Source organism: Glandiceps talaboti, chromosome 22, assembly GCF_964340395.1.
Source record: "Glandiceps talaboti chromosome 22, keGlaTala1.1, whole genome shotgun sequence".
Taxonomy (NCBI): Eukaryota; Metazoa; Hemichordata; class Enteropneusta; family Spengelidae; genus Glandiceps; species Glandiceps talaboti.
This window is the reverse complement of record NC_135570.1, coordinates 9,706,933-9,827,956: the sequence shown is the minus strand read 5'-3', so window position 1 is coordinate 9,827,956 and position 121,024 is coordinate 9,706,933. Positions and strand designations below refer to the sequence as shown.

The following is a 121,024-nucleotide window of genomic DNA, read 5'->3' as shown; positions in this document are numbered from 1 at the left end:
TTCCATTGTAAGCTTTTGCGTTTTATGTCGCAATAAAGTTATTATTTCATTATCTATGGAAATTTTAAGTGCTGAGGGCATATCATACAATGAGATTGGCCTTACCATTATACAGCTCATGGTCAAACTGGTATATTTACAGATATTAGCAAAAAGTGCGAGGATGTGAGAATGTATAAGTGAATGTAGTCTAGAACTATATGTGTGTGTTTGTCTACAACGTCTCTCTCTCCATATATAGTCAAATGGACAAATTGTACTGAAATTCTAGCTAAATCTTCTGCTGGGGAAAGGGTGAACAGCGCATGTCAGTAGTGATTTATCACACACTGACAGGTGGTTGTTACTTAATCATTCAGATTACCACTAATTCAATCTCTGGGCTGAAAGTAAGTCATGTGAGAACACAATACCAACACTCCAATAGCATTAACCACTGCTGTTGGTGGTAGGAACGGAATGTCATATTAAAGAATGCCATTCAACTATACTGTGGAGAGAGAGAGAGAGATGTTCAACAAACCAACACAAATAGTTCTACACTAAAGTGGGTACTACATCAGTTGAGCACCCACCATGATGACTAATTCAGTCTTGATCACCAAGAGGATTGCACAGAGCTAGAACCATATATAAACATATGACACAGAGCTGTGAAACAAACTTGCCAACAGCTACTGCTGAGACCCTCATAAAAACCAACAGAAATGATAATAATAATCTCTTAAAAATTGAAAGTCTGACAACAAAAACACAACTGCCTCAACTCAACTGTATGTGACTCCTTTGATGATGGATGACATCTCACTATTCTAAATGGAATACTATAAATCCTAGCACTATATCCTACTATAATACAGATAAAAAGTTCATCAAAGTTTCTGTATTCACAAGTAAATTTGTATTTGTCACTAACACTAAAATATCTTTCAGTTTCGCAATAGGAATATTTTAATTACATTAATTAGTAGTTCATCAATCAATCAATCAATCCAAAACAGTTCAATTCAACTTCCACTCACACATGGTTACAGACACTGATTTGGACAACTATCAAAAAAATGAAAAGCAACTTTCAAGTGCCTAAATTTGCCATTCTAACTTGACACTGAAATATGAAATTTATTTAGAAATGTTGTCACTCTCATGTGGTGACAGACATGATCATGAATATAGATAGTTTCTTTTATGTAATTTCAGAAAAACTCTACACTTGGCAGTGTCAATTCAAAGATCTGAAGGTATAAAAAGGAAAGGACTGCCTAAAGTGACTTAAGCTCAGAAAGCAAAATTTGTGCATGCGTGCGTATGTATGTATGTATGTATGTATGTATGTATGTATGTATGTATGTATGTATGTATGTATGTATGTGTGTGTGTATGTATGTATGTATGTATGTATGTATGTATGCATGCATGTATGTCTGTCTGTCTGTCTGTCTGTATGTATGTATGTATGTATGTATGTATGTATGTATGCATGTATGTATATGTATGTGTATGTATGTATGTATGTATGTATGTATGTATGTATGTATGTATGTATGTATGTGTATGTATGTATGTATGTGTGTGTATGTATGCATGCATGCATGTATGTATGTATGCATTTTATGCATGTATGACATAAGGACATACCTATGTGTACATACGTACGTACATATATATGTACATTGTATGCATGCTTATACATTAATTTTGGCACTTCTTTGAAGCATTCTTTACCCTTGAAAATTTTCCCAAAACTCTGACCTTTACATAATAAGTGCTGACTATTTCTATGTAAATCAACTTTCAAGATCACAAACTTTGCTTCCTGAGCTAATGAAACAATATAGGACAGTAAAAGAAGAGTGAAAAAGACAAGACTATTGAGAAATATATCAGACAGAGTCTTCTTGAAAAATAATATTTGGGAAAAGAATGAAAGAAAGCACAGTCCATTGATGAGCCTTTCAACAATGTACATGCAATTACAGAATCCAAATTAATATATATCAGGTCCCAAAAGAAATAACTAGATTCCTTCAAAATGCAAATAAAGTCACATTTTTCTGTAAATAAAATAGAAGCATATAAAATTCACATTCACCAACATGCAGGAAATACTGTTTATGCTCTACCCATAACATAACCCATAAATTAAGAATTCCTTTACTGCTGCTTCTTGGAGATTTTTTCAAAGCTTTACAAAATATAAGACTATTATAGTCAAGCAAAAATTCATAGTATTACCATAATAACTATAATACTGATTATGCAGTTTTTTTTAATTTTTTAAAATCATAAATTATAGAAATATTCATAATTGTGTATGATGGACATAAATACAGGTCATTCTGAGTAAAGTGGTTTGACAAATAATTGGTTATTATCAGGGTTGTTGAATAAAATATACAAAGAGGGACTGTCTCTACTTACATCATATAATCTTACAAAAGTTTACTTTTCAATGGGAGAGGACAACTCATTTACATTCGTGATCTTCATTTTTTTTCTTCAGAAATTGTTTTTCAAAATAATACCAAATATTATTTCCATCAACATGCTTGCCCTGTGTTGTGTTTGCATTAGTCTTGTCTCTATATGGTATCATTACAATTTATACCTCCGCTAGTTTAGTTCCAGACCACATTGGCATCCAGACTATGTTTGCATCATGTCTAAGAAGCCAAACAAAACTGAATGTGATTCTGAGTACCTGTAATAACTTTTACATCATGCTAGACCTAGATGTTCAATGCAGAACAAAAAGGTTGACTTGTAAAAATGTCTTACTATAGTAATGCATGTATGGAGCTGAAGTTAGGGTGTCGACTAAGAAATCAAACGATGGATATTTGTATGATACCTAAAGTGGTCAAATTCTAACTTCTATTTCAGGTAATGAGACTTTGCCAAAGATAACTATGTTAAAAGCACCAACATATCTATAAGACGGCTAGTAGGCCATGCATCATCAGTTACCCAATGTATGTCCATAGTGCATTGTCAATTTGTTGGGGAGAGAGGGGGAAGGTGTTGTTTCATTTAAATAAATAATTTGCTTCATGACCATATTTGGATATTTGGATGATGTTGATGACCATATTTGGATACTTGGATGAGATGTTGATGACCATATTTGGATACTTGACTATGAGATGTAGATTTACATCACATACCATAACCACTCAAAAACTTTACACTGCAGTTCACAGACTTCAAATCAAACACATTCAATGTCTTTTTGAGCAAACCCAACACTTTCAGTTTTGTACCCCTACAATGTTATATGGTAATTTGCTCAAAGGCCTTACTTTCTCAACCTATCACATGGAGTGAATATTTTGACTTGTATCCTCAGACAGCAACTTGCAATCTAATAGTACAGGTCAGGTATAGATCTTAAACATGAAACACAAACGGTTTGATTTCAACGATCAAATATCAATCATGTACATGGCTGTCTGACTAAAGACAAAATACAGTTTCACAAAATGGTTGCTATGGGATATATGCTTACAATTTATGGTTAAATATCAAGAAATCACTATTTAAGGCCAAGTCTGTGATAGACTCTACAATCATAGCTTCCGACAATCCACACATTTTTCTTAGATTATATTTAGTACCTTTGTTATAGGACATACATTTATCAATATGAAATACATTTAAAGCAAATGTTAATGCTCTTTACGTACTCAAAATAAGCACCAACAGCTTGAGAAATTGCAGTTTTCTTGTAAGATGGTGAGGGCATTTTAGACATGTATGAAGACAAGTGGAAACTCAATTACAGAATCATAATAGATGCCATACTCTATATGAAACTAAACTTTGTCACGATAAGCATTGAAGGAAGTTCATTTCGTGTTTTTGTCAAGGATGGGTCATAGACATAATTTACCTGACTTCCTGAAGTGTATTACTGCATTTCCCCGCTAAAGTATTAGTAAAAGGTATCAAAATCTATTCATGTTTTTCACAAGATGTCCCCACCCCATACTGTAGGTTGTTACCGAGGTTCCAAACCCACAGTAAAAACACTGATACTTATTGCGATGTTTTCATTTGTGTTACAAGCCCACTTTGGATTAGAATTTAAATTGATGTATGAAATAATTGTCTGGTAGAGCCATTGAGAAAAGTTGGTCCAAAACAAAAGAGTAACAATAGCAATCCTTGTAGTTCCACTGATAAGACAAGACAAATGTGCTGACCCAGGATTGAAACATGGTCCTTTAAATCTATACTGTGATACCATTCCATGGTACAATCATTACAAGATACTAAGCTGCTTTGGGGTAAAAAAAAAAAAATACTACTTGTAAATAATAACATCTTAGGAAGTCAACAAAGTTGAAATCATCCCTATATGCTCATTATAATTTGTTTTGATTGTGGACTACCAAAATATTTCAGTCTTTAGTATGATGTGTACCATGGCTGGATCAATGATCAAAAACAAGGTGACTAAACTCTTCTATAAAGTTGTACACATACACATTGTTTGATTTTCTGGACCTCATGGTCACGACATCAATTTATAAATAAAATGTTCTAAAATTCATTTTTAAAACCTGCTATATAACAGTTTGGATCTTGTTTTTTATGATCTGGTAGAACTCTGCAATTCAGTTTGAATCCCCTTTGTAAGAGTGCGTCAAAATTTTACTAATCAAGTGGGTTGGGTCTATTGTTATTCCGTTACTTTTACTGTGTTATAAAAAAATCACATTTAATGTTTGTGAAATTGCTGGTTCAAAACCTCTGTGCTTTGCATGGTTGTCAACGATGTATTTATTTTGTACATGTTTAAACAGTGAATACAGGAGAAGATGCTTATTCCCCATCATCTCTAAGACTTTTAGTTATTCATACAGATGAGAGAGAGAGAGAGAGAGAGAGAGAGAGAGAGAGAGAGAGAGAGAGAGAGAGAGAGAGAGAGAGAGAGAGAGAGAGAGAGAGAGAGAGAGAGAGAGAGAGAGAGAGAGAGGAGAGAGAGGGAGAGAGAGAGATGGAGAGAGAGAGGGAGAGAGAGAGACGGAGAGAGAGAGAGAGAGAGAGAGAGGGAGGGGGATCTGACATAGTGAGCATGGAGAGATGCTCTAAGGAACATGGACTGAGAGATGGTAAAAATTGTTGAGAAAGTCTTATAAAAGTGCTGTTGGAGTATCAGTATGTCTGTAAGAAGTGGACGTGTTTTTATGCTTGTCTAATTTTACCCCTACATGACTACCAAGAATAAACTAAGACAAGAAAACAAAAGAGAAAGAACTGAAGACAGATATTTCAAGAAGTTCAAGTTATAAAGATTATCACCTCAAAGTAGTTGATATGATCAATACATTGTACCATCAGTGTATTATTTGATGGCTTGACTACTTTGAATCTTAAATGCTGTACGAGGTGACACTGATTACGTTGCAAATGTTTTGTTTTTAACCCTAAAATTTCAGACAAAAAATCTCTAACTATCTACACACAAAATATCATACAATGCATTTTACAGAATTTCCTATTCACAGAAAAATATGATGTCTATGATAACAGCTCAGGGAAAGGTCAAAGGTCATTGTTGTTAGTTCTCAGGATGTAAGATGTTGAATTCCCCGCTGTTGTGTTCTCCTCAGGATGTCGACTGTTGCTGTTGTGCTGAAGGTAAAGGAAAACATAGAAAAATATAACAATGTTGTATGAACAATGTCAGCATTTTGAAGTACAGAATCTGTATTTGACTATAATTCTATTTATTTACTACCAAACCAGAAAGACTATAGAGTCTCCATTAGATGACACAATGTTTGTTATATCTCACAACTTTTTTTGCTGAATTACACAAACAAAATACAGGCACTGATAATGCACACACGAGAAATGTTACATTGTATCTCATTGTGAAAACAAATCTAAAGTTCTGTATTTGAACCTTGTTTCATCTGACAGTGATGTTGGTTTGTGTTCAAAGTGAGATAAAATATATCATTTTATATGCTATCAATGTCGGTATTTTGTTTTATGTCATTTGTAACAAAACACCTTGTGTGAGATGTACTAAGTCTTAAATAACCTAATTGAAGGTGATACGTCATGTTCAAGAAATCAGATTATTTTCATCTTTCCAGGAAATATAATGATTTAAAAGCATAGACAAAGCTATTCACAGAGTACCCAAGAAGTGGTATTACCTTTCGTCCGACTAGCTGAATGAACTATTTGTAGAAGACATCTTCCAAATTCTTCTAGAATCATCTTTTCGGCTTCTGCTTGAGCCAAATTTGAACTCTCTGCTTCTTCAGCTTGAGCTAAGAGACACTGGCATGTTGCCTCGGCAACCTCTGATGTTATAAATGAAAATGGAAGCCTACAACAAGACAAGAGTTGCAATCTTAACATTCAAACTAAGTGTCAAAATATTGGAAATTCTTACAACTTTATCAATGCCTGTGTAGTTACTAATAAATATATATGTCAAAGGGGAACAAAGGCACAACTGATCTTCAACTTATCTGCATTTTTTTATACAAGTTAGGGACCCAGCACAATAATTTCATCAATTCTGCATTGCACAACCTCTCTAACAGAGACATAAAAATTAGCATGTCTGGCTTAGAAGAGGTCTACTGTACACTGGGATAAGGCATTCTGGGAAACAGGAGCTCAAATGAGGGCTGATCGTTCGTTGTACACAAAAGCATGTTATCCCACAGTACTGGTATAATTTTTACAGAAATTTGCTGTTTCGTTTAAACATGTGTAATAACTATAAACCCTGTGCTGTGTGAGTTCAAGTGTGGTACTCTGTGTTTTCTGTTGCCACAGAGAACAGTGCATGCGTGAGTACAAATATCCCAAGTACGCCACACTTGCAATCACATGTCATGGGGTTCTGTCATATTTCTATGACAATGACAAAATGACACAAATGTAACACAAACCTTTCACCAGAATTAGCTACTGCTGATGGTTTAGCAGGAAGATCTTGTATTTGTGAAGAAAGTTTGGTCCTGGCTGCTGTCTGTTGCTGGACACGTACTTCTGCTGCATCGGCAAGGTGCATCAATGTCTTTCTATCTGGACTCTCTTCAAAATTCTTACACCCAACACATTTACAGGATGATGAACACATTATTTTTGCCTGAAATACGTAAAGAGAATTCGATGGAAAACAAGTCTTCATCACAGACATATTCCCCAACTAGTGTACTAAAGGTTTTTTTTCAGACAAACATGACCATCTATCTGTCAAAGGTGATTTGAACTTCAAGATAATTCATGTGTATATGTATTACTTTTGAAATAAATCATTGATTCAAATGTTATGAATGAAAGGACTGACGTCGACATATGACCATATATCTTATTTATGCAGAGACAATGGGCAAATACTATACTTCAAATGAAAATTCATCTGTGTTGGTAGACTATAGTATCGAATTGAACTTTTGTTCCAAATACAAACATGAAAATTTTACCTGAAATTTTCAACTGCACACTCCAATCTTTGTCAACAGATTCCACACAGATGACCTATGACATGTGAGCCTAATAAGGGGTCATAGGTGCCTGGAAGTTTGTCAATCTGTTGACAAAGACTGAAGGTACGGACAAGAGTTCAATTCGATACTAAACTTGATGTCTACAACTTTTAATACAAGATTCTACTACTGAGTTTGTATATTTGCTGTATTAAAGTCCACAAACAGTGATGACTTACCTCGTAACATTCACAATAATTTTTTAAACAGCCTGATCTCTTGCAGTTGCAGCCTTTGTTGTGCCGCCTTTCAGCTTCCCCATCTTTTCCTTTGCCAATCTTGGGATGGAACGCCAAAGGATTGCGATCAAGACAGGCTTTGATAGCTTTACCCCGCTCTGTCTCATGGTCCAAGTTATTGGAACAGTTTGTACAATTACAGTTGTTACAGAACTCACCATTAGCAAAGCAGTCACAGTACCTGAAATAATAGTAAGAGTTGTTTATTATAGTGACATGTGAATATACAGTTACAAATTACCAATAAAAAGAAGAAAAAGTTTATACATCACCCAGTCCATTGGCCTTATTTGTCTCTGTGATATTAAATAACTATTCTAAAGTAACTGGAAAATGGAAAGAGTACAATCATAACAAGTAAAGAAAAGTAACATGACAACGATTTAATATACAAATGATTACGCCTTTTGGTGTATGCGTGATGAATATATTTACTAGTTGCTCTAGGCTTACATGTATTGGTCATTATAAAGCTGCACATGTTTGGCTCATTAAAGTTTGCAAACTTTGGACGAGAATCAAGTAAAATACTGAAGTACATTCACAGTTCCGTTTTGTGTCCTTTTTATGCAAAAATAGATTTTGTAGACAGCTTTTTTAATTTCAAACTAAAACACTGCCAGAGTGGATTTACATGTAATTGCAAGGACATCATTATGGATGGGGCTTAAAGACATGTAGGTTTATGATATGGTTTTAGTTACATAGAAAAAGCTACATAAATCTCACTTTTATCTTTTTTCAAATTATGACCAAAGATTTGTTTTTCAAGTCAGTGCTTGCTCTTGAGTTTGTATCTCAACTACCATAATCAAATCAAAATACATATACTATCAGATAGAAAGGAAGGACATACAAGTAAAAGTTTGGTGAATTTAAAAAGTGTTACTGGTTATATTAATCAATAAGGCCGACTACCTGTGACCATGTAATTATATTGATTTTAAAATGAAACTAAGGTCAAATTCTTTATTTGTATTCTTTATTGTCCACATCACGTCCATACAGTATAGCAGGCTTGTATTGCCGCCAAAATATGGAAGTCTCCTTGAGATACAAAGTATTTATTGATATTACTTACAATTTGAGACATTGTGATTTGGTACAATTGCATGGTTTTCTAGGCCGTGCTCCTGGCTGTTCTGGCTGTACAGAGCTGAAAGTACCAAAAATCCAAAAAACAATGAAAAAAGGAACACTAGTTATTGAAAGTGAATACTATCTACCTGAATTTGGTAAGCTTTCATTAGATATATACCCTTACAAATATACAATAATTGAAAATACCGCTATACATATGAAATAGTAGGTCTCCTTCTCAGTTACCATGGTAACAAGATCTTGGTCATTTACAATTAATATACACCATGTATAATACAGTATTTGAAATGGATGCATATTGCAAGAGAAAAACACCTCATTCATTTTTTGAGTTTTTGTTAGGATGTAAATCCTCTGAATTACTTCACATTTTCTCTTTCTTTCTCTCTCTCACATTACTAATACTCAAATTTAAAATTTGATTACAGTTGAATAGACTCAGATTCACAATGGTATTCAACATAACATACATACCCATTGATACAAGCAGGATGCCTTGAAACAGTGGATTGTTGATAGTTGTTGGTTGCTATCGGAACATAGCTGCTTGCTGCTGCTGCTGCTGTCACTGCTGTTGCTGCTGGTGGCTGCTGCTTCTGTTGCTGTTGTTGTTGAAGCTATAATCAAAGGTTAATTATAATCATATAAGGGACATGAAACAAAATCCAGCTAATACAATACAGAAACTGTCTAAACTTGGATCATCTGTTATACATATTTCTCATAAAGAACTTCTTAAACTGTCCTGACTTGTGACACCTAAGAAAGGCCTCCTGAAACCTTTCTGAAACCATCCTGATTTAAGACAACCACGAGAGGTGTCCTGAAACTGTCCTGACTTAGGACACCTAATTAGGAAGGCCTCCTGAAATTGTCCTGGCCTACAACACCTACGGGAAGTGTCCTGAAACTGTTCTGGCATACAACACCTAAGGGAGGTGTCCTGAAACTGTTCTGGCCTATGACACCTAAGGGAGGTGTCCTGAAACTGTTCTGGCCTACGACACCTAAGGGAGGTGTCTTGAAACTGTTCTGGCCTACGACACCTAAGGGAGGTCTCCTGAAACTGTTCTGGCCTACGACACCTAAGGGAGGTCTCCTGAAACTGTTCTGGCCTATGACACCTAAGGGAGGTCTCCTGAAACTGTTCTGGCCTACGACACCTAAGGGAGGTCTCCTGAAACTGTTCTGGCCTATGACACCTAAGGGAGGTGTCCTGAAACGGAATACCTTATGGAAGGTCTCTCTCATGAACTTGTTCTTCTCTATTGCATGTTATCCTTATGTTAATGTAAAACTGTTCTACTTGAGGTAAGATTACAACACAACATGTAAACAAGACTAAGACAGATGCTCTCAACCCTTTTCTCTGTCTCTCATGCAAAATATAGTAGCCTATCGAAGTGTGAAATTTATGTTCTTTTAACAAACTTTCCTCTGAACATGGACTAATCAAACATACGTTGCACAAAGATACAATTATTTAGATGCTTTCAAAAATTGTAAATTAATTTGCGAAAGTTCAAGCCACACCATGAATTCCTACACACTTCTGTTTTTGCAGTCATCATGAGTTTCTTACCTGGGCTACAAACTGTGCTGGTACAACAGCATATCCCTGTACAACATTCCCAGGACCAGCTGTGGCAAAGACAGTTGTACCAGCGGGAAGCTGAGCTACACCTGGTTGTGTAGCAGGTCTGAGTGGTGGTAACGCATTTGCTGGCATCAACAGTCTGCCTGGTTGTGATGTACTCACAGCAATAGGTACTGCAGTAGATGGTTTGATCACCTGTATCACAAACATTAGGCATGTTACAAGTTACTAATCATTTATAATTGTTTACACAGTATGACCCATCAAATACTCTATCAACTATTTGTTTTGTTAGTGCTATGGTCTTTACAGCAAGCTGTTCAATCTCTCTAAGGTTCAAGTTCTATGGATTAAACAAACGTATAGGTGCCATAGGTACAGTTGTAACACTAACCTGTTGTGCAGGTGCTATTGGTACAGCTGCAACTTTCACCTGCCCACCTACTGGCACTGGTGCAATCTGTTGCTGACCACTTGATGCCACTGTAACAGTTGCTGGTTGGATTGCTTTTGGAACTGGTGCTATGGGTTTGGCTAGACAGTAAAGAAAATATGTTTTTTAGGATACTAGTATACAATTTCCATTATATACAAAGGCAAGGTGTCTACATTGTAAATCATCGTCATCGTCATCATCATCATCATCATCATCATCATCATCATCATCATCATCATCATCATCGTCATCGTCATCGTCATCGTCATCGTCATCATCATCATCATCATCATCATCACTATCACCACAATAACCAACATCATCCTCATCACAATCAGCATCATCATGACCATCGCTGCTTTTTTTTTTTCACTCATGATACCTTCAGTAAAAGAATTACACATACCCCAAGAATTTGTTCTTGGTGAAAGTTTTGTGACTCCAAAACTTTGTGGAAGAGTAGATGTTAGCCTAAACCATTTTCTCTGGGGTACAATTGGGTGGTTTGATAAAACATAGTTTACACTATGGGGTACTTACTGATTGTATTGGTGGCATTGGTAGCAGCTGAACTGACCAGCCTGACATACGTAAACTTACTACCAGGTACTTGTATTTGCTGCATTGATGACGGTATGGCTCCTTTAGAGTTTACAGCATGAACAGCAATTGGTTTACCACCACTCTGTAAAACACAATATTATAACGATTAGTCCATGGGATAAGTAACTTTCATCATCACCAGATATCTGATGATACATATCTCTGGAACTGAAAAATACCAACTCCCAAAATACAGGCCATTTGTCAAATTATGGCCAGGTTTGGACTAATTCATATCAAATTATCATCAAGACATCCAACATTTGTTTTTGACTATGGTGCAATGTTGGGTACATGATGTGTTCAGACCATTTTCCAAATCACTGTCACACAACCCAAGTGTAACATAGTCAGCAAATGTTTGTATCTACATGTATATTTTGTTCCCTTTTCCTGCATCATATAAGACTGACTTATATTTTTCAATTTGGTACATTCTTTTCAAATCTAAATTTGATGGTATTTTCCATTAGTTGTAAAGAGAAATCTAACATTGACAAATGTCATGAGTTCTTAGCCATCCCTCTCTCAGTCCAGACCATTGCATAGCTGCACAGTAAAACAATACTTACTGTAACCGTGGCAACTTGTGGAGTTGTTGACATCGGTTTAGTCACCGTTACCGTGGAAATCCCTGATGATCCTCCAATCAGAGTAGCATTCATAACTGCAGAAGCAGCCTGATTTGTTATCTGTCCCGGAACATGTATTGGAGCAGGTGCAATTTTCTTGGGTGTAGTGACTGTAATAGACTTGGTTGTTGTCTTGACTGGACTTTTCAAAGGAGATATTGCTATCTTGTTGGCAGGTGCTAATTGATTTTGTTTAGTGGGTGAAGCTAACACAATACCTTTAGTTGTAAGACTGCCTTGTGATACAGTTACTAGTTTTACAGGTGATGAACATTGTGTTAATGTCTGTACCATTGAACTTGGCACTTGTGTCAATGAAACATTCGTAACTGTCACTGCATTTGACACTGGTCGGTGCACCATTGTGGGGTTTTTCGTGATTATAACTTTTGTCACATACTGTCCTGTTCCTGTAGGAGCAGGTCTTTTTATACCTGCTATTGTTCTTGGTGGGGTAGTCGGTGCAATGGGTTTAGTTCCTTGTGAGACGGTCACAATTTTTTGAGGTGACGTCGTTGCAGAACAGACTACAACACTGCTCTTCATTGTACTACTGGCATTGGAAACTTGTCCCTGTGATGCAGTGGTAGTCATGGCTGGATTTGCTAATGTCAAACTTACAGGTACAGGAGTTGTTGCTGTACTTGCGATATTGACATTGACCGGAACGGTAGATGTGGTGGATGTAGCTTCAGCAATGGGAGTAACTGTCAATATGGTTGATTTGTCCAGGGCGCCAGCTAACAGATTGTCTAACTCAGCTTGTATGTCAGCTGTCACATCAGATGTTTCCATATTGGATTTGTACCCCCAATGTCTCTGCTCTCTACTCTCCAGTGAGTCTATCCATAGAACATGGATGGAACATCAACACTTCTACAATGTATACAGTATAAACCGATGAATTGTGATGCTAAAGGAACACCTGGAAAAAACCCAAAGATAGTATGATTACACTTCTGTGAATTCCATGAATGAATAACTGAGCAAATGTAATTCAATGGTTGCACAACATGTATACACTTTTGTTTTGTTCAACTTGTAGTTATCTGTCTATAAACAAACGCTCCTAATAGAGAGTGGATTGGAATAACATACACGTAAACTACAATATACAACATACATTTTGTAAATATATGTAACATAAAAAAGCAGGCCCAGTGGTCAATCAATGCACATGTCCGAATATGGTGCTCTCGTTTTCTTTGTTTACAAACATACTACGCTGCAGTACAATCTGTGTAATCTCTTACAAATCCCAAGTCCTTGGCTTATCACATGTTAGTGCAGTAGGGTTCCTGAACAAGATTTAAAAGTTGAATAAGTTAACTACTGTTGGAGTTTACCACCAAAAATCATACATAAATTGATAGCAGCATCGATACAAGTGTACTGACGACAGAAATGCAGCAATTTAGTCACCTTATAAGATGCTAGAACCATAGACCCTCTACCAACGTGGGGTCTAATGCTAGAATACTCTTTCTGAATGTCCCCAATAGTTGAGCCACCTGAAATTTGCATAACAGGATCAGACTGTTATGTTCATATATTTACAAGTATCTCCTTGGTTTTCAAGTAATCATACCCACTATTACATGCAAATGATGCATTGGGGAAAACCTGAACTGTTGTACATCAGAAATCAACATTATTAGTATTATAAAAGTATTGTTCTCAAAAAATAATAATCTTGGAAGGGTGATCAATTTGCAAAAATCTGCATATAATTTACATGCCTATGAAGAAAAGTTATATATACATGTAATGGCCATAAAGTTTATTTTCTAGAATGTCCAATATTGTTCTTAAATTGTCTTGACATTTGTGACAAAATCCAATTTTCTGTACATTGATACTTTAGTTACCAAAAAAAAAATGGATTTTGTTACGGGCAGCCGAGGAAGGACCAGGAGCAATGTTTCATATGGCAAACATTGGAGTGATCTTTTTTTGTAAAAACTGGCCTCAGGGTGTATTCAACCATAAGCATACAGTGGAGTGATTGAGAAAATAAGAACACCATTTTCTTTAAGTTACATCCACTCCCATCCTTGTAAATTGTAGTCTGATTGTATTAACTTAAGAAAACAGTATTATTCATTCTACATGTAGAAGTTACAATACATTACATGTAGTTTGCTTTCATTTCTTTACACAAACATCACCCTTTCTACTCTAAAGTTTATGAATCATACATAGCCATGGAGAACAAAGACAACTCTGTCCGTTCATTTCTCTACACATTATGTGCAAGTATTATTCCATTGTTTGCAGTGAAATACATTAAAGTTGTGCTAAAACTCTTCAGGTTGACCAACACTTGGTGCTACACAAAATAAAAGGTATTTATATATGTACATTTCAGAACATAATTACATTATTTAAACTTTAACATTTCAGAATATAATTACATTGTTTAAACTTCCACATTTAAGAACATAATTACATTATTTAAACTTAAACATTTAAGAACATAATTACATTATTTAAACTTAAACATTTAAGAACATAATTACATTATTTAAATCTTAACATTTCAGAATATAATTACATTGTTTAAACTTCCACATTTAAGAACATAATTACATTATTTAAACTTAAACATTTAAGAACATAATTACATTATTTAAACTTCGACATTTAAGAACATAATTGCATTATTTAAACTTACATATTTCAGAACATAATTACATTAATTTCACTGACAGATAGCCTTTCTTTATTATATATACTGCATGATTGAACAGTTAATAACTAGTAGTACCAGTACAAGTCTAGTCTAGTTCCATGACGGACAGTATACATGTACACACATAAAACTCATTTTCCAACCATAATTTTCAATGCTTTGTCACAGGCGGTAAGCAAGTAACGTCTACCTGTCATTTTACTGGGTTTTCCCACCAATATTATGGTATCATTTGTTGAAAACTCAAAATTATGCCATTTTTACCATATACATATGTAACCTTAGAAAAAGCACAGCTGATTTTTCCTAAGTTACATTAGAAGTTTGAGGTCAGCCAGGAAAATCTATGTACATTGTAATTTGTAGGGTTAGGTCATCAAAACACTACAACACTTTTCATATCTATACTACTATGCTCTCTTTTTCTGAAGACTACGTAATGATTTACACTGCTAGAATACAGGTAAGACTAGAACTGTTGAAAGAGTACAATTTATTTATTTATTTATTCAACCTGTGAACACATGCATTGCTTCCTGTATACACAATATTTTAACTACACACTTGCATACACAAAACAACAGTCAGTTGTATTAGATTTGTTTGCGGCCCACAATATAAACATACATCTCTACATGCATAGGTAAATATAAATATGTACCAATGTATATCATCATGTACAATGTACTAAATATTTACATGTAACCCTATCATATTCATTTTTAACAGTTTGAATTGTATCAAACTAGTATTTCTGCAGAGTAATAAGACTTCTATGTATGAATTTGTCACATTTCATCGTTGACAACTTTGAATGACAATGGTGACATGCCAACACCCTCAGTGCAGCCAGGGGTGATTTCGATGATGCAAGCTAAGGGACTCTCGGTCAGAGTAACTGAAGTCACTGGGGAGCCTTGTGTCATTTACACAATTAAAAACTTTTTACACATATTTCAGCTTTTTGCAATGTATCGAGTTACAAACACTGACATCTTGTTTCACATCTATTTTCCAAGTATGAAACCATGATAAAATTGTTTTTTAAATTAAAATTCCAAAATAAGTTCCAAATCCTCATCCATTTACCTACTTAAGACTGGGATTAGACTTTGCTCTCTTGTCCTGCTAATAGTCTACAAGAATATTAGCTCAAATTCTGCTTGATAATTCACATATACCTTGATCAACCAAAATCTAATTGATGGATTGCCCATGCCTGTAAACAACATACCTATAATCAGATTTAGGTATGAAAGAAAACAAGTTCCATTTTCCAAAATATATTATTCTTTATTAGAAATTTCTAATAAACAATATATTTTTTTTGGAAATTGGACATTGTTTTCCTTTGTACCCACAACCATATTTCTCTCAAATCCTGTTTCCGTACACAACACCTGGTGTTTGTCTGTAGTTGGACTGATACTTGTTCTGCTTACAAACCAATCTGATTTGTTGCATGTTCACTTTGCTATATATTTTTGTAATTCTCTTAAAAACTTTAAGTGTTAAAAGTATTGTAAAGTTGTTTTACCCCTTACGTCCCAAATGTTCTCCTGTACAGACAAGTGTTTTGAATTACAAATACAGTATACTTCCTATGCTGTACATCTTTATAGTTGAACTTGTACTTATATAAGCTGTGACCTAAAGTCATGTTTATTTACAAATTATATCAATATCATTTTTAGTCATAATATATACTATTTACTCAGTAAAACAAGAACAGTTGTATCTGACAATAGAAATGGATTATATTCCCTGCAATTTACACAGTTGGTGAAAGTTACAAAATCGTGGCTTTTACACAAAATTTTGCATATGTTTATTGCATTTAATTTAGCAATTTTTTCAATACCAGATACACAGTAAACCTTCACAGCAGGAGAAATTGTTTAATTTCTTTCAAAGATGATTATTTTTTTATGGGATTTTGTATGGGATGACGATATACCTGAAGGTGTTTTCTAATGACATTTTTACCACAAATTAAAATATTTCATGAACCATGACGCCTCATTCTTTATTCATCAAAACATCCTTAGTTGGTAACAAGGAAATGTTTATTGCTATAGAAGAGCTACTCCAAATATAATATTATTGGAAATTATATTTACATTGATTATGATTAATCATTGTTAACTTTTTAGTGTTATTTAAAGTAAGCTCCAATGATTCTATTCATAACTCTTGTTTTGAAAACTGGAATACAGAATGAGTTAGTATACTTCTGAAAAATCTTCTTTGTCTGCATTTCTATATTAATGGATACCATGACACGGTTGGGTTTCTATTCTCACAAGTAAAAAACAGAAAATGTAATACTTAGATACGGATAGCACAACAAAGAGGACAACAAACATAATGTAGTCCATAGAAAAAGACAACGGCACGCACACTTGAATCCTCTCAGAAAATTACAATGCCATAATAGTTGAAATAAAACAAGTCCCTTTCGTGAAAGAACTGAGAAAGAAAATAGCAAGTGCACTGCCGTGAAAAATATTATTCACTGCTTACCAACATATGATCGACGTGGACAAAGCGCCGAAGCACTGGCACCGGTGAAAATGTTCATTTCCATATGAAACACACACATGCCGGAACTAACAAGGTTCTCTTTCTCTGATCAATTTCTCTGTCAGATATGCATCAAATACGGACGATGGGTGGTTTGTTAAGTCACCACGATTATGTTAGTAACCTGAATAATGTACACACATGATTTTTCTACTATCATTTAAAGTTGATGAACTGTGATCTCGAAGAGGCGTTCCTCCATTTCTGTAACGTTAAAAGTCGGATACAAATCCGGGAAAGAAACAGATGACATCCTTTCAAAACTATATAACCTAATGCTATACAAACATAGTTAACGAAAAGTGACGGTGTTCTCGATTAAGGACCGTACGCCGTCGCAAATAATGAGTGACGATAGGGTATAAGAAGTTAAACACCGCGCGTCTTTGACGCAGTGACCTTTTTTCGCTTGCATAGAATACATACACAATCTGAGTGGAAATTCCTGACCCTCTACTACCAGAAAACCACCATAATACTCACCGACCCGTTAAAGTGATCACAACTGAACTTGGTCCCAGGGCAGTTTAGGTCCTATTGTTTACAGGTGTTTGATCAATTTTATATATAATTGATGCATTTTGGTGCATCTTTCTCGCTCTCTGGGTCGGCTGGCTAGATATTTGTTCAAAATCACGCGCCCACCATTACCATCCCATAATAAGCCTTGACTTTCCGCGAAGTACGTAGCCTCGTCCATATAGATAATTTATTGAGTATAACGTAATTGATAATGTTTGATGAATTCATTTTTTGATTGGTACTGATGTTGTTAACATATATATATTTGATATATTTTAATACAGTAAGTGATATCTTTTCATTCACTACATACTTTATTGTACATACATTTATTATACTTTATACGAGGCTTAGACTCAAAATGGCGGACATCAAACAGGAACTTGCTGCACTTGCAAGTACTGGTGGTTCTCATAAAGACGTTGCCGACAAGTAAGTGTATAAATTATTACATGAATTTGTGAATTCCCTCCATGTTAATGATTCGGGCATGTATAAGGAAATACAATCACTAAATACACATCATTGTGGGTCCGGATCCTTCAGGAAAGACGGTCGAAAGGTCCCCGGATGTTGATAACTTCGGATTCACTTTGCTGTCTCACATTGATTTTCAATAGTATATGTGCTTACGAAGTGCTAGATGTGTGACTATCGTGTAAACACACGTCCTCTTTGAGATATGTTTGCTGTATGCGTGACGCATATGTAATAGTGTGACAAATTATCACATTTGTGAATAAGTGAGTAAAAAATGAAGCCCTAGACAGTAGACTAAAACCAGTGTAATACTAGTATTACTAATAATGGTATCATAGTAATCGTCCTGCTTGCATGGAGACTATATGGAGAAGGGAGTGACGTCATAATCGAGTCCTGAATTACTCCATCAGCAAGCACTTGCCCTGTACCAATATAACATATGGCAAGCCCACAGACACTCGTTTCCTGAGATATGTTTGAAAATATAATAAAATATTGATAATATTGACCTATTTGGCACACCTGTGATTTTACCACTTTCACATATTATCAGCCAAATATGTCAAAACTATTTTATTATATATCTCCGGGAAACAAGTGTTTGTGGGCAAGGCATGGATGTATTAGTGAATACACCCATGCTTATATTTACATCTTTTTTTTGGTAGAAGACTGTCAGTGTGAAGTACATGAGCAGTTAGGGCATGAAAAATGTAACAATTGTATGACAATGATTTGACAAATATTGACAATCAGCCAAATTATAATACTTACCAACTATTTTAGTAACTTAGTCTGGTTACATCGCAATCTGTGATTTTGCTTCTCTGTCTCACTGTATGACAGTTAGTGAGAAAGCAAAGCAAAATGACATCGCAATGTTAACAGGCTAATAAATACTTAGTTTGTGGAAATTAGAAATCACAAGTTGCAACTCAAACATGCATGCTTTTACATTTGAAATTTATTTTAATTTTAACAGACAAGCAATTCTCAGTTACCAGTATTTGTACCATTGCTAACAATCAATGCTTGTTAAAAAAAGGTGAAACTCTGGTAAATGTACAATACACTGTATATAAAAAGTTTATTCACCCCAAGCAAAAAAAAACATCAAAAACCCTAATTCATGTAATTTATACATTGTAAGAATGTGAAGTATATGTATCCCTCTTCAGGTCATGCCTACATAAATGGCTGTGGCAGGATTTAGGGATACCCTCTACCACAGCCATTATGTGGTTTTGTTGGGTCGGTAGTAGATAAAATGTTTTGTGTTTAATTATTGCACAGTATGTGAACAAATTGTACAATGCATATGTCCCATTTCTCACAAAGAATCTAAAACTATCAAAATTTTAAAGTTAAAAACAATATATAATTGTTGCAGGGGAAGTAATTCCATTGTAGATCTCATATTTAAAGACTTATCTCCATGGAGATGATAATTTTCATTCTCTTTTGTATTACAGGTATCGTAAAATCTTAGACAACATACTCAAGAAGAAGGGCAAGCCTCTTGTTGCTGGATTGAAGTCTTTTGTTGAAGCATGTATGTCAATGACTTTTTCGCATGAATTTTTAATTTCATTAAAAGAAAGTGGTATTAGCAAAATAATTGAAAATCTGGCTCAAATTTGTAACATTTATGCTGGGGAGTCATATTGAGCTGAGTGAACAGTTTCACCTTCAATTTTCTATTGATTTTTATTGCTCTAACAGACTACCATCTTATAAATTTGGTAGTCTAGATACAATGTTTAGTAGTCTATGTGTCCTGAACTACTGCTAATTTGGTAGTCTAGATACAATGTTTAGTAGTCCATGTGTCCTTGACTACTGCTAATTTGGTAGTCTAGATACAATGTTTAGTAGTCTATGTGTCCTGGACTACTACTAATTTGGTAGTCAAGATACAGTGTTTAGTAGTCCATGTGTCCTGGACTACCGATACTGCTAATTTGGTAGTCTAGATACAATGTTTAGTAGTCCATGTGTCCTGGACTACTACTAATTTGGTAGTCAAGATACAATGTTTAGTAGTCTATGTGTCCTGAACTACTACTAATTTGGTAGTCAAGATACAATGTATAGTAGTCTATGTGTCCTGAACTACTACTAATTTGTTAGTCTAGATACAATGTTTAGTAGTCTATGTGACCTGAACTACTACTAATTTGATAGTCTAGATACAATGTTTAGTAGTCTATGTGACCTGAACTACTACTAATTTGATAGTCTAGATACAATGTTTAGTAGTCTATGTGCTCTGAACTAATGCTATTTTGAGCCCTAGAAAAAAAATGATTTCAAGTCATGAAGACATGCATCAAACATGTATGTTGCAGAAGATTTGTACTGACAAGTATTTTACAAGCTGGTGAGGAAGTTATAGTGTAATAGTAACAGTTATAGTGTGTAATGTTCTATCAGTGAACTGAGTCATGGGATCTGGGTTCCTACAGTGTTTTTATACTAACTTTGATAAATTACCGGCACTAATTACATTGTATGTCTTTGCATGAACCTTGTCTCATTCCTGCTTACCACAAGCAAGCAAACTCACCAATGTTTTTCTGCAGGTTGTAATATGGTCAGTTTTATCAACATTATTTGTTAGGTATCTTACTTGTTCCAACTTTTCTACCAAATATCTCCCTACAACTTCCCTCTTTAGTGATAGATTGTGTGACTAATATATTAAAAAACAAAGAAGATAAGATCCTAACAGTAAATACATGTTTTCCTCTTTGCAGTGGTCAATGAAAATGTAAGCTTAGTGATTTCTAGACAAATACTGACTGATTGCTGTAATCATCTTGCCAAGTTACCGGATGATACATCAAAGGAAGTGTCACATTACACACTGGACAAAGTACAACCTAGAGTTATTTCATTTGAGGAACAAGTAAGTCTCATTCATTCAAAGATGATTTGAGTAAACTTTCACAAGTTATTGCATCCAAACAGGGTTAATATAGATGTCTGTAGAATACAAATGCAAAAACAAACTAAAATTTCGCAAAGTTGAAAGTTGAGCAAAAGAGAACTAAAGAAAGTTGAATACTTTAGCCCAGACTGGTTACAAAAGAAAACATGTTTGTTGTGGATCAAAATGATAAAGACTAGGTTTACTTTACATAGTAAGAGATAGGGGAACATTTACATGCTAAACTTTTGTTGACCACATATATTGTATCTATTCATACACGTAGGTAGCATCAGTGAGACAACATTTAGCTGAGATCTATGAAAGAGAACAAAGATGGAGGGATGCTGCCAATGTTCTTGTGGGAATACCACTAGAGACAGGCCAGAAGTAAGTTTCCTATTAATCAACAAAAACAGAGTTTGCTGTGAAAATGCATATTTAGTTACTAATATAACAGTAATACAAGATATGACCATGTGGGCATGATGTTATTAAAAAGTATGGGCATAATGCAAATCATGATATGATAAACTGATAATAGGTATTGAAAGTAGAGAATTGCAGAATCAAATGTGACAGTAAATAAAGTAAACTATGTGTATTATTCTACATGGTTACTGGTGTCAACAAGCCTGTCAAACTTGTCCATTTATGGGTCTTCCCACACCTTTATGGAGTAGCAGGTCTCACCCTATGATTTCTTGAGAACAGTGCAATATAATTAATTCTTTTGAAATATGAAGTTCCTGTGACTCCACCCCTTATTTTGAGTAAAGAATATTGAAACTCCCTTTAGCTTGAAGTAAAGAAACCTTGATGCAACATTATACTTGTGTAGTTTTAAGTAGTCATAACTTACTGAGTAAAGGGATATACAACAAGGTGTGTGAACACTGAGTTGTATATCTTCCTAATACCATGGTTGCTTTTGTGGTGGTGACAGGTGATGTTCAGGATACAACAGCATGCTCATCTCTTATTTTTGCATATACACCCACATTCACATTCACATTCACATTCACATTCACATTCACATTCACATTCACACCAGGTCGCATTGTTCATACCGTGGTATTGACACCGTAGTGTTACTTGCATGGATATGATATTCAACATTCTGGGAGTTGTAATTTATAACTTGTTTGTTCCAACAGACAATATTCTGTAGACTATAAACTAGAAACGTATCTCAAGATAGCTCGGTTATACTTAGAAGATGAAGACCCAGTTCAGGCTGAGGCCTATATCAACAGAGCATCATTACTCCAAGCAGATTCAACTAATGAACAGTTACATATACATTACAAGGTATGTAACCTGCAAAGGTGTTTCTGAGGAATAAACTGTCACAGGGGACTGCCACTCCATGAAAAAAGGTATTTTCATAACTTTGGATTCTGAAGTGTCATTTTATGATTTCACATCACATAAATTTCATTCGATAGCCAAGAAACACCGAAATGAAATCTCTTTTTTCATCTCATGGGACTTAGCAGACATACATATGAATTAGATGAACAACCGATACTCTTGACTCATGCTTATTACCTTCAGATAAATACTCATGAGTATACATTGTTCATCTGATACATATTCATGTGTGTAAAGATCCATGAGTCAACACTACCACTGCTAAAACAGTAGAGATGAAAGAAAGGTTTCAGTTTGGAGTTTTTGGCAATCAAGTGAAATTTATGTGGTGTGAAATCATGAAATTGCTTTCCAGAACACACAGTTTATGAAAATACCTTTATTTTCTGGAGTAATGTTCTCCTTTTAACTGAGTGTGTTATTGGAAACAACTACTGATACTTGATATTTGAAGTGTAAGTTTTGACAAATGATGATTTCTCTACTACAATAATCTTTATGACCCAGATATGGTTTTGCAGACCGAAGTTGCACGGCGGAATGGCCTGACTGTAGGAGGGCCTGTAAGCTGTACTACCGACGTCCTCAAAACCCATATCTGAGGCCATAAAGGTTTTATCATATACCCCATGTAGTTGCATGGAAACATCATTTGAATTATATAATCACATCTTACTTTATTTGCAAAAACATTAAAATTGTGAAGAATTTGACATAGCCAAATCACTGAACGAATGGATGTTGATGAGCGTGCCACTTGCCATATTTGGGCAAAGTGTGTCAGGGCTTGATATGGAAGTTATTGCCTGGGTTTGATATGCATGCTCTCCATTGAATTGCATTGGAATCAATACTGGGATATATGATAAGAATGTTTACTTCACAGGCTGGTATATTAAAGGCTGTTGTATTGTAAATAAAAGCTGTTGTCATAATCAGACTTGGTTTGGTTCTTCCACAGGTTTGTTATGCCAGGGTGTTGGATTATCGTAGGAAGTTCATAGAAGCAGCACAGAGATATAATGAGTTATCATATCGTACCATCATTGCTGAAGATGAACGTATGGAAGCTCTGAAACATGCTCTACACTGTACAATATTAGCATCAGCAGGTAATTATTGGTAGTTTCATTGTAACATTTAAATGTATTACAGTGTACTTCACTATATTAGCATCAGCAGGTAACTATTGGTAGTTTCATTGTAACATTTAAATGTATTACAGTGTACTTTACTACGTAGTAGTTAAATCTCTTAGCATCAGCAGATGACTAGCTTCCACATACCATTTACATATATTACAGTGTACTTTACTATATTAGCATCAGGAGGTAACTAGTTTCAATGTAACATTTACATGTATTACAATGTACTTTACTATGTAGTAGTTATATCTCATAGTCATGTTCCCTACACAGTGTTTTTCCGAAGATTTTTTGACATAACCAACTGTTTATATGTAGTACAGTACCATAAACCCTCCACTCACAGTTTTGTAATAAATGCATTTAGCAGGTCTTAAAATGTAGGAACACAGTTTTATTTCATGGATATGCTACAATAGAGCAGGGAAGTTGTACTAACAAGAGGCTGATAGTGATACCAGCATTCTTGAGTAGGCATAGTTTAGTTCCTTGTAGGAGATTCATTTATTACAGAACAAGCTGTGTGTGTACTTCCAAGACGTTTATAAACCATTCACAAGGCTTGCAATAAAGGAACAATTGTCCTTGCAAGTTTTAAAATGTTGTGCCAAAGTCATGGTGATATCAGATTTCTACCTCATAAGCTTACTTCAATTTAGACTCAGCTATTAAGTATCAAACAAGGTTATTACAGTGGCAACCAAGGTTTTGGCTCCGTAAGAGAGACACAAACTAAAACTATTGTTTTTTCAATGTGGTAGATAACACAAGTAGGGGATAGCAGTGCCTCTGTTGTCCTGATATAATCACCCTGTAATCAAGATAGTGTGTGTCTACTTGAGAAAAACTAGCCATCAGAAACACCACCCTATGGAGGGTATAGTTAGACCAATGTCCATTCAACACTTATATCAACATGTTGCAGTGATAGCTTTAGTTTTTGTCTATCTTAGTGAACCAAAGTTTTGATTGCCACTGTCATAAGATATGAGAGAGTAAATCTTAATAGAGTTGAGTTATCCAAAGCACAAATATTTTACTCCTCTGACTTTATCATGATATTTCTTTACTATGATAGGTCAACAAAGGTCACGTATGTTAGCCACTTTGTTCAAGGATGAGAGATGTCAGCAGTTACCAGCCTATGGTATAATGGAAAAAATGTACCTGGACAGAATTATCAGAAGTTATCAATTAAAAGAATTTGCAGCAATGTTACAACAACACCAATTAGCTACTACTGCTGATGGTAAGGACATCGTTATATGTTGTCTGAGTCAACAACTTATTACAACCATCATACAAAGACCAAGGGTAGACAGGAAACCTTTGGAATGATGCCCTCAGATTGGAGAGTGTATGCAGCGATATTTTATTATTATTAACAGTACAAGCTATAAATGCCAATTTCCCCATCTCAATGTTTACAACAACATCAGTTAGCTACTGCTGCTGTTGATGGTGGTGGTGGTGGTGGTGGTGGGGGTGGCGGCGGCGGCGGCGGCAACGACATTGTTGTAAATGTCTCATTGTCCTCAACTAATTATAAACACCACACAAAGCCTAAGGGCCCTTGGATAGTGTACTAAGTAATAGACCACCCCTTGGGATGGTATACCCATATTTCACACAACACACACACACACACACACACACACACACACACACACACACACACACACACACACACACACACACACACACACAATTATGAATGAGTCATTATAATCATAAACCAGACAGAAAATTATTGCCACCTTTCTCCTTGTTTACTAACCAGAGTCAAGCCTTAAAAAAGCCCCAATGACGAATTGCACCCAGATCTACATTCATGGTCTCCTATGGATATACTTTGTTTGGCAATGAAAGGTCTATCAATGAAATAGTACTTATGACAGTCTAGCTTTCCACATGTTGCTTCATAGCTTAAGAATTCCTTTCCTTCCTTAAAGATAGACAGCTAGACCAAAATGTTAAGATAAAATAGAAGACATAAGAGGGATAATGCTGATAAGTTAAAACCTTAGATATCGGTTTTTGAAGTAAAAGGAATGTATAGTAATAAGTCTTACTAATTTCTTTGTTCTTCTTCCAACAGGTTCTACAATTCTAGACAGAGCAGTAATAGAGCATAATTTATTATCTGCCAGTAAACTTTACAACAACATCACTTTTGGTGAGTTAGGATCACTGCTTGAAATTCCACCAGCTAAGGTAAGCCATCATCGTTGAGTACAGAATAAGTACCCAAATATAGTTAACTCCAGGAAATAAAGGCATTTTAATTAATTTGGGGTTTTGGAGAATCACTTCATAGATTTACATCACCTACATTACATGTGATTTCAGAGAAACATCAAGTTGAAGTTGTCTGTCATTTTGAGATCTTTGCTGAGTGAGGGCAACATTGCATCATGGGAGTCAGCAGAAATGTTTATGCAATATATGAACAATGAATATTCATGACTCCTAAGTGCCAATTACCTTCAATAAAGCATCATGAATATTCATTGTTAATCTATTGCAGCATAAACATTACTACTGACTCCCATGATACAATGTGGTCCACAGCAAAGATCTGAACTGAGAGACAACTTCAACTTCATGTTTCTTTTAATTTGCGCGTAATGTAGGGGACGTAAAACTATGAAATGACTCTCCAGAACCCAAAGTTAATGAAAATGCCAAAAGTTTATTTTTTGGAGTGGTGTTCCACTTTAACAAAACAATGGTGTAGTAAAGCCAGATAGTAGTTTTCACTCTATGGTCAAACCATTGCAAATTAGTACAGTTATGGAGTATCAACAAATGTTGTTGTATTGGGAGATAATGAATAATTTGTAAACTTTAATTAACACTTTCAGGCTGAGAAAATAGCATCACAGATGATTTCCGAAGGTCGAATGAATGGCTACATAGATCAGATAGCAAGTATTGTACACTTTGAAGGTAAAGTATGGTTTGTTTGGTTTTAGTTTTGTCTATAACCACTAAATAGAATGATTTTTTACAATACAAAAATGAATGATGAGCAGATGAGATAACTGATAGTTAAAGTATTGCGCTGTGTTGGTTTACATGGATTTATAACAACACTTTTTGGACAAATTTGGTGGTGAAAATGTTGAGTAGTTGACCAGCTTTGTAAAGTTCTTAGGGTGTGAGTGAATGCATTCATGGTTTGTTACAAATCATTTCATGGTCTGTTTACATGTACAGTCAAACCTCATTAGTACAAATAGCTTGGGATGAGGGAATTCAGTTCATTATATCCGTATTTCGCTGTAACCATACTGACACTAGGGGCGCTATTTGACATGGCACACATTGATGCTATTCAACGTGGCGGAGAATGAAATCACTCTCCAGAACCCAAAGTTTATGAAATTTTTAACAGCATCAAATACAACTAAGTAAGAATAACTTACTGAGTCTCTTCTCCCCTGATTTCTAGGTCGGGAAACCCTACCAAACTGGGACAAACAGATACAGAGTTTATGTTTTCAAGTGAATACTATTCTTGAAAAGATAATACAAGCAGCTCCAGACTGGGCAGGACAAGCTATGGACTCTCAAATGTCTTGAAGAGACACTGCATTTAAATCCTGAAAGACGATATGATCCGTATTAGGATATCTAGACTATAAGATATGTTGTATCACTCCGCCCTGATCACCGACCTGCTCTAAAAGAGTTGACTGATGTGTGAGGGCGCTGTCATTGCCTACCTTACAGAATATAGCATGTCTTGAACACAAACTGAGAACAAATCCTGAAAGGAATTATATGATGTAGCCTGTTGCATAGCATACATTATTATCTGATGTGGTATGTTCCATACTGAACACAGATCAAAATTAAACTTAAGACCACCGCTTTTTGTCAAACTTTGGTATGAGCACATTTTGATAATAGAGATGTTGTACACTTGTTATACTCTGGTACTTGCTGAATGGAAAATAAAGGTGAACTAGTGATATGGATGTAGTCTTAGACTAATATTTGGCCTGATTTTACCAAGACAAGACAAGACATATGATTTGAAGAGCCAGCAGATGTAAATAACATGTTAAATAACATGAACAAGTTCTAGAGTCTGTACTAGTAGGATAGTATAATACATAGTTACTTTGGAATGGTAGAAACTAATGTGATATTTCGATCTGTCTGCTACGGACTTTGATCATGGAATGATGTAATGACTCAGTGTTAATGTTTATGGACGTATTATTCTGCCAGTTTCAGTGAGAGACATTTACTGCTAAATAATCCAACCACTGTGTTCTCAAAGTCTGTATTAGACTGATCGAAACATTGCATTCATTCCTAACTTACCATTCCAAAGTAAGTATAATTTATTGTCGTATTGATTCTTGCAACATGGACAATATATTCTCCTCTGTACAAATACCTGTATGTGCAAGATTATAATTACAAGATGTTAATCTTATACCATGCCCTAGCTTATATTCCCACAATCTCTGTAAAAAAAATAATCATTGCTTTAATTCAGTTACACTAATTTGAACTGAAAATTTGGAAAACTGCAAATTCTCAGTGCAAAAGAAAAAGACTTGTGTTCAGGTTAATTTTTGAAAAAAAGAATGGTTAATGATAAATTTGTTCATGGACAGCTTCTTTTCAGTTGTTTCTACAAGTTAACATAATCATTCCTAGTGTTGCTGTAGGTTGTAGATGTTGGAGGCTAGGCCTTGTAATCATTGACTCTAAATTTAGTAGATTACATATGAATTTGTTTACTTGAAGTGAACATTGTGTCCTTCTCACTTTAGTGGATGTACATGTACTTGCAGACTTCAATAAAAAGTTTTGTTTTTTTAAGTCAGAAAAGTTTTCTGAATGCAACTCTAATGATATGTGTTCACTTATTGATTGATTGTATGTATGTATGTATGTATGTATGTATGTATGTATGTATGTATGTATGTATGTGTGTGTGTATGTATGTATGTATGTATGTATGTGTGTGTGTGTGCATGTATGTATGTATGTATGTATGTATGTATGTGTGTATGTATGTATGTGTGCATGTATGTATGTATGTATGTATGTATGTATGTATGTATGTGTGTGTGCATGTATGTATGTATGTATGTGTGTGTATGTATGTATGTATGTATGTATGTATGTATGTGTGTATGTATGTATGTATGTATGTATGTATGTATGTGTGTGTGTGTGCATGTATGTATGTATGTATGTATGTATGTATGTATGTATGTATGTATGTATGTATGATGTATGTGTGTGTGTGCATGCATTCGTGTGTGCCTGTGTAATGTCTATGTATGTATGTATGTATGTATGTATGTACGTACGTACGTACGTATGTACGTACATGTATATATGTATGTATGTATGTATGTATGTATGTATGTATGTATGTATGTATGTATGTGTGTATGTATATATGTATGGATGTTGGGTTCATAGACTTTTCATACTTGTTTACATATAAAACATCATTGTATACTAGATTGAGATGGACAAATGTATTATGGTGTAGATTCTCCATCATATTACTCATCCTCTCCATTCAACAATCAGGAACCAGTGATTGTGATTTGTTGGCCATTGGTAGTATAAAGATCAGACTATCAAAGTTTAGTGTTTTGGTCACTAGTACAGAGCCCCTCCCTCGCTAAATGAATGAAGTCCATTTAATGATTTAATGAGCTTGTGTGATATTGTGTGATTGTCCCTTACAGTGGATCGTGCTAGCTGGAGAAGCATCTATGGAATCAACACAGATAACTAACTTGCATACATCATTATCATATACCACAGCCTCTTTTACAGCACCATCAAAGACACAGCCTCAAGATTTCTTTATTTGTCGCAGAAGAATGATGAGCTCTGGTTGACAAATATGGGATACATTTGCAGACTCTTGTGGGAAGGGGTGGGGTTCTCTAACAATTTGAAGGAATTTGAGAGACAATCCTAAACGAACTGGTTTGTTGAGAAGTGATAAATAAATGAATAAATAAATAATGCCATACACAATCATTCATTAATGAACCACAAACACACTTTCCAGTTGTGTAATATCAGATTTTCATTTATTTTTTCAATCAGAGACAAAATAATTTCTTGATAGTAACTTGTATCCAAATCAACAGTCAAGACATTAAACAGAATATAACTTGTCTAGCATTATAATTACACACATATCAGGACACCTCAAGTGTAAACCTTGGTGATGACACCTTTCAGTTTACACCATCATAAAGATATGCAGTACGTATATGCTGATATATTCCTCTCAACTTCTGACAGGCTGAGTTAGAGAAAAGTTACTACAGGAAATTACACTGAACATGTATGATAATTTAGCACCATAATATCATAAAATATGCAACTCTTGAAATTTCAAATGTAATTGTAATGGTTAAGGCAAACAAAAATTCAAACGCATGAACTAGACTATGGAAAAAATACTAATTTATAAAATTTTCAAACACTTCACATTATTTTGAAGAAATCTGTTGTATGATCCTGTGTAATATTTTGCACATCCCAGTATAATACAGATGTAGGTATCATAATTATATTTGTGTTACAGTGCTTCCTATCACAGTATGTATGATAAAGTTACCAGGGTTGAGGGGTAACTGCAACTGAACTGATACATGACTGAACTTGTCCGGATGCATTGATGTAGATTTAGCTATAGTAGTCACAACACAGCTACAAAGTTGAATGACACTGAACAGGCACACAATTATTCATTGTTACATTGTAAACATACTCATGGCTAGACGTACAGAGTGATCAATGTTAGACTGTAAGATATCGTGTCACTCCGCCTTCACCGGGCTCCACTCTCTTGTGAGAGGGTTTGACTGATGTGTGAGGGCGCTCTGTCACAGCATACATTACAGAGTAGATCAATGTCTAATTACAACAAACCTCAGTAACTGTCAGAGACACCAAATTTGAAATTTGCTACGATTGAAAGAAATAACATTCACAACTGCGACACTCCCTTGATCTGACCCTACTATAGTTTTTACAAACTTTTACTTTATGTATCAATGCATTGCAACAGTTCATCATTCATACTTCAATTGGAAGCACAGTAAACTTCACTGAAATCTAACATAGCAATTCTTTACAACTCCATGGCCAAATATTTTATTACGTATTAAGTATACTGGTACACGATTTACATTGTATAGAGACGACCTGTACGGTGGCTGGCAGTAGGTTACACTGATTTTTATTTTCACCTGACAATCATAAAAAGACATTTGGTACAAATAGATTCAAAATGAAATAAAAACTGAAAGCTAGATTATATTCTTGATCACCTGTACTTTATCATTTTTTTGTGCCATATCAAGTTTTCAATTTATTCAGATGGTGTTTGTCCCATAATGACAGTGGTACTTTCGTTATACTTAAAGGCTCATGTTTGATTTAATAGTAATATTTGTGTGAGAAAAATAATTGTCTGGTAGATCGAGCTATAGAAAAATTTGGTCCAAAACAAAAGAATGATGTTAACTTTTTCTTATAGTTCATTGATATAAAATAACACTAATGTGAGAACATGGAATCCAAATATTGCCATTGTGATTTAAAGGCCAATGGTTCAATCCCAGGTTCTGGCATTGGTGTGATCCTATCAGTGGAGCCATGAGGATTAATTACTCTTTTGTTCTGGACCAACTTTTTTTCTACCAGACATCTGTTTTTATCACTCATATTTTTAATCCTACGAACTATGGCCTTTTGATAATTTTTGTCATGGTGGTAATCTTTATGTTGGAGGTTCATATGGAATTGTTGGTTGAATCAATTGTACAGCATCCACTACGTCATCCCAGTTAGCTTGGTCTCCAAAGTCAGCGTTTCTATGTTCATACAGAACACCTTGTTCTCCTGCACCAACAACAAAGACACCACCAAGCAGTCGACCTTCACCTGCAAATGAAAATACATCACTTACTTTTACAAAGTAAAATTTTATCACCAACTTGCTCTCAGAAATTACTTGTATCAATTTTTCCATAGTTCTAGCTGGTGTATTATGTAAAAGAATTGTGCAGGAGTTCAACTAACTTTTAAAAAAACTCAACTGGTTCAGGTTGACTAAAACTACAGGTAGTCAGTAGAGTGAATAGTATTCTATGCAATGAAGTCTATGATAAGTGACAGAGACAGTTGACTGTAAAACTTCTGGGTAGTCTGTACAGTGAATAGTATTCTATGCAATGAAGCTAGTCTATGCTAAGTGAGACATTTGACTAGAAAATTAAGGTAGTCTGTACAGTGAGTAACATTCTGTGCAGTGGAGTTGTGATTAGCTGCTAAATAGATTTGTATTCTACTGCATACAATCCTGTGATTATTATAAAGATGTCTGATCCAAATGCCTACCTTCCAAGTTCAGGGGAATACCTTTCCTGTAAGCTCTAAGACCAGCCAGCCACACATTTGGACGTAGTAATCCTGTGATTAACATCCATCTTTGCTTAGGCCCATAGAATCTCTTCTACAAATCAAACCACAACAACATTTTTTTTTTTTGAAAATGACTTTGACTATCACATATTTCTTACCTTCTAAATTACCATGGATTTGTTTTCTATGTGCACGGAGTAAAGACAACCATGTGTTTGGTCGAAGGAAACCAGATAAAAACATCCAACGTTCTTTAGGACCATAAAATCGTCTCTGAAACGATTGAAATTACAGTGATAGAAGGGAAAGAGAAGGTGCTTCATGTGGACTTAAAATATTATCATTGTGGACACTCCTTATACAATGCACAAGCCAAGTTGAACAAAAAATATGGAATTTATACTCTGGTCATTCTACGTCATGGCAATGCGCATCAATGTCTCGGCAATGCATGTCTATGTCACTGGTTCTGCTGTGTTCGAACTGTGAGTCAAAACGTTCAAAATTGCCATTTTTCTTTGATACTACTTGCGCTGGTATAATTATGTTATTCTCCAACATTTTATTTTCATTCAGCCAGAAAATACTTGGGACCTAAAGGTTGTCACTACGAGTCACCAGACTCCTTGTGACGAAGCTCCCTTAGGTCTCTCATATTTTCTTTGGCTGAATGAAGCAAAATATTGGGGAACAACATATAGTGTAATGCAACTGAAGGAGCACCCACAATATGACAAATATCTCAGTCTATTGTTAGTAATGACAGAAACATAGCAAAGTAGACACTAGCAGGAAAAGATGAAAGTACTGTATTTTATTAGATATTACATGTTACAGTAGTCTAGATGTTTTCTATGGCTTCAAATCTCATCTCACATCTAACTCAATGAGGTCTTGAGATGAAATTTCAACTCAAAAGAGAACTGGCCACACACGTATCTTTGTTTCATAATCGATCACAGAAGTCAACCCAATGATATGTTTGTGTTCATTGGGGCAGTCACATTATATACAAGTCATTTGTTGCATTCAAAGGCCATTGGCCAAAAATACAAATCACTTTAAACAAAATACACAATACGGTTAAAGGTTACAGCTCTAATTCATTTGCTTCAGCTCTTACTGGTAGAGCATGTTTGAGAAAGGCTGCAAGACTTTGTAAATTAACTATTTGGTCAGATGATAACAGCTCAGTAAATTTTTCATAAGTAGGCAGAGAAAAAAATGGAGGCAGTCACATCACATTATGTCCAAATATGGTATCATTCTAACTGTTGGGGTTTGCTCATTTGTATGATCAACTTTTGGTTCATGATTTCTCGTTGACCTAGACGGGGTGAAGAGAGATCTTGAGATTCTGAGCCATGTTAAGCCTCTAGACTACAGCAACACATACAAAATACAATGATTATAGGACAATTTTCCCTTCCAGTTTTATTCACTGAATCTGTCTCATAGAGTCATGTAAATGAACTAAGGTTTTATTCTGTGGCTTTAAAAATGAGTGACTTAGGTGACACTCAAACTAAGTAATGATTCTTTTTTTAACACCATATTTGATGAACAGAATGTGATATCATGTCGTACACAGTGTAAAGTATAGAATACACCCCTGATGATACTGACAAGACATCAGCAAAAATTTGAGATTTTCTTCCAAGAAATTTCTTGACTCTGTGAGTAGAAATTTTCATTACTAAATATACAGAACACATTGTTTTACACGATGATTGCTGAACAAAAATGTGTTATTATGAGTACACACAGTGTATGGTATAGAGAACAAACCTGTTTCAAAGAACTTTGGCTTCAAAAAAGCAAAGTTTATTACGTAGAGTACATCTCTTTCAAAAAAAAAAAAGATTTTCTAACAAAAGATGGTAACAAGTTTTTTGATGTTTTGTTTATAAGATGATTTTGGTAGGATTTAGCTGCTACCACTTTCATTTTAAACTGTTTAACCTTTTATCATCCAACTTTATCCTTTTCATCTGTGTGTATCATGTTTTTAATTACGCAGCTGAGCTGCAGTGAACTACTTGAAGAATGAGCTGGGCTTTCTTGTTAGTCTGCCTGGCATGGCTATTGGTCACACTTGCATTGTATATACAAAGAAGTCAGCTGGTACCGTTAGTAGCCAATCAAACAGTGTTATCAAATCAGCTGGTACCGTTAGTAGCCAATCAAACAGTGTTATCAAATCTTACCTCCTTATCTAGAAACACCTCCCCATCAAAATATTCCTTGAATTCCTCCACACCTTCTGTTTCATGTACCACTGCAAAAATGGGTACTGGGACAGTTCCGATGTGAAGTTCTCCTTTCAGAGAGGACAGCTCAACAGCTTCCTATAATAGACATAGCAGGGTTACATTTTGAAGGTCTGGCCATAGGAAACCACTCAATAGCCGAGCTGGTAGACGAAGTGGAATGCCAACCAATAATGAATGAACATTGCATTCAAGTGCAAAAAGCTCTTATTTGATGGGAAAACATTATAAACAATGGGTATTATCATTTAGGTAAATACCAGGGGATACATAAAGTTAGTGAGGGTTAAAAAATGGTACGTAGCATGGCACACACAACACATATCTTGCAGACTAGTGATTGACATGAAACTGAAAACAGATCCAAATTTCTGTACTTGTAATGGACTTGTACATGGAAGCATGGCTGAGGGCATGGCCTTGTAGAGGTATTGACACTCAATACAGTTATGGGATATGCTCTTTAAACATCACTGGTTCCTGGCTAGAATTTTGTAGTGTGGGACAGCAAGGTAGATATGTGAGAACCTGAACTGCCCAACTTTAAATTAACAATGCTAGGTAACAATGGCCAAAAGACCAATCTCAGGGATGTAGCTAATTTTTAAAATAGCAGGTAAACTGTCAAAAATACAATGTAGGCAGTAATATCGAGAAATGAGACTCATAAATATGCCCAGTGATGGAAATATAGTGGTCGAACTGAAAATGTTTTAAAACAAATTTTTTAAAACATAGTTGGCAAAATATTACAGAGTAGCCAGTTGTGTTTGTTGGGTACCATCCCTCAACAACTCTCATGAGTCTGTTACCAGTTTTAGATCACCATGGATCATAGTTTTCACCTAAAAAGACTTAAATTTGAACCCTCATGAGGTCATCACTTACCTCCCTGCACAAGGATCATCCGGGCCTTCTAACAGCCAGGATGACAGCACCAGATTCCTTCCACAGCTCACTAGATTTAAAACTGGTACGACCTTTACCTAAATATTGAAAATAATGACTGTATCTACCATACTCTTTGTTGATAACTTGTAGAATAGAATCAGACAAATATCTCTTGGTTGCTGGTTCTGTTGGTAACCAGAAATTCATATTAGCAATGACAATACCAGTCACAGCAGCTAGTGCTGCACCACTCCATGTCCAACCCATGGTGACCACTGACCCCCACAGACTCTCCACCTGAAATAAAGAAGACTAGATCATCAGTCTGACTTTTACAAAAGTAAATTACAAATTAAAGAGAAGATCCATAAGTGCATTATGGAAAACTCTCAAATGATAGAACTGCAACTCACAATTCATTCACTTCACCCAAACAAGAAAAGTCTACTTCATGTACCCCAATGTAATACAAAGTCATATGGTGAGTATGCATTCTCACAAGCAGCACCCCTCAAGTTATGGAACAGTATACCACTTGAACTTCGTTCATCACCAACTATCAATAAATTCAAGAAGGATATCAAGACACATCTGTTTGCAAGAGATTTCTCTAAGTTTTTACAATGATCTACTATTGTTCCTGCTTTCTACTACTGTTTCTGTTCAGTGCCATAGAACATTACGTCATATTGGATTTTAGCATATTACACAACTTCTTTTGACTGAATGATAGAACTGTACATGTTGATAGTTTATAGTCCTTGGTGGACCAACAGTGGAATAAGGTACAAGGTACAAAGTACTACAACAACATATAGAGCATATGTAGGAAATTAAACTTTGAAATGTAGAAAAATGTACAGGCCATGGACAAGACTAGTTCCACTGGACTATTTCCATGGTCCACATCAGATAACAATTGTATTGACCATGGACAAGACTAGTTCCACTGGACTATTTCCATGGTCCACATCAGATAACAATTGTACTGGCCATGGACAAGAGTAGTTCCACTGAACTATTTCAATGGTCCACATCAGATAACAATTGTGTATTTCTTTTGTATTTATTTTGTATATTTGTATTGTATGTTTCTTTCAAAGTATAGCTTATTTTTGTTATCTGTAGGAAATAAAGTTCATTTACTTATTTATTTATTTATTTATTCATTCATTCATTCATTCATTCATTCATTCATTTATTCATTCATTCATTCATTCATTCATTCATTCATTCATTCATTCATTCATAAAAAGAGATTAAAACCTTGAAATGAGTAACAAATAAGAAACCAAGAGATAGATGTCACTCTGATATTTATGCTAATGTGATCATGCATCATCAGAAAACTGAATTCTCGGTTGTCTGACTGTGATCATACTACATGTACATTGTAGCATGTAACACAAAGTTAGAATACAAGGTCCTGAATGGATTCATATTATTTATTAATGATGTATGTACATACTACTCTGTCTTCATAATCTTTTCAAGGGAAAACATCACCAGTAAAATTATGTATATGTATCTATATCTATATCTATGTATGTATGTATATATATATATATATATATATATATATATATATATATATATATATATATATATATATATATATATATATATATATATATATATATATATATATATATACATATACATACATATATATATATATATATATATATATATATATATACATATACATACATATATATATATATATATATATATATATATATATATATACATACATACATTTGTATTTGTATATATAGTTATACATAGTATATATTTAATAATTTATAGATATAATATAACTTCATAGACTCTATATGGTGTATGGTTCATGATATTAAATATATACTTATTGTATTGTATTGTATTGTATTGTATTGTACTGTATTGTATTGTATTGTACTGTACTGTACTGTACTATATTGTATTGTACTGTACTGTACTGTACTGTACTGTACTGTACTGTATTGTATTGTACTGTACTGTATTGTATTGTCAGTTGGATTGTATTGTATTGGTTTGTATTGTTTTATTTTATTTTCACTAATGCATGAATATAAACATACTCTTACAGTTTACAGACACTCGAGGTAACATAGTGAAGGACATATGACAAAGAGTTAATGACATAATTACACTAACAACTTTTCATGATCTCTTTTGGGTTTTTTATTTTCATAGCAAATGTGATAAATTTTACATCATAGTCTTCAAGTTTTCGTTATCTCTTTCAAAACGTACACTTTTACAAGTGAAAATACTTCTAAACAATAGTTATTATCCAAGGTTTTTGAGATGCTGCATTTTTATAAGCAAAATATAAAAAAAGGTGTAAGAAAATAAACACCCAACATAGATCAAAAGATGTTTACTAATACTATACTATTGTATTTATTTATTTATTTATTTATTTATTTATTTATTTATTTATTTATTTATTTATTTACTTATTTGTTTGTTTGTTTATTTATTTTATTTATTTATTTATTTTTGTAATGAACACAGGTTGACGACATTGGTGTCTAGTAAAACAAGACTGATTTAGAGTTTCTATATATTTAATCATTTCCTGTGACGTCAACACATTTGCTGTAATGTGGCTGTGAAACTGTTTCTTGCCAACATTCAGATGTGGTCACGTAATCGAATACCCATAGCTTTGTGAACGACGAGTTTTGGTCTCTGCATGGTAGACAAATAATTAACCTTTTCTGGCATGAAAACGTACCCCTGGTATTATGCACACGTGACAAGATATTTGATCATGATTCAGTAGTGTTCGGTGTTGTCTATCGATCATACATGTTCATGTAATTTCACTTACCTTGAGGTTATGTAGAACAGTATTACAGCATTCAACACAACGATTCACCTTTGTCAGTCACGGGACATGATGGCGATCCACACGACCAAAGATGTGAAAACCCACGTACTTGAGCTTTCTCGGGTTAATATGTAACAAAACTGAATCTAATCGAGCAGACACCGAAATGTGTGACCTTTAACCCCAAATCAATGCGACTCTATGGTGGTGTTTTAATGTTGATGGCTGACTATGCATATTTGAAAACATTAATTTTCAGATAACAACACCTCCATTACAACACGAAATTGATGCGAATCCTTGCAGCATGACCCGATCTGAACTTGATATGGGGTCATGGAAGCGATCTGAATGACAACAAAGTCAGGTGACTCAACGCCGATATATGTATGTGTACGCTTTTAAGAGACGAACTCTAATTGGCCATGAACTAGTATATGTTACCAAGGGTAAAAATTGGGCCAATGGGAGTCTTTCTTACATATGATATCGTGGCTTTTGTAAAGGGAAAAGCATGTGATCTTGTGCAGTTGATACAGTCGGCACTAGTCTTGTTTTGTACTGCAAGCTGAAAGTTCTCTGGTCGGGATGAAACTGTTGGTTTTCGTAACTTTGCTGGCAGCAGGTACATTTTCCTGTTCTTTTATTATTCTATTATATATCAACTTAAAAGATAATCGTTTTATCAGGATAATTGCAAATGAGAAGCGATATTTCTAGGAGTTCGAATTGTAAATTATGGTGCGTTGTTAAACTCAACAGACACAGTTGTCCTTGAGTAGCTTGAATATGTCGAGGGGCAAAACGTTATCCAAATCAGTTGTTTGGTTGGTGTTTTTCGGCGTTTTCTACATTTGGTACCTGGCGAATGGCGAAGGTTTGTGTTTCTGTCTCCGCCCATAACATTATCACGGGAATTTTTTGAGTGCGAAAAAAAGTCACGTTTCGAATAAACGGGATAACCTCCAAATGTCGTCAAAATGGAATCTGACTCATACAATATACACACGAGAGTTAATAATACCCTTTCAGGGATGCATTCAAAGTACCACTATCTTTAATTGTTTGAGACAAAAAAATCGTTAATTTGCATATAACTGCAAGCATTGATGAGTAATTGTCACACGACTGCCGAAGGTAGGTGTGAATCTCAAAGGAAACACATAACACAAGTTCGTTTGTTCAAAGGAATTGCGTGGGGAGTCCTTGAGGTCGACAACGTTGAAAGGCGTACAGGAAAAGTCCATAAATGAGTCAATATTCGGGAATATTCAACAAGAGTGCTTCATTTTAAGTAATTATTCTTTCTACATACTAATAATATAATTGTTTGTGCACTGCTAAAGTGCTAGGGTTACAACAATAATGAAAATATATGAGAACGTAATCAGCATGTCAAAATAATACGGAAATAACATTTGGAATCGAAACTTAAACTATGAATGTTTCCTTAATAATTATTTCCATAGTTCTAGTTTTGTTGAGCAGCCCAACTATTTTAGGGGGTGTGTGTATGACCTCTTCCCCTTTTGGGGATGGTGTCGAATGGAATGTTTACCTAGAGCGCATCTTCTGTTGTCTTATCTCCAATATATGTACTTCAGCCTTTGTACTGAAAACCAGGGTCCGTTCACATACACCAGGCCAATCTGATATTACACTATAGTACTACTACAGGGGCTTTGATGTGAGATTTATATATAGCAATGGTTAATACCTGATTTCCCCCTGGCAACAGGTACAAACATGACAAGTCTTGATGTACAGACATTCTCAAAGTCTGATTTTGTGCAGTACAGTGTTACTGCAGACCACAATGCAATCATGAAACCAGCAATTAAAATTCCCTTTTTAGTAATTTAAATATCATGAACCCATATTACAGTGAAAAACAATTTATTAGGATTTGGCCATTGTATATTATGACTACTCTTTCTCATTATGCACTGGGAAGAAACTGTTGTTAAAAATGACTAGAAAAAATTAAAATGCTGAAGACACTAATATGTATAACAGACAAGGATTCATTTAGTCATGCAAAGTTGATGGACCAATAACCTGCAGCATTGCTCAGAAATGTTGGCAATTTATTTAGACATTTACTAATGAAAGCATCCAAAATTAAATCCGAAAATGCAAGGAGAAATAGGCTTGGCGTAGTTTAGATGTGTGGAAATGTAGAGTAATGCATTCTCTTGCTCAAGTATTAATGTGTCTCGTAATTTCCTTTCTCAAATGAATATCTGTTTGGCCTCCTGTTATAGCAAAAACAATTTACAATAGATCAGTGCTCACAAAAGTCAGATCTAGATTATCAGTATTCAATACAGGTTACAAAGCACATAGCAAGGTCAGTCAATGATTCTATAATCTTTACATTGTATATGTTCAAGGCAATTCATTCATAACTTGACTTTTATGAGAAGTAGGAAATCAATCATTATTGTTTTATCAATATATAAAATGTATGTTTATTTCATGGCATACTACACAAGTGTTCTTTAATCTTAAACCCCAATGTCTGAATCCCACAGTTGTAGATTATTACTATCCTATCAATGAATCATAAGGGTTACATAGGGTCATTGTTTTTGTTTAGGACCACCTTAGTCATAGTGTTGTATTTTAATCCCAATGTGACATGGGCCTTTAACAATTTGGTCAATTAGTGTTGTACAAGTCAAGGCTTTATGTTATGTGCACAGTGTCAGGTCAAGCATACATTTGAGGAATAGATGTGAAAATGTTCAATATGAGTATGTATATATTTGAATGACCATGACCATCATCTCACAATCAACAAAGTATTTTGACCAAAAATGTCCATCAGCTTGATAGATCAAATAACTTCTACACAGTTCAAAGTTTTCACCAGCATAGAGCTTTCAATTTATCTTGCTTGACGATCCTCATCAAAGTGATAAGTTCCATTGAAAGCTCAATACTAAAAACAGGAATAATGAACAAAATGAAAAAAAAGGAAAAGTTGTTTAATTGTTAAATCACATCCTGTATGATATCCTGTTCCTCAGAATACATTTTATATGTACCATGTAAGGAACAGGATACATTTTGTATGTACCATGTAGTCTAGTTCCTCTATGGTATCCCTCCACTCACATCCAGATTGCAGTATATGCTCTTGGGGAGGTATTATTTTTATGTATGCCATTTCTGCAAACCAAATAATTGTAGTCCTCATAAAAATATCACAACTCTAACCACAGCCTCCCCAACACTGTCAACAAGAACACAACACATGTACATTTTGTTGTTTATTTTGTAATGTTACATGTTAGTCTTGCCAGTATCATGAGTATTAAAATGTATTAAGTGTGCTCATGAATATTCATGATATTTAAATAGAGTGACATCCTGTTTGTACAATAAGTTCCTGGCACAGGTTCCTGTTATTGACATCATGGTATCCCTGTCTGACTTCTACTCATGTGACTTTTACTTTTATATCAATTTGCATCATGTGGCAATCATGTGACAGGCTTGTCACAATGGCTTGTAAATCATTCCTATTGTTCACAGTTTAGTGACATAAGTCTCAAACTTTGCCAAGGCTGTCTGTCCGGACATAGACAAGTAAGTACTTGTCTGTGGTCCAGAGTATGATTATGAGGGGCTAGAGCTCTCAGGACAAAAGGCACATTATGTAAATTTGCATAATAATAATTATTATGCAAATTTACATAATATTAGTAATGCAAATTTATAATAAATTTGCATTACTAATATAATGATAATGTACATCGGCTTGTATTCCGCATACAATGATACATGCGTGATCATTGCTATGCTTGACTGACCAACACAATTTTTGTAATAACTAAATATTATAAATTAAATGTCATTAATCATCAAAATGAGCAAAGATAATGAAGTATAATCAATATTATGCTGGAAAATTTGTTATGTAATCATTTTGAGCAATGGTTTATGAAAAGTATGTAATATTAAAAATATTTTTTGCTCAAGAAAATAAGTTACGTAAAATACTAAAAAGTTCAATGTCATTGATTCTATATGTATTGTTTCTCTGATCATTCGGTAGTGTACTACACTGTAGCCAATTTTTTTCGGTGTTCAGCTGAGAAAAATATGAGTGACCTAAGGAGCCTTTCCTTCCTTTTGTTCAACTGTAGTGATAAACACTTACATGTATATGTGACAGTACATTCTCTTGATCAAGTATTGAGGGGTCTCGTAATTTCCTTTCTCGAATGAATATCTGTTTGGCCTCCTGTTATAGCAAAAACAATTTACAATTGATCAGTGCTCACAAAAGTCAGATCTAGATTATCAGTATTCAATACAGGTGGCAAAGTACTTACATGTATATGTCACTCAGAAATATTTTCCAGTTGATTTAAAATTTTCAGAAAAATGATTAAATATGATTATACCTGCATAAGAATAATCTCAGAAAAATGAGGGAAAAGAATGATGACTTGAGTATTGTGACTTGTACTTATATTTTAAAAATCCAATGTTGGAGATACATGTTTTTGTGTAAAAACTACAAATAAATAAAATTAAATCGTGTATTTTCTTTGAATGCTGCAGATACCTTAGACTGTAAGATACGTTGTGATGTTTGCCCTCACTGGCCTCCTAGTGGTAGGTCGATGTGTGAGGGCGCCCTGTCACGGCGTACCTTACAGACTACAGATACCTTGGTTTGCGCATGTTTAACTTATCATACTTATGTTTGATATATCTTATCAATGAACATCTGCTGTATGTATGCATAAAATTTGTATTTGAAGGAGTTAGTGTCATAAAGGCCTAACTACAGAAATGTCATTTTGAGAAAATTGACAGCCCAGAAACATTTTCAACACAAGGTCCTTACGACCAAAGTCAAATTTAAATAACAGGTTTTCTGCACTATCTGTCTTCACCCATGACAATTTTTGGTGAGACAAGAAAAGAAACTGCAAACTATCGGATGTCATCAAGGCGTTTGAGAAAGTTGTCATTCTTAGAAAATAGCAAAAACCAACAAAGTTTGTTTTTTGAGCTTGTTTAACATTGTGCGATTACTAAATCTATGTATATTAAAACCCTGTTAATATAACTGTCTGTGTGTATCTATGTCTTACAGCCAGTGCTGCTGAGTTATTTGGCAAGGAGAAATGTACACGTGGTCCAGGTTATTGGTGTCAACATATCAGTACAGCTAAGGAATGTGGTGCTATTCAACACTGCAAAGATAATGTTTGGTCACCTAAATACACAAAACAGGTAAAACCTTATGTTTTAGTATTGAACTTTTGTTTCAAACACAAACACAAACACAAACACAAACACAAACACAAACACAAACTTGAAAATCGTACATGAAATTTTCGACTGCGCAGTTCAGTTTTTGTCAACAGATTGACCCACTATTCAACACTTGACCTTATGGACCCATGAGCCTAATGAAGGGGTCATACATGTAGGTGCCTGGAAGTTTGTTTTGTCTTCTTGTGTATATGCACTAATTGTATGATACTGCAAATTTTTCCAAATCTTGATCACATCCAATCACAATTCATCAAGATGATTTGTGATGCTATATTCCTATGATCTCTGCAACATTTCCTGATTGAGAGACCTGGTAAAAAATATAACCCAAGATGTAAAAGGAAAAAAATTAAAAAAATTGATTTTTGCCAAAAATAAATCAAAATATTTATATCATACAAAAGTTGATACATTGTAATAAATGTATGATAGATTTGAGATTCTAAAAAACTGATATATTAAACTCTAGTAAAGGAAAATGCACCTCTACATTTCATGTGTAACTTGTATTGACTTTGCTACATACATGTAGTAACTGTAACTGTTAGGTGTTGAAAAACATCACAGGTTTTACTTTTAAAAGATTTCCTTGAGTTGTGGATGTGTTTCATGTATATTTTCCTTTTTTCTCACAGAATGATGAAGTATGTGATTTTTGCAAAGAGGTGATTACAACTGCACGTAACCTGATTGCCAACAAAGCTACACAGAAACAAGTGGTTGATTTCCTGGACTCTGCCTGTGATCTCATTCCTGATGCTGAACTGAAAAGCATGGTAAGTGAAACTTATGTACATTATACATGCATCTCTATGATTGCTGAAGCTCTGTTTCCATGGAAACCAATGCTCAGTGTGTCTGCTAGAGAAAGACACCCTTTGGTGTGAGTCATAATGGCAAAAGGGGAATTTGCATATTAGTTATGTTATATATATCACTATATGAAAAGTTTTTCTTGACCATGTCTTTCCACTCGAGGTAAAGGACGTGTAAATGTAGTGAGTATGAGACAAAGTTCCACCTTTTACCTACCGGGGCAATTTACCCATGGTGATATCTCCCCAGGGGGATGTAGACAGTCAAAAGTGGTGTTGCATCTTGTACTACCCCTGGACAGAAATGGTGGTTAGGAGGGTCACAGGTAGGGTAAAGGTTGGGTAAAGGTGGGTAAATTAGACTTTTTGTATAGTTAGGGATAGGGGACATCACTTAAAAAAAGATTGTCAAGAAGTAGTAGTGCTAGTGTTATGTGCCAAATGTTCATCATTGGGCCATGAACAAAATAACAGCTGGTGAAGGCAGAGTGATTTACCCCAAAATACTATAAACCTACTACCCACTTTTATCACTACAAAATTGAGTGATTTTATAGTATTCAGATTGTTCTCAAAGACTAAGTTTTACTAATTACAAGACTGGTACAATGTGTTCAAGTACGAGCAGACATTTTAGTCACTACCGGGTACTTACTTTTGCTCTTGTTTTCCAGCGGAAAAAGAGGTGAAAATAAGTCTTTTGCGAAAATTTCCAAGTTTACATTGTACAAGGTTAAGAATCCACACTTTGAATTAAGAAGCCAAGAACTATGATATAATATGTTTCCAGGGAATAACTCTTTTATTTGTACTAATACTCCCATGGCTTTTTTTGTTGTTTCACTTGTAGTGCCGTTCAGCCGTCGATGAATATGCCGATGTATTGTTTGATCTGATTGTGAGTGAAATGGACCCAGAAACCATCTGTACAGCTATGGGACTCTGCAAACCAGGTGTTGCTATCAAACCAATGATTAAGGTATTGTCTTTGGTAGAGTACAACATTATTGTCAATTTCTTTGTCTTTCTTGTAGTGTTGTGCTGTGTAGCGTCACTTTAAAATTTGCCGCATGTCATTTTCTGCTTCATCTCATTCTGTTTTCATTCTGTTTCATGTTTTTTTCATTCTGCTTTCTTGGCAGTACTAATCTGTCCACTATAGTGGTCAGTGCAACATAGTTTGACCATCTATAAGCAACTGACAAGCTTACTACAGTGCATAATGAAAGTATTACTAAGCATCTTGTATCTATCAGTGATTATAGCAGTTGGAAAAAACACAATCTCCTGTGTCAGTTGGTCACTGAGTTTTGTAAGAGTACTATACACATTGCTTGTGTTCATAGTATTCTTGGCGTCTGTGTGCACCAAATGCATGTTTGAACAAAGAGTAGCAGTGTAGTAGTAGCAGTGTTGGTTCTGGTTTTGCCACCAAGTCCACATGTTGATATTTTGAACTTGTGAAACATAAAAACATAAACAAAGTATTTAAAAGAAGCAAAGACCTGTTCCGCATCCAAATTACAGTACAAGGTATCAATGTCTCTGTAAATTTTACCAGATTTACCCTTTGTTGTTATCAGTATGCCCTCTAATGGTAGCCAGATTTTGTTGTTATGACTCTATGAGTCAAAAAGATAAAAACTAGAATTTCTTGTGAGTCACCACATAGTAAGAAATAGGGGATCACAAAATATTGGTGCATCACTAAAAATTGTATGCATCAGTGACATGTCAAATTGGCTTAGAGGGCACACTGGTTGTTATCCAAGTTTCCGAACCTTTGCAAAATACATAATGAGAGTGTGCCCTCAATTACCCATATCACACATGTAATACAACTAATCTGCAGGGACCATGGAAATGCACTTACCTTATGTAGAGCATCTTTACTCTATGTATCAGCTCTAATTTACATATAGTATCTTTTCTGTGCATTCTATCTACTAACAACCTTAATATTTACATTCAAATCAAAGTGATTTCTTTCACTTGTTATTCATAGAATATGCAAAATAATTGTAAGAGTATTCTTCAACAAATGAGCAATTTTGTGCACAAATATGTACACTACAAACTGTCATGTGCAGTGTGCTTAAACAAAATTGTCTAGTTGTAAGTCAAAATAGTAAAATTTAATACATACTGTACTGACTCAGAAAATTGTTGATAATAATCCCATATTGTCACTGATGTCTCTTTTGCATTGTTAGAGATGTACTGCAACACTTTTTGAACCAAGTTCCAAAATATTCATTCTCGTAATTACAATTAAGTGTTCTTGTGAGTCACTACATAGAAAGGAATTCTCGGTACCTGAAATAAAATATTACTGCCTAGGTGCATCATAAAAATAACAAACATTCAATTTCTTGGTGAACTCCATAACTTCTGTTCCATATACTTCACATACATTAGGGATGTGTGAGAATAAGTTGTTCTATTGTGACCCTCTAGCATGAGGTAAAATGCTATTATTATAGTTAGAGAATAAGTCAGTCTTCTTGTTCTATTTTGACCCTGTAGCATGAGGTAAAATGATATTACAGGTACCAAGAATGGGAAAACATATTTCACTGATGCCTTTTGCATCTTTAGATGTGTACTGCATCACCCTACTACAAACATGAATCAAGCTCAATAAAAATGGGTTTTGTTGTGAGTTAATACACAGTAAGGAATAGGAGAACATCAAATTTCTTTTTGTGAGTCCCAAGAAATTACTGTGTGTCAGTGGCTCTGATTGAACACAGTAACTAGTATTCAGGGAGATACATAGGTAGATACATGTTTGTTATTACAGAAACCCAATGATGACATCTGTACTGAGTGTAAAAAGTTTATAGGTGAGGCACAGCAAGCACTGAAAGACAACAAAACACAGGTGAGTTGAACAAACTATTTCCTCCAGTGCTTTTCTCTTCCAGTACGAGAAAAGTGGCAAACACAAAGACAAATATTATGGTGCTACAAACGGTAACAGGACATTTCTAGTATGTTTCTTACTAGGTTAAAACTAAATTATTTTATATTTTGTAAGTTTTTGTGACAAATACATGTATGTTGTACAATTTGATTGAAATAATGGAAGATACAGTAATTAAATATGAAGCTCTACATTTTTTGTACTCAAAATTTTCGGCAAATTTTTGGTCATGGTTTGGGACTAAATTTTCACATTTTTCTCTTCTTCTAAAATAAGTGAACATTTATGTCGGATGAAAAATTTTCAGATAACTATAGCATTTAAGTTTGTAGTTTTGGTACCACAGATTTTAAACATGTGTTGTTATACTTAACAAAATGATGGATTCTGTATCTTGTGTAGTGTCTTCAGTATGTTTATACTACTAAACACATCATGAAATTCTTGATGCTGATTTTAAAGGCCCATAATTCAATCCCAGGTTCTCACATTAGTGTTATCTTATCAGTAGGATTACATCCTGGGTCATTCTCTTTTTCTAGACACACCTTTTCTAAACTCTGCCAGACAACTGCTTTTCACAACCAAAATTTCTATTGTACATCAACATGGTCCGGTAATGATGTAGTATTTATTAAATATGATTTGTTTCACACAGGAAGAGGTTATGGAAATCCTTGATGAATTCTGCCAAGCACTTGGACCATTAGAAACCCAATGCCAAGATTATGTCAATGAGTATATAAGACAAATTATGAACCTAATTGCAACAGAGTTGGTAAGGCTTATTTGACATTCACCAAGCCAGTCAGCTTTTATGTTTGATACAATCACACAGAAGCCAATGAGAAACTTTATGATACACTTTAAGATAGCAAGATTGAATGAGTACAGTTCTTGCTACATTTTGCCTATAAAGTGAAATGAACTATACATGCCATCGAATGAACACCACAAAGGACATTTTACATACCCTTCATCGGGTGTTTGATACTAAGAAAAATATTGGACTCAATTGTCTGCATGGAGTTGCAATACATTTAAATGGTTTATTTCATATAGACTAAATGTAGCCAAAAAGGTGTTCTTGCTATTTGAAGTGTGGCATATGCAGTTTCTTGTTGGTTTCTGTTTGGTTGTATCAAACAGAAAAGCTGCATGGTGTTGTGAAATTCACTGTACTTTAAACGGGTTTAGTTTATCATAGATGTATGTCTTCATGGTTATGGAACACAAAAAAGTCATTCAAAAAATGTTATTAAAACTATGCAAACTATGTGGATGACACAAAGAGCAACATAACTGTATTGAATTCATGGAATGAATGAAACAATTCTGTGTGATTTCATATTAGAAGTGAACATGTATTATTTAATTGTCATTCAAAGTATCTTCAAAACAGGAATATTAAAGGGCTAATTTTCAATCCCAGGTCAGTGTCTCGACACTTCCAACTTTTATCAAGCCAACATTTTAATGATTACCGTCCCCAAAACACAACTATTTTGAAAATGAAAGTTACAGATTTTTTTCCTGTATATTCATAATACCACAGGCCAACATTAAGTGATAACAATTTTGGCAATTCCATATAGGACTAGTGCTCTATGAGCTCTGTGAGTGTGTTACACGGTCAAAGTCATCTAGCATAATGAGTGTCATCTTAATCCAACCCCTATTTATATCACACTCACAGTAAGGCTTTAACCGAATGGGTTGTATTCAACCTGTTGAAATGGTTTCAGTCTTTGATGACTATGTCTTGACTAGGACTTGTGAAAATCAAAAGAACAGTCAAAATATTGGCAGCATTTTAATTGTGTTGTACGATAACACCTCGAAGCAAAGCAACCCCCAAGAGAAATGACAAACTTAGATGTCTATACATGTACTTGTAAACATACTATGAGTAGTTGGGAGGAGAAACTGTTTTGACATAAAATTTACTTCAGAAATAAAAGTCTAAAATATTGGCCAATACTTTGTTCAAGAAAAGTCCAACCTATTCTATGTTGAAAGCAAGAAAATTTGGAGGTAACCATTCAAATTTTTTTAATTTAGTTGAAAATGATATCAAAATTAAATCATGTTAAAATCCAATATGGCTGCCAATTTCTATGGAATATGAAAGATTGACGATTTCCTTGAAAGCGAGATGGTGAACCCAAAATTTCTTACATTACTTGAAAAGGACTAGGAACAAGGTTTCATGTGGCAAAGTTTGGAGAGAGATTTGAAAAATCTTGATTTTCAAGGAAATTGGTCCCCAGAGTGCATTTTGTACATTTGGGATAACGTTTCAAAATTATCATAACATGTTTGTTATGATTAGGACATTGTAAATCAGTTATCTAACTATACTTGTATTCTATGTTGCAGGATCCAGAGACCATATGCTTTGGTCTGGGATTTTGTCAAGGAAGACTGGCTGGTAAACTAGTAAGGACATGATATTGTTAACAAGTGAATATGTACCAAATTTACAGGTGTACACATGTCACAAGATTTGGATATATCAGAGATTATATTAGATAGGCATTTCTTTGTAAGCAAAAAGATTTTGTAGTAATTTAGGCACAAAGGGTTTGTTTCTGTTTGAGACTGAATGGCAATGTAGAACCAACACTACTGAACAGTCCAGCTCTTATCTGCTGTTTATTGTGCTACAGGTTATACACACTGTCAGTTTTCAGTCCACAGGTCTGATAATACAGAGTGGTAACCATGAAGTGATATGACATGTGACACACAGACATTTTATCGTTAAATATGGCCACTGTAATTCATTCTCATACATCATGTTCCTGTTAGCTTGCACAATGCGCTTGTCACTCAACCTGTCTGTCAGTCTGTCTGTCTGTCTGTCTGTCTGTCTGGTCTGTCTATTAGCTTGTCTGTCAGTCTATCAACTTGTTATCTCTCATGAGTTATTTACAGTTTATCTTTCTCATCTCTCTTTTGCAAGATAAGTTATTCAAAAGTGAATATCATTTTCTTTCCAATTTTGATTGTTTCAGCTATTATATACATGCTAATAATTATATTTTGATTATTTTATCATGACTAATTTTGTTATGTTGTGTCTGCACAAAGTCAGTACATGTACTAGAGGAGTAATTTTCACAAACACACACACTCTTGAATCAACAGAAAGGTTGATTGAAATACGTATGTGAATTTGCAGACTAAGTGTGTATCTGATAATCACAAAAATGAAATTTGAAGGTAGATCAGCTGTGTTAAAATAAAGTTTATTCTTGTCCATTTTTCAGACTGTCCCTATCGTAGACATCAAACCAGCAAAGAAGGTTGCCCAGAAAAGCTCTATTGAGTGTGCTGTGTGTACCCTAGCAATGCAAGAAATTGACTCCCTTATCACACAAAACTCCACCATTGTAAGTAGTGTAGTGAGATGTTACTACTTAATTTACTTTTATTTGCGCAAATATACTTAAGATTGTTTATTGCGGTATGCCTCAAGTGAAAACATGATCAGATAAGCTGACCTACGGCATGCAAATTTGATTTGAAATGATATTATTTCTGGTCAAAAGATTTGTAACCCAATATTAAAATCAGGTCAGATTGGGATATTCAGATGGCGTTTACCTGTAGGTATGAAAAAGTTTATATCAAGAAGTGCAAGTGTTTCAGAACATGAACCAAAGAAAGTCTATATGAACAACTATGACTATAGTCATGGCAACAGCTGAACTAAGTAGTTTTAGACCAAAAGAAAGTTTATGGTTCACTACAATTTCTGAAATCCTTCAACACTGTGTTACAGAGAGTTTGACAAAGACCGATGGCTTATATATTATGTATGGTGCTTTATAATGTTTATATCACCTTGTGGGCAATAGCCCAGTTAAAATCGGTCACGTGATACGAGTCTGACCAATCACAGCCTTCGGAAGAACGTCGAGGTGTAATAAAATGTTTTATATGTCGTGTTTACCTCACAGTCTGAGATCATCTCTGTAGTGGATAAAGTATGTACCATATTACCAGACACAATCCGTGGAGAATGCAAGACATTTATTGATGATTATGGAGTACAAATCATCAACCTTTTGGTCCTTAAACTCAGTCCCAATGAAATTTGCACCAAACTAGGACTGTGTACTGCTAACCAGAAGAGTTTTAGAGGTATGTATTAAATAGGCCTTTGCAAAATTTACAGTGGTGGCGCTCTACTTCCTGTCAGTGTGTACCTTGGGGGTATACATGGTATAGGTTACCCTGTTAATCATAGAGCACTGGTGCTTTCCTCGATGTCTGAACAATACAAAAAACATCTCTGATTTACACTTCTATAGAATACCAAGGGACAAAGCTCTTATGAAACAGTACTAGGAGGTGATAATGCCCCCAATTTGAGTAAGGGTGCTGTATTCTCAATTTCCTGTTTGCAGTCCATTAGTTTAAGGAATTCACTCTTGACAAGATTACTATCAGTATGGCAACAATAACCAGAATTATTTAACCACCACCACCACCACCAACCAACCAATCAACCAACCAACCAACCAACCAACCAACCAATCAATGTATATATTGTATTTGTCCAAGGAAAGTAAAGAACTTCCATCACCCACTGTGTAATCTACCACATCGAAAAACAATAGCTTTAGTTTGCACCTATCTTAGTACACCGAAGACTGGATTACCAGTGTCATATCATGTCTATTTCTCTGTAGATCTTAAAGACACTGAATGTAGTCTGTGTGAGTTAGTAGTACAGTATCTGGATTCTTTCATTGATAAGAACCAAACCAAACAAAAAATTGTACAAGGTCTTCATGAATTCTGTAACATTCTACCAGACAGCCTCAAAGGACAGGTAAGTGAAATAATCATATCCACTCAAAATATGACTCTGTGTCATTCTTGCAACATAGCCCAGAACATAAAAAGATTTCATTGTTGGTTTGTGTATGTAAAGGCTGTACATGTGCCAGTAATAAAAGCTATTTTGTACTGTCCATCCACTGAACGCACAATATGAGACTGTTTTGTACTTATCCCTGTCATAGCATTGTTACAGTTTTATACTTCAAAGTGACCATATGGATGAGGATTAGGTATTTATTTTTGAATATTTCATTTATAAAACAATTGTTATCATGGCTTCCTACTTGAAAAATCAATGTGAAACAACATATGCCAAGTCCTTGTTTGTACCTCAATAAATGACAAAAGATTAATGAATGTGTTTGTTATTGCACATACAATAACAAACTTTTTACACATATTTTAGCTTTTTGCAAAGTATTGAGTTACAACTCAGACGAGGTAAATGCTGTTTCACATTGATTTCCCAATTTAAAAATTAAAAATACAAAAATAATTACTCAATCCTCATCCATATGGTCCCTTCAAATGGTAATGGCTCATTTACAATAAATGATTAGCAATGAAGGCTAAACATTGCAGATGTACAGTTCTTAAAAGTTGTAAAATCACCAACATTTCAAATTAACTCTTTTTAACAGTAGTTGGGGGTAAAGCAAAACCCTGATAGCAGCCACTTGTTGAAAGCACAGAATATCGTAAAGTCATCGTCCATGCTCTTTCATTGTATAGTCCACCCATTTCTCTCTGTTCCCCACCCCTGTGGAATAACAGAAAAAATAGTTCATTATATACATTGATAATGTTTTGGCTCACAAATTAGACAACTTTGATCTCATAGACTTGTATATCCACTTTGATTTGCAGTGTAATGACATCATCACCCAGTATGGTATGGCCATCCCAGAATTGCTTGAACAGCTCTTGGATCCTCTCAAAGTCTGTGAAGTAAGAAGTTTATTTGAATATGATTGTCATGTCATGTATTTATAAAAAATTGATGGCTGTATGCGTATGCATATGTGTATGTGTATGTGTATATGTGTGTGTGTGTGTGTGTGTGTGTGTGTGTATGTATGTGTGTGTCTGTGTGTATGTATGTATGTATGTGTGTATGTATGTATGTATGTATGTATGTATGTATCTATGTATGTATCTATGTATGTATCTATGTATGTATGTATGTATGTATGTATGTATGTATGTATGTATGTATGTATGTATGTATGTATGTATGTATGTATGTATGTATGTATGTATGTATGTATGTATGTATGTATGTATGTATGTATGTATGTATGTATGTATGTATGTATGAAATGTGTTAAATCTTGTCATGGTTTGTACATACCATAATCCAAAGTGAATGCCAAAATAAACCCCTGTGATGAGTGACTGCCACAGTGTGGTTCACAGGGTAAGATTTCTCTCTGGCCATACTTTCATAAGACTGAAATGAAGAGGATGAACTTGCAGTAGGAAGCCCTCCAAACAAATCTTTGAGTACCAAAATCAATACATTGATAAGTATAAATTATTCTGTATAATGAATATCTCTCTACAAGTGATAGCAAAGGCATGTACTCAAATTGCTGCCTTTACGTCATATTGACTAGAACACTGTAAGTAGATTGACTACAAACAATGTACAGAATACAATTCAAGCTACTAGGGTGTTTTAGGAGCAGAGCCTGCAGACTCCCTAGCAGAAATCTGGATATTGTATCATTGACGTTTAATGGCCACTGTTTATCAATTATACCAATTTTGTTGTTGTTGTTATTTTCCCATATTCTCTAGTTAATTGGACTTTGTACTTCCAACCAAGTTCACAATGTTGGTGGTAAGTATCCTTTAAGTTTGATATTTGCAAAACTGTAAAAGTGGCAATAAGTGTTCAAGAATTGCTCCTTAACTCTGTGAGTGCTACTGTGACCCATTTTTGCCATTTTATAGCACCCCACCCTTTCCACTCAACACCAGAGGGCATTTATGAATGGGTTCCATCTGTCTGTGCTCCATAATAACTATGATTGTACATTGTATATCTGATGTCAGACATTCAAGAAAAGTGACTCTGTATACAAGAAAGCCTCACCACACTGGTATTGCTGACTCCCTATTGAACTGTTGATTACCCTCCACCCCATCCATAATTCAGGTTCTCATTCTGATACTTTATTGTTGTATGTATTAAAACATTGGAATGTCGCTATTCATTGTTGCTCCTAAAATCAATATAAAAAGAAGACAAAAAGATGGATACAAAAACAACTAAGATAAAAGTGAACATCAGGACTCGCTTAAAAATCGAATTGCAGATGGGTAAAAGTTGATGGTTGATGTCTACATGTGTATCCACTATAATCTAAACACCAGTTACTAATGGTATCTGTTGTTTATTTCCTCCAGTAAAAGATGACACAACATGCCAACTGTGTAAGTTTGTTGGTCAGTATCTCCTCACAGTCCTGGAAAAGAATGCCACACAACAAGAAATTGAACAAGCTCTAGATCAAGTCTGTGCTATCCTGCCAGCAAGTATCAAAGACGAGGTAAGTTTTTAGCAAATATGATCTCATGTTTGCCTAGCAACTAGACCATGCCCATAGCAACAGCCAAATGGATGTGTATATTGCAAAGATACCAATAGGGTTGGTTAGGCAAGTGGATATATATCCAAAGAAGTGAATACATTTCTACATAGCAACAAGACCATGCCCATAGCAACAACCTTATGATAGTTTATATGTCAAAGATAACAATAGGAATAGTTTGGCAAGTAGATGAATATTGTAAAAAATCATATATAGTTACCTGGCAACTTAGAAACTGCATATAGCAAAACTAAAATGATGGTGTATATTGCATGGTAACAAGAAGGATGCAGATAACAATTTTTGTTAAATGATCACAAACTTTACAGTTATGCTACAATTCCATTGGCACTATTTTGTGGTGAATTTGCTAAGTATTGCTTAAGAAACTGATTATGAAAAATAAGGACTAAAACTTTCCCCATGGTAGGTGAACATCATGGTGTATGAAACAATCACCAAAATACAAATAATATGACAACCCATGATGTGTGAGTGCCAGTGTGGTATACTTAGGGTATTTGCACACATACTGGCAGTGTTGTTTGTTGGCGTACTTTCAAGTGAAAGGGCAACAGAAAGCACTGCGAGCACAAGTGCAAATACCCCACCCCAGCAGAATATGGCATATTAAATAATCACAGTAGTGTAACAGTCCTGTTGTAAACACATCTAACATACATATATTAAATAATCACAGTAGTGTAACAGTCCTGCTGTAAAGACATCTAACATAGGTATATTAAATAATCACAGTAGTGTAACAGTCCTGCTGTAAAGACATCTAACATAGGTATATTAAATAATCACAGTAGTGTAACAGTCCTGCTGTAAAGACATCTAACATAGGTATATTAAATAATCACAGTAGTGTAACAGTCCTGCTGTAAATACATCTAACATAGGTATATTTAATAATCACAGTAGTGTAACAGTCCTGCTGTAAATACATCTAACATAGGTATAATTCTGTTCACAGTGCACCTCACTGGTTGCAGAGTATGGACCTATTGTGTTCCAATTATTGGATCAGCTCTCACCAGATCAGATATGCCAGGTAGGTGAATAGATTCAAATGATGTATTTTAGCATCAAATCTAAAATTATTTACCATTTGTAATTTCATTGTTAAAATATATGTAGCAACATTTTCCCAAAAAATGATACATCTTTGCTACCTAAAATCTATAATCAGCTGATCATACCGCCACCTGGTGGTCAGCTGTAACTATGGAATTTGTTATTCTGATGAGGATCATAGACCAAGACAGATCATACCGCCACCTGGTGGTCAGCTGTAAATATGGAATGTGTTATTCTGATGAGGATCATAGACCAAGACAGATCATACCGCCACCTAGTGGTCAACTGTAACTATGGAATTTGTCATTCTGATGAGGCTCATCGACCAAGACAGATCATACTGCCACCTGGTGGTCAGCTGTAACTATGGAATTTGTCATTCTGATGAGGATCATAGACCAAGACAGATCGAAAGCTCAATGCTAAAAAACTTTGAACTGCTTGTGGGTTATAACCTTTGTAAATCATTTGATCTACCAAGCTGATAAATATTTTTGGTCAGTACACCTTTTTGTTACAGTAACAATAAATCTCTACTCTTGTTCTATAGGTCCTTGGACTGTGCAGCTCCAGCAGCGTCAAAGGTAGGGGTTATTGAAGTCATCTTGGGTCATAACCATGGCAACACTTGTCACAGGCATAGTCCAAGATCACCTAAGTTCTTCCTGTGATTTAGGTTTATGTAAATTCTGCACATATCTCAAAATTAAACCAGTGCATTGTAAACATTTATACCTTTTTGGTTTGTAGTCTGTAATTCGGTTTCATAATTTCTATCTCAAAAAAGTAAAAATATGGTTTTATAAACCACTGGAAGATCAACTATCACTACTCATAAAGGCAGCAATATCTATTTTACAATTTTAATATTCAGAACCACACTCCGATAATTGGTGGCACTCTACTACATATTTTGACGTGTTATGTAGTATTAGGTGTGTGTCTAGGTACACTGTTCTTGTCATACAAACAGTCACAAAGACCAAGAGCAGCCTTTCATTTCCTCTTGCATATCATTCTCACACTGGTTGCCCAATGCAGAAGGTACTGGATCGGAGCTTTCAAGACATCTTGTTGTCTATTCCAAGTAGGACAAAAATGTTGTTTATGTAATCTGTGGAAGTGTTGCCAAACATACACTGTTATCTTTGGCATTCACTTTGTTCTCATGCTAAGAACAAAGCATTCAAATGCATCTGTGGTGTCTACAAATTGACTTTGATATTCATTTGTTTGTTTGCCTTGTAGTTTCTCCAGTGAAGGATGATCAGTATTGTGATGTGTGCAAACTAGTTGCTCAGTATGCCTTAACAGCCCTTAAAAGCAACTCTACTGAAGCAGAAATTGAAAATGCACTTGAACAACTGTGCAGTGCACTTCCAGCCTCCATTAGTGATGAGGTAAAGTATTATATTCCCTCAAAATATCCCCTCTCAGTTTATTGGTGTATTAATGATATGTGAAGAATATGTAGCATGATGGGTAGATAAAATGAAGAAAAAAAACAAGAAAATTGTTTGACACAAGAAATTGCAACTTACACCATCTACAAATGGATGTTGTATTTTCAGTTGACAGTGTTTTAGAAAAATTAAGGCAATAAAACACACCACAAATGTATACACCGACATTTAAAAAAAAAGGTTAATCGTTTTATAAACCAGTTAGAAATGAAATGCTAAGTTACAAAATGTGCATTTTGTTGTGATAGGTGACAATGTACATCCCCAGTATAACAGTATACTTCCCTGTCATAACACAATTACTGTAATATGTATGGTACTTTGATTGCTTACAGTGTACAACCCTTGTCAAGCAGTACGTCCCTCTCATAATACAATTACTGTAATATGTATGGTACTTTGATTGCTTACAGTGTACAACCCTTGTCAAGCAGTACGTCCTTCTCATAATACAATAACTGTAATATGTATGGTACTTTGATTGCTTACAGTGTACAACCCTTGTCAAGCAGTACTTCCTTCTCATAACACAATAACTGTAATATGTATGGTACTTTGATTGCTTACAGTGTACAACCCTTGTCAAGCAGTACTTCCCTCTCATAATACAATTACTGTAATATGTATGGTACTTTGATTGCTTACAGTGTACAACCCTTGTCAAGCAGTACTTCCCTCTCATAACACAATTACTGTAATATGTATGGTACTTTGATTGCTTACAGTGTACAACCCTTGTCAAGCAGTACTTCCCTATCATAATACAATTGCTGTAATATGTATGGTACTTTGATTGCTTACAGTGTACAACACTTGTCAAGCAGTACTTCCATCTCATAATACAATTGCTGTAATATGTATGGTACTTTGATTGCTTACAGTGTACAACACTTGTCAAGCAGTACTTCCATCTCATAATACAATTACTGTAATATGTATGGTACTTTGATTGCTTACAGTGTACAACCCTTGTCAAGCAGTACTTCCCTCTCATAATACAATTACTTGACACGATGACACCAGATGACGTTTGTAAGGTCAGTCATTACTATAAATAATTACACTATGAATGAAGATAATTTTTTTCTTTCATGAATTTTAAAAGTTGTTTGACAAGGATTAAACAGTGATTTTACTTACTTAGGCATATTTAAAAAAAATGCGTGTTTCTGACTACATCTAGTTTAATTTGCTGACCCTAAATTTTTTTTTAAAAATGTAAATAAAATGACAAAAAGTTAAGAAATTCTTTGTCTTCTTGACCTTCATGTATGTATGTTTTCTTTCCCCAGTGATATCTGTACATATTTCATCAAACTATCACAGGAGTATTCTGACCAACATTTTGTTTGTTTTGGGGTCAATTAAAAAGAAAAAGAAAATAAAATGAAATCCCAACCTACCTACCCTATTTTCTGAGATCAATTTTTTTTGCCTTTTATTAGAGACTGTTGTAGCTATAACTTTTGCACACACACACACACACACACACACACACACACACACACACACACACACACACACACACACACACACACATACATACACACATACATACACACATACATACATACACATACATACATACACACATACATACATACATACATACACACATAGATACACACACATACATACATACATACATACACACACATACATACATACATACATACATACACACACATACATACATACACACATATATATACACATACACACATACACACACATACACATGCACGTACGTACGTACGTACACACACAGACACAGACATACACATACACATTCACACACATACACACATACACACGCATGCACACACACTCATACACACATACACATACACGCACACATGCACGCACACACACAGCCACACATACATGCATACATCCACCCACACATACAGAAACACTCATACACACAGAAACACACACACACCACACACACAGAAACACTCATACACACAGAAACACACACACACCACACACACAGAAACACACACACAAACATACCCCCACCCACCCACCCACCCACCCCCACCCCTGCACACACACATGTATGTATGTAGGCACATTGATGCACATAAACACATTTTTTAGTTAAGCTCTTCATGATGATAGATTCTGACCCTATTTTCACTGTTTCACATCCATATTTAGGCACTTGGACTATGCAGCTCAACTAAATCACCTGTAAGTTGATATTGAATTTTTTCTGGTACTTTTCCTTGATTTGCAATTGTCTGTCTTTCCATCTGCTACCTTTACATGGCTCTTGACATATCCAAAATATTCATTTTACTAGACAGTTCTGTAACAGTTAACTGATCGTCCATGTATTTACCAGTATTTCTCTCTTAAAGTTGCCATATGGATGAGGATTATGTATTTATTTTGGATTTTTAATTTATAACACAACTTTATCATGGCTTCCTACTTGAAAATCAATATGAAACAACATATACCAAGTCATTATTAGCTCAGTAAATTGCAAAAGATTAATAAACTTGTAAAATCTTTATTATTGTACATACAATAACAAACCTTTTGACACATTTTTTAATTTTTTGCAATGTATTGAGGTACAAACACAGACTTGGTTTGTCAAATGTGTCCCAGAAATAACCTTTTTTTTGAAAAAACAAACAAACAAGGAAACTCCAACTCATTCTCAGTTAAAATATTATTTTTTTTTAAATTTGAAAAAAAAAACGGTCACCCTATGTGACATAGAGGTCAAAATGTTGGCAAATTTAACCATTTTAGAATCCAATACAATCAGTTTCTTTTAAAACAGGATGGCAAATCTCCAAAAATGTTTTAATTATTTCAAAATGACCAGAATTAAGTTTCCATATGGAGACATTTGAAGAACTAAGATTTTCAGTGAAATTTGTTCCAAGGAGTATTTTACCATATATGATCATGTCCCCACTTATAGCTGTTGGAGAGTGGAAAGACAGATACTTGAAATACACAATATCCAACCCACATGTTGTAAACTTACACTTGATTTCTATATACATGTACATTATGCTTCTTGATGGAAATTTATCGTACAGGACATATTTACTTGTAAACATTACATGAATATGTCCACCATAGAACTATGTAATTTCTAGAGTCACAATGTATTGAGAGTGGCATGTTGAGGGCGCTCTTGTTGGGAGCTGTTAAAAGGGAACATGGTCACCACTGATTTTAGTCAAGTCTTGTTTTCCTTCTTCTAGTTTTCTTTTTCGCACAAGTGCAGAGTACCACATAACTCATTCATATGTAATTAGCTATTTATAAGCCAATGGTAGGTGACTATGGTTTTCCAGAGTTCCCCCCCCCCCCCCCGAGAATTTTTTGATCTCAGGGTTTTAACATACTATAGTGAATTGCATCATTGCCCGCACTCAAGCATGGACCCAATACTTTTTGTTTCAGTAAGCCTAGTTTCAACCATTGTAAGGGAGGGGTGTCTGGACTAGTGCCACGCCCAGGGCATTGTCGTGGTTCGATACGGTTACTTTGTCGGTTTGTTTAGAATGCAGTTTGTTTAATAATAATGATGGCTCTTCAATATCACCTATGTGATTTGATAATTATGAATTTTGAACATGTTAATTAATTTGTGTTTGTACAGCTTGTTCTTAAGAAGACACCACTAAAGAACCCTACTACCTGTGCTGTTTGTGAGCTTGCTATGAATTACATTGATGGTTTTATTGATCAAAACTCAACTGCAGTAAGTATAGTACTTTGACATAACAGTATTTCTTTGTGTCCTTATAGTTATTATTCATGGGACAAGTGTCAAACTATGGCCAGTTGTGATGACGGATGTTGTAAGTGTTTGTGCTAAGGTTTAGAAACCCTGGTAACAGAAAGGGGCAATATAGTAAAACAGACATAGTTTCCTATACGTTATACCATAATATTAGTGGGGAACCTGGTAAAATGACAAGGAAACTCTTACCTGCTTATTGCTCTTAACAAAAATACTGGTAGGGAACCCTGGTAAAATGACAGGGAAACTGTTACGTACCTGCTTACAGCCCTTAACAAAAACAGTGGGGCACCCTGGTAAAATGACTGGGGAACTCAGGTAGATTTTACATGTTTACAACCCTTGGGTCTGTTTCCATACGACATAAATACAACACGAATATTGTCAGAGTTTTGGGGTTTTTTTTTACATAAATGCAATCGTTAAGTATTCAAAAACGGTTTCACATATTTTGTGCGGAAAAAAATTTGGGTCAAAACAAGACCTCTGAGTCTGTAAGAATGCTTTATGGCAGTTTGAATTTCCTTTATTTGCATAGATTACCCACAGTGCTCATTATATATCCTTGTTGTGTGTTACAGTTACCTGCTTACCATCCATGTGATCTAAAAGAACTATGTATTATTGCATGCAGTAAAATACTGATTGTGTTTTTGTTTCTCAGAGTGAAATTATCGCAGTTCTTGACAAAGTGTGCAGTGCATTGCCAAGCTCTCTTGGTACTGAATGCACAGCTTTGATTGATGAGTATGGTCCAGAAATTCTCAAATTATTGGTACAACAGTTGGATCCCAAACAAGTCTGCTCTGAGCTTGGACTGTGCACAGCTCAAAAGGTCAAAGGTGAGGATTGATTGACATGTCTTTCAATGTCAGCTGTTGATTAGAAACATATGATTGTGGTATTAAAGACCCACTTCAGATTAGGATTAACTCATTTGTTTTGCATAAAATCTACAGTGTTGTTACATGCATGTATCTGGGCTGTTACAGTGCTGTAGCACTATTGTAACAGTGTTTTATAGACTCAGACCGGTTACACTGCTGTGGTTACTGCCTGATAACATTGGTACTCAACAGTACTGTAGCATTGTCTGAACAAGCCAGTTGCATGGCTGTAGTTACTGAGCTGTAACATTGGTGCTCAGCAGTGGTGTAACAGCACTGTAGCATTGTTGTAACAGTGTTGCAAGAACAGACCAGTTACATGGCTGTGGTTACTACACTGTAACATTAGTGCTCAGAAGTGCTGTTACAGTACTGTAGCATTGTGTTAACAGTGTTGCAAGAGCATGCACACCAGTTACTTAGCTGCAGTTACAGCACTGTAACATTAATGCTCAGCAATGCTGTAACAGCACTGTAGTACTGTTATAACCGGTGCAAGAGCAGACCAGTTACATGGCTGTGGTTACTATGATGTAATATTAGGGCTCAGAAGTGATGTGACAGTACTGTAACATTGTTATTACATCAGTGCAAGAGTATTTTACTGCATTACTGTAGCATTGGTGCTCTGCAGTGCTGTAACTGTGCTGCTACTATAATATTTTAGACTTGTCAGACTGAAGTGGTACATGTATACACTTGAAGATATTATATCATAAATGTGATGTAACACATTTCTATGAGTCACTAATATTTATGTATGTTATGTTGTTTTATTCCTATAGTGGCTGTCAAGGACTCTACAACCTGTGAGGTTTGCAAGCTGGTTGGCCAGTATTTGTTGACTGTGTTGAAAAATAATGCCACTGAACAAGAGATTGAACAGGCATTGGAAGAGGTCTGTAACCTTCTTCCAGCTTCTGTCAAGGATGAGGTGAGTTACACAAAGTCTATTTTGTTATTTCTTTGTCTAGAGAGTTTTTGAAGCAGCAACGTCATAAGCCTGTTTATGCCACTTACTGTATATTCCGTTCAATCTCTCATAGCATAGGCCTGTAACTAGAATTGCAAAAAAATGTTAATATGGTTTGAAAATCTCAACACATAATTGCCCAATCAGCTTGTTGTCACCATGGAGTATTCAAATGTATGCAGATGACACACATGCAAATGAAGTATATGTAGATTAACATGCAGTTGAGATGTGTGATAATCTGCATACACTTCATTTGAGTTTTATTGACAGAGTTCCATGAACTTGCAATGTACTGTTTTAGTACTTCCAATGTTTACACTATCTTGATCACCGGGTGATTAGAATCGCACACAACAGAGGAGCTGCTATCACCCACTTGTGTTGTCAACCACATTGAAGAACAATAGATTTAGTTTGTGTCTATCTTAGTAAACCGAAGCCTCCAATACCAGTGTCGTATTTGCTCTATCTACAACTGTCTGGAGATATTATATATAAATATAAAAGAATAAAAAACCTACAACCATGATTGTGTTGTGTTGTATACAATACCTAAATCTATTTGATGTTCTGCTCTCTTACAGTGTAATTCCTTAGTGCAGCAGTACGGGCCAGTCTTGTTCAGTTTACTTAAAAGCTTGTCTCCAAGTGAACTTTGTGATGTAAGTTTTCTTTTTACTCTAATACAAAATACCAAATACAACTGTGGAAAATATAGTGTTTACTTTGTTTGTGTGCAGTGAGTTAAGAAAAGACTTTATACAAAAATAGAACTATAGAATATATAGTGTCTACTTCGTTTGTGTGCCATGAGTTAAGAAAGGACTTCGTACAGAGGTATAGCTATAGAATAAATAGTGTTTGACTTGCTTGTATGAAGTGAGCTAATGAAAAACTTGGTGCAAAGGTGTGGTATATGCAACTGATACAAAGTAACAGTTGATACAAAGTAACAGTTGATGCCCCATGTAGATTATCATGCCACTTTTATCAGCTTGTTTATATCTGTGAATGTTACTCGCATGATAACTTGTCTGCTTTGACATCATAAACTGGACACTTGGGCAACTTCTCAAGTACCGATCAATTTGACAGAACCCCATGATGCGCGAGTGTCAGGGTGGCGTACTTGGGGTATTTGCATGAGAGCTTGCAGTGTTCTCTGTAGCAGTATGAGAGCGAAAGTGCAGCAGAAAACACTGCAAGCACGAGTGCAAATAGCCCTGAGTACTTACACTGGAATACACACAGAATGGGGTTCTGTAATAATTACATATGTTTATCTGAAAGAGCAAATTTCAGTAAAAATTATACTGTGCAATAGTGCACTTTCATGCTCAACAAACGATTATGCCACATTTGCATATCATTTGTGTGTGGGTAGGCAATAATGTTTTGGGTATTGCACTGCAGTGCTAACACCACCAATATGTCTGCGCAACAGTGCAAGTAATCTCTGATACATATGGATCCCTAGTGTTTTTTGCCCTGATCTGATGTCGATAGTTATTATGGCTCGGCATTAAATTTGGCTTATTACTAAGAACTGGCAAAGTCAGCACAATTCATTGTGTAGAGAATTGCCAATGTCCATGCACAGCACATTGTCACTGTTTATAATGTGATAAATTCTGAAAGTAGACGACGTAACATACCCTCAAACTTGTATAACCTTAGCAGATTTTTACCACTTCAACTTTAACACATTGGGTAGAATGTTGACTTACAAATGTTTGCATTGTTTACTTGAATGTAGGCTATTGGTCTGTGCCCAGGTAAACTAGTAGTTGGTGCCGATAAGTGTATGTTTGGTCCTGCCTTCTGGTGTGCTAGTGAGACCAATGCTAAACTGTGCAATGTAAGTATAACGTGTAGTGACTTCTGCGTGGGGTTATTACAGATTAATATCAACCCTGTAACTTTTAAGTGAAATGAATTAGTAGATTAGCATAAATGTACTATTTGATTGTTTGCAAAATGTATGTCTGTAATATATGTGTCTGGCAATGCTTATCAGCCAGAACCAAACACCTGTACTGAATGGAGCCTTTCTTAGCATTTTGCAATATGACCACAAGAGGGCGTTGTATACTACCATTATTTCCATCTCCTCATCCTTGTTAAGTAACGGCATTACTGCCTAATTTCAGTAATTTGTTGAAATTCATGTGGGTTTTTTCTATCTTTTTTTCAGGCTGTCCAGCACTGCAAGCTGCATGTGTGGTAGATTATCAAATAACAAGGGATGAACCCTTATACATCAAACATCAATTACAAATACTACCCTCTAAGCTAAGATAGTATCAATTTGTAATCCAAGCACCAAAAACATTTAAAAAATGTTTCTTTTTTTAAATAAACTAACCTAGATTGTAAACATTTATTTGATTGATTATTTTGTCACCTTAGACTAATTTACAATGTTGTCACAATGCAAACCATAGTAGATATATATCCATTAAAATGAAGTATGAAAGGCCAAAGTAGTAAGCATTTAGAATGTATGTGGAGTTGTCCATGAAAAAAAATGCAGCTAAAGATAAATTGAGACTGTTGATTTCCTTGAGAATAGTGTTTTACAAGTGTTATTATCCTTGGCTAAATATAAAATGTATGTTGCCCACCAGCACCAGCAGGTTTGTACAATTTTAAGCCTCTATTTTAAGAACAAAATCAGTTGAACCTTAAAACATAATGGTTTGTTGTTCACTAAAACAACAACTATGGTGTGCTGCAAAGGAGAATAAAAAACTCAAAAGACAGAACTTACTGTAGTCTGTAAGGTACAGCATGACAGGGCACCCTCACACATCAGTCAACCCCTCTCTCTCATCTGTAATTAGGTACACCATAACAGGGCGCCCTCACACATCAGTCAACCGATGAGCATGGAGCGACACAACATATCTTACAGTCTAAACTTGCTGCTACTCTGGTTTTGTGACTCAGAAACTTTTTTTGATAAGATTTTGGAAATATGTGTCAGTATTTTGTTAAGTTTTGTTTCTTGAGAGTAAGACTTTGATTCACACAACTCATGTCTGTATTTTTGGTAATTTGTTTTATATTAATGATGCAATTGATGTAAAATTGATTATTTTGTTGAAGTGAAATCAAGATATTTTGACAAGACGGTGTAAATTTGATTATTCTTGACGATTTTCATAATGTAATGCAGTTGTTTGATAAACAAATATATGGTAAAAAATGGTATCCAGTTTGGACACTAGTCAAACACCGTGGTAATAATTTGGTAAATTACAGCAGAGACAGGCTTACTTGTCTGTGATTACAGATATTCAGTGAGCCAGGTGTAGACTGATCAGAACTTTACATGAAATTGTGAATGCATTTAAAACATCTGTTCAACTCTTGCAATGTACATCACAAGATGCACCAGGTATATGTATTTGGAACATAATAAATACACCAAAAATTTGTAAAAAAAACCTGTACAACTGTCATTTTATGTGTGAAACATGAGTTTATATGTATGTCTTAGTATTAAACCACTTGCCTCTTACCACTGTGGTCGGGGTTCGAACCCATTCAGGGTTTGATTAAATTTACCACACTGTAAGTAAGAAGAGTGTAGTTCAGTTTGACTCTACCGTACAAAGCAGGTTTTCCCCGGGTACTCCGGTTTCCTCCTGCACTAACACTGAACCAAAGGAGCCTATGAATGGGACTAGCCCCTGTTGGTTACCCGATAAATAAATATTAGCATGGTCTAACACAATTTGGTGTTCACCTATAATATCTTACTGTATTTTGTTATTCTTGTGCCCTCTAAGGGATGAGATCAATAATTTGATGTAGGATAAAAAACTAAATTCTTATAGCCCATTCTAGTACACCCCTGACAATGCTGACGAGGTGTCGGCAAAAATTTGGTATTCACTTTCAAGAATTTTTTTGACTTACTAAATTGTTACTTGCCTTCTTAGACAATTTAACACAACAAAATCTTGTGGTGTAACAAACTGATGTTCTCCTACCCCTTACTAGAGTGCAACATAAAGCAGTGCGCCCTCTAAGTTTGTTTGACTCATCACTGCTGTTCATGCAATTATTAGATATGTTAGAACAGGACAGACCAATATTTGTGTGCTACCAGGTCTTCACGTCAGCTTAAATATTTAGTGGTTTAAATCAACTTGTTTGGTGGCAGTTTTATCTGAGATCTTTACAAATCCATGCCAAGTATTCTTTCAACTCGAATCTTGATACCATACGTGCATACCTTTGTCTTTTACATTTTAGCAAGAATTAAACTAAAGTAGTTACATTAATTTATGACATGTTTTAACGCCGATATGCGGAACATATATTCTGGTGACACAAAAACTTTACATTTACGGTTGTGTTCGGTCGTGTACGAGGAGTGTAAAACAAAGTATTCGAAATGATACAAGTTCAACTCTAGAGGGCGGCCTATATGCGCAGAGGTCTGCGCGGTGTTACCAAAACAACGTAACGTAGCAACAGGGTCAGAAAAGCAGTAGTCGTATTTGTCTCACAATATCGAACAAGATCTTACAGTTTCAGCGAAGATGCCTGAAGTAGAAACAGAAACAGTGTCCATGGATCCACCTCAGATCTTTGTCGAGCGTACGTTAGCTATAATCAAGCCAGACTGCGTCGACAAAGCTGACGAAATTGAAGAAATTATCCTGAGATCGGGATTCACAGTTTTACAGGTAAGCTCAGATCTGTACTTTTTTGTCTTTGTGATCAATAATTATGGCGTTGAAAATGTTCATGTTTTATGTTTCACAGTGAAAAGCTGTATTCGTTCATGGTGCTGTTTCACTTAGTTTTTTTCTACTCATATATTTTGATAATTGAGAGCAAGAAGTCAGCACGTTAGAGTACCAAAACCGACACTGCCTTCAGAATTTTTGATAAGCTACGATTACTTTGTTATTATGTGAATTATGATAACATGTCACTCTAATAGACATTCTACTAGTAAGTACAAGTGCTACGAAGATCACTCTATATTCATGGAAGTATCACGTGGGTGATACTTCCATGGTGTATCCCTTTCAATGTGTGTAGTATCAGTGTAACTATGTAACCATGGAAGTATACTATAAGGGGAAAGTATACCTCCATCATCCATGGTGTACTATTAGTATTATTACTAATAATCACAACACTCAACACGCGATTCGAGACTCATCGTCTTGTGTTCATATAAACACTCAAACATCCAAGTTTACAAGAACTACAACTGGAAAACAAATAGACAGTGGAGAGAAAGTTTCTCTCCAACATAGATGATAGGTGGAGAGTGAGACAGAAAAGAACGAATTTGAATGGGAAAACTTGTCAACGATATCTCACCTCAGCATTTTTAACAAAGCCATAGGGGGCTCTGCAAGTACAAAACTACCTGTCACCAATGCAAGACAAACCCAGCACTCACTGAAATAGCTTCAATCAACATCTGGCATGCACATATACTCATAAGTTCCATGTACAATTGGCGATCGGAACACTCTATCACAGGAAATAATCAACATGAAAGATCCAAATAACTTAAGTAGTTACAACATACATTAAACAGTGCCAGTGTGCCCTCTAAGCCAATTTGACATACATGTACCACTGGCACACATAATTTCCAGTGATGCACCAAAATTTAGTGTTCCTCTATCTCTTACTATGTAGTGACTCACAAGAAATCCCAGTTTTCCTCATTTTGACTCGCAACAACAAAATTTGGCTATCAAAGTATCATTAGACTTAGAGGGCGCACTGCACAGGACAGAAACATCAAGGGCTACTACAAATGTACACATACAATGTCATACTCATTTAGTCCCCATATTGTAGTAATAGTACTGAGTAGTATATTGAAGAAGACTGATAGATCAAATAAATTTCACCCTCAAGTTCCAGTATTTTTATTGTTGGAAATTCAAATTGTTGACCTGGCATTAATGATCTGAAATCTCAAAAAAAAACTTTAAATAATTTAATTTCATTGTAAAATGAGTTCCCATATTCCAACAACTGGTACACTATACAATATGCAAATCATATGCAAAATATCTGCAAATCAATATGTAAATTAGCACACAAATTTGTGGAAAACCCTGCATTTTATATTGACACAAAACAAGAACAAAAGATATGTCAAAGCATTACAGAATATTCTGTGTCAGTTTTCATTCATCTTTGTGTTTCATGTGTATTATTTGTTTTTCATTACAGAAAAGGAGAGTACATCTAACTCCTGAACAGACTAGTGACTTTTACGCCGAACATTATGGTAAAATGTTTTTCCCCAGCCTTGTTGCCTACATGAGCAGTGGACCAATAGTAGCCATGGTCTTAGCCAGAGAATGCTCAATATCTTACTGGAGGGATTTAATTGGACCCACTAACACATTAAAAGCCAGGGAGACACATCCTGATAGGTGAGTACATGTCTTATGATAGATTTGTTGATATTTGTTTTTGTGTTGCTGTCCCAATGGATGGATGTCTGTTTGACTGCCTGCATGTGTCTGTCTTTAATCTGTTTGGCCCTGATATGGGCTTGTGGACCGAGGTTGTACAACAGAAAGGGCCTGACTTTAGGAGAACCCATAAGCCGTACTAATGAGGTCTGCAAAACCCATATCCAGGCTATAAAGATGTTATCATATACCCCATGTAGTGGCATGGAAACATCACTTGAATCACATAATCACATAAATTGGCAGTGAAATATTATTTTATTTGCAAAAAAACGTAAAAAATAGTGAAGAAATTAACAAAACCAAATTGGGATATCGATGAGCATGCCACTTGCCATATTTGGGCAAAGTGTGCTGGGACGTGATACAGAATTTTTTATTGCCCAGTGATTGATGTGCATGCTGCCCATTGAATTGCATTGGAATCAATACCCATATATGGTATTTACATACCCTTATACCAGTTATAGACAGTATATACCACTTATATATCATATGGGGACTAAATCATATCAATTCTATGAAGTTGAACTATTATCTTGGTACATGACAAGAGTCAACTAGAAATGAAATGCGTCAAAATGGATGTTGAAAATTTTAGATTTTCAATTTTTGCAGCCCATGATCAGTCCAAAGTGTTTGTTTTAGCACCCCTTCCACCCACTTACACACACACATGCCCCCCCCCCCCCCTTACACACCCATATGCCTATAAGTTATATGTGAATCACAAAGAAACATGTATTACAATGTACAGAGTACATTACAGGAAAAAGTTAAGTATTTTTGTAATACCGTACTAATGTGTTTGAAACTACAATGTACAGATATCCCAAATTTATCACAATGTTCAATATTGTCTGCATCAGATACTAACTACAACATTTCTTTTTATCTTTATCTCAGTATTCGGGCATTGTACGGCACAGATGACCAACGAAATGCAGTCCATGGTAGTGACAGTTATTCCAGTGCAGAAAGAGAAATCAGATTTCTCTTTCCTGACAGTAAGTTGATTGCTCATCTTGTTTTTCCTAATTTGTAGTTTTTTGTATACTTACAGCCCTGGACTTACCTTGTCTTAGTATGTCGAGAAGCTATTGTTCATATACCTTCTTCAGATAATATTACCTAAGCCAGGTCTCTTTGCTCTATGTTGTATAATAGTCTAGACCTGACTTTCATCATGAAATTTGTTGATTCAGACTTGTAAAGTAACACAATGCAGATAATCTTGTTATTATAGTTTTTGCAGCTTGATTATTATGAAAGACAGGAAAATTGTTACAATACACTTTGCCCTAAAGTTCAGGTGCCATTTAGATAGGAATTTATGAGTTCTCTGCAAACACCAAATCTTCACAGGCGGATATTTCTCTACAAACACCAAATCTTGAACATGAGTTGATATCATTCACATTTTAATCTTGTTAAAACATATTATCAACTACACACTAACATGTTAGAAGCTAATTATTTGAAAATATCCACTTCTACTTCAACCTCCCAGTTTGTCTATTTGATTATAGTAAACTTTGTATAACTCTGTTTGGCCATAGACCTTCAATGGGTGGATGGTCTATGGTTTGACATCATACAAACTATGGGTAATTGTACAATTAACTATGTGATTCTTTACAATACATGTACACCAACTAAGGGTATCTCTCTATCTCCTCTGTACAAGTATTCAGAATTTCCTTACAATACATGTGCACCTTCTAAGGGCATCTCTCTATTCCATCTTTACAGGTATTGTGATTCCTTACAATACATGTACTCAAACTAAGGGTATCTCTCTATCTCCTCTCTACAGATATTCCTTACAATACATGTACTCCACTAAGGGTATCTCTCTCTACAGATATTCCTTACAATACATGTACTCCACTAAGGGCATCTCTCTATCTCCTCTCTATAGGTATTGTGGAACCAATTCCAGCTGGACAAGCAGCTAAAGATTATCTTTCCAAAATGGTCAATCCAACACTTTTGAAGGGTTTGACTGAATTATGTAAACAGAAACCAGCGGATCCCATAGTAAGTACTTGCACTACAAAACTATAACAGTTGTGATGGAGTAAGTTACTTATTGAACAAACAAACAAACAAACAAACAAACAGGCTTGGTTTTCTTTTAAAAATACATTAAACTTTAAAGAGGAGAACCACTCCATGAAAAAGAAGACATCTTTGTAAACTTTGGGTTCTGGGAAGTAATTGTATGATTTTATAACATCACATACATTGCATGTGATGATGTCAAGAAAGAACAGTTGAAACTTGTTCGTCATTCATTGTTCAGTGTAAGTCCATGTCAGCAGATTGGCATATACAGTGGAAGAACCTGATGTTCATGATTTTTAGTGTGTTTACACAAGGCAGTATTGTAGTACTTTTAGCCAAGAAAATCATTGAACAGGTTTCTAGTATATGTTATAATCAAGTGTAAAAGTGCTGTGTAGAGAATTGGAAATGCTGGAAAGGTGTAAAACTGTATAGACCATACAGTGTACGTCTATAACTAATTCATAATTTCAATGCTTCTTGTATAACTTGTCTTCATGGCAACGTATTACTCAAGTTAGTATTGTACCTAGTTCTGAACTCAGAGCATATGTTTTTGCCGACTTGTGCCATCTTCGTCAGCTGTTTGTACATAGTTCAGTAACAGTTTTATTACAATGACCACTCTCAGTTCATGACTACCACATACGGTGATGTCTGAGCAAGAACACAATCATTTTGGTTGTATGTAATATTTTGTTTGCAGTTGAAATCTAATCCTGATATTATGTTTGTTTTATACAGACGTGGCTTGCTGACTGGATGCTTGCAAACAACCCCAACAAACCAAGGATCAATGAACCCTATTCAGTTGTAGAACCAAATTAGACTGCCAGATATCATCAGTTGATTGGCTGCACTTCACAACTTTACAGCAAAAATCATGGTTTTCTCAAACAATTCTAAACACAAATACAGATTTTTAGCTATTCTTGTGTCTTAAGAACATTTTAAGTGATAATACTATTTTCCAGGTGCCTTGCTTAGTTTCCAAGATAAAAAAATAAAATAAAAGTTAAAGACTCTTGTATATAATATTTCAAAGGTAGTCGTTGTTCTCATGAACACATTTTATATAAATTGTGTCATATTTTCACTTTCAAAGTTTGTTTTAGACAAACAACATTTTCCTGATATTTATCTCAAATATATCCAGTTGAACATTTTTCCCCAAAATGAGTGAAACTTGTAAAATAACCATTTGGTGATTGTCTATCAGTAATATTGTACAGAGCTGTATTTGATGATACCATATAATAAAATGTTGACCAAACTTTGATTATGACTTCCTATTTTGTATCGTGGTATTTTTCAGGTGAAGTGTATTTTCTGTAACTCCACATCTTCTACTGTCTAGCTTTTAAGACACATTTTCACAACAGTGAGGTTATCTACATTCTAAATTTGTAAGCCCAGACTGTGCCATGTAATGTTATGTTTACATTTTATTTTTTCACCATTGTCCACATACAGTGAACAGTGAGATCAAAACGCATATAGCCATATGTACACACACACACACACACACACACACACACACATTCTCTCTCTCTCTCTCTCTCTCTCTCTCTCTCTCTCTCTCTCTCTCTCTCTCTCTCTCTCTCTCTCTCTCTCTCTCTCTCTCTCTCTCTCTCAAACTCGCACACTCCACAGAGTTAGTAAAGCTGCACTAGCGGCCTTTAGAACATTTTTTGTGTCTGTTTTGTCAACATGTAGGGTCTATGGTTTTGTTAGCTATCATGACTTACTAGAAATATTGCACATCCTGAACCGTATTGAATCACATGCATGTAAACATAGTGTGGTGCAATATATACAATCAAATTTATTTTTAGGTCCACACCCAAAAATCAGCACCCCAATGAATCACAATTTCAACTTATCACTATACTACTAATAGATAAAATAGACAATATGGGATATATTATTGGTTGTCCGATCGAAATTATAATATCGCCTGTTACAGCTGCTAGCGCTGCTTTCGATAACAATACAATATTTAGTAATGAAATATTTCCTGTAAGCAAATCACAAATTTTCGCTGACGTCCCGTGGGTCGTGAGCATCGTCATCAGGGGTGTACTACAGTGGCCACTCTTCGAGACACGTGACACGAGCGTCAGAGAAACAGCTGGGATCTCATATGCCTGCAGCTGCATACCTGTGTTTAGGGTGGTCCAGCTTCCTTTGGTGACTACGTACGGCTTTCTCCAACCTGCGTCTATGAAGTTACTCTTGAAGTACACCCCTGACCAGTCTGTGACGATGTTGACGAGACGTTGACGAACATTTGGGATTGGCTTCCAAGAAATATTTTGTGAGTAGAAATTTCATTACTAACTATTATTAAAAGTGTGAACCCAGAGCCGTCCATGAACAGTCATTCTTGCATGCAGTGGTAGATATGTGAGAATTTGGAGTTCAACCAATGCATACACAACACTAATACACTTTTGAATACTAGTATATTTGCAAATTTTATTATAACTTCGGTGATACAGTGTAACAATTGCAATTAATTCAGTCATACCGCCATCCCGGACCTCCATACTCAACATTTTTCCACTACAATAATATGTAAGCTACGCCGTGACAGGACCTCCGCACACATCGATCATAAATCTCCCCACCTCTCGCGTCGGGAGAGGGGAGGCCGATGAGGGCGGAGGGACGTTACGTATCAATCTAGTCCAACTACACAGTATCAACTGCTGATAACTCTTTAGCGTACGGTGTCTGGTCGTTTTTCCATCCAAGCTTTGAGGCTGGGAATAGCAGTAACTCTCACCACCAGTTCATGTAATTTAGGATAATTCTTCAGGAATTCCGGGTTTAAATTATCAATGTTGTCTGCTAAGCGAGCTTGGAACATCAAATCTGCCCATGTTAACTGAAAAAAAGAGAAACATTCATCATGATTAAGCTTAAGTTGAGAGGCAAAATATCAGTACGGGAATTCCTAAGTCTTGGCCATGATATTAGTATTGTTTAAATATTGAATTTTTCATGGTTCTCACTCTGTCTTTTAAGCGGATAGCACACTTGTGGTCACTGTCGTCGCAGACTATTGGCGTGGTTTTTGTTTTTGTTGGTTTTATTTTGCCGGCGGCAAGTATGTACCACATCGCATGCGACAATTTTTGTTGCGCGACCGGCATGACGTCATTTCAAAATGGCACTGAGTGCCCAACACATTGACACACATGATGTCGCTCCTGGCTCCTTCGAAGACCATACGTACTTTGGTGCATATAATTTCGGGAAAATATCGTAAGCCGTAGCAACACTCATTACGGTCGACTGTCTCAAACTACTCTGGCAAGAGATTTCATGTATTTTATTTCGCACTTGATAAAAAATCAAGAGAAGGGTTCATGCCCCGAAATGTTGTCCATGTCTATTGACTTTCAAGTAAGACAACAACTGAAACAGTGAGACTTAAATTTGATAAATAATTTTCCTAAATTGAAAATTTCAACGAAATTTCACGGGAAAGCAAAACATGTATTTTAGATGGATACGGCCTGGCGAATGCTTTGGTAAGCTAAATTAAATTTTGGTGCAATACGAAGTTAAACCCTCTAACTGAACTTTTGCACAGATGAGCCTGCATCATGTATTTTAGATGTTCGTACAGCACCGTGAGTCGGACAAAAAAGTACGACCAGCGACAGTTTGCATTTTATTACAGTATTCCACTTTAACAATCCAAATTCTGACGTTGTTATCTTCAATAATTATTTTAGCACGGAACTAGAAATGATCACATTCATTCCCAGTTTTCCTTAAACGTACCGAATCTCCGACAAAGAAACCGTTACCACCTGCATTCTCAACCAACACACGCTCTAGATTACTCATTCCGTCGGGAAGTTTCTTCTCAAATAACTCCGTTTGGAGTTTTGCCTGCAGAATTTAATAGATACATGATATAACATTGTTAAAAGTAAGTACATATATGTTTTAGTTGCAATTTCGATTTGCTTAGCTTAGATAATCATTCGATTCGTTTGTAAGCCAATCAGTTCGCCACAATGCTACACAGGTTTATTAGCAACTTCCTTAATAATAAACACATACCCTTTCGTTGTCATCATTTGAACCGAAAATCGCCCTAAATCCGGGAAACAAATCTTCGACGGCATCAACTACCATGTCAACTTTTGCCCTTTCTAGCTTTGTCTTACCAGCAAGACCTAAGTTCAACGTTGAAAGGTAAAGACACAATCAGTGTTGTATACCGTAAATAATGGATGGATTTGGTTGGGTTGAAAAACGTCTTTTAGTCTGTAAGGTACGCCTTGACGGGGCGCCCTCACACATCGGTAACCCCTAGCACAGGATAGAGCAGGCCGATGAGGGCGGAGCGACACGACGTATATGTCACAGTCTTGGCATCTTTATAAGTCAGTAGTAAAAAATCATGAGCGTCGGTTAAAAAACCCAAAACAAACCTATATTTAAAAAACCTTCAGTTTATTTTTTTAGCCCTCAATAATTATAAAATTAGGTTTTCCATAAGACATTGTCGTTATACATTAACCTTTTTTTAACAAGACTCGTCAAGGTGATAAATAATCTCAAGTCACTGTGTTATTTATGGTTTTCCGTCAACACATTCTGACAAGTATGTAAAGGGGTTGCTTGATTCATGAAAAGTGCTAATATAAAATCAATACCGGTATATGGTTATGTTGCTTACCAAACTCGTTGGCAAGGTAACGAGCGATGGCCATCGATTGGTACAATGTGATACCACCCTCCATTTCAAGTGCTGGGAGTTGCTTGAATAGCATAGCTGAGAATAAATAGTATAAAAACAATTTACATGATCCGTTTCGGCTGAGGAAATAGATATGTGACTTGGAATTTCAAATTAAATGTAAGTGAACTGGAATCATAAAATGGGAATTTGGACTCTATGTATAAAGAATTTGCATAGTGCCAAAATCCAATACGACATACTATTCTATGGCGCTGGACAGGATCTAGAACAGTAGTATATCAATGTAAAAAGTTAGAGTTAGTTAACATAAACATTCAAAATAGTAGCAGTGGCCTTGGGTCTGTACGTACCAACCGGGATCTGTCACTTACAACAGCTTACAGGTCTATACAGTGTTCTACCTTGACCCAATTGCAGTACGAGACAACTTACTTGGTTTCAAAACCTCAAACCATTCATTGTCTAGTGGGTATGGACACCTAACCTCTTCATACTCAACACCAGCTACAGCGAATATCATTCGAATGACTTCTGCACGACCCCGGGCGTTGAAATAGATGAGCTTATATTTCGGCATGTTTCACTGTTGTTGTGCAAAGAGACAATGTGTGCAGGTAAAAGCTAGGGTAACCCTTGAACTATGAGGTGGAGGTCGCTTGAAATGTATGAGGGTTGTTGGCCGTGTCACCACTGCACCCAATCTGATTGCACTGCACCGAATGTTTTCTATATGAACGTTAACCGATCTTTTCATTGTATTTACATTTTTTTCGTCCAGACGATGTTGGCTTTTAGCATCAACTATTATAAACTTATTAAAAATACAACTTTCCCATTGGCTTTATTTATCATCTTCGTGTCTTTTCTGTTGCAATTGTGAGCACTAGAACCATAGAACTAAATGTCATAATATAAAAGTAATGTAAACTTAGCGTAGATATCTTAAAACATGTCACGTTTTCATTCCTTCACTTCGCTAGAGCCCCAACCATCTTTCGTACAGCTGACTTTCATTTATTTCTAAGATTAAAAACCTATACACCACTCGGAAAGTTTGAATGGTCAAAGCCTAGTGAGCACAATATTAATGGATTTGTATATATGTAAATCGCTGTAAATCAGTTGCCACAAACGGTTTACTTAGTTCATAATTCAGAAGTTGTCATTCACCTTTCAGCTACACATGACATATTTGATTTATACATGAGACTTTATCTTTGTATTTTAGTATGATTCTCACCATTTAGATTATACATAGTCGTCTAGTTGTTGCAAGTTTTACAACTCTACAATCCTTGACCTTGGCACTATTTGTTAAGTACATGTTTTGTTCTTGTTTTTTAATTTAATAATACCAACATAGTAAACATAAATCTTTAAGAAAAAGTTGTCACTTTTATAGGTTATACATTTGCTCAAAGTTCAAGCAGATAGCAAACAAATTTAACTTGCTATGACCCCGGGCTATGACCCATTCAAGCTGCAATCTGATTTATACATAATGCAAAATATGCATGCGACAGACAGCTAGCTGTTGGTCTGAGTTACTGAATTTACCCTGCTATGAACAACCATTTATTTATTACTCAGTGAATGGGATTTGTATGTATGTATGTATGTATGTATGTATGTATGTATGTATGTATGTATGTATGTATGTATGTATGTATGTATGTATGTAAAAAGTATGTCTGTATGTCTGTCTGTCTGTCTGTCTGTCTGTCTATGTATGTATGTATGTATGTGTGTCTGTCTGTCTGTCTGTCTGTCTGTTAGTGTGTGTGTGTGTGTGTGTGTGCGTGTGTGTGTGTGGGTGCGTACGTACGTTGCAGCTAGTGCAGATTTTACATATTTAAGTATATAATCATGTTACAGTAATACTCTTGCTACTATCCTTTGACATTTTGATATAGTTACTTTATTCAATAACAGATATCATTGTGTAAACATTGATAATAACCAACAAAATTAGCCACCTTAAAGTTTGCACCGACTCTCATTTTGTTTTACGAAAGTTATACCATTCCCAGATGACAATGATTTCTATGGAATATAAGTGAAGTCACTGCATCTTTTGTTGATCCATTCCTTGATGGATGGCACAGTCTCAATTCGGTCCATGAGTGAAGACAATTTCGTGTACTTCTTCAGAAAACCTGGATTCAGTCTTTGTACGTAGTCACCCAAACGAGCATGGAATTTTAAATCAGCCCATGTTAACTGTAATAAATTATGTGTAAATTTGAAAGATATGTTAAGATTTGCGGATATGCAAGTCACGACATAACAGCGATGCATTTGCTTGCTTGCTTGCTTGCTTGTGGCCATCCTGATCAGGAATTCGAATGAGACAAGATTCATGTACAAACTTACATTATATTTAGTGTTGGTAAAACTTGTCAAAGTATAAATTTAACACCATGGGATCCGGGATCCCATTACCCTGTTAACTGGTCGAAACTTAACTGATACATGTTATAACAATCGAGTGCGCGACTGTTGCTGACATATCAACATTTATAAACAAACCCATAAAACTGTGTATTTACACCAGCGTCCGTTGACATCTTAAATCAAAATGTTGCAATAATATTTTTAGCTTTGTGTCTATTTTAGTTTACCTATAGCTTGATTTCCATAGTAGTATTTGACTCGGTTCCATAAAAAGTCATTACCTTACTTCATCCCTGAATTCTGACGTTACAAACGATGACAAAAACAAGACACTTACTGAATCTCCAACAAAATATCCATCACCTCCATTGTTGTCAGTCAACACACGTTCAAGATTATCCAATCCAGTGGGAAGTTTATTTTCAAATAATTCTTTGAAGGCACCTGCCTGAAACAAAGAATATTCCAAAATGTCTGTTTGACAAATAACCTTTTGTTGTGAAAGTATGTTTGGGCACAATTTTGACAGCCATCTTGATTCAAATCGGTGCAAGGAGTTGTTGTCAGTTTAGATATCACCACCCCTGGTATATCACGTGAGCGGTACTTCTGACATGTTAGGTTTAATTTGACCACTCCGTATCCATGAAATTACAACTACACATATACCTATTGTACTTCAACGTTTAATTTGAAGAAAAAAAATCGTGCAGATATTCATGTACAGCCTTGATGTCGAATTTTCCTTTAGGCCTACTTATTACAAATTTGAATTTTCGAGCCGTCCAACAACGTGGTTGTATTTCAGTTTGATATTGATAGAATAGTGAATTTGTGATACGATGGACTAATAAATGCCATTTTTTTAAAGTTGAAAAACTAGGCCAGGGTTTTACTTGTCAAACAAAATGAAAATAAGTGACTAATTATCCAATAAATCAGTAATGCTAATGAAATCGACTGACACGTTGACGCTTTTCACGCAGCCGTGTTGATAATGATTATATTAAAATACCTTCTTCTCCTCTGGAGTAAAATAATATTCTTTTATTCCGGGCCACAAGTCCTCGATGGCGTCAGCAACCATATCAACTTTTGCCTTCTCAAGGTTCGTTTTCCCAGCAAGACCTGTTTTTAGAAACAAAACGACAAAATGAAAGGTACTGTCAGAAAGAAATATTGGCTTTTAACTTCTGACCTTACAGACTTATATTGAACACATTGAACTAGGTCTAATGTTATGTACAAACGTAAACATGGAATTATTTCTAAGCCATTTTACAGTGACTAAGCACAGAGACAGTGTAGTAGCTAAGAGTGATGGACAAAAGAGAAAGGTATTCGTATTTCTCTTCAGAGACACAGAGAGAGACAAGGAGAGAGAGAGAGAGAGACGGACAGACAGACAGACAGACAGACAGACAGACAGACAGACAGACCGACAAAGTTCTTCATATTCTAGTTCACATGATCACATCATCATGTGATTGATTATGAATATTCTTGAAGAACAGACGGTTTGAATGTAAGGATGGATGGATGTCCATCTGTCTGTCTCTGTTTGATTACTGTAGATGTAGTAGTAGTAGTAGTAGTAGTGGTAGTGGTAGTAGTAGTTGTTGTAGTAGTAGTAGTAGTAGTAGTAGTAGTAGTAGTAGCAGCAGCAGTATGTTTATTAGAGTGACATGCAATCACATGAACATAACATAATAGTAACATGAATTGCTAGAGGAAATTTAGATGACTTACCGAACTCATTTGCAAGATAGCGAGCTATGGCGTGACTTTGATAAAGGGTAACACCGCCTTCAATTTCCAAAGTAGGAAGTTGTTTGAACAAGAACGCTGGTAAAGAAATGGAAAGTAAAACATTCTCAATTTTCCATTAAATTCTCATGGTTTGAAAGGGGGGGGGGCGAAATATTTTGTCATTGAAAAAAATTAATATGTTAGAAAATTTAGCATTGCATGAGATAGAACTTGATATCGCCTTTAATATTGAATGTCTACACTTTCATTTATGTATTAAAATGGAAGTGTGTACGTTTGTATGTACCTATTTAGTGAAGCATAAAAACACTACTCAAGATTAATTTGATACACCCTGAATTACTCTTATATACTCCAAGTTGTTCACACACACACACACACACTTATACACACACATATGTATACATACATTACATACATACATACATTTTAGCACTGTGGAAACAGGTTCAGTGTGTAATTACCATCAAGGATATATATATATATATATATATATATATATATATATATATATATATATATATATATATATATATATATATATATATATATATATATATATATATATATATATCACAACCAAACAACAGGTGGAAGAATTTTCAAAATTATTTTATGTTGATTGCAAACATATTGAAGCATATGTTCAACGCCTGCAAAACCTAAAGAATGTTCAAGAAATGAGAATGCGTACAAGGTTAAGTCAGAAAAAGGAGAAGAAAATCAAGCCGTACCAGGACTATAATTGGCTTGACTTAGTTGTGCATGGAAAGTTAAGCTCTCTTCAGGTTGCTGAATTAGACAACTACTTGAAATATCAGCAACTAAACATACATGGTAGGAAGGATGACAAGTTGAAAGCTGTTACATGTGATGTGTTAAGAAGAACTTCAAGAGAGCAACAGAAGTCAGTGATTGAAAAGAACACAGGTGATGAAAGTGAAGAGGAACTTTGTGACAGTGAAGAAGGAGATATTGTTTTAAAAGAAATTCATAGTGATAGTGACACCGATACATCAAGTACTAGTGACAGTGACAGTGACAGTGACAGTGACAGCGAATCAAATGAGTCTAGCCATCAAAAAGACCAGGATGGCTCCCTTATTGTTCAAACTAGATCAGGTAGACTGGCTGGATCATGGAAACTTACTTTTATATAAATTCAAGATTATGAATAAAGGGATTGTATTGCAAAGGCTATTCATCATTGACACTGCACTTCAAGCTTAATTTGAATGGTTTAGAAAACTGTGAGTAATACTCATCTGATCACTGTACAGTGTATTGAATACAATTCTGAATTTGCTGTCCCCATCATGAAGTCACAAATGCCTGACACTATAGGTTTAAATATGTATGGTTTTGGAACTGAAAGCATATTGATTACATCTAAGTATTCCACAACATTCTGAATTTCTTTGCACTTTCATGAAGTCACAAATGTCTTACATTTACATGTGTATTGGTAGTGCATTTGGTGTAGGAAAGTGAAAGCTATATTTGTCAATGTCAGACCTCAGTGTGCATAAAATCCTTAGTTTGCTAGCACTTCATGACATCACAAATGTCTGACATTAGATAGTTATTGTGTTATGAGTATAAATAGATATTTGAATACACTATGTAGGTGATGTGATGTCCTTAGATACTCCCCACAAATGTCCCCACTACAGTTTTTCACAAATCACGCATGTGAATGTGTGTTTACTCTGTGTCTGTGTTTCTGTGTATGTATCAGTGAATGACAGTTAAAACCACCACATCAAATGCCTTGGTATTAAGTGATGACTACTTATGGTGTCTAGTTGGGAAATAAACAAGATTATACCACATGTGTATGATTACATGTATGGTCAAAATGTTTTATTTTGTTTTGTTTTCTAAAAAACTTCCTCTACAACTACTAAGTTATTTGGGCTGAAATAGTAACATAATAGTAGTACCAAAAGAAATATTACAGTTGTGCTACAGTAACAATAAAATTTGTACTCTTTTTAGTTATTGTAGGGGGCAGGATATTGTGCACTTTTTTTTGGGGGGGGGGGGCATGAAATTTTTATACTTTTGAAAGGGGGGGGGGGGCTGTGAAATTTTGGTCACAGTGGATGGGGGGGGCAGGAAAAAAACCAAGTCAGAAATAATTTCTCCCCAGGGCCCCCCCCCCTGCCGTAAATTCTGTCCGGTCCCTTAGACCCTCGGGTAATTCGGATAATCCTTTTGTATGGTAACCTTCAGAGCACAGATCCGAGATCCTACAACAAGGCTGGGATACGTTCTGTGGCGTCTACTGTGTTTGTCTCACTGTTGTGAGATATTTGATGCCCACCCCCAAGTGAAAAGTGTACACTCACTTAAAACTACCATATTACGTATTGGTAGGTCTTCTCATTAAAGCACAGGGTGCTCAGGCTCAGTTAGTTTTGTTTACAAATACATACATACATACATACATACATACATACATACATACATACATACATACATACATACATACATACATACATACATACATACATACATACATACATACATACACATACATACATACATACATACATACATACATACATACATACATACATACATACATACATACATACATACATACATACAAACAAACAAACAAGTAAACAAAAAAACACAAAAAAATAAACAAGTAAACAAATAAATAAACAAACAAACAAACAAACAAACAAACAAACTACCCGACACATGAGTAGATACATACATGAATAAACGACAACAAACCAACGAACAAACACTGCCCCCCCCCCTTCCGAAATGGTCACAAATGCAAATAACCCACTTGCATTTGTGACCATTTCGGAAGGGGGGGGGGCAGTGTTTGTTCGTTGGTTTGTTGTCGTTTATTCATGTATGTATCTACTCATGTGTCGGGTAATTTGTTTGTTTGTTTGTTTGTTTGTTTGTTTATTTATTTGTTTACTTGTTTATTTTTTTGTGTTTTTTTGTTTACTTGTTTGTTTGTTTGTATGTATGTATGTATGTATGTATGTATGTATGTATGTATGTATGTATGTATGTATGTATGTATGTATGTATGTATGTATGTATGTATGTATGTATGTATCTATGTATGTATGTATGTATGTATGTATGTATGTATGTGTATGTATGTATGTATTTGTAAACAAAACTAACTGAGCCTGAGCACCCTGTGATTAAAGCAGTGTGTTTTATATACTTCCGCCATTTTGAACTCACATGATTTAAACTTAGACCATTCTTTGTCATCTCTGACCAGTCTAAAATCTTCATACTCGATCCCTGCCGCAGCGAATATTAATCGGATGACCTCACCACGAGCTCTAGCGTTGAAGTAAGTGAGCTTGAACTTTGGCATGATTGCTCTTCCAACTCATATATTTTTTATGTGTCCAGGTGCTGATGACACAAAGGCAAAATCTATGTTCGGGCTCGGCAATACACTGCACAACGATCAGACATGTGACCTATGAAATAAGTAAAGAGTGGCCTTGACATACATCACAATGTGTGTCTGCCCTCTCAGTCAGTCAGTAGGTGCAGTAAACGAAGCTGTTCTATTCTAACGCAATTTTTCAGTGGACGGACTATTGTTTTCGATCGGTAGCGGGAAGGGGAAGAATTGTGACGGAGAATTCCCCTGATATTGATATAGTGGGAGTGGAAACATACAACTGCCGACATTAGAGCGTGGACGAACGGAACCTGTTACAAACAGGGAATTTCAAAGCAAACAACTCAATTTCGTTAATAACACTTGGCACAGCATTTTGGAAGTACAGAGACTTGTATTACATTCCATCATTTGATAAGAATAGTTGTATGACCACTTTACATAGTAGTTCACATTCACAGACAAATTACAAGTTCCCCTGGCATTTCTTGTACACATAAAGAGGCCATAAAACTGTTCTTATCAAACCATGGTGTATATAAGTACTGTTCCAACATGCTATGTCAAGTGTTATTAAGCCAATTCAGTTGTTTACTTTCCCTGTTTGTAAAAGATTCCGTTCATCTACGCTCTGATGTCGGCTGTTGTAGAATTGTTGGGGAGGGGCGCACATTGTGTATGTCAAAATAAATTGTTGGTATAGTGGATAGCACAAACGTTTTCCTGGTAGGGAGTAGTAAATCATTATAAACACCTGATCTATTTTGTTTGTTTGTTTTTGTTTTCTTAGCTAATGTGATAAATTGTGCATCATAATCATCAAGTGTTGGTTATCTTGCACTTTACAAATGAAAATACGTACTGCAAAATAAGAATTGTTCATATTAAGTGGGCAGTAGACTGGCGGGAAAGTTAGAACCCAGTGGGGGGGGGGAGGAGAGATGGCAGATATCCTTCACGACAAGTGAGATCAGACCGCACAAAAGAACAGTAGTAGTAGTAGTAGTAGTAGTAGTAGTAGTAGTAGTAGTAGTAGTAGTAGTAGTAGTATACTATTATGTAGACAGGCGGTAGCAGAGCTCTTCGAGGAAATCAATGATGTGATTCGTTTTTTGACGTGATTTCAAACCATGAATACGTGTTTAAGAAATCACCGTAATTCTTTTGTGGGGGCGATTCTATTAAAAACATTTTTAAAAATTTTGATCTGAATCAACATATACATGTAATTAAAGGGCCACAAGCTGATTTCATACGTATTTGGGCGTAGTTCATATTTAAAACGTGCTTGCAAATTTCTACTTACTTAATTTGTTTCGTTCCTGCATGGTGATACTGTGGGTCAATGTGTACTGGAGAGGGTGACAGACACATGTCCATGGCTCTCGACTGGACGTGACGTAGTGATTACTTGTTTTCCCAATATATTTACATATCATTTCCCAAACCTTCCATACAAAAGCAAATTTTTACATGTATTTTTAGTTTTCTGTCATTAACATTGATTAATTTTGATCTGTACTGTTTCACATAGTTTCTTCGACCCTAGACAACTATATCTAAATGTGAAGTGACTTACCTAAGTGACACAGATTTAACATATGTGGTATACAAAGTACTAGCAATATTGCTTTAGTTATCGCCATCGCCCTGTTAGTGAACAACAACCATTGACAACATGTCGATTATTAATAATAATGTTAAATACAGGAACGTAGTGCCCCCACCATGTATATCATGTCCCTTTAGTCACCTGAAGTGACCCTGTCATTACAGGAACGTAGTGCCCCCACCATGTATATTGTGTCCCTTTAGTCACCTGAAGTGACCCTGTCATTACAGGAACGTAGTGCCCCCACCATGTATATCATGTCACTTTAGTCACCTGAAGTGACCTTGTCATTACAGGAACGTAGTGCCCCCACCATGTATATCATGTCACTTTAGTCACCTGAAGTGACCCTGTCATTACAGGAACGTAGTGCTCCCACCATGTATATCATGTCACTTTAGTCACCTGAAGTGACCCTTTCATTACAGGAACGTAGTGTCCCCACCATGTATATTATGTCACTTTAGTCACCTGAAGTGTCCCTGTCATTACAGGAACGTAGTGCCCCCACCATGTATATTATGTCCCTTTAGTCACCTGAAGTGACCCTGTCATTACAGGAACGTAGTGCCCCCACCATGTATATCATGTCACTTTAGTCACCTGAAGTGACCCTGTCATTACAGGAACGTAGTGCCTCCACCATGTATATCATGTCACTTTAGTCACCTGAAGTGACCCTGTCATTACAGGAACGTAGTACCCCCACCTTGTATATTATGTCCCTTTAGTCACCTGAAGTGACCTTGTCATTACAGGAACGTAGTGCCCCCACCATGTATATTATGTCCCTTTAGTCACCTGAAGCGACCTTGTCATTTCTACAACTGTCGCACTGTGACAAATTACCTAACGCACCCATTTACCAACTCGAAATCATGTTACAGTAATACTCTTGGCTACCATTCTTTGAGATTTGATATAGTTACTTTATTCAATAACACATGACATTGTGTATATATAGTACATTGCGCCGACTCTCGTTTTGTTTTTACGAAGTCCAATCATTGCCAGATATCGATGTCAATGACTTACAGATCATGTCACTTTATCTACACCCATGTGTCTGGTCTTTTGTTGACCCATTCCTTGATGGATGGCACAGCCTCAATTCGGTCCATGAGTGAAGACAATTTCGTGTACTTCTTCAGAAAATCTGGATTCAGTCTTCGTATGTAGTCACCCAAACGAGCATGGAATTTTAAATCAGCCCATGTTAACTGTAATAAATTATGTGTATATTGGAAAGGAATACAGGTAACATTTGTGGTTCTACAACTCACGAAATAACACCGATGCGTTTGCTTGCTTGTGGCAATCAGGAATTCATGCAATACTTAGCTTATACTTAGTGTTGGTAGGAGTTGTCAAAGTATAAACACCATGGGATCCCGGATCATCCCGTAAGGGCCGTAACCATGTTTATTGATTGGAACTTAACTGATACACGTTATAACAATGGCGTGAGCGACTGTTATTGACATATCAATATTTATTTTAACATATCCACAGATATAACAAAACCCATAAAATGGTCATTACTGTGAGTGTATTTACACCAGCGTCCATTGATAGCTTATATCAACATGTTGCAATAATATTTTTAGGTCGTGTCTATCTTAGTTAACTTTATCTATAGCTTGTTTTCCATAGTAGTATTTGACTCGGTTCCATAAAAAGTGATTACGCTACTTCATCACTGAATTCTGACGTTACAAACGATGACAAAAACAAGAGAGTTACTGAATTCTGACGTTACAAAAGATTCAAAAACAAGACTCTTACTGAATCTCCAACAAAATATTCATCACCTCCATTGTTTTCAGTCAACACACGTTCAAGGTTATCCAATCCAGTGGGAAGTTTATTTTCAAATACTTCTTTGAGGATGTCTGCCTAAAACGAAGAACATACAAAAAAATGTATTTCTGTTTGACAACTCACCTTTTACTCCGACATCGAACGTATGTTTGGACACTCTGAACTCTCGACGCCATCTTGATTCAAATCGGTGTCAAATTTGACAAGGGGTAGTTGTCAGTTTTGACATCCACACTCACTTGGTATATCTCGTGACCAGTACTTCTGACATGTTAAGTTTAATTTGGTCACGCCAACTTCGAGGCGACCACTGATAATCATTGCAGAGGCACATTGTACTGTCAATATAGTGCCAGCTGCAATTTATACACATTCTACATCAAAAACCTACGAGACATTCACATTACCGTTTCTCATGGTTGTGTTGGTACAGGAAAAATAATGAACGGGGCGTGTAAAAGACTACAATACGGGTCAGGGTACTGACTAAAAAGTATAACTATATAACTATACAAGTACACATTTTTAGCAACAGAGCCTACAAACTATACTTTAATATAACTTCATTCCGATAGGATGAGCGGCCAAATTGATAAGAAAACTACCCAAATTATTATAATGAAATACCTTCTTCTCCTCTGGACCAAAATAATATTCTTTTAATCCGAGCCACAAGTCCTCAATTTCGTCAGCAACCATATCAACTTTTGCCTTCTCAAGGTTTGTTTTCCCAGCAAGACCTGTTTTTTTTTAGAAACAAAACGGCTATTAACGGCTTTTTATTGGCTTTTAACTTCTGACCTTGCAGACGTATATATTAATTAGGCAAACGAAAAAAAAGTTTTGCTTCCGACAACATGACTTCAGAAAATAGGGTAGGTAGATCGGAATATAATTTTATTTTATTTTATTTTATTTTTTAATTTTAAAATACTTCGACCCAAGATAATATACTAATTGTCGGTGTTAATACTTCCTTGAGAGTTTGATGAGGTGTAAACGAAGCAAATGAAGACAATTATAAGTTAAAGTAGACGAACATGTTTTGCAGACTGTACTGTACTGTACTATTATAGTCCATAAAGACCTGGTTTCTCTCTGGAATACAATATTTTTTTAAATTGACCATATACCACAGATGAGGCAAAGGCATGAAGGTGTATACGGAAATAAAATTACATTGTTACCATTTTACCTTTTTGGATGCAAACAGACAGACAGACAGACAGACAGACAGACAGACAGATGAAGTTCTTCATATTCTAGTTCGCATGATCACATCATTTTGTGATTGGTTATGAATATTCTTGAAGAATAGTAGACGTTTTAAATGTATGGATGTCCATCTGTCTGTCTGTCTGTCTGTCTGTCTGTCTGTCTGTCTGTGTTTGATTAATGTAGATGCAATAGTAGTAGTAGTACATGTACTGCAGTAGTAGAAGTAGTAGTAGTAGCAGTTGTGGTGGTAGTAATAGTAGTAGTAGTGGTAGTGGTGGTGGTGGTGGTGGTAGTAGTAGTGGTGGTGGTGGTGGTGGTGGTGGTGGTGGTGGTGGTGGTGGTGGTGGTAGTAGTAGTAGTAGTAGTAGTAGCAGTAGTAGTAGTAGTAGTAGTAGTAGTAGTAGTAGTATGTGTATTAGAGTGACATGTAATCACATAACATAATAGTAACATGAATTGCTAGGGGAAATTTAGATGACTTACCGAACTCATTTGCAAGATAGCGAGCTATGGCGTGAGTTTGATACAGGGTATAAACACCGCCTTCAATTTCCAAAGCAGGAAGATGTTTGAACAAGAACGCTGGTAAAGAAATGGAAAGTAAAACATTCTCAATTTTCCATTAAAGCGATATTTATTTTAAAATTATGACCATATAATTTCACAACATCATCTGAAAGTACTTTACGAACGAAGTGCCATACACGTTCATTCCTATCATATATGGGTAAAGTAGTACTTGCTTTGAAAATTTACCTTCAAGAGAAAGACTAATTTAAGCAGAACATTCAACGTTTGTCATAATTCCCCCAATGAATTGTGTCTAAAAACATTATTTTGGTCTGAATCATTATTTTGGCCATGTAATTAAAAGGGCACAAGCTGGGTTTATAAGTATTTTTCGTAATTTTATGACAAGACTACCTGACATCTTGACGCGTATACACACTTTTGCCGTGGAGTCCTAGGTTTGTTTCATCCTTGTGCAAGGTTTGATTAGAGATGGTCCATTCATGTCGAAGTTAAATAAGACTACCCGCCACATTGACATGTACGCATGTGTGTTGTCTAGCTGCTACACCCTCGGGCAATTCGGATAATCCTCGGCTTTTGTGTGGTGACCTTCAGAGCACAGATCCAATATCCTACTAGAAAGTTGGGACACGTTCTGTGGCGTCTACTGTGTTTGTCTCACTGTTGTAAGATATTTGATGCCCACCCCAAGGGCCCAAGTAAAAAGTGTACACTCACTTAAAACTACCATATTACATATTGGTAGGTCTTCTCATTAAAGCAGTGTGTTTTGTATACTTTCGCCATTTTGAACTCACATGATTTAAACTTAGACCATTCTTTGTCATCTCTGTCCAGTCTAAAATCTTCATACTCGATCCCTGCCGCAGCGAATATTAATCGGATGACCTCACCACGTGCTCTACAATTGAAGTAAATGAGCTTGAACTTTGGCATGCTTGCTCTTCCAATTATGTCATATATTTGTGATGTGTCCAGGTGCTGATGACACAGACACTGCACAACGATCAAACATGTGACCTATGAAATAAGTAAAGAGTGGCCTTGACATACATCACAATGTGTGTCTGCCCTCTCAGTCAGTCAGTCAGTCAGTCAGTCAGTAGGTGCAGTAAACGAAGCTCCCTGTTCTAACGCAATTTTTCAGTAGTTGGACTATTGTTTTCGATCGGTAGCGGGAAGGGGAAGAATTGTGACGGAGAATTCCCCTGATTTTGATGCAGTGGGAGTGGAAACATACAACTACCGACGTTAGAGCGTGGACGAACGGAACCTGTTACAAACAGGGAATTTCAAAGCAAACAACTCAATTTCGTTAATAACACTTGGCACAGCATTTTGGAAGTACAGAGACTTGTATTACATTTCATCATTTGATAAGAATAGTTGTATGACCACTTTACATAGTAGTTTATGTTCACAAACAATTTCCAGTTCCCCTGGTATTTCATGTACCGTAGAGACCATAAAACTTCTCATCAAACTATGGCGTATAAGACAAGTTTCTGCTGTTCCATCATGCTATGTCAAGTGTACGTTATTAATCCAATTCAGTTGTTTACTTTCCCTGTTTGTAAAAGGTTCCGTTCATCTACGCTCTGATGTCGGCAGTTGTAGAATTGTTGAGAGGGGCGCACATTGTGTATGTCAAAATAAATTGTTGGTATAGTGGATAGTACAAACGTTTTCCTGGTGGGGAGTAGTAAATCATTATAAACACCTGATCTATATTGTGGGTTTTTGTTTTGTTTTCTTAGCTTACATGTGATAAATTGTGCATCATAATATTCAAGTGTTGGTTATCTAGCACTTTACAAGTGAAAATACGTACTGCAAAACAATAATTGTTCATTATTAGGAGGGCAGTAGACTGGCGGGTAAGTTAAAACCCAGCGGGAGGGAAGGAGAGAGGGCAGATATCGTTCACGACAAGTGAGTTCAGAGGGCACAAATGAACAGTTAATAAACACCCTCCCCGTAATTCTTTTGTGGGGGCGAGTCTATTAAAAGCATAATTTTGATCTGAATCAACACATAATTAAAGATCCACAAGTTGAGTTTGTATGTGTAGTTCATATTTAAAACGTGTTTGCAGTTTTCTACTTACTTAATTTGTTTCGTTCCTGCGTGGTGATCTGGTGATACTGTGTTTCAATGTGTGCTGGGGAGGGTGACAGACGCATGTCCATGGCTCTAAACTAGACTGGACGTGACGTAGTGATTACTTGTTTTCCCAATATATTTACATATCATTTCCTAAACCTTCAGTACAAAAGCAAACTTTTTTTACATATGTTTTTAGTTTTCTGCAATTATGAAATTGAGTCACTGATTTGGGCCGTGCTGCTTCACGTTGTTTCTACGACCCCAGAACACGATAATATCGAAATGTGAAGTGACTTACCTTCGTGACACAGATTTAACATATTTGGTATACAGGGTACTAGGAATAGTGATTTAGTTATCGCCATCGCCCTGTTAGTGAACAACCATTGACAACATGTCGATTATTAATAATAATGTTAAATACAGGAACGTAGTGCCCCCACCATGTATATCATGTCACTTTAGTCACCTGAAGTGACCCTGTCATTACAGGAACGTAGTGCCCCCACCATGTATATCATGTCACTTTAGTCACCTGAAGTGACCCTGTCATTACAGGGACGTAGTGCCCCCACCTTGTATACCATGTCCCTTTAGTCACCTGAAGTGACCCTGTCATTACAGGAACGTAGTGCCCCCACCATGTATATCATGTCACTTTAGTCACCTGAAGTGACCCTGTCATTACATGAACGTAGTGCCCCCACCATGTATATCATGTCCCTTTAGTCACCTGAAGTGACCCTGTCATTACAGGAACGTAGTGCCCCCACCATGTATATCATGTCACTTTAGTCACCTGAAGTGACCCTGTCATTACAGGAACGTAGTGCCCCCACCATGTATATCATGTCACTTTAGTCACCTGAAGTGACCCTGTCATTACAGGAACGTAGTGCCCCCACCATGTATATTATGTCCCTTTAGTCACCTGAAGTGACCTTGTCATTACAGGGACGTAGTGCCCCCACCATGTATATCATGTCACTTTAGTCACCTGAAGTGACCCTGTCATTACATGAACGTAGTGCCCCCACCATGTATATCATGTCACTTTAGTCACCTGAAGTGACCCTGTCATTACAGGAACGTAGTGCCCCCACAATGTATATCATGTCACTTTAGTCACCTGAAGTGACCCTGTCATTACAGGAACGTAGTGCCCCCACCATGTATATATATCATGTCATTTTAGTCACCTGAAGTGACCTTGTCATTACATGAACGTAGTGCCTCCACCATGTATATTATGTCCCTTTAGTCACCTGAAGTGACCTTGTCATTACAGGAACGTAGTGCCCCCACCATGTATATCATGTCACTTTAGTCACCTGAAGTGACCCTGTCATTACATGAACGTAGTGCCCCCACCATGTATATTATGTCACTTTAGTCACCTGAAGTGACCTTGTCATTACAGGAACGTAGTGCCCCCACCATGTATATCATGTCCCTTTAGTCACCTGAAGTGACCTTGTCATTACATGAACGTAGTGCCCCCACCATGTATATCATGTCACTTTAGTCACCTGAAGTGACCCTGCCATTACAGGGACGTAGTGCCTCCACCATGTATATCATGTCACTTTAGTCACCTGAAGTGACCCTGTCATTACAGGAACGTAGTGCCCCCACCATGTATATCATGTCACTTTAGTCACCTGAAGTGACCTTGTCATTACATGAACGTAGTGCCCCCACCATGTATATTATGTCCCTTTAGTCACCTGAAGTGACCCTGTCATTACATGAACGTAGTGCCCCCACCATGTATATTATGTCCCTTTAGTCACCTGAAGTGACCCTGTCATTATATGAACGTAGTGCCCCCACCATGTATATCATGTCATTTTAGTCACCTGAAGTGACCTTGTCATTTCTACAACTGTCGCACTGTGACAAATTACTTAACACACCCATTTACCAACTCGAAATCATGTTACAATAATACTCTTGGCTACCATTCTTTGAGAGTTGATATAGTTACTTTATTCAATAACACATGACATTGTGAATATATAGTACATTGCACGGACTCTCGTTTTGTTTTTACGAAGTCCAATCATTGCCAGACATCGATGTCAATGACTTACAGATCATGTCACTTTATCTACACCCATGTGTCTGGTCTTTTGTTGACCCATTCCTTGATGGATGGCACAGTCTCAATTCGGTCCATGAGTGAAGACAATTTCGTGTACTTCTTCAGAAAATCTGGATTCAGTCTTCGTATGTAGTCACCCAAACGAGCATGGAATTTTAAATCAGCCCATGTTAACTATAATAAATTATGTGTAAATTGGAAAGGAATAAAGATGTTAAAATTTGTGGTTCTACAACTCACGAAATAGCACCTATGCGTTTGCTTGTTTGTGACCATCAGGAATTCGAATGAAACAAGTTCCATGCAATACTTAGCTTATACTTAGTGTTGGTAAGACTTGTCAAAGTATAAATACCATAAAAAGTGATTACGCTACTTCATCACTAAATTCTGACGTTACAAACGATGACAAAAACAAGAGAGTTACTGAATTCTGACGTTACAAAAGATTCAAAAACAAGACACTTACTGAATCTCCAACAAAATATCCATCACCTCCATTGTTTTCAGTCAACACACGTTCAAGGTTATCCAATCCAGTGGGAAGTTTTTTTTCAAATAATTCTTTGAGGATGTCTGCCTAAAACGAAGAACATACAAAAAAAATGTAGTTCTGTTTGACAACTCACCTTTTACTCCGACATCGAATGTATTTTCGGGCACTCTGAACTCTCTATGTTAGCATTAAGTTCGACAACCATCTTGATTGAAATCGGTTTCAAATTTGACAAGGGGTAGTTGTCAGTTTTGACATCCACACTCACTTGGTATATCTCGTGGCCAGTACTTCTGACATGTTAAGTTTAATTTGGTCACGCCAACTTCGAGGCGACCACTGATAATCATTGCAGAGGCACATTGTACTATCAATATAGTGCCAGCTGCAATTTATACACATTCTACATCAAAAACCTACGAGACATTCACATTACCGTTGTGTTGGTACAGGAAAAATAATGAATGGGGCGTGTAAAAGACTACAGTAGGGTTCAGGGTACTGACTAAAAAGTATAACTATACACATTTTTAGCAACAGAGCCTACAAACTATACTTTAATATAACTTCATTCCGATAGGATGAGCGGCCAAATTGATAAGAAAACTACCCAAATTATTATAATGAAATACCTTCTTCTCCTCTGGACCAAAATAATATTCTTTAACTCCTGGCCACAAGTCCTCAATGGCGTCAGCAACCATATCTACTTTTGCCTTCTCAAGGTTTGTTTTCCCAGCAAGACCTGGTGTTTTAGAAACAAAACGCTTTTTATTGGCTTTTAACTTCTGACCTTGCAGACTTATATATTAATTAGGCAAACGAAAAGAAAAGTTTTGTTTCCGACAACATAACTTCAGAAAATAGGGTAGGTAGATCGGAATATAATTTTATTTTATTTTATTTTTTAATTTTAAAATACTTCGACCCAAGATAATATACTAATTGTCGGTGTTAATACTTCCTTGAGAGTTTGATGAGGTGTAAACGAAGTAAATGAAGACAATTATAAGTTAAAGTAGACGAACATGTTTTGCAGACTGTACTGTACTGTACTATTATAGTCCATAAAGACCTGGTTTCTCTCTGGAATACAATATTTTTAAAAATTGACCATATACCACAGATGAGGCAAAGGCATGAAGGTGTATACGGAAATAAAATCAAATTGTTACCATTTTACCTTTTTGGATGCAAAAAAAAGTTTAGGGTCGGGGGCTTAAACTAAAGTCGTTCGGGTTATCAGACAGACAGACAGACAGACAGACAGACAGACAGACAGACGGACGGACAGATGAAGTTCTTCATATTCTAGTTCGCATGATCACATCATCTTGTGATTGGTTATGAATATTCTTGAAGAATAGTAGACGTTTTAAATGTATGGATGTCCATCTGTCTGTCTGTCTGTCTGTCTGTCTCTGTTTGATTAATGCAATAGTAGTAGTAGTAGTAGTAGTAGTAGTACATGTACTGTAGTAGTAGTAGTAGTAGTAGTAGTAGTAGTAGTAGCAGTAGTAGTAGTACTAGTGGTGGTGGTAGTAGTAGTAGTAGTAGTAGTAGTAGTGGTAGTGGTGGTGGTGGTGGTGGTGGTGGTGGTGGTAGTAGTAGTAGTAGTAGTAGTAGTAGTAGTAGTAGTAGTAGTAGTAGTAGTAGTAGTAGTAGTAGTAGTAGTAGTAGTAGTAGTAGTAGTAGTATGTGTATTAGAGTGACACGCAATCACATAACATAATAGTAACATGAATTGCTAGAGGAAATTTAGATGACTTACCGAACTCATTTGCAAGATAGCGGGCTATGGCGTGAGTTTGATACAGGGTAACACCGCCTTCAATTTCCAAAGCAGGAACTTGTTTGAACAAGAACGCTGGTAAAGAAATGGAAAGTAAAAAATTCTCAATTTTCCATTCAAGCGATATTTATTTTAAATAATGACCATATAATTTCAAAACATCAGTTGAAGGTACTTTTCGAACGAAGCGCCACACACTTTCTCATTCCTATGCTATGTATGGTAAGGCATTACTTGCTTTGAAAATTTACCTTCAAGATAAAGATGGAAATAACCAATTTGAGCAGAATATTCAACGTTTGTCATAATTCACCCAATGAATTGTGTCTAAAAACATTATTTTGGTCTGAATTATTATTTTGGCCATGTAATTAAAGGGGTACAAGCTGGGTTTATAGGTATTTTTTCGTAATTTTATGACAAGACTATCTTACATCTTGACGCGTATGCACACTTTTGCCGTGGAGTCCTAGGTTTGTTTCATCCTTGTGCAAGGTTTGATTGGATTTGGTCCATTCATGTCAAAGCTAAATACCACTACCCACCACCTTGACATGTACGCATCTGTGTAGTCTAGCCACTAATCTAGTTCCTATACAGTATCGTTACGATTTACACCTCCACTCACAGTATAGTCAAAGTCAAAGTGGTCTGAGTCTAGAAGTAATTCTAACCAATAACACAGTTCCTCATAAAGTTAGTATTTATTGGGCCAGTATGTAATGTCCAACTATAGTATATTTGTCAGCTCAGGGTGCTACTTATACACTGTTTAGGTCACTATAGCAGTTGGGGTTCACTGACTGGATCAATAACATTCTGTGCTGTTTGAGGGACTTAGACCAGACGTAGTTTAGTTAGAACACATACAATTTCTTAACTGTCTGTGGTTAGAAACCACGTTGTCACCCAGACTAAGTTGCTTGACCTTCGGGCAATTCTGATAACTTTAAATGACGCCAAAGGCGCTGTCGATGGCATAATCTGAAGCTTTGAACAGGTACTGACCGTCCTCGGCTTTTGTTTGGTGACCTTCCGTGCACAGATCCGAGATCTTACAAAAGGCTATTATATGTGCTGTACATGTGGCGTCCACAGTAACTATGTTTGTCTCACTGTTGTGAAAAATCCTCCTCGACCCCCCCCCCTCCCCCCCCCCCCGAAGTAAAAAGTGTAAACTTCCTTAAAACTACCATATTACGTATTGGTAGGTCTTCTCACAAAGGCACTGTGTTTTATCATGGAAGTATAACCCACTTCCATGGTTTTATATACGCCCGCCATTTTGAACTCACTTGATTTTGACTCGGACCATTCTGTGTGTCTGTCCAGTCTAAAATCTTCATACTCGATCCCTGCCGCAGCGAATACTAATCGGATGACCTCACCACGAGCTCTAGCGTTGAAGTAAGTGAGCTTGAACTTAGGCATGCCTGCTTTCTGATGTTAAACTAATGATAAATCTTCCAATCTCATATATTTGTGAGGTGTGTAGGTGCAGTGACCGATGACAAAAAAGACAAAGAAAATGATGGCGGTTCGGACTCAGCTATACACTGCACAACGATCAGACATGTGACCATTGAAATAAGTAAATAGTGGCCCTGACGTATATAGTATAGTATAGTGTAGCATATTCTACTTGACATGAAATAATGTAAAAAAAAATACATTATCTAGAGCCAAAAACAACATACAGAAACAACAAAAACAAAAATAATAGATAATGGTAAATATATATAAAGCACTAAACTACAGTATATATATCACAATGTGTATCTCTCCCCCTCAGTCAGTCAGCACGACGGATGTTCTTACGCATTTTTTCAGTGGGCAATCAATTGTTTTCGCTCGGTAATGCCCTGGAGGGGAGCAAGCAAGGAAGAATTACTGACCGGGAGGGGAAGTGCTGATTTTGATACAGTGGGAGGGGAAAACGTGGAATTGTGGGACATGGAATTGACCGTCGTACACAATTGCACATTGTGTACGATGGTCGTCAAAACAAATTGTTGGTATAGTTGATAGCACAAACGTTTTCCGAAAACGGGGAGTGGGTAAATCATGGATCATTCACAATATACACCCCAGTCACCTGATCTATTTGGGGTTTTATTTTCTTAGCTAATGTGATAAATTGTGAATCATAATCATCAAGTGTTGGTTTTCTAGCACTTTACAAATGAAAATACGTACTGCAAAATAAGAATTGTTATCCATTGTTTTTGAAATGTTGCATCTTTATCAGCAAAATATCAAAAAAAGTGAAAGAATATAAAACCCATTTGTGGGGTAGGTAGCGATTCTATTAAAAACATCAGTTTGATCTGAATTAATATATAAAGGGCACAAGCTGAGTTTATAGGTATTCGGGTGTATTTGTTGCTGCGTATTTAAAAAGTATTTGCAGTTTTCTACTTACTGAAGCACACTTAATCATATTAACCACCACATTCAGATATAACCATAAACGATCCGATGACGTGATTTATCATACGTGTTAAAACATTTGCAAATTCCTAATTATTGTTATGTTACAAATTGGGAATTTACCCCAAGCACTTACTTAGGAAATTAAAAATGGGGTGGTTTCGAGAACTCTGTCGAAAACATACTTTTAGACAGTGTATATGTTTGGGAATCATGAAATGAAACGTGGCGGTAATTTGCATAATTAGTTTAGATAAAATTTGTATTTGTTATTATCTGGGGGAAACAGTGATTTTTCTCTTTAAAACACGAAATCACGACGTTTATAATATACATGTACACAGTTTCAGTGCCCCAACCATCTTCTGTGTAATAGTTTACGTAAAGAGATTTAGCAAACCACACATGTAATTTATGGGTCAATTCAGTAGGGTACATAGTCTACCGTATATATATATATTATATTACTTACTGTCTTTCAGTTCAGTTCGCCATTTCTCTCTATCAATTCGGACGTCTTCATATTCTACATCAGCTGCTGCAAATACGAGTCTAATAATCTCACCACGCCCTCTCACGTTGAAGTATAGAAACTTGTAATTCGTCATTCTCGCCGATATCCTTTCAAGCAGTTAAACAAGTCAAATGTAGACAATTGTACAACTGGTGTTCGACAATCACACCAGCCAAGAAGGAGATTGTGAATATGAAAGCTTTAATATGTAGCTGTGTACATATATCTATTTATAGGTACAAACTGAGACCCGGTGATACTCCAAACTAAAGGTGGTATACCCGGATATTATCACAACTCATTTGCATTACAATATCTCTTAATATACACTAACGATTCATTATATATTCATACGTCATCGGCTATATCTTCAGTAGACCGTTTTGTGTATCTACTTTGATTATTGATGTTCTCGTCTCTCACCTCGGCAAGATATGAACAAATTCAAATATCCATATTCAATGGATCCATGCATATATTTTTTCTTCTCCCTGCCTTCACCCCTCTCATCCTATAAACACCAAATTCTGTGCACTGCTTTTGAGAAATCTGTTAGTATTTATTTTCCAACTCTTACGTTTAAGAAACTGTTTACATTAATATATAAGTCAATGGTGATAATTAACTTAAAATTGGATCGTCAGCGAAATTCTAACTTCTTGTAAATACTAAGACCACATGCTCCCATTAATCTATTCTATGACAAAGCAATTAGATTATTTACACTCAACTAATCACAATATGTCATGCCTATAGTTGTCTCTCGTCATTCAACCAAAAAGAGCCAGGGTTAAAACTATAAGTCTAGTAGCTCAGTTTGAGTAGTGAATGTAAATATATATTTTTAGACAAGGGGACGAAATTGCCGAAATAGTAAATGTTCAAAATATCGCTCAGTGACAATATTAGACTGTAAGATACGTCGTGACGTTCCGCCCTCACCGGCCTCCTCTGGTTGGCCGATGTGTGAGGGCGCCCCGTCACGGCGTGCCTTACAGATTATGATAATATTCGTCCTCGAAATTTAGTATATTAATTTTTTCACAATGCATAGATAACCTCTGAATCAGAAGTTTAATTTAGCGACCAACTTAAATATTTAGTCTGTGAGGAGAACACCGGAAGTTGCTAAACAAACCTTAAGACTGTAATGTAACTAATTTCGATATTTTAAGTTCAGGTTCGAGTCGTGTGTTAAAATTTACAGTAAAGATCAAGCCTAGATGAATGTGATATCAAAATGTTATCCTTGTCTGTAACAGTCTTTTTCTTGTATAAATTATTTGAACTATTTCAAAAAGGTTGATAAAAAGTTATTTTTTGCCACAAAAACCCCAAGTAATTCTACCTGCATCATCTAGGTGTTTCTGAACATACAGTAACATACTTTAGGGTGACGACTTTTTTTCCAATTCCAGCAATTTCAGGTAGAAATAAAACAACATGATGAAAGACTGCCACATTCATCTTAGACGACTTGAAAATTCACACTACTATTAACACCTGTCAAAAATGTACAAAACATTAACTGAAATCGTTCTTTACAATATGGATATTAAAAATAACACCAATGGTGTTGTAGCACAGCTGTATGTGTTGTTTTTATAATGCAATGGAAACCGATCTACAGTACTTTTTTGCAATATACATCACCATTTCACTGTTGTTATGGGCGTGGTCTTGTTGCTAGGGTGAAGAATAACTGAAGAATAACACCTTCAGAAAAATCCTAACCAACTTTCAGCCCCCCCATTCACTATTTATTTTTTTGATATTTAAGTTTTTGACCAAAATTGACATTTTTAGACTTAATTTAAATATCACTGATGGGCTCATCATGTCGTGAATACATCTTTATACACACATCCCCAGATGCACCCCTATTAAATTTCAGCCCAATCTGCTCAGTAGTTTTGGAAGTCAAGATTTTGACCAAAAAGACACATTTTAGACCTAATTTGCATACCACTAATGGGGTCATCATGTCATGAATAATTTTTAATCTATAAACCCGTAATACGTTCCCACCAAATTTCAGACCAATCTGCTCCGTAGTTTTTGACCTTAAGCATATATTTCGCCAACTAGACACCAACAGTAATGTCCCCACCAAATACCAAGTCAATCTGGTGTTTTTTTTTAGTTTAGGTCACACACACACACACACACACACACACACACACACACACACACACTTTGCCATGCCTATAGCATTGGCAGTATAACATTACAGACGATTTTCTTTTTCTTCGTTATGTTCCAGGGATTGATACATATGAGTTAGAACGTCATTCATAGTAATCTCTGCATAGGGTTGCGTGTCTGCAGGAGCCTTACTTTGATTTTGGTAATCAGCATAATCTTGAGTTACCCCATTCCGTGTATTTTTCTGGCATTGCCTCGTTTCTTCATGAATCTATGAAAACTAGAAATAGGAATACAAACTGAATACAACTGGCCATCCATGAAACGAAATGCAATAGTTCTCCTAAAGGCAAATATCCTATTCTTGTGAAAACCGGTGTATCATTCCATTGCATGAATTTCGGACTAACCTTTTAAAACACAGCAAGATGGAACCGACTGCAAGTAAGACTACTGCTGACGATAGTACCGTTATCACCACTATCAGTAACGTATCAGAAGATTTACGAAAAGGTTTCTATAAAAAAAAATAGAGATACTTGTATTATTTTAGTTCATAAGGAAATCTCTATAATGCAAAAGAAACTGATAACGCCAGGAAAGGAATTGTTTCTGCATGGTCAGCGCTCGCATCACTTAAATACCATCGCGTCGGTCTTTTTGTGTGTTTCTCAAGCCCATGCAGTCTGCCTATCCAGGGGAGAAACACAAAAATAACCCTCCCTACTTCAGTAAAGACAACTGCAGAGCCAATCATAAACAAGCAAATGACATCTACCCCACATAGACACTTGCTCGAAAGTTCTAAATAAAAAGAACAGTATTACTGCCATAAATAGTAGATTGAGTGACAGGTTTGTTGAGAAACAAAAATTCGCGTCGTCGCGCACCCCTTTAGACAAACTGTCCTGACCAGAAACATTTTTTTTTTGCCTAATCGTTTATGGCGAAGTTAGTTTTTGTATAACTCTTTCTATAAGGTGCGCTGAGCTTTACAAATGCCCGGTACGTACCAATAACACAACAAACGACTTCATACTTCCTCAGCTAGCCATTTTGTGACAATAATTTTGAAATTTCATTAGAGTAGTATAAAAGCCATCATTTTTGTTACAGTGTATTGAATTTCTATAAAAGTTTCAAAATGACATTGCTCAATTTTGAGTTTATTAGTTATCAACAAGTATGAATGGAACGTAGATTGATGGACAAAGTAGCAAAAATGAAAAACACAACATTCATACAAAATGGACAAATTATTTAAAGGTATTGGGGTTCCAAGAGCCTTACACACAAAATTATGATGTCGAAATAGGCAATAATCCAGGAAACATACAAGCAATGACAGCCATCTGTGTAATTTATAATTATATCAATAGAAATCATAATGAAAACTTGTGCCCAATTGGCACAATCAATATAAATTATAATAGTATCTGCAGAATTTCACTTCGAAATTGATCAGATGTCGTGACGTGGTTCGAGGTATTTTGGCATAAATGTAATATTCGTTTATGGCAGAGGTATCGGTCACATGATATGCCAAATAGCTCGTGAATCACATTTTCCAGTCAATATGGTTATGAAATGGATCTGCGTAAACTAACTGCTACTGCAAATATTGTAATAGGCCATTGTAGACTGCAAGCAGGAAATTAAGAATACAGCGCCCTCGCTCAAATTTGGGGTATCCCCTCTTAGTATCGCTTTGTCCCCTCATAGAAGTGTAAATTAGGGATGTTTTTCGCAGTGTTCAGACATCGAGGAAAGCAGCCGAGCTCTATGATTAACTTAGTAACCTATACCATGTATAACCCCCCCCCCCCCCATACAGATAGGAAGTATAGCGCCACCATGGCAAATTTTGGAAAGGCCTATTGTAGTTATAATGACGATACGTGTAGTTACTAGTTATCCCCATGACATGCCAATCATATGAAGTTTCGTCATAATCGGTCAAAATTATTTCTTGACGTTGTTAATGGTCACATACATCTTTCTGTGGTTTTCCAGACATCAAATCAACAGAATATTTTTTAAAATCATGTTTTCCTGTATTTACCTGTGTATGTTAATTTATCTAATTTGCATCTGAAATCTAGACAATGAGTTCATATAAAAAGTATAATTATTTGGAGTGTTTTGACCATCAATGGCCATAGAAAAGGAAATCATAGTAGATTACGTTACTGTAACAAAGACAACTACCAAATATGAAGCTTGAAGGTGTAGCCTTGTATACATTCATAAAAGGAATATCGATCTACCATACCTCAACTCCCATTTCCTTGACCATGACTGTGACATTGACAGTGCTACTGAACTTCTCAACAGAGTGTGTTTCCTTGGCAACGACCTGATAACGAAATATTCAAGATAACTTTGGACGAAAGATTAGATAAAGGGAACCTCTTTACGAAAATAATACATTATGTTTTACTCGTTGTAAATATTAATTTATACATCCTTTCTGGTAACGTGACGATAAGTTGATAATTATTCTTCGGGATAAACTATTTCTAGACACCAATAAACAAAGACACTCCGCTGTTATGTCAAACAGCTGACTCACCATGAAGTCAAATTTCTGATTCTTCTCAAAACCTAGATACAAGTTGCTTTGTACTCGTATGACTGTATATGCCTTGTTTAGGGCCTTTTCTGGCGTTAGGTAGAAAGTGTGCATCGCTTCAGAGTCACCAACCATTTCTAGTCCAAACCGACCATTATCAAACTAAAACATCAAAAGAACAATCGTCTTTAGTCGAACGTTTGGGATATTGATTTATAAAATCATACAACACCACAAAAGAAATACCCCGGTCAACAATGTTCGTCTACGTTAGTTTTGCTATGCTCGAAATATGAGTCAAAGGCTCAACATCACCATTATTTTTTCTATTAAATCTCTCTTAATTTAAGGTTATGTCGATATAATTATATCATTCTCCAACATTTTTCTTGCGGGTGAGCGAATGAATGGATGGATGGATGGATGGATGGATGGATGGATAGATAGATAGATAGATAGATAGATAGATAGATAGATAGATAGATAGATAGATAGAGAGAGAGATAGATAGATAGATAGATAGATAGATAGATAGATAGATAGATAGATAGATAGATAGATAGATAGATAGATAGATAGATAGATAGATAGATAGATAGATAGATAGATAGATATACAAACAGACACAGATGGGAACGCAGAGACAGTCAGTTAGACAGACAGACAGACAGACAGACAGACAGACAGTGAGACACAGACAGACAGACAGACAGTGAGACACAGACAGACAGACAGACAGACAGACAGACAGACAGACAGACAGACAAACAGACAAACCATGTCAAGATCTGTTACTTCTATTTCTATGGATTCGACAGATTCATGTTGTTGTGAATCACTGTGGATCAATCCGATGTAGCTCTGGCTATCAAATGCAGGTATTACATCATTTACATCCTCAATTGTTACAATAATAGTAACATTAGAAGTACTCGCACTGGAGGATTGGTTAAAATTGTCAATTTCCTTAGCCTGTGAAAATAGAAAAGTGTTTTTGAAGGAAGAATGTGTCGTTCGCGTATACACGGTGATAAAGCAACACACGCACAATCACACCCACCCCTACACACACAAACACATACACACGCATGCATATGCATACATACATACATACATACATACATACATGCATGCATGCATGCATGCATGCACGCACGCACGCACGCACGCACGCACGCACGCACACACACACACACACACACACACACATACATACATACATACATACATACATACATACATACATACATACATACATACATACTATCTAAAGTATGAACTGGTGTTTTTATTTAACAATAACAACCAATATCTCTTCAAGAAATAGAAAAAACGTGTTTTTACAATACTGATGATGTTGTTAGCATTGTTCTTGAGTAATGATGAACAATTAAAATAGATAAGATAAACTTACAACTACTGTAAATACGATGGTTGCCTCGTCTTCACTCAGAGATTCTCTATCAAAGTCTTTGGCAGTGCGGATGATTCCTTTCTGATATCCACCGGGAGAAAACACTGTCTCCACCCAAAAGTCACTATTTATATCTGGAGAAATGGTTTAATGAAATATCGATTCAGTCAAAGTGAAAGTTTAATATTATTTACTCAGTGATTGACTGATGGTTATAGTACAGTTCAGAGGCCCTTTACTGTTTTAACAGGACACTTTTGAGTACCCCATCTGCTATTTTGTCCGAGTTGCAACCGAGGACAGAATACCTGATAGGTTACCCCAAAGTGTCCCATTAAAAGCAGTAAATGGCCTCTGGCCTGTACTATAAGAAAGCTATACTTCGAATTCGAAGTTTTGAGGTTTTTCCCAGAAACCCAACCTTGTTATCTATAGCCCTGTTATGGAACTGAGTACTCTTACCCATTATCATGTTAATGACAAAATTCACTAGAGAAATCTCATCTCGTACATCTCGGCAAAGTAAACCAATGTTTTCCCCAAAAGTTCAGTATGAAATCATTTACTTGGCAAGGACTTGTACCGTAACAAAGTTACAGTCCCAATTCGAACAGCATTTCTGTGTTATCCTCCGCATGTTTTATTGTCGGCATTTAAAAAAATTATGTATGCAAACTGTATTTCGAATGGTTTCCTTGGAGCTCTAAGGCATTGACTATCATATTTGCCAAAATCAACCATTATCGAGGTAATAATTGATAACTTTTAAAAGAGCAATAGTCTAGACAAGTGTGTTGATAGAATAGCTGATTTGCAGTGCTCAAAAAGGACGTGTCAAAAGTAGGATTTTTCTCATTCCGACAGTTTCTATAAATCAAAAATGACTTTTTCAGAGAAAATGTTCACATAATAATAATATAAACATATAGTGTTTGGTCTGAAATTTCTCTCAGACGTTCCATGTATGGTGGTCACCAGAACAAGTTTTTGTTTCATTGTATAAGATCTGTGACCGGGTATTAAAGCAAAGAAACCCTGTGTTTTTTAAAGAGGTGAGACTTATTTTATCATTGCGTCTAAATGAACGAATTCATGAAGCATACCAAGGAAGATTTGTACACTGAGCTGGTGGTATGACTGTTTTGGCGATGTCATACCTATCGCAGCACCTTTTGGGTGGTCTGATATCTTAATTGCGACTATAGTTCTTACCAGGAATGGAGAACTGTAAGGGCTGACCACCATCAATAGCACTTATTTCCAGCACAGATGTATCCTAACAATGAAATCATATAGTTAATGTGAAATTCACCTCGAAAATAAACTGTGTTAACTCTGGCTGTTACTTTGTTCAAGAAAACTCCAGCCCCTTTTTAGTTAAAATCAAGAAAACAAAATCAGGGGTCGCAATACAAATTTTGAAATAGTGCCAAAATGTTGTAATATGGAATACCGAATACCATATTAACTATATGGGAAAATTAAAGATTGTAAATTTCCTTGAAAATAAGACTGTGAACCCCAAATTTCTTTTTGTATTTCAAAAGAACCAGAAGCTAGCTTCCATATGCCAAAGGTTGGAGAGATGTTAAGGACGTCGACTTCAGTGAAATTCGTTCCCGAGGCGCAATCTACCTTAAAAGCAATTTAGTACCGTTAATCAGAGATTATTTTTCCTTTGCACGAGATCTCCCCCCCCCCCCACCTCTACCATCTATGATGTTACTGACTTGTAGTGAGATTGCTAAAATTACAAAGTGTGCGGACCTACCCATTTATGCAATTTCAATTTGTTTTTGTGATGGGCAATACATCCCTCACGAGGGCCGCACATGTCAGTAAAATGGCTACTTGACTACAACGCGCACATTGTCTCAAATATATTTATTTATATTTCTTGATCTTTTTCGAAATCTGCCATCAAAATTGTGTTAGTCTGAAAGGGGGACCTGAAATGTTTTGCATTTTTATTTGTGATTTTTGGAACCAAATTAAACTTCAGGAGTTGTCGTTTACCAAATGCATATCTGCAAAACATCTTGCAGCTTTGTTTTCACTCTTGTAGGTGTCCCCTTTCTGGCCTTACTTACCAATGGTTGATTTTCTGCAACATGTCCAAAGTAATAAGGACGTGTAAACATAGGTAGCGTATATTGAGCTATGTAAACAGTAGTTGTTCCAGTTAGAGGTCCTGTACCATGGTCCTATGAATGTATGACATGTTTATGCGTAAACTTAGAACAGTGCACATCATTTTTATAGAGTGTGGAATCATCGAATAGAATTTGAAAGTAGCTATCTCGTAATTGATCCTCGTTTGTTCAATTCTCATCGCTGACATTTTGTTTCTGTATGGCTAAAATTAATGGGCAAGATTCGGGCCGAGGATTCAGAGATATCCAGTTTGTCTGACTGGGGATGCAGCAATCCCCACTCAGACAAACTAGATGAATAGAGACGTTGTAGGACAGAGGTGGTTGAATCCTGTATGCTTGTAGCAGAGTGGGCGGTTTGCTCTTTTACTGGGGGAAGTTGTGGAAAGTTTAATGGGTTCTTGTGTCAATACACATGTCCACGAGTTATAACTATTATACAATACTTGAAGCCCAGTGTATATTATTACTATAAACGTATGTGTCTCATTTTAGATATACATACCTTGAAAGGTATGTGATTACGTCAAGCTAAGTTTAGAATTAGAACACGAAAGGTAGATAATCCAGTGATACTCACCACTGCCGTTACGACCAGATATAAAAGATCTTGTATAGCTTCAAAATCAAGTGTTCTGTTCAAGATAATGTAAGCTCTATCTGGCGTACTCACTTCAAGGTAAAACATATCTTCAAATTCCTACATATTGCAATATATATGAAGTCCTGTCACATTAGATAGACCACCTGTGTTGGTAGGTGTTGTCAACAATGACTGTAAGTTAATATTCCATGCAAGTGTGGTCCCAGTACGAAATATTCGTGGTATTTACCAATATGGTAAAAAGTATCGTTGACTGTATATGCTATAAAAACACCCGAATGTACTTTTCCCAAATCACGTAAAGGTCACGTATTTTTATGTATAGAAACGCAGACCACTAAAGAACTGTTTGGTGGTCTGAGATAGAAAGTACACATAATGATGAAAAACAAGTATTCACGTATATGTAAAACTCCTAGTACCGTCATTTCTGACAAAGAACTGTTGTTGATATGAAATGAAAAAGTGAAATCTTCCGAGTCATTTATTATTTGATCGTGAATAAAAAATACTACATTCCTTTAGAGAATGCAACTTACATTTGGATTAATAAGATTAAGTGTAAATTCACCATTCGTACCAGAGTCAGCATCTGTTACACTTAAGGCAAGAATCGTTGTCATAATATCTTCATCCTAAATCAATAAAATTATTTGTGTAATTAAATTATGTGAAATGAAGCTTTTCTTATCAATTACATCAATATGCTGTCTTCCATCTAGATATTTACTATATTGATTTGTTTACAAAAGTCTTTACTATTCAGTGGACACAGAGACATACATATAAAATAATGAATGTTTTATTTTACCTCCTTAAGTGATATGAAGTATGGATTTATAGAAAACTCTGGCGCATTGTCATTGACATCAAGGACATATATCTTGATGGCTGTCTCCATCTGTTCAGATGGAAGAAAATCATTCATAAATTAAAGGGCTGTATGTCAGCTATCTCTCTTGAAATCGTCATTGTGTACTACATGTAATTTGTTGTACTCTCTAAATCTCTGTAAATCTGATTTTCAATCTCAACTACGCATCTCATCATAATTTTTTCATCGTAGCGGTAAAGGCGACATGCTTTAAGTAATGTTTAGTTTTGCACATATGAAATGACAAATGTATGCTGACTCTTTGGGTCATTTTAAAGAGGACATCCCAGGAATCTACGCATGAAGGCATCATGCGTGATACCCTTGTCTACCGTAGCCGATGACGACAAATCGGTCTTCTAATTCAAGTGTCGGTCTTCTAATTCAAGTGTCGGTCTTCTAATTCAAGTGTCACCCTCACTCGTACACTTGCATACACACAAGCGCGTGCTCTTGCATACACACACAAATACGTACGTACGTAAGTACGTGCACATACATACATGCATACATACATGCATACATACATACATACATACATACATACGTACATACGTACATACGTACATACATACATACATACATACATACATACATACATACATACATACTACATACATACATACATACATACATACATACATACACAATTATTCAAATTAATCATTACAAGAAAAAACTGTCAACAAACTTCATAGGACATGTGCGCATTGTCATGGGTGATATATGCAAAAAATTATATGAAATTTGAAACTTGCATTCTTAAGATATAGCCTCAATACCGTAAATAGTAAATTACGCATTAAAACTAAATACTATAGAAACAGGCTTTATAACATGTGTGATTATTATAGTTGATGTGTACCAAATGTAGCGGAATTTGAAGTGTACATTCTTTAGATAAAGCCTAAGAGGTCCTTCCAAAATTTGCCATGGCGGCGCTCTACTTCTTGTCTATATGTACCTTGGAGGTATACATGGAATAGATCACTCGGTTAATCATAGAGCACTACTTTCCTCGATGTCTGAACAATACGAAAAACATCCCAGATATACTCTTCTACAGAATACCAATGACAAAGCTCTTAAGAAACGGTACTATGATGAGGTGATGATTCCTCCAATTTGAGCGAGGACGCTGTATTCTCAATTTCCTGTTTGCAGTCTGGAATGGCCTATTACTAAAAAACTATAATATCTGCTTACCTCCTTTCAAAAGTGGACAAATCGTGTATATTCATGAGTAACTGGAAAGTTGGCCTGTTTTCTCGGGCAGTTTTTGTAACTTATTGAGTGGACTTGCAAATATAAATAATTAAAAAAAACACAAAAACACAAAGAACAACAACTATGAACTATGCAAGTTACTCATTAATATCCGTTGATGTTTACCAAACCTATTCAGTTCTTGTCATTACCATATGGAAGATGTATAGCAAGTTTTATTAGAAGCGATGTCATAAATTAATCTATATCGTATTGTCTCGAACACCAAAAATCACCCTTCTAGACCTGCTGAACTTTCCTGGGCAGATTTGCTAATAATCTGAAAGGTCCAGCCGTTGGTCAGCTTATGCAACCACTCACTCATGATCACCCATTATATGAGCGCGTTATATTAAAGTGGAAAGAACACCTAGATCTTTCAGGCTAATTTCCTAATTAGACACTAAAAAATAACATCCCCAGCATCAAATATCATATAGCTACATCCATCCAGTGTATTGGTCTAATAATATTTTTTCTTGTCGCTATTAACAGCGCCCTCATTATATTAGTGGTAGAAAATGGTAGTCAGTATCATGCTATAAGCATCCTGAACTGACAAATATGCTATTTAGACATTTATTTAACTGCTCGAAATAAAACCAAGTGATCATTGGACAGAACAAGTTCAATATTAGACCTCTCTGGGGAAATAATAACAATTGGTCTGACATTAAATACATTCAAAAGGTGCCAAGTTTGGCTTATAAACGCAATGGGACACGTAAAAGAATCAGTGTGATTGGTCAATAGCATACAAGTGAAACGAACATTGGTGTAAATATTGTGACATGTAAATTTACATACAAGTTAATTATTAACAGTTAAAACACAGGATTCCAAACATACGAGATGCACATTTATGAACACACCCAACCATAATGTTCACAGAAAACAATTCTAGAAACCACTCTGCCCCTCCTCATTACTATGACATTTGTACAACTTTCTCTTTTCCAGCAGTGATTGCAATTCCTTATTGATTTATTCACTGAATACATGGAATAACGACAATGAGAGTGTCTCCGACCATGGAAGTACCACCTACCTTCAGTACTTCCATACTTAGACCATAACTGGAGGCGAATATTTACATATGTTTTTTGACTACCTTTATGTTCAATGAAGATGATACTTTAACTTGCAGAAATAATCTCATACATGCTCATAGTTTCACCCTTCCAAAGTTATCTCCTGAGTCTATACGCACTCCCTGTTTCACGACTGTTGCCAACTGCTATGCATTCCTATAGCTAGTTGGTGGATCAAACTTGTGGGTATCACTCCAGACATATGCTGTTATTATTAATCTCCCACACCTCATATTTCCTTGATTACAGTTCTTGTTTAATCAAACGTCAGTGCCAGGAGATCTAAATCGCAAACCTCCATTATCAAACCCCATATTTTCATGTGACTGTGTTAACTTACAGACTTATTTTGTTTACTCGTTACGGATAGGTCAGTGGCAGTGTCACTCAACTTAGGTGGATGCTAATTATGCATATGGTAAAAAGGAAGACCCATGAGCCAGGCGGCGAATGTTTACACTGGGGCTCCAAGTGTGACTGAGTAATAAACATCTCATGTGTACACTTTAGTGAACCAGCTGATAACACAGCTAAAGGTAAACATAAATGTCATCTTTATTAAATATAAACGTTACAGTCAAAACATATGTTAATATTCTTATAAATGCCTCCAGTTCCCTGTGCTCAGACATAACTTACTATGGAATTATGACCGTCATCCAAAGTCCATGTTACATCATGTTTATCTGCTGTCTGTGTAGAAAGTTACATCATTATAATGTTATAGATTGAAACAACCATTCTATTCATAATTCAGCATTCTTAGCTATACCATCAAATGCATTGAATTTTGCACAGTTTATTTTTTTTCATCTTCTTCCGATTTAAAGAAATACACAAGGGATTTAAGTGATGATTCATGATATGCTATTCTTTGGCCGTTTGTACGACTCCAGGCTTTACATTAAAATATCTTCAATAGGAAACTTGCAAACCAGCCATGTTGAATGTTGCATGATGGGAAATGTGATAATAAATACTAATCAATTAGTATTATAAACAATGTTGTTGCATTGTTTGTAACCACAAATAATCAATTCTTAGTTACCCTGACCATTGTGGGGGGGGGGGGGTTATTTTATCAGTAGCTCCAGATTAGGTATTACACTAACCACAGATAATCCCACAGCCCTTTGCGTCTGAGTATGCTCAGTCTGGTTGCAAGTTCCCTATTGAATCTCAGACCACTACAGAAAAGTATGGGTTTTTTTAATTGTACGTACACGCAATAGACTATATCACACGCAGTTTATATTTGATGTACCATGCAATCATTGGATATAGCTCATCACCTATTAAGGCACGATACTTACTTCATAATCTAATTCTATCTTAAGTGAGACAGTTGCTTCAGTACAGGTCTGATTGTAGATTTTAAAATGGGAGTCACCCTCCTTAATACTGAAGTCGATGCAGTCTCCATCTCGGTCGGATGCTTTCAAAGTATAAAGATAGTTACCTGTTGATGCAGACAAATATTTAGTTTTGTTATCAACGTTTCAAATATTTCATCTTTTTAAAATGTTCATACCTAAAGACATGAATGGCAATGTGTGGCTACTTACCAACTGCCTTGTCTTCATTGAGTCGTTCTTTGTCCATGTCATTATATTTTCGGGGGTTGGTGCCAGGTATTTCGTCAAACGATGGTGGACTGTTTGCTGATACTGTGAAGATATATATATATATATATATATATATATATATATAGAGAGAGAGAGAGAGAGAGAGAGAGAGAGAGAGAGAGAGAGAGAGAGAGAGAGAGAGAGAGACTACTATAAACCTCTTAAATGGAGAATATAGTCCATACAGAAAAACAAATGACCAACCAGTGTGCATCAACACTCTCTCAAACCACTTCCCGACATCAATAAGTAAACGTGTATCCAGCAAATATATATATAAAAAGACATTGGCATTGTAATATATATATATTATATATATATATGCTCTGTCGATAGTATTCCAATTACAAAGTGGTCTTATAACGTATTACATCATATTTATTGACAAGTTCAAGTAATCATGACTTATGTACGTATGGCGTGAATGTGAATGTAATCACTAGTTTGACATAAGAAATGAAAACCAAAGTGTGAAATAAATGAAAAATACAGTCTTACACATGTAAACAAAAGTTTTCTGCAATTATTAAATTGAGTCACTAACATTGCTTTGATCTGTGCTATTTCACTAGACAACTATATATAAATGTGAAGTGACTTACCTTCGTGACACAGATTTAACATATTTGGTATACAAAGTACTAGCAATATTGTTTTAGTTATCGCCATCGCCCTGTTAGTGAACAACAACCATTGACAACATGTCGATTATTAATAATAATGTTAAATACAGGAACGTATACGTAGTGCCCCCACCATGTATATTATGTCACTTTAGTCACCTGACTTGACCTTATCATTTCTATAACTCAGTGTCGCACTGTGACAAATTAGCCAACACACCCATTTACCAACTCGAAAAATATTGCGTTGAAATTGAAGGGAAATATAAAAAGATTGTTCAACGTTGGGACTGAAAGTCAGATACCCAACGATTACAACAACAACCATGTATATGAAACGTTTCAATCGACGCTTTATTGTCACAGAGGCAGACATAACTTTCAAAGACGTTACATACGTATTTCATGTACACATTAATATGGTTTCATAAAACAAAACAAGGAAGTAAACTGATGCTTTACTGTAGTGATGTCATTTCTTCAAACCTTACTTTATACACAATTTCAGATTCAGTACACTCTTATAGTAAGTTTTTGTGTGTTTTATTTAGACTGTCGACAGTCGTTTGTGCCTCGCTCCGTAGCACTGAATACTGCGGCGTACTGATAGGAACTGCGATTGCCGAAGATTGCTGAAGGCACGAACTGTGAGTGCCTCCGGCACTCGCTGATCAGTACGTTTGCAAACCAGAGCGGTGCCGTAAAAGGAGCTGTGATTTACAACGGTGGTGTTGTGTATACGCCATAGCTCTCACTGTCTCAGACTGGTCTATTTTACACCGTGTCGGAAATAGCTCAATCAGCGAGTTTCAATTCTTTGATATTACCTTGACAACGTACATGTCCATACGGAACAGCAATTAAATGTTTTGAATAATGATTTAAAAAAATTGAACAGTGACAATTGCTTACCTCAGCTAGTTCGTCGCGTACGTATGAAATGTTTGTCAAATCGCCGATCTTGTAATCGAGATCCACCTACCAGTCACGTGACCATTCCATGGTCACCTGGTAACATACTGTTGTAAAGCTGTCCCGTTGACTTGAAATTATTGTTATCAATTAACAAGCGCCACACCATATATTAAAGCATTTTCTTGTGGGGTGGGGGTGGTTAAAGGTCTGACGACATTCAAAAATTAACTAAATCAAAGAGCAAATAATTTCGAAATGTACAGAATGTACTGTACCTGGCAATGATTCTATCCCCTGTCTCCGCCACTCCACTCAGTCCCTCCCTCCATCAGTCCCTTCTGTCCCTGTCTTTGTCTGTCTGTCTGTCTGTCTGTCTGTCTGTCTGTCTGTCTGTCTCTCTCTCTCTCTCTCTCTCTCTCTGTCTCTCACGCTCTCTCTCTCACGCTCTCTCTCTCGCTCTCTCACGTTCGTACGTCTTGTATATCACATGCACATGAAAGGCTACAGGAGATACAGAGACAGATACAGAAAACTATTCAGCTGATATACTAGCTCCTCTTTGGTAATCTTCAACCAACTTTGAATAAATGACACATCAACAGGAAAGGTTATGCATGACAACTATAACATTGAAATGGGGGGGGGGGTGTCTTGTTCTACTTTGTAAGAAAATAGCCACAGTGACGGGAAATGGTTCAAACGTTCAAAAATAATAGAAAACAACTACCACAGTTTAAGTTGCATGTATTTGGGCTTTAATGTACACTTAATAAACCTAAAAGTAGGGGGAATCCAATACAGCTAAACAAGGATATAATATACATGTGAATCAACCTGACTAAATACGATTATTGACTATGGACATATTTTAATAATTTATTTCGTTTCAACGTGAACTTATCAGAAATTTCCAATCACAAAATGAATCTAGAAGTAACAGTGGTATAATATATCCTAATATACAAATTATGCAGCCAAGACTTTCTATACCCAAACATCTTTACAATAAAGGCATGATAATAACATAAATGTGCAAGGTATATTTATTTATACAAGAAGGCATATATTTAGACTGTAAAATATAGTCGTTGGGGGCGCTTTATTTTGGTATGATAGCAGAGAGTGTGAAGCGCCGCCAACGACTGTATTACACAGCCTCACGTAAATTCTGCTCTTGAGCAACGTAAATAGTACTGGATAGCTTGTTTGAAGTTCATTGGTTGTAGAGTTTATCTTGAATATCTACCTTGAAATGATTATGCTTTGAAAATACACAGTCTTGACATACAGACGGAGTGACAGACATTCAAGTCTGTTTGAGGTTAGAATGCTAAATAGCTATGTCTTCATTTTTACAACAGGAGATTTTTTATTGAACAGTAGTCATTGAAATATGCGTATTTTTTACCCAAAATCATTCAAAACCTTGAAGGTATAAATATGGCTTTCATCGAATCGATCGACTTTTTTAAAGTAGTGTAATGTCCTGTGTATGTCTCGTGCTTTTTGGAAACGTTTAATTTATTAAAACTCGTTCACTTCTTGAACTTGGTTTTTAGATACAGAAATTATATTATTTTGAAAAATAACTTGTCCTTCTTCGGTGTAGACAATAGATCTGATAACATGGTTCGCTTTACTCTTCCCTATGAATCTTTTTAATCGGAAAATTTTATTTTAAAATCTGATTGGAACACACAGATGAGTGCATTTTCAGTTGTGGCATATACTAGTATGATTTTCACTGATTGATTGACGACATCCATACTCTACAAGCCTTGGGTATCAACCGTATTTCAAACATTTCACACTTTGGCTGATTTTCCTGCCCCTGACTTCTTTTGTGATTTGGTGGTGCTTTTCTCTGTTTTCTTTGCTTTCTTCATCTCGAATTTCAAGGTGTAGTTTCCGTACAGAGTATGTCTGACATTTGCCTGTACTTCATCATCGGAAGATCTGTGTCGTCGAGTTATCACTTTACCCGGTTTGGAGTTTTTTGTCTTCTTGTGGAGATTTATTTCGCAAAGGCTGTCGCTAAGATGTTTGAGGGCGTAAATGGTTTTCTTGTTCGGGTTATTCTCTTCAAGAAGTTTTCTCACTGTATCTCCAACCAACAACAAAAAACGTTCATCATCGTTTACCATGTTCTTTTTACCGTCCACAAGTCCGCGCTTGCGCAGATCATCAAATAAAGTATTTGCTTTATCAAGCAATTTCTGCCTTTCTATCTCAAGTTCATCCATTTCTATCCATGGTGACTCGAACACTTCATCGACGAAAGATGGCGTTACACTTCCATTTATCATCGAAGCACTTCTGGCAACAAGGTGTGCACCTGATCCAGATATTTCAGAGCCCCCATTCCTCGGTTCCCATGGTGAGACCCCTCCCGGCTTGCCGTCTAGCATGTCTGAACTTCCCCTGCTTGAACGAAGAAATTTTGGGAAAGAGTCAGTGAACTTTTTGACATCTTCCTTGGATTGTGATCGTGGTCTGCCCTTTTTATTGTTCCGTTGTGGTTTACCTTGGTCAGCCTTCGCAAATATTTTTGAAATCTCTTCTTCGGAGCTGTCATCACGTCTTCGTTCCCATGGTGATGAGGGTTTTTTGTAGCCTTTATGTTCAGTGGGTTTAACATGGGATTTTCTGAATGTAGGCAGTGGACACATGATACAGCGGTTGATTTCTGGGCTGGTATCGCAGGATCTCTTGGGTTCGTGTGGCTTGTTATCTGGGGGTTTGCTTGGTGTCTTGTCTCTTGTTTTAGTTGGTATATCTTGTATAGTTTCCGGTTTTCTATCACTGGAGCCCTTTCTACTTTTATGTTCTGGTTTATGAGCAATCGGTGGTTTTCCAGGAGATTTGATTTTCTTTTGGTTTTTCTTGGAAGGGCTCTTTTTAGTGTAACGTTTGCGACGTGGTTTTTCCTGCTCTACCATCCCATCTGTGTCTTGGTAATCATCAATGGGTTCGTCAGCCAAATCACTAGGTAAACTACTTGCTACAACTAGTCTTTTTGGCTTGTCGTGTTTGCTTTTTCTCGCTTGCTTGGGTTTATCCGTGACAGTTGTCACTTTGTCTTGATCTGGAGGCAGTGCCGCGGTTGTAGGTTCCACTGCTCTATTAATTTTATCAACTCCATCCAGTGCGCGATCATCTGGTGAATGGTTATAGGGAGAGCCCTTGCGAGTGTTCTTTTGAGGTTCAATATTACGGTTCGATTGAACACCTGGGACACTGTCTTTCTTGTATTCGCCTTGTTCATCAGCACTGACATATTCGCCTGATTCTTCAAACGGGTGTACGTCTGCATCGAGTGTTCCTTCTGGGCTTTCCTGAATAGTGTCCTGTCGACCAGAGGACTCCACACCGGTATTTGCTGTTATTGGAGTAAAATGTCTCATACTTTTAGCAGGGTATGACGATGATGTATTTTCGAAGTGTTGCCATTCCATACTGTCGCCTAACGATGTTGTGCCTCGTTCTGAGTTTGTATGTGACGTGGTAGACTCGTCTGTTGCCTTAGGTGTCAGAATTCCACGACTTAGTCTGTAGCCCCTCAAACTTGGATTATGGAAATCTTCCCATTGCAAGTCTTCGTTGTTCCCACTATAACTTGTGGAAGACTGGCTCCATCGATTTGAGGCCTGAGGTGGGACCTCTAACTTGGTACATGGTTTTCGAGCACCATTACCATGATCAGCATCACGAGAGTCGAGATTTGGTGACGTTTGTACATTTACAGGTGACGTACTACTAGCAGTGTAAAATGAAGCATCATCGATGGAGTCATTTGCGTTTTGATTGATTGGCTGGAAGCCCTTCCGAACTGGCAAGCTGGCTGGACTGTCTGTTGTTTCTTTCGAAGACGGAAAGGTAAAATACCCATCGTCAGGAGAAAAGTGTGAACTTGAGAAAACAGAGTTTGGAGGAGTTGAATCCCCTCCTGTTGTAACACCTCCATTCGTTTCATAGAATCCACTTGATTTACAATTTCCTTTATCAATAGATTTTGAAAGTGGTGTAGTCTGGTCAATTTTAACGCCGTTTTCCAAACACGATTTCTGGGGATTCTCATGCTGTTCCTTTACCGTGTCAGACACTGGTGGCGCACTGTTAGTCGTAAATACAATTTGGGGTACAACGGGGTTTGGAAGACCGGGTCTTGCATTTGCAGACTCCCGTAGCGGCGATTCAGCATTGGCTTTCTCAGTATACACTGGTTCGCTATGTTCATATTTATCAATTTGGTCAAGAACTTCTTGTGTTCTCGTCAAATAAGTATCAACAGTTACCCAATCGGCGACTAACTTTTGTTTTGGCCAAGATTCTGATTTAGTTTTCCGGGCATCCTTGGGTGTTTTTCTTGCTTCTTGGTATTCCGAGGAGACGTTTCCACGTCTTTCAAAACCTTCATACTCATTACTGTCATTGTTGTCAACCCGTGAGAATGCCGACGCGTCGGAACCAATCATACTGAAAAAATCACGCTTTGCTTTTCCTTTCTGTCTCCTGAGGACCCGCCCACCTTCCAGGAGCGCTAGCATTTTTTCTCGTTCTTTCAAGAGGTCTTGGTGGCGCAGACTCATCATTGTGTGAAGGTCAACCGGGGTACTTGTTCGCCTACTTGGAGGTGTAGATGGCGGTGTTAACTGCTGTTTGCAGGTTTGAAGATCTTCCCAATAGCGCTTTAGTTCGTCTGGAATGAAACAAAAGGAGAGGGTATCTCAATGGTCGAAATATAGATAGGAGTTTTAGAACAATGGTTTTCATCAGCCTTTATTCTTCGACAGAGAAAAAAATCTACAATTCATTTACCTCAATTTACGCCTACTGTTTCTGTTCTTTGTCTTCTCAATTTATATGAGTCTGGTAATCTTACCAATTCTCTGGTGATTACCTAGACCATAGAACACTATAGAAAAGTTTTCAATTGTGGTATAAAACCTGCTATGTAACTCGATACAAAAACAAGGTGAAAAAACAGCAGACGTAAAGTACAACTTTTGTTACTTTCACGTAAATTGGCAATCAAATGGAGGCAATAACCAAAAGAGACTTGATCGCATTAGACAGTACAGGGGGAAGTTTTGTGGCGGTAGATCCACTTTTGGCATCCTGTCTCTTTGAAAGCATTCATTCGACAACCTTGAACACTATCAACTAATCACCAACTTCGTTTCAAGATAAATAAAGGTGGGCAATTCTGTCAACAAAGCTACAAGTAAACCAAATTACGTAAATCTCAAAGTTGGTGAATATGCTACATTACGTAACATACCTATATCATGAAAGTGTCACTATTATGAAAGTGATTACGTCATCTCAACCTCCTGTTTAACAATTGCCCAGTTTTTGGTTCATTTATTTCTTAGTTCCTTCTCATTTATCAGCAAATCCCTGCCATGTCAATTTTTGTATACGTTGTTTAAACAAGTGACCAAAAAATCTCGCCATTTATTTTGTTTTGGCGCTCAAATTGATTCAGTTCTTCGATGTTTTTTCCTCTTTGATAACCAAAGACAAAGTAAGATATAGTTGTACGTAACGTCGTAAATTGTATAAACCACATGCCTCTTTTACGACACCGTCCAGAACGTACCGGGATATTTCGGTTTTTTTAGCAGAAATAAGTGTTCTGGCTTGCGGGATTGAGTTGTATACAGAAGGCCATTCTCCTAATAGTAAATTCACGTGATGACGACAATTATAAGCTATACTTAAGTTACATTTTCTTACCGACAATATCTTCCCTCATAACCGTTATGTGAGCAAGAGCATCCAACAATTTCTTCAGTGTTGCGTTCTTTTGCTCTCGTTGTCGCCATAGTAACAGGCCATGGTAGATACAGTCATGCCATCCTCGTACGTTGAAGTGAATAAGCCACAGATTACGTATCTCTTCTTCATTGGCGCCAAGCCTCCGTAGAAATTCCCGCCAATTTCGACCAACTCTGTTTTTGAGAAACTGGAAGACGAGGTCTAAATCATCCTGAAAATGATCGCAAGTTAAGAATTAGGATACGATTGAAGAGAACGATGGGGATTTGGGAACAATCTGGTCAAAATTGGATATCAAAATTATTTGTTTTTGGAACTTTTTGGCATATCTGAATTTCTTCTTGACAACAACCATTAAAAAAAAGTTAATTTCTTGAAGAAACATTTTTGTATAAAGCTTTAAAATGCTGCAACTGGGATATTTCTTCGTAAGGTAACCAAATATACATTCACTAAAACTTAGTCAATTACTTATATTATATTATATTATATTATATTATATTATATTATATTACATTACATTACATTACATTACATTACATTACATTACATTACATTACATTACATTACATTATATTATATTATATTATATTATATTATATTATATTATATTACATTACATTATATTACATTATATTACATTACATTACATTACATTACATTACATTACATTACATTACATTACATTACATTACATTATTACAGGCATTACATTTGTCAGTTAGCGGTGAATATTGTCCGTAGTGTAGTGACAAGTATAAATCTTGAGCAAACGCTCGGTTTTGAATCTGTCACCATGTTAAAACTGCACTAGTGGTAACTGGAGTATAATTTTTTGATCAGACAACCACAATAAATTCACTGAAAATTGTTAAAATAGAAATAATTAGACATTGTACATGTTGATCAGTGGTCGATATTATCCATAAACAGTACAGAGACAGGTTGAAATCATGACCACCGTTGAAGGCGGTGATTTTTGAGTGCGGTCCCAAAAATCAATTTGATTGGATATATTGCACCATACTATATGTACTGCTACATAAATATGTTTACCCAAAGGTGATTAACTACTGTACTCAGGGAAGACGATATTAAATAATTATATGTAAGAAAACAGTTTCAAAAATGTTCAAGTTTGCAGCTAGTGCAGCTTTAAGGCAATCTGGTTGTTCACTGATTTTACTGTGTTATGATATAAACTTTTCATTGACACTGTGCAGTTACTTTCACAGAATTATTGGCATACCATTGGTATATTGCAATATTGCAATTGGTCAATGGTATGAATGCTGGAATGATGACATTGTTTGGCATCTCAGTGCGTTTTATCAAATTAATTTATTACTTTAATTTTGACGACTGTATGTTATTTCTCCAAATCATCATAATTGATTTGTAGTGTATGCAGATTTAACCAGGTTTTGTTCTCTTCACTGTCGAATATTGGGCGTTCACTCGGCTTAAAACGACGCAACAATGATCGCTTAATGTTACACACAAACGTACTTTCAAATATCAAACACAGTTTATGTTTC

General features: G+C 35.9%; 9 protein-coding genes across 14 annotated transcripts; 3 read left to right on the top strand and 6 right to left on the bottom strand.

Moving 5' to 3' along the window:
• Nucleotides 1-5,570: 5,570 nt before the first annotated feature.
• LOC144452287 (protein lin-54 homolog) lies at nt 5,571-17,974 on the bottom strand. The gene is made up of 12 exons (XM_078143353.1): nt 17,887-17,974; nt 17,344-17,607; nt 12,069-13,053; nt 11,434-11,578; nt 10,852-10,991; nt 10,443-10,652; nt 9,335-9,477; nt 8,841-8,915; nt 7,700-7,940; nt 6,921-7,120; nt 6,171-6,346; nt 5,571-5,637 (listed from the first exon to the last, which is right to left on the bottom strand). The coding sequence occupies exons 3-12, from the start codon at nt 12,921-12,923 to the stop codon at nt 5,612-5,614; spliced, it is 2,211 nt and encodes a 736-aa protein (XP_077999479.1). The 5' UTR covers nt 12,924-13,053; nt 17,344-17,607; nt 17,887-17,974; the 3' UTR covers nt 5,571-5,611.
• Nucleotides 17,975-18,286: 312 nt separating this feature from the next.
• On the top strand, nt 18,287-28,665 carry LOC144452002 (COP9 signalosome complex subunit 4-like). The gene is made up of 10 exons (XM_078142974.1): nt 18,287-18,357; nt 19,881-19,960; nt 21,165-21,316; nt 21,624-21,727; nt 22,495-22,648; nt 23,673-23,823; nt 24,935-25,105; nt 25,955-26,070; nt 26,721-26,805; nt 27,311-28,665. The coding sequence occupies exons 1-10, from the start codon at nt 18,287-18,289 to the stop codon at nt 27,439-27,441; spliced, it is 1,215 nt and encodes a 404-aa protein (XP_077999100.1). The 3' UTR covers nt 27,442-28,665.
• A 1,300-nt stretch (nt 28,666-29,965) lies between these two features.
• Nucleotides 29,966-38,754, bottom strand: LOC144452358 (peroxiredoxin-like 2A). Its single transcript, XM_078143450.1, has 5 exons — nt 38,290-38,754; nt 35,445-35,744; nt 34,494-34,634; nt 32,445-32,559; nt 29,966-31,806 (listed from the first exon to the last, which is right to left on the bottom strand). Exons 2-5 carry the CDS (start codon nt 35,712-35,714, stop codon nt 31,643-31,645), a joined length of 690 nt encoding a protein of 229 aa, XP_077999576.1. The 5' UTR covers nt 35,715-35,744; nt 38,290-38,754; the 3' UTR covers nt 29,966-31,642.
• LOC144452357 (prosaposin-like) lies at nt 38,678-66,421 on the top strand. 3 transcript variants are annotated; one of them, XM_078143448.1, is made up of 24 exons: nt 38,678-38,914; nt 43,406-43,545; nt 44,226-44,366; nt 45,256-45,396; nt 47,209-47,289; nt 47,990-48,109; nt 49,711-49,770; nt 50,604-50,726; nt 51,297-51,480; nt 52,032-52,174; nt 53,053-53,133; nt 53,986-54,028; nt 54,598-54,740; nt 55,762-55,839; nt 56,416-56,449; nt 57,114-57,265; nt 58,288-58,365; nt 59,492-59,524; nt 60,963-61,064; nt 61,771-61,948; nt 62,779-62,927; nt 63,554-63,631; nt 64,726-64,827; nt 65,164-66,421. In XM_078143448.1, the coding sequence occupies exons 1-24, from the start codon at nt 38,878-38,880 to the stop codon at nt 65,194-65,196; spliced, it is 2,454 nt and encodes an 817-aa protein (XP_077999574.1). In that variant the 5' UTR covers nt 38,678-38,877; the 3' UTR covers nt 65,197-66,421. The 3 variants fall into 3 exon arrangements, with proteins under 3 accessions (XP_077999574.1, XP_077999573.1, XP_077999575.1); XM_078143447.1 differs by having other exon boundaries at nt 38,680-38,914; nt 45,256-45,384; XM_078143449.1 differs by lacking the exons at nt 47,209-47,289; nt 47,990-48,109; nt 49,711-49,770 and having other exon boundaries at nt 38,681-38,914; nt 45,256-45,384.
• A 1,008-nt stretch (nt 66,422-67,429) lies between these two features.
• On the top strand, nt 67,430-72,771 carry LOC144452220 (nucleoside diphosphate kinase homolog 5-like). The gene is made up of 5 exons (XM_078143272.1): nt 67,430-67,669; nt 69,192-69,397; nt 70,346-70,446; nt 71,361-71,479; nt 72,251-72,771. Exons 1-5 carry the CDS (start codon nt 67,523-67,525, stop codon nt 72,332-72,334), a joined length of 657 nt encoding a protein of 218 aa, XP_077999398.1. The 5' UTR covers nt 67,430-67,522; the 3' UTR covers nt 72,335-72,771.
• A 1,336-nt stretch (nt 72,772-74,107) lies between these two features.
• Nucleotides 74,108-83,855, bottom strand: LOC144452103 (hematopoietic prostaglandin D synthase-like). Of its 3 annotated transcripts, none has more exons than XM_078143115.1 (6): nt 78,964-78,986; nt 76,665-76,815; nt 76,209-76,304; nt 75,587-75,702; nt 75,302-75,412; nt 74,108-74,396 (listed from the first exon to the last, which is right to left on the bottom strand). In XM_078143115.1, the coding sequence occupies exons 2-6, from the start codon at nt 76,807-76,809 to the stop codon at nt 74,229-74,231; spliced, it is 636 nt and encodes a 211-aa protein (XP_077999241.1). In that variant the 5' UTR covers nt 76,810-76,815; nt 78,964-78,986; the 3' UTR covers nt 74,108-74,228. The 3 variants fall into 3 exon arrangements, 1 of the variants encoding a protein (XP_077999241.1); XR_013482333.1 differs by lacking the exons at nt 74,108-74,396; nt 75,302-75,412; nt 75,587-75,702; nt 76,665-76,815 and adding exons at nt 78,209-78,452; nt 79,642-79,754; nt 80,376-80,471; nt 83,622-83,855 and having other exon boundaries at nt 76,238-76,304; nt 78,964-79,074; XR_013482334.1 differs by lacking the exons at nt 74,108-74,396; nt 75,302-75,412; nt 75,587-75,702; nt 76,665-76,815 and adding exons at nt 78,209-78,452; nt 79,642-79,754; nt 83,622-83,855 and having other exon boundaries at nt 76,238-76,304; nt 78,964-79,074.
• A 2,487-nt stretch (nt 83,856-86,342) lies between these two features.
• On the bottom strand, nt 86,343-89,989 carry LOC144452031 (hematopoietic prostaglandin D synthase-like). 2 transcript variants are annotated; one of them, XM_078143029.1, is made up of 5 exons: nt 89,779-89,989; nt 88,931-89,029; nt 87,857-87,969; nt 87,194-87,304; nt 86,343-86,628 (listed from the first exon to the last, which is right to left on the bottom strand). In XM_078143029.1, exons 1-5 carry the CDS (start codon nt 89,915-89,917, stop codon nt 86,461-86,463), a joined length of 630 nt encoding a protein of 209 aa, XP_077999155.1. In that variant the 5' UTR covers nt 89,918-89,989; the 3' UTR covers nt 86,343-86,460. The 2 variants fall into 2 exon arrangements, with proteins under 2 accessions (XP_077999155.1, XP_077999156.1); XM_078143030.1 differs by having other exon boundaries at nt 86,484-86,628; nt 87,220-87,304.
• A 3,077-nt stretch (nt 89,990-93,066) lies between these two features.
• LOC144452032 (hematopoietic prostaglandin D synthase-like) lies at nt 93,067-97,038 on the bottom strand. Its single transcript, XM_078143031.1, has 5 exons — nt 96,775-97,038; nt 95,459-95,554; nt 94,320-94,432; nt 93,661-93,771; nt 93,067-93,365 (listed from the first exon to the last, which is right to left on the bottom strand). The coding sequence occupies exons 1-5, from the start codon at nt 96,908-96,910 to the stop codon at nt 93,198-93,200; spliced, it is 624 nt and encodes a 207-aa protein (XP_077999157.1). The 5' UTR covers nt 96,911-97,038; the 3' UTR covers nt 93,067-93,197.
• Nucleotides 97,039-98,373: 1,335 nt separating this feature from the next.
• Nucleotides 98,374-112,144, bottom strand: LOC144452511 (cadherin-related family member 1-like). The gene is made up of 14 exons (XM_078143612.1): nt 112,108-112,144; nt 111,856-112,001; nt 111,182-111,235; nt 108,123-108,212; nt 107,851-107,946; nt 107,288-107,407; nt 106,645-106,758; nt 105,767-105,830; nt 104,555-104,688; nt 103,918-104,112; nt 103,141-103,302; nt 102,841-102,924; nt 100,979-101,085; nt 98,374-98,530 (listed from the first exon to the last, which is right to left on the bottom strand). Exons 1-14 carry the CDS (start codon nt 112,142-112,144, stop codon nt 98,374-98,376), a joined length of 1,560 nt encoding a protein of 519 aa, XP_077999738.1.
• Nucleotides 112,145-121,024: the final 8,880 nt, after the last annotated feature.

Excerpts from the sequence above, each read along its gene's own strand:
- LOC144452511 (XM_078143612.1), bottom strand. The coding sequence starts at position 112,144 with ATGGACAAAGAACGACTCAATGAAGACAAGGCAGTTG. Across the intron at positions 104,113-104,554 it reads CCATCGTATTTACAGTAGTT|GCTAAGGAAATTGACAATTT; the intron begins GTAAGTTTATCT and ends CTATTTTCACAG. Across the intron at positions 98,531-100,978 it reads ATCTTGCTGTGTTTTAAAAG|GATATCGGCGAGAATGACGA; the intron begins GTTAGTCCGAAA and ends ACTGCTTGAAAG.
- LOC144452220 (XM_078143272.1), top strand. The coding sequence starts at position 67,523 with ATGCCTGAAGTAGAAACAGAAACAGTGTCCATGGATCCACCTCAGATC. Across the intron at positions 67,670-69,191 it reads CGGGATTCACAGTTTTACAG|AAAAGGAGAGTACATCTAAC; the intron begins GTAAGCTCAGAT and ends TTTTCATTACAG. Across the intron at positions 69,398-70,345 it reads AGGGAGACACATCCTGATAG|TATTCGGGCATTGTACGGCA; the intron begins GTGAGTACATGT and ends TCTTTATCTCAG.
- LOC144452031 (XM_078143029.1), bottom strand. The coding sequence starts at position 89,917 with ATGCCAAAGTTCAAGCTCATTTACTTCAATTGTAGAGCACGTGGTGAG. Across the intron at positions 87,305-87,856 it reads TTGGTCCAGAGGAGAAGAAG|GCAGACATCCTCAAAGAAGT; the intron begins GTATTTCATTAT and ends TCTTCGTTTTAG. Across the intron at positions 86,629-87,193 it reads AATATTTTGTTGGAGATTCA|TTAACATGGGCTGATTTAAA; the intron begins GTAAGAGTCTTG and ends AATTTATTACAG.
- LOC144452103 (XM_078143115.1), bottom strand. The coding sequence starts at position 76,809 with ATGCCGAAATATAAGCTCATCTATTTCAACGCCCGGGGTCGTGCAGAA. Across the intron at positions 76,305-76,664 it reads GTTTGAGGTTTTGAAACCAA|CTATGCTATTCAAGCAACTC; the intron begins GTAAGTTGTCTC and ends ATTTATTCTCAG. Across the intron at positions 75,413-75,586 it reads CAAATGATGACAACGAAAGG|GCAAAACTCCAAACGGAGTT; the intron begins GTATGTGTTTAT and ends TAAATTCTGCAG.
- LOC144452032 (XM_078143031.1), bottom strand. The coding sequence starts at position 96,910 with ATGCCTAAGTTCAAGCTCACTTACTTCAACGCTAGAGCTCGTGGTGAG. Across the intron at positions 95,555-96,774 it reads ATGGTCCGAGTCAAAATCAA|CGTTCTTGTTCAAACAAGTT; the intron begins GTGAGTTCAAAA and ends TTTCTTTACCAG. Across the intron at positions 93,772-94,319 it reads TTGGTCCAGAGGAGAAGAAG|GCAGACATCCTCAAAGAATT; the intron begins GTATTTCATTAT and ends TCTTCGTTTTAG.
- LOC144452002 (XM_078142974.1), top strand. The coding sequence starts at position 18,287 with ATGGCGGACATCAAACAGGAACTTGCTGCACTTGCAAGTACTGGTGGT. Across the intron at positions 21,317-21,623 it reads TTATTTCATTTGAGGAACAA|GTAGCATCAGTGAGACAACA; the intron begins GTAAGTCTCATT and ends TCATACACGTAG. Across the intron at positions 23,824-24,934 it reads TACAATATTAGCATCAGCAG|GTCAACAAAGGTCACGTATG; the intron begins GTAATTATTGGT and ends TTACTATGATAG.
- LOC144452357 (XM_078143448.1), top strand. The coding sequence starts at position 38,878 with ATGAAACTGTTGGTTTTCGTAACTTTGCTGGCAGCAG. Across the intron at positions 44,367-45,255 it reads ATGCTGAACTGAAAAGCATG|TGCCGTTCAGCCGTCGATGA; the intron begins GTAAGTGAAACT and ends TTTCACTTGTAG. Across the intron at positions 58,366-59,491 it reads CACCAGATGACGTTTGTAAG|GCACTTGGACTATGCAGCTC; the intron begins GTCAGTCATTAC and ends ATCCATATTTAG.
- LOC144452287 (XM_078143353.1), bottom strand. The coding sequence starts at position 12,923 with ATGGAAACATCTGATGTGACAGCTGACATACAAGCTGAGTTAGACAAT. Across the intron at positions 11,579-12,068 it reads CACAAGTTGCCACGGTTACA|AGTGGTGGTAAACCAATTGC; the intron begins GTAAGTATTGTT and ends TGTGTTTTACAG. Across the intron at positions 5,638-6,170 it reads TTCAGCTAGTCGGACGAAAG|CACAACAGCAACAGTCGACA; the intron begins GTAATACCACTT and ends CTTTACCTTCAG.